The sequence below is a fragment of the Dipodomys merriami genome, unplaced genomic scaffold (assembly GCF_024711535.1).
Source record: "Dipodomys merriami isolate MVZ:Mamm:240054 unplaced genomic scaffold, mDipMer1.0.p SCAF_1436, whole genome shotgun sequence".
NCBI lineage: Eukaryota > Metazoa > Chordata > Mammalia > Rodentia > Heteromyidae > Dipodomys > Dipodomys merriami.
Window position 1 is genome coordinate 12,648 of NW_027202756.1, and position 144,179 is coordinate 156,826.

The 144,179-nt window shown below is 40.4% G+C and overlaps 1 non-coding gene across 1 annotated transcript; it reads left to right on the forward strand.

The window, feature by feature from the left end:
* The first annotated feature begins 9,073 nt into the window (after window positions 1-9,073).
* On the forward strand, window positions 9,074-9,180 carry LOC138826564 (U6 spliceosomal RNA). The gene has a single exon (XR_011371756.1). It is a non-coding gene; the product is annotated as a U6 spliceosomal RNA (small nuclear RNA).
* The last annotated feature ends 134,999 nt before the right edge of the window (window positions 9,181-144,179 follow it).

A 144,179-nucleotide genomic window follows, 5' to 3' on the forward strand; every position in this document is an offset into this window, starting at 1 on the left:
TGTTTGCTCTATACCACCTGAGCCACACCTTCACTTCTTCCTTTTACCACAAGTGTAGAAAAGAATGTCTTAGGTTTATCTACTTAAAATAGCTTGGAATTGCAATTGTCAAATTTGAACCTACTGTGTATCTAGGTGTAAGCCACTGGTGCTGTGCTAGAACTCACTTCTTAAGAATAAATAATCACAAAAAGAGGAGAAATAAATATTTGTTCAATTATTTATGTGTTGTCTGATAAACCAAATCACTTGCTACTGGAAAAGAAAAAGAGAGAAGATAGAGATTAATATGGAGGAAAGAGAGACAAAGAAAGAAGGGATGGAAGGGTAAATGAGTGGAGGGGAATTAAGAGGAGGATATGAGAGAAGAGGGCAGCTGAGTAGAATTGTCTACTGCTCACTAAGGTATTGTTGGACAATCAGTACCTTTGCATTTATGTAGCCAAAGCTTTATATTTTTGGTCGTAAGCTGAGATATAAGATACCAATTTACAGGTAGTAACCTGTTAGTGTGCTTCCTCCTGCACCAAGGAAGCCACAGTTCGGTTACTGTTACAGAGAAGGCAAGAGTAAGCAGTTTAAGTTATACTGAGAAACAATAATTGACATGCCAGGAATGCTCCCTTGTACGGTGAAGTCAAGCATCACTCTTGTTCCCTGCTCCAGTCTTCCTCTCAACAAGAATAGCAGAAACAGAAGAGGAAGGAGATATCTGAATAATGATCATCTCTCTGTTTACCCTCATCCCTTGGCCTCTCAAACAATAAAGCCAAAGGAGACTTAACCTGAACTAGTGGGGAAAATGGGGGGGAAAGTTCAGTCTAACATATTGTGAAACTTTTAAAATAATTGGGGCAGCATTTCAAATACTGAAATAAAACTTTTTAAATTATTAATAAAAAGTTACTCGAAATTTATTGAAAATTTAGGGCTCACTACATAGTGGAATCTGCATAATTAAAACTGACTCATGCTCCTATCATCAGAAATTGAAGATCTTCCTTAAACATAGACTGCTGAAGTGATAAGCATGGAAATTCATGATTGATAGCATAATGCTAAGAGCATGGAAATTATTTCCTTTCCATCTTCAGTGTGTAGAGAAGAAAAAACTCTATAGGATGGCTCTGAAGGTGCAATTCTAAATTTAGGACAGAAGGTGAATAGTAAAAGAGACCTATCTCAGCCATTCAGAGATTAGAAATGTGGAGAAATATACTCATTTATGTGGTCAAACATGGAAGAGAGGATGTGGCAAGCCCATAGCCAAATGCCAAAGGTAGAGATATTTAACAAAATACCATGAAGTTGAAACAAGTCTTAAAAGGGGATCTTGGCTTAAAGGGAGTAGAGAAGAAGGCTGGAGAATGAAATGGTGGACTAATACAGTCATAACACTCAATGTACATATGTGAGACTATAAGTAGGAAATTTGAAGGGATAGGTGGGTTTGGGGTAAGGGAAGGAAGAAAAATGGAAAATTTGACAATGATCCAGATGCACTGAACATTGAAATGCACATACACTCTATTCAACACTGACATGAGGAAGTGAAACCCCTTTGCACAACTTGCTACAGATAAAATTTTTTGAAGTTTTAATATTAAGAGACCAGAAGCATAAACCTTTAGAGATAAATAAGAGGATAGTATTGACATATTGTTGAGGCTTGTATTCCTTTCAATATACAAAATTTAATAAGTATCAAGTCTGCTGCAAATTGCTTAAACCGTAGAGAATCAAATTCCTTCACTTCCAATAAAAATAAATCTTATAGACCTTTAGGTTTCTCAGTTGTTTCTAAATATCTTAATGTTATGCATTTGAACTAATTTCATTCTATATTTAAGTTTAAATTTTAAATACTAAACGCTTTTAAAATCTTCTTACTTGTGCACAGGTATGGATAGATAACTGATGTGGGCAGAATCAGAATTATTCAGAAGGTTGCAAATGGATGCTTACCTAGTTTTCTCTCTGCTGGGTCATAGAATACAGACTGTCCTAATTGGAAAAAGTTAGCCTTCCCAGATTTTCTACATATAAACACTCCATCAACATTTTGTTATTAGAGGATTATTCAAGATTAGCTATATGTTGATTGATAATGACAGAGCATGACAGAAAGGAGAGGGAAAACCATCTACACTTCAGTGAGGTTCTGACTTGTGCTTCACAAAGTGTTATGAAAGCTCTCCATGAGAAATCTAGCAGCTGAATTTCTAAAAAGTCCTTGGGTTGTTACACTTTCTGATAATGTCTCAAGTACTTCTCCTTGGAGTTCCATACTATTCAATGATGCTGTATTAGCTCCTTGTTACAATTTGCAGACCGGTCTTGGTGAAGAAATTTGTGCTTTTCAAAATTGCTGTCCCAATTCCATCCACAAACTGCAGACAAAATTTATCTGAAAAAAATTGTATCTGTTCATAGTGAATATAATTTTATGTTTCATTACAAACAGAGAATGTAGTAAAAATTTTCATAGCAATTACTCTGCACTAGCTTGTGGGCAGATTCTAAAGTAAATAATATACTGTGTTCATGTAGAGAATTTGAGTATCCAAAGTGTTCATAGCCTCTGGTCCTAAAACCAATACCTTAGTGATATTGAGTGACAAATACAAATTCCTATAAGTACAGAAGTTTTCCTTGTATCTTTTTAATATATATTTTTATTGTAAATATACTGTACATAGGGGTTACAATTACCTAAGTAAGGTAATGAGTACATTTCTTCTTGAGCATTGTTACCCCATCATTTGTTTTTCCTCTACCATAGTTTTCCTTCACACATCCCCAACTTCCCCATTCACCCCCACTCTGATAGACTGTCTTGTACATCTCATTGTTAAAATGGGTCAACCTGTATCTTTTCCTTGTATCTTAAATGAAGAAGTGCTGTCTTGATTTTTGCTGATTCTACTTGTGTTGACACACCTAAAATTACTTGCCAAGGCCAAGAGCACATAAATGAAACGCCAGCATTTTTTTCACTTGGTATAATTGTGTTCTACACATTTGTTGACAGGTTACAAATTATTCTCAAACTTTAAAACATTAAAAATATTTTCTTTTTTTCTTATTTTCTTGGCCAGGAAATCATCAAGACCTCAGTCAGCATTTCTCACATAGGACTTTTCACATGGGTTGGTTAAATGTATATGTAGAATCCAGTGTTCTGAGGATTCACTCATCTGCTTAGGAATTGATGCTGTTGAAAAGGAGTTCAAGTAAGGATGCCATTTAAAGCTTTATAACTTTATTCTTGACCAGGGTATTCTCCTCATGCTTTGATTGTTGAGAGTGTCTACAAGAGCAAGCATTCTGTAGGGAACAAGGAAACACCATATGACCTTTACTTACTGAGATTTCTGAGTGATTTGCTATCACTTGTACCGCATTTTGCAAATCGAATCTGTCAAAAACTACCAATTTTAAGAGATAAGAGGAGTGGTAAAAGAATTCTTAGAGACAAATACATCTTCAACATATTTGGTTCCAAGCATTCCATCCAAGGCATATTCAACAACTAGTGAAACTTGTGTTGTCTGTAACTATGTGTCTTTCTCCATGTGTGCATGTATACATGTGTATATGTATGCTTGTACTTGTGTGTATAGTAACATACATTTGTACATATATAAGGGTATAAAAACATATATATGAAAAAAAAAACATATATATGCAAATATAAATGAATATACAGATATAAATATGTATATATATATATATATATATATCAGTTGTTCAGTGACGTAACCTATACTTCCAGCACATTGTCATTCTCACAAAGTGTACATGATAAATTGCTCCTAGGATCTGTGCTCTATGATGGGCATCCTTTATACTCACTTCTCACATTCCTTTGTTTTTCATCCCTGTGAGCAACTTCGGTCTACTTTCTATAGGATAGCTTTGTTTTCATTATATGTAGTAACTAACTGATAATAAAAGAAAAAGGTTGTTTGTAAAAGAAAAAGAACTTTTTGGGGTCCAGTTGTGGGGCCTGAACTCTGGGCCTGGGCGCTGTCCCTCAGCTCTTCAGCTCAAGGCTAGCACTCTACCAATTGAGCCCCAGTGCCACTTCCGGCTTTTTTTCTTTTTGCTTATGTGGTGCTGAGGAAACGAACCCAGGGCCTCAGACATGCAAGGCAAGCGCTCTACCACTGAGCCACCATCCCAGCCCCAAGAAAAAGAACTTTTAGGTCACAGGTCAGAGTATCTTATCCATCCCAACAATTTTTATGAGATAAAATTTATAATAGTAATAAAATGAAAAGGAATTCCTAGATTTGCTGTTTTGCCATTTTGAATGGCAAAGAATAATATCATGTAACTGTTATAACTCTTAAAGAATGCAAGGGTAACTGATGGTCGCTATCATGTTCCCACAAAACCAGTGGATCCTGAAGGAATAGTAAGTAGATCAGCAGAAATTCTAAGTAGCAGACATGGACCATGAAAGGGAAAGAGAGGAAATGGGAGAGATTGAAAGAGAGAGAAATATCATAATACTGGAAGTGCATAACAGATAAACAAGAGCTGTATGAGAATATTCATACTGCTATCTTTAGACTCTACATGTACATTTGAAGGCATTTGATGTATGATAACCCATCAACATGAAATATAAAGTTATTTTGATAAAAATAAAAATAACTCAGGAGAAATTATAAATGCAAAAACAATTTTCACAGAAGCAAACTCTCAGAGATATTTCATGACTTTGAAAAGGATAAAGTGGCTGAAGTTAGTATAAATTTAGAAGTACAATTCACAAAAATATAAAAATATATTTATATCTTTCATTATATAACCCAAAGCAGAAAGCAAATGTTGTTTAGATGGTTTTTTTAAAACACAGTCTCTCAGGTGCTGGGAAGGTGGCTCAGTGGTAGAGTGCTTGCCTTGCATGCATGAGGCCCAGGGTTTGATTCCTCAGCACCCATAAGCAAAAAAGATGGAAGTGGTGCAATGGTTCAAGTGGAAGCGCTAGCCTTGAGCTGAGTGACAGCACCCAGGCCCCAGAGTTCATGCCCCATCACCAACAAAATCAAAATACAAAACAAAACAAAACACAGTCTGTCACGTTTTGTTGCCTCAACTCTGTAATACCACTGCTTCAGCCTAGGGCTAAGATATTAGGTGTGGACATTTATCAACACTCCTGATTCAGACTCTATTTGATAATTTTTTTAGGTACTTTCTCAACCTTCTTTTTTTTAATTAAATTTTATTTTATTTTGTTTGTGAACATACTGTACAGAGGAGTTACAATTACGTGGGCAGGATAATGTGTATCATTTCTTACCAAGCATTGCAGCCTCCTCCTTTGTTTACCCTTCACATCCCTTCCCAGTCTCCCCCCTCCCCCCAATCCCAATCCTTCTCCTCCCCCGCCCCCCCCGCACCGACGTTGTAAAGCTAGTTTTGGACATGACAACTTGTACTTCTCATTGTTGCAACAGGTCCACCTGTATCCTTAAACAACTGGTTTTTCCCCATCTCCTCCACAAGTTATACTGACATCAAATATAGTGAAAGCAGGGGTTATACTGTGGGGGAGGGATATACAAAGCAACAAAGAGATAATCTTATAAATGCATTAGAAACACATGCATGAAAGAAAAAAACATTAAAATACACATCTAAGGGTTCATTTTCCTGACATGACATTATCTGACCGTTTCCGCTTGACTCATACATATACTAGATATTACAAATAAGGGAAACCATGGGACCTATGTTTCTTTGGGCCTGGCTTACTTCACTTAATATAACTTTGTCCAAGCCTTTCCATTTCCTAACAAATTAGGCAAACTCACCCTTTCTGATGGAGGCATAGAATTCCATTGTGTATATATACCACATTTTCTTGATCCATTCATCTACTGAGGGACATCTGGGTTGGTTCCATATCTTAGCTATGGTAAATAATGCTCCAATAAACATTGTTGTGCTGGTAGCTTTAGTGTGTTCTTGTTTGTAAGCATTTGGGTAAATGCCCAAAAGTGGGATTGCTGGATCATAGGGGAGATCTATGTGAAGTCTTTTGAGGAACCTCCATACTGCTTTCCAAAGTGGTTGAACAAGTTTACATTCCCACCAACAATGAAATAAGGTTCCTTTCTGTCCACATCCCCTCCAGCATCTGTTGTTGTTAGAGTTCTTGATTTTTGCCGTTCTAACTGGAGTGAGGTGATATCTCAATGTTGTTTTGATTTGCATTTCTTTTATGGCTAGGGATGTTGAACATTTCTTCATGTGTCTATTGGCCATCCTTCTTTCTTCTTCAGAGAAGTTTCTCTTTAAGACTTTCGCCCACTTATTTATTGGGCAGTAGTTTCTTTGAGGATTTGTTGTTGGGTGGTTTAATTTTTTGAGTTCCAAGTATATTTTAGATATAATACATATTTTGTTCTTAATTTTCCTCTTTGTAAATTAACATGCACCTATAAAAATTGGTTTGGCCATCCAAGTAACCTTCTCAAAGTACCTCCTAATGATGACTTACAAAAGGTTGTACAAGGGCTGGGAAGGTGGCTCAGTGGTAGAACGTTTGCCTTGCATGCCTGAGGCCCTGGGTTCGATTCCTCAGCACCACATAAGCAAAAAGAAAAATGCCAGAAGTGGCGCTGGGGCTCAAGTGGCAGAGCACTAGCCTTGAGCTGAAAAGTTGAGGGACAGGGTCCAGGCCCAGAGTTCAGGCCCCATGACTGGATACCCCCCCAAAAAAAAGTTGTACTATATGTCAACAAGTAAAACAATGTTACAAATAAAGAAAACCAATAATTAAATATTAATTAATAAAATTAAAAACATGTGTTTTAACTATTTGAAATATGCTACATATTCGGTTTTACTATTTTCTCATAATCATGTACATTTAACACTGACTAAGGTTGTGAAGTTCAACAAGAGTTTTATAGAATATGAGCAGTCTTTAAAGTTACCCACTAAGATTACTATTTATGGCATATCTCATTATTTGTTTATGGCTTATATCATCATTTTTCCTCATTAACATATAAACTAAGGAAGCCCTAAAGTTTTAACAGAAACTGTGTAGTAAACAAAGTGTGAACTCTTTATTCTGCTTCTTTACACAAAAACTTTGTGACTTCTCATTAATAAAATTTCCCTAAACTCTGAAATGCACATACTTAGTAGTATATGTCTGTTACTATAAATCTTAAATACTTTATAGAAAAGTTTTATACCTGCCAAACAGTCCTAATTTTGGCATTTATAAACAAATTCCCAAAATTAAATATATTTAAAACATTAAAACTTTTAACAAACCTTAACACTTGCTGCAGTGTTCATTATGACAGGTGCCTTGTACAGAATAGTTGAATTCCTCCTCCTATACATTTCTTGAATAACAAACATCTGGAATTATTTTGTTTTTGACATGTCATTTTGACTTTATTCTTAAATGTGTGCTTATGTAAGAAATGTATGGTTCTACAACTGCCCAAGAAATAAGTTGGCTAAAGACTTAAAGAGAAACTTCTCTGAAGAAGAAAGAATCCTTCTTTCCAATAGACACATGAAGAAATGCTCAACCTCCCTAGTCATAAAAGAAATGCAAATCAAAACAACATTAAGGTACCACCTCACCCCAGTTAGAATGGCAAAAATCAAGAACTCTAATATCTAATAACAACAGATGCTGGAGGGGATGTGGACAGACGGGAACCTTACTTCATTGTTGCTGGGAGTGTAAACTTGGTCAATCACTTTGGAAAGCAGTATGGAGGTTCCTCAAAATACTTCACATAGAGCTCCCCTATGATCCAGCAATCCCACTTTTGGTCATTTACCCAAATGCTTACAAACAAGACCACACTAAAGCTACCAGCACAACTATGTTTATTGCAGCATTATTTACCATAGCCAAGATATGGAACCAGTGCCCCTCAGTAGATGAATGGATCAAGAAAATGTGGTATATATACACAATGGAATTTTGTGCCTCCATCAGAAAGAATGACATTGCCCCATTTGTTAGGAAATGGAAAAACTTGGAAAAAATTATATTAAGTGAAGTAAGCCAGGCCCAAAGAAACATAGGTCCCATGGTTTCCCTTATTTGCAATATATAGTATATGTATAAGTCAAGCAAAAAAGATTCAGATAATGTGATGTTAAGAAAATTAACCCTTAGATATGCATTTAAATGTTTTTTTTCTTTCATGCATTTGTTTCTAACGCATTTATAAGATTATTTCTTTGTTGCTTTGTATGTCCCTCCCTCACAGTATAACCCCTGCTTTCACTATATTTGATGTCGGTATAATCTGTGGAGGAGATGGGGAAAAAGAAGTCGTTTAAGGATACAGGTGGACCCGTTGCAACAATGAGAAGTACAAGTTGTCATGTCGAAAACGAACTTTACAACTTTGGTGGGGGGGGGGGGGAGGAGCCGGGGGAGGAGGCTGGGAAGAGATGTGAAGAGTCAACAAAGGAAGAGGCTGCAATGCTTGATAAGAAATGTACTCATTATCTTGCCCATGTAATTGTAACCCCTCTGTACAGTATGTTCACAGAAAATAAAAATAAAAATAAAAAAAGAAAAAAAGAAAAATATGGTTGTAAAATTTCACGACAATTCTTTTGAACTTCCTTTTTTTTCAATTGTGCAGTTTAAAAAAATCAATTGCACTTTAGATATAAAAAATATTCTGTGCAAGTGAAGGGTAAACAAAGGAGGAGGCTGCAATGCTTGGTAAGAAATGTATGCATTATCCTGCCCATGTAATTGTAGCCCCCCTATACAGTATGTTCTCAAATAAAATAAAATACAATTAAAAAAAAAAGAAAATATTCACCACCTATTCCTGGCAACATAGGAAAAGATAATTATTAATCCCAATCCTTTATAAGTTCAGATTTAATTTCTAGAGTGGTGGGTAGATATTTTTATACAATTGTGATAACTTCTATTCCTAAATAATTACTTCAGGAGCTATTTGGCATGGAGGTGGTTTGGTTTTACCATGGCTGGAGAGATGAATGAAATATTTGTAATACAAATACATTTTATTTAACAAAAAAAAAATATTCTGTGCTCAATTCAGCATCACATACACTAACATTGGAACGATACAGAGAAGATTAGCATGGCACCTGCACAAGGATGACATGCAAATTCGTGGAGTGTTCCATATTTTTACAACAGAAGCTGGAGGGGATGTGGCCACAAGGGAACCATACAGCATTGTTGGTGGGAATGTAAACGTGTTCAACCACTTTGGAAAGCATTATGGAGGTTCCTCAAAAGATTCCCCATAAAGCTCCCCTTTGACCCAGCAATCCCACTTTTGGGAATTTACCTAAATGACCACAAACAAGACCATACTAAAACTACTATCACAACTATGTTTATTGCAGCATTATTTATGATAGCTAAGATATGGAACCAACTTAGATGTCCCTTCTAGATGAATGGATCAAGAATATGTGGTATATATACACAATGGAATTCTATGCCTCCATCAGAAAGAATGACATTGCCCCATTTGTTAGGAAATGGAAAGACTTGTAAAAAATTATATTAAGTGAAGTCAGCCAGGCCCAAAGAAAATTGCCAGTGGGTTTACAAAGTTGTGTTTAATACCACTTCTATGATGGCTTAATGCTTTGTAAACAGAAGTCATTAGAGAAATGCAATTCAAAATTACTATGATACTACTTCATAACTATTATAAACCTCATCAAAAAAAATCAAAAGAACCAGGTGTGGTGGTAAAGGCTTGTAATTCGAAGCGTTTAGGAGGTAGGAGTAAAAGGATTTGGGTCTGAGGTCATCTTGGGTCCTGCACACAGTAAAAACCTGCCCTTTTAAAAAACTCAAAAGGTAATAATGTTGGCTGATGAGAGTGTGGAGAAAGGGAAACTTTCTACACTCTTGGTCAAAATACAGGTTAGTATTCTCCTTGTAGAAAGTAGTATGCAGTTTTCTAAAGAAATCCAAAGTTGAAATATCATCTGATCCACCAATCATGTGATTATTTCTCTCTGAGTAACTTGTATATATATATCTGTATTTCATTGTTATTCACATTATTCACAAAAGCCAAGATATAAATTGAAGTTAAGTGTTCAACTACAGACTAATAAACTGTGGTGCATGCACAAATATATTTTTATGTTTCATCCTTAAAACGAGACTTCTCCCATTATCCACAACCTATAATGACTTGAATGATGTATTCTAAATGAGGTAAAATGTTGTCTTCTGATTTTTGTAAACACACACACACACACACACACACACACACACACACACACATACACACACACACACACACACACACACACACCTCAAACATTAAGAGAGAATTTTTTAAAGTAGAATTGCTGGGGCATTTAGGTCATAATGTAGAAAATAGTAGAGATACAGGATGAACCGCTATAGATTTGTAATTTACAACATGAGGATACAGGGGACAACACTGGCCTTACATAGGAATGAAGCTAAATAAGTAGGAGTTGTTATTCCTTATAGGGGTTGCTCTTTTGGGTGTTCTTCCTCCAGTAATGGATAAGAGAAACATAATTCTTTAAATATACCTCCCTGTTTGCAGAAATAATAACAAACAATACAGCAATAATTTTGTATGCTCAACATAGGACAAAATGTCAAATTAAAATACATGAGATTATCCTTGGTGTAAACTAATTATTACAAATAAGGGAAACTCTGGGACCTATATTTTTTTAAGTCTGGCTTACTTAATATAATTTTTTTTCAAGAACTTCCATTTCCTTACAAATGAGGTGGTATCATTCTTTCTGATGAAAGCATAGTATTCCGTGAGTGTGTGTGTGTGTGTGTGTGTGTGTGTGTGTGTGTGTGTGAGAGAGAGAGAGAGAGATTTTCTTGATCCATTCATCTACTGAGGGGCCTCTAGATTGATTCCATATCTTATCTATGGTAAATAATACTGTGATAAACATAATTGTGCTGGTAGCTTTACTGTGGCATTGCTTGTGGCCACATGGTTAAATGCCCAGAAGTGAGATTACTGGGTAATAGAGGAGCATGATTGTGTACATCAAGGATAATCTTAGTAGATGAGCAGAATAGCCCTCTAGCTATGTACATATGACCGTATAAGATGATTCCAAGTGAAATGAACTCCAAGACATGTTTTTTGTTGTTGTTGTTCTTAATGTACTGCATGATTTCTTTTTATCCTTTTGTGTTTTCCCCACCTATAGTTTATCCTCTGTAGTCGCTGTATTTGGTTTTGATTAACATTTGATTAATATTTAATATTTAGTCACTGTATTTGATTTTGAATAACCCTGGTTATTGTAAATATGTTGATATGAACTAGGTTAGGGAAAGGGAAAAATGGTGAGACAAAGGACAAGGGAGAGAAGACAATATGTTGGAAATAATCTTGGAGGGGCTGTTGGGAGGGAAGAAGGAGAAAAATGGGGGAAGGGATAACAAATTAGAAAAGAAATAAATTCATTACCTTATTTAGGTAACTATAATCCCTCTGTACATTACCTTGACAGTAAAATTTAAATAAAAAAAATAAAATAAAGAATGGATGAGAAGGGGAAACAAAGGAGGAGGCAACAATGCTTGATAAGAAATTTATTCATTATCTTGCCCATGTAATTGTAATCCCTCTGTACGATATTTTCACAATAAAAATAAACTAAAATAAAATACATGAGAGCAGCAATACAGGATATGGGACTGGGGAAAATACTATACTAAGAGTAGAACAGATGTGGAGAGCAGAAATTTTACTTTAACATAGGAAGTAATTAACTAGCATACAGATTTTCAGCCTCATATCAGTAACTAATCAGCAAACCAATAGAGATAAAATAGAAAACTAAACAATAAAGATGAAGACACAACTTGGACCAAAAATAACAAATGACACAATTAGGAAACAAATAACAAGCTGGTAAGTTTAAAAATATTAACTATAATTCTATTAACAGTTGTTTACATCACAATTTGTTAGAACTGTAATTTAAATCACAGTTTAGTACTATATCATTTTAATAATTTACTTATTATTGATTTCTTAATGTTGAATCCTTAATATATAATTTTACTTTTAGCAGCTATAGAAAAGAAGAAAGTGAATCTAATTTTAATAATATAGTTCATGAATTGTAAAATTGAGAAGCATTGGAATTTAAACAAATAATATATCATTACTTTTCTATTCTGTGAATTAATGTAATAATTCTAAGTGTATTCTACAATTAGCACTCATCTTAACATCAAATAATAAATTATTGCAAATGACTTTTGGTATTAAGTGGAAGGGTTCAGCACTGTGGTAAAATTCACACCACACAGTACAAGAGAGTATGACTCCTCTCATCTAGCATAAAATGTGGAAATTTGATTTCTACATGCACGTTAAATTCCTGTCTAGGAATTTATAAAATTATATATAAAATTGTATATAAAATTATATACAATTATATACACGAGGAGTATTTCAGATGATACATAAAAGTCATATACATTAATTATTTTTCTGCACCAAATAAATATCTATAGAGAGACTGCATTTCTGAGTAGATGATGGTTTATGTGTGCCAGATTATTCATATTAAGGCTTATTTTATATTTTTGACATTGTTTCTACAGTTGGATTTAATTTTTCATAAGGGGTTAAGTGTATTATATTGGATATATGAAAGTAAATGGAATCTTTATTCTATTAATCCTTTGCCACTTGTCTAATCCCAATATAAATTATCTATGTGTTTGAAGTAATGAAAATAACAATAGATTTTTTGTTAAAATAACAATAGATATAAGCACAATAAATCATTCTGTAGTAGACAAGTATTTTCACCTTTATTTTGATAGTTGGTCCTCTTTTACACTACAGAATATTCTTGGGAAAAAGTGCTCCAGGCTGACCACAAATGCAGAATATTATGGTTTGATCTATAATAAGATAAGGAAGGAAGGGGAACCTTTCTTCCAAAAGTCTGTTCCCAGGAATGTGATCAGTTGTATGGTGGTGACTTGGAGATGAACATTTCCAATGAACAGTCATCTTAACAAGCCATCTTGATATAACATTTCTGTAATTGGTTATAGAGGATTTTTTATGGCTTTGCAAGGATGCCAGATTGCCTCATTTTAAGACAATTTAAACAGAAATTTAGTCACCTGTTCTTTTTATCTTTAGTAGAAAAACCCATTGACTCTAAGCCAGGGGATCACAAAGGCTCAGAAAAGCTACTACCTTCAATAGTGATCCTAGACTTCTAAAAACAAAACAAAACAAAACAAAACAAACAAAAAACACTCCAGTAAGCACAGCCAGTCAGGGCTGCTATCACAGACTACATGCAGTCAGGCCAGAAACAGAAGTTGAGAGTCATTTAGTTGATAATATATTTTTTATGAGACAGACTCAAATGAGACTCCAGAGAGAGGGTCAGAAAGACTGATGAGAGGGACTAAAATTGATCACACAAAGATTGGAAAGTAGAATTGCTTGTAGAACAAATAAATCATAGAAAGCCTGTGCATGTAAGGACAAGACAGCAGACCAAATTCCAGAAATGCACATTATCTTAGAGGTCAACTTAATGAATTATCAATGGAAATCTTTGAAATCTTAAATATTTGACCACATGTGGGAGAAGGACAATTGCTGAAGAGAAAGAAAATATCATCAGTCTGTTAGGAGGTCCAGTATCACATTAGGAATTAATAAAGCACAGATTTGTAATAAAAAGAGAAAACAATTATTCCAAATGAGGGGTTCATTTGTTTTGATGTAACAGTTCTTGATTTAGGTGCTAGCAATTAACATACAATTGATCCAGTCCCACAGCTGAGTTGATATTGACTGCAGTATTCCTACATAAAGGGAAAGAGAAACTTTACAAATATCTGATGAAATGAGTTGAGGATGAAGTGTTCTAATAGTGATATCTGAGGTTTAGACACAGGTGAAGAGGTGGATTTTCTTTTCTAAAATTCCCTCATTTTTATCCTGGTGCCAGTGGCTCACAACTGTAATCCTAGCTACTCAGGAAGCTGAGGACTGTGGTTCAAAGCCCCCTGGGCAGGAAAGTCCCTGAGACTCGTATCTCCATTTAACCACAGGAAAACCAGAAGTTGCACTGTGGCTCAAGAGGTAGAGAACTCACCTTGAGTTGAAGAGCTCAGGGACAGTGCCCAAGCCCAGACTTCAAGCCCTTCAGACTAACAACAAAAAAATCTCCCTTTTCTTGGACTGCCTACCTCTTTTCCTAACATTCAACAAAGAAGCCTTTTTATCACCCACAACATTTAAGTCCTATCCTAGCTACTGCAAATAGAATGATTTGGTTTCTCATGTCAAAAGTTCATATTTGAAGAAACAAATAACAGCAGTGGTAACGTTTTGCAAGTCCTTGAACTCTGGGCCTGTGTTATGCAGGTAGCTTTCATGTGAGATTGTTTGTTATTTATTGAATTACTGCTGATGAGGGGAATTACTGGGTCTTAAGGGAGATCTATATTTAGTCTTTTCAGGAAACTCTGTATTGCATTCCACAGTGGATGAACAAGTGTAATTTCCCACCAACAGTGTAATAGAGTTCCCAATTGGCTACATCCATGTCAACATTTGCTATTGTTAGCTTTCTTGATAATGGCCATTCTAACTGGGACGAGATAGAATCAGTCTTGTTTATTTGTAGATTTGTAGGCACCTTCTAGCTACCATAAATGAATGAATCCATGAAACTTATATTGCTCTGAGTCTGCATTCCGTTCTTTTTGCTCTTAGTATAATTTTACCAAGCCTTTCATTTTCCTTAATACTGGTGAAAAGTCATCCTTTCTGATGGGTGAATAGAATTCCTCTCTCTCTCTCTCTCTCTCTCTCTCTCTCTCTCTCTCTCTCTCTCTCTCTCTCTCTCTCTCTCTCTCTCTCTCTCTCTCTCTCTCTCTCTCTCTCTCTCTCTCTCTCTGTGTGTGTGTGTAAGACCACTATAGGCCCATGAGTTCATTTCTAAGCCTTCTGTTTCATCTGTAATTTTGTAATTCCGTATTAAATTTGGATTGCTTTCTTTATTGTATTGAACTATATAGTTGGGATTTTGATGAGTTTGGGGGCAGTATTGCAGTTTCTTCATGTAAATTCTTCCAACCAGGAGCATTAAAAGATTTTCCATTTCCTTGAGTCTCCTTCAATTTCCCTTTTTAGATTTTTAAAGTTTTCACAGTAGAGGTCCTTCACATTTTTAATTAAATTAATTAATTCCTGTTGTTGTTTTGTTTAGTTTAGATTTGATTTGATTTTGAAACTAATACATATGAGGTTGTTTTTTGGATTTCAGCCTGGATCTTCCCATTGTTGGTAACACAGAAAAACTACTGACTCTTGTGGTTTTATACCCTGATGCTTTCCTGAAGGCTAGTGTCACCTTTAGTAACTTGGAGGAGGAAGCTATAGAGTCCTTTAAATACAGGAACATTTCATCTGTAAAAAAGGGATAGTTTTACTTCTGCCCTATTTGGATCCTCTTTATGTTTTTCTCTTGCCTATTGCTCTTGCTAGAAAGTCCACTACCATATTGAAGAGTAGTGCAGAGAGTGGACATCCTTGTCTCATTCCTGATGTTAATGTCTCCGTGCTTCCACGGTTAGGTAAATGCTAATTATCTCTGTCATATATATGTGTGTGTGTGTGTGTGTGTGTGTGTGTGTGTGTGTGTGTGTGTGTGTGTGTGTGTGTGTGTGTGTGTGTGATATGTGTTTCATATATATATGTGTGTGTGTGTGTGTCATATATGTGTGTGTGTAAGTGTGTGTGTGTGAGTGTGTGTGCGTATTATATTGAGGAATGTTCCATGCATTCCTAGCTTCTCAGACCTTTAAATCATAAAGGGGTATTGGAGCTTGTTAAAAGCTATTACTACATCCCTATAGACGATCATGTGTTTCTTGTCCCTGCTTCTGCTGATGGTTTGTATTATGATTATTGACAAGAATATTCAATCCAATTGTATCCTAGGGTGAATCCTATTTGATCATACAATATTATTTTTTGTTAGTTGCTGAAATTAGTTGGTGAGAATTTTATTAAGAAGTTCTGCATAATTGCTTATCAAAGAGTTGGGTTCATAGTTCTCTTTCTTTGGTGAGTCCCTATGTGATTTGAGGAAGAGTCTAATTCTAGCTTCATAGAATGTGTTTGATAATTCCATTTCCCTTTCTATCCATTGAAGAGTTACATCTGTGTATTGTAAGTTCTTTGCAGGCCTTAATTTCATGGTAAATTCATTGAGGCCTAGATTTTTCTGGAATGGGAAGTGGTTTACTGACATTTCATTTTCATTTCTTCTTATGTGTTACTTCTTGCTTCAGATCCAGTATAGGAAAGCATCAATTTCTCCAAGATTCTCCAGGTGATTGATGTAAGATTTTCAAAGTACTCTCTTATAACTTCTCAATTTTGCTTATATCTGTTGTGTTGTCTCATTTTTGTCTCTGATTTTCTGTATTTGGATGAGTTCTCTTTTTGTTTTGTTTTTTTATTATGAAGGTGATATACAGAGAGATGGGTTACAGTTACATAAGTAATGAGTACATTTTTAACAGTGTTACCCCTTCCTTATTTTTTCGTGCTTCCCCCAACCCTGACATCCCACTCCCACAAAATTGTAAAGCTTATTTCTAACATAGCGTCTAGTGAATATCACTGTTGCTTTGGTTAATCTTTGTCGACCATTTCTGTGATTTCCCTTCCCTTCCCCAAATCAGATTAACTTATGTATAAGACAAAGGGTAAACAAATCAAAAACAGTAACTACAGGGAATAAACCAAAGGGTAAAAACTAAATAGAAATAACTAAAAACAGTTCACTATACAATCATCTTGTATCCATTTCTTGGAGCTCATTTCGATAAGCATCATTTTATGGTGATATGCATATTGCTATTGAGCTATTGGGAATATCCTAGACATATACTAGTTTTTCCAAATGAGTCAAAATATGTAGCCTATGATTCTTTGGGTCTGGCTTGGTTGAATTATTATGTTTCCAAATGATTTCATTTCCTTACAAATGCGGCAATTTCATTCATTCTGATGAAAGCATAGAATTTTCTTGTGAATATATATGACATTTTCTTGATCCATCATTGCTGGGTCATCGGGGAGCTCTAGTGAGGAACCTTTATACTTTTTTTTACAGAGTATTTGAACAAGTTTACATTTCCACCAATAGTGAGTGTAGTAATGTTCCTTTTTGGCCATATCCCCACCAGCCCAGCATCTGATATTATTAGTTTTCTTCGTAATGGTCAATCAAACTGGGGTGAGGTGGAATCTCAATTTTGCTTTGATTTGCATTTCTTTTATGGCCAGAAATGTTGCATATTTTTTCATGTATCTATTGGCCATTCATATTTCTTCTTCAGAGAGGTCTCTCCTTAAATCTTAAGCCCACTTATATTATGAGGGTTGTTGTTTCTATGAGGATTTGTTTTTTTGGGGGGTTAACTTTTGGAGCTCTAAGAATATTTGAGATTGAGGTCATTGTATGTTGTAGAGCAGCTAAAGACCTTCTCCCAATCTGTGTGTTTTTACTTATCTTTCTATCTATATAAGGTCTCTTTTAAGTCAGATTTGGTAAGGGTCTGTCAAGTCTGTTAATTTATTGAAAGGACCAGCTCTGTTTTGTTGATCTTTCTATGTTTTATTTTGTCTTTATTTAGTTATTTCTGACTTAATTTTTTCATTTGTTTCCGCCCACTTAGGTTTGGACTTGTTCCTCTCTTCAAAGAGCTTTAGGTAAATAACAAAAATACTGATTTGAGATTTCCCCAATTGCTTGATGTAGGCATTCAAAGCTATAAATTTTTCTGTAAGTACTGCATTTAATATGTCCCAGAGGAGCTGGTATTTTGTGTGTTCATTTTTTTTTAATTCCAGAAACTTTCAGATTTCTATGCTAATCTCTTCAGTGTCCTACTGGTCATTCAGCAATATGTTGTTCAGTCTTCATGGGTTTGACAATTATTTTTGCTTTAGCTGTTTAATTGTAAGTTTATTCTGCTGTGGTCTGACAAAGTATGGGAATTCAATTAATTTTTCTTTCAATTTGGACAGAATTTCTGTGTGACATAGGATAGGTTGTATTTTGGAGAATCTTCCATGACCTGCTGCAAAGAATGTATATACTGACACTGAGTGTATATTCTGTAGATGTCTCTTAGGGCTAGGTGGTCAATGCAATTATTTAGGTCTTCAGTTTCTTGGTTGAGTTTCTCTTGAATAACCAATCCATGCATGACAATGATGGGTTGAGATGTGTTTAAAGGTTATGTAGTATTTGGTTGATGATGTGGGGTGCTCCAGGATTCAGGGCAATGATATTAAACTTGGTATATCCTCCTAATGGAGAGCTGCCTTTATCAATATGTAATGTCTCTTCCTACTAATTTTAATTTGAATTCTATATTATTTTATGTTAGTAATTCTACTGTGGCCTGTTTATGCTGTCCATTTGCTTGAAAATTTTCCTTCCAGCCTTTCAGTTTGAGTATGTGTTTGTTTTTGTCAATGAAATGTATCTCTAGTGGAAACTGGATGGATGTGTCTTGTTTTTTGAAACTACTATCTAATCTGTGTTTTCTTTTTTTGGGGGGGGAGTCCAGTTGTGGGGCCTGAACTCTGGGCCTGGGCGCTGTCCCTCAGCTCTTCAGTTCAAGGCTAGTGCTCTACCACTTGAGCCACAGCACCACTTCTGACTTTTTTTCTTCTGCTTATGTGGTGTTGGGGAATCGAACCCAGGGCCTCAGGCATGCAAGGCAAGCACTCTACCACTGAGCCACCTTCCCAGCCCCTAATCTGTGTTTTCTAATCGGAAATTTATGTCCATTGATGTTGAGAGTTGAGGCTGGGAAATATCTAATAATTCCTGCTATTTCATACACCTGCTGTTAGGAGCTGTGCCTCATCTATTCTTATTATATTTACTTTTTTCTCTGGTAGGGAGCATTTTATATAACCAGTTGCTGTTCTTCTTGACCTTCTCTATGTAGGATATATTTGATTAATTTCAATCTTGCCGATTTGGTGGAGATAAATTGTTTCAAGTTCTCTTTGTCATGAAATATTTTTTATATATCCTTTAAATGTAAAGGAGAGATTTGCTTGGGACAATATTCACGGTTGGTAGTTGTTTGCCTTTAACGTTTGCCATATATCATGCCAGGCTCTCCTTTTTACCATATCGGCTAAGAAATCATTATTTATTCTGAATGTATATCCTTTATAAACAATCAGTCTTTTCTCCTAGCAGCTTTAAGAATCCTTTCCTTGATCTCTTATGATCCTCTAATGGATTATGATGTGGTGGTGGGTTGTTCTGTTCTGGTATTCTCTAGTTTTCTAAAGGCTTCTCTTCTCTGAATGAGCCTATCTCTTTGGATGTTTGGCATGTTCTCTGCTTGAATTCTGTAATATGTTTCCCATCCATTTTGTTTCCTGCTCTTCTCCTTCTTGATACCTATCTCCCCCAAGTTTGATCTTCTAACTGAATCTGGAACTTCCAGCAAGACCGTTTCTTATTTCTTGGATTTGTTCTAAATGATTATCTCCTCTTTTCTATTAGACCTAGTCTGTCTTTGACGCCCAACATTATCTTCTATGTCATCTTTTCGCTGTAGAGACTTTCTATTTTGTTTTGGATTTCTCTGTCTCCTAATTGGTCATTTTTAGGGCTTCTATCTTTATTAAAGCTTTGTTTTAGGTCTTGTGTGGACTTTGTTTACATCTTTTCTTTGGGTAGGGGCACTGGAGGGGTTGGTTTTTTAGCTGTATCTTCTCTCATACCTTTTAACTAGGTATCTATTTTTTTTCCTTGGACTCCTTTGCCTTCTCAGAATTTATTTATCTTTCTGTTTGTAGTCTACATGAATTATTTTGCTAATCTTTGGTTGGTCTCATCTTGTTCACAAATTTCCTTGTGGAGGTTTTGTATCTTTTCATTAATCACATTTTTCAGCATTACTTTTAATGTATTTTGAATACTATCTTCTAGGTCCTTAACTGTCTGTTCTAATGTCTGGTCATTTCCTGTGTGAAGTATACTACCTTGGCATCAGTTTTCTTGTATTTTTCTGATTTGTTTTGTCCATTTGGAGGATTTATTGGCTTTCATTTGGGGGATCTATGATCTTAACAGGTGACTCTCTATGTTCTTGGTTGATTTGCCAGGTGTTGGTTTGGTCTTCTGTTGTGATTTGTTTTTCTAGACTTAGGTTTTTGTCTAGACCGTTAAGTATAGGATTAGAGATCATTTGTGGTGAAATGTTGTCATGTTAATACTTGTGGTTCCAAAGACAGTTCGAACTGTCCAGTGGTAAGGTGAATTGTGTCTGTGTTTGGATGTGGCTGTCTCTGTTCCTGCTTTTTTCCCATGTGGCCCTTTTATTTCCACAGTGCAGCTGTGCTTTTTTTTCACAGCAGTCACCTGCCTGGCTAGGTAACTTATCATAGATTTCTGTTTCCTTGTGAAAACAGTATAAAAATCTTCTTTTGAATTATACATCTATATATAATTATACCTGACTTGGTTTGACCTGCTAGAAGTGGAGTACCTGCTAGGACTCTAAATCTCTGTTTCATTAGCTAGAGCTAGGGTAATTTTGTGTTGTTATTCTGCCATTGTTTTTCCACTTCCTCAGGTTTATTTTTGATATTGTGGCTTTTTTCACATAATTTAGGATTTGTGATGGTTGTATCCGGTTATTTTTGTGTTTCTGTTTGTGTTACTTTGAAATAGTGATTTCAGGCTTCTATGAAGAGACAGTAATAATATGAAATGTATGTTATTACATTGAAAGAAAGAGAGCAGACATTTTAACCTTTTGCTACAAGTAAATTAATATTAAGCAAAACTAAGGAAAATAATTACTTATTTACTCTTTAAAGGATGAGTATAGTACTCTTGAATATCTTGGAGGAAAAGATTTTAGACTCATTACAACTGATTCCTTACATTGAAATTACAGGCTAACCATTCTTTTTCAGAAGACAAAAGCTTCAGTTATTTCATATTAGTATTATAAAATCATAATACCTGCATATTGGTTTGTTTTCATCTGCAATTTTCAATTCCATTCTTAATCCATTAGGTATCTAGGGCTTTGAATGACCAATTCCTTAAAATACATATATTTCTTATATTGTGATGTAATTCTCAGTAATATAAATATGAATTCATCTCTCCGTCGCATCTTGAGCTACATTCATATGTAATTTACGCAGTCTCAAGCATGAAACATATTTTACTCTTTTCTATGTTTTAATCAATATATCCATTCTCTTTAGAAATATGTTCTCATATTTTTCTAGAAATATGTCTCTCATCTTTCTCATGTTTCTCATCATATTGCTCCAGTGAACATCATGTGTTTTCAGTACTTTAATTGAAATAAATATAAAGTTTTGAACATGAAGACACCCTCCCATTATCACTTTAAAGTAAAACTTTGGGGACTATTTTATATATAAAAATTAAAAAGTACAATGCAAATGTTTGTACATGAAGGATCCAATGATTAAGTCAATTAGAACCAAGAGGTACCAGAACATCGTCTCAATTTATTTAAAGGCACCAAAATATTAGTGCTCATGAATATCACTCATTGTTAGAAAATGGCTAGCCATAACAAAGTTTATATTATATTTGAAATTTAAAAAATGAAAATTACACCCAGATTTGCTGTCAGTACCCTGTTTCCAGGGATACATTTTTTTCAGCAAACAGGGAAGCAAAAAATAAGGAAAGATATAAAATCAGACTGTCTTTCCTTAAGATGATAAGTACACGCAAATCGTGTGATTTATTCAAAGATATGATAAACATTCATAAGAGGATATGTGATCAGAAGTGATATGTAAGCAAAATAACTGGAAAATTGTATATGTAAATTTTGCTTCCAATATAAGATTACAAGGTTTCAATTCATGAGCCTATTGAACAAGATTTTGTATCTGTAATACAGATCCTGTATTCTACATTTTAGACATAGTCCAATTTCTCTTACCTCAGGTCCTGATCAATATTCTTCTACTTGCATGATGTCAATTGCTACTAAAGTAACAAGTTATGTCTTTTTTTCATTTCTAGATCCAATAAATTTTAGTATTTTGGAATAGTAGTATAAATTCATGGAGTTTGCTTTGATGTCAAGTTTGAGGATCCTGTATTCAGGGTATTGTGAATTGGCCTGAAGCAGCCAGGAACATATTATGAATATACAGACAGAGTATACTAAGATCTAGGGACTTGATCTCAGAGAAAGATTAAGGTCCAGGCAAGATTTTGAAGCCAAGATAAAGCAATAGAGCAAACATCAATCAACTATTATTACAAATGAATGGAACTGATCTCTGATGTGTCTGGTGGCAGCTCTGTGTGTGTGTGTGTGTTTGTGTGTGTGTGTGTGTAGAGAGAGAGAATTTTAGTGTATCTTCCATATTTACAGTCCATAGAGCATTACTTGCTATGGAGAAGGTGCTCATATCAGGCTCTGATACCACTGTCATCACTTTTAACTGCTAAAAGCACTTGCTTAATCTCTAATTAAAAAGAAAAAATAAACTAACATCTTACAGGATTGTTTTGGTAATTAATTGGTATATTGAAGGCCAAAGGGAGGTATTGGAGATTATTATAATCTTTTTCCTCTCTTCTGATTATTACACAGCAATAGTTGTGATTTTCAGGACTCTCTTTCAATGTACTCACAGCTGAATTACTAATATGCTTAATAATATGAAAGATATGATACAGAAATAGATCAGCCAGCAAGGACAAAAAACTAGTGAAAAGATCAAACTTTTGAGCAGGGTTGCCACATCATTTAGGAATGCAATTCCTTCATATGAACTTCAAATTTTGTGGCTTTCCTTGTGTGATTAAAAGGTAAGAAAGTAGAAGCAAGAATTCCTTTTCAGCCAAGTAGAAAATGCTCATGATTCTATTCTCATGTTGCAAATTTCCGTTCCATAAAGACTCTTCATTAGAGTGCTTTCATTTAATATACTTCAGCACATCATCCTTCCCTGTTGGAAACAGGCAAAAAGATAATTTTGTTTGAATATTATCTTATGTAAAATAGTGTGTATAGGCATGATTTGTATACTTACAGATGTTTGTAATAAATGTAAGTAGGAATCATGTCACAACTAAAAATATACATAAAATCACATAACAAGACTAGAAGTCACAGCATTTTGTGTATAAATACATACATTAGATTAGTGCAAAATTTCTATTTTGAGAAAAACTTCATATTAAAGTATAATGCACTTTACTAAGGGTTGAAACATTTTATTGAAAAATATATTTCTTAGAGATATTTTTGCTTCATAATTTTAAGAAGAAAAATGATCCCAAAGTAATTATTTTTTTACTGTTTTCCTGTTTCCATGTGTTTAACCTTCAAATTAGAAATCCAGATATATGATTTAATTTAACCAAAAATATTTATTGAGTATAAAGTCCTTCTACTCTCTTCATTATTCACACTAAGATCACCAAATATGGTGAGTCTGAAATAATTAGTGTATTTTTTACCTATGTTAATATTATTTACAATGTGAGTGAAATGTTTAAAAAGTAGTATTTATTTTAGCTTAATTGCTCTGAAGAGACAATAAATGATATAATCAAAGGCTTAAAATGATTAGATTTAAAATTTAGAATTCAGGAAATGGTTTTGACCACTCTGGTTACTGGAGCCTTCACTACAACCTCATGAAACAATTTATATTGATGAAGCAAAAATCTGAGTTTAGCCATTTATGAATAAAAAGTCATGTAGTTCTGAATATGTAGAGTTACATATCAAACATAGAAAATTTAGCTTTTAAATACTTGAATATGCTAGTACATTTAATTGCAGGGTAAGTACTTGTTCTGAAAGGAGATAAAATTGCATTTATTTTGAAATGTAAACTTAAGTATTCATTTGAATAAAAGACAATGTTTAAAATATCACTCATTCAAGAAAGAAGATGTACAGTTAATTGTTTTTCATGCCAATTATGTTCTCTAAATTTACTATAAATACTAGATTAGTAAACCTAATTCATTACTTTCTGGAAAATAGAAATTCAATTTCCTAAAACTCATGACTATAACTTTTTCTCAAACAATTGCTAAGTAATTGTTTTATATTTTTTGTCATGGGATATTATTTGATATATTTTTATTCATTAAGTTAAATAATTGGCCAATAACAATATAAATTATGCATGAACAAAGTTTATCTAACACAAGTATTTCTTTCACAAGACATATCATGGCTCTCTTAAGGAACACGAGAAAGCAGTGTGCTCTTTATTAATTTTTAGTTATTTTCTTAATAGTTATTAATTGTCAGAAGTGGCAATTCTATAATATATTTAAAGCATTTGATTATACTCCTTCTATTTCCTTTTCATTGCTCCTTTCTCCAAAGATCTTCTGCTTTTCACATAAAATTACATCTTCATATACGTGCATATAAACTAATTTGGAATATTTAAGCTAAACTGCAACTTAATTCAAGATCTACAGTGGATTAACAGGATGAATAAAAACTTCAATATTTTTTGTTAACTTCTGACTTGAGTTATCACTATTATTATGGTTAGGGTTAGGATCCCAGACAGAATTAGAATTAGAATTAGAGAAATAGAAAATTTAGGTTCAACACAGGATGACCCATTGCAACAATGATACGCACAAGACACTATGTTGAAAATGAACTTTACACCCTGGGGAGGGAGGAGTAAGGGAAGTGCGGAGGGATGGGATAGTGGGAAAACAAGACAGAAGTGGGTAACAATGCTCAACAAGAAATGTACTCCTTATGTTACACGTGTACTTAATCCCTCTTTAAAGCATCTTTACAACAAAATAAATTTTTTAAAAGAATAATGAAAAATAAAACCTGCCAGTACATAGGGAAACACTTAAAAATTTTAGGTTCAAAATGCAAGTAAAATTTAGACCTACATGCTGAGCAAGAGTTAGAATAAATGTGAAAAGGCTTCTTCTTAACATGATGATTCAGATATATGTAGGCTTAGAATTAGGCAAGGTGTTCCATTTAGAGCTGGGTTAGATTGAGAAAAAAGATATAAGATATTGTGTAAAACTGCCACATATTTTAAGAAGAATGAAGGGCATCAAAGTTAGAATGAATGAAAACCAGTGTTACTTTAAACATTCAGATATAATTTGGTTTAAAGTGTGAGATACTTTGTTTGTTCTAGCTAGGGATAGGGAAGGATAAGCTTTACTGTCAATTTTACTTTTACACTAAGAAGTAGAAGCAAAAAATGTGTGATTAAATAGAATCTAGACAATTTTCCTTACATTAACCATTTGGTGTTAAATCAGACGGTGATTAAGATTAGGTTTCTGGTTAACCGGGGTTGAGGATAGAGTAAAGAAATGGGGTAAATTAGTGGCTTGCACCTATTATCCTAGCTACTCAGGAAGCTGATTTCTGAGGATCACAGTTCAAAGCTAGCCCGGGCAGGAAAGTACGTGGACTTATCTCCAATTAACCACCAGAAAACCCAAAAGTGGTGCTGTGGCTCAAGTGGTAAAGCACACACCTTGAGCTAAAGAACTCAGGGATTGTGCCCCGGCCCAGAGTTCAAGCCCTACGACCGATAAAAAAAAAAAGAAAGAAAGAAATGTGTTAAATGATAAGTAAAGCTGAACTTATTTTAGGTTCTAGGAATTCAGGAAATACTGGGATAATGGAAGTACAATTTATTTCATAATATCAGGAATTGAGATCAATGGGTATAATGATTCCTGTTATGGAACAAGATATATTCCGAATTAAGAGTGAGAAAATCTGTAGGGTTTACAGAAAACCTGAAATTTATTTCAAGAATTATAAGGGGAATTTCAGTTAGGATTGCAGAAAACGAGCATTTTTCATAAATTTTAGAATTGGGATACTATTAGTATCAAGGTTATGGTTAGGATTCGAGCCATGGTTAGCGTTAGAGTGAAGGAGAAGAAAATGAGGCTCAAACTGAAGGTAAATTTTAGAATAAGCCTGGTAATTAGAATGAATGTGAACTAGAGTATTGCTATTAATATTAGAATCTACTTACAATTAGGCTTATGGTTATTGTCAATGTTCCAGTTAAGATTAAGTTAGGGTTAGAAAATGACTAAGATATTCGAAAAAATGAAATCTATTTTTGGAAGGCTTATTTGAATCAAGTTAGGATGAGTGAAAACTAGTGTACTTGTGTTAGTGTTAGTATTGTCATACAATTAGGATTAAGATTAAGGTCAGTATTTTGGTCTGATTATGATGACTGTTATGAATAAGAAAGTTTTTAGTATAAAATTCAGTTCTCACTAACAAGTAGAAGCAAAAATATGAGACTGAATAGTAACTAGAGCATTATCATTATATTTATTTCTCAGTGATCATTCTTGTAATGATTAATGAGAGTTTTCCAGCCAGGTTTAGGTTGAGAGTTAGCATTAAGTAATGGACTAGAGGGTAAGTAAATCTGAAACTGTTTTAGGGTACAGGGTTTGTGGAAAAGGTAGGATGAAGGGAAACTACAAAATTTTTCCTGATAAGACCTGTTGCAACAATGAGAAGTACAAAATGTCATGTCAAAACCAACTTTACAATGTCGGTGGGGGGGGAGGGGGGTATAATTGGGTGGGGGGAGGGGGGAGGCTGGGAAGGGAGGTGAAGGGTAAACAAAGAAGGAGGCTGCATTGCTTGGTAAGAAATGTATGCATTATCCTGCCCATGTAATTGTAGCCCCTCTGTACAGTATGTTCTCAAATAAAATAAAATAAAATTAAAAAAAAAAAGCCTGGGACTTAACTGTCCAACGTGAAATAGTTATTGTGGAACAATCTAAGTTAAGAGTATCAAGATTTAAACTAGGTACAGTGGCTCAAATCTGACAGGAAAATTTTCAAATGGTTTTGCAATGAAATAAAAAAGTTTAAGAATAGGTTTAACCCTAAACTTCACATTTGGATTTTGACTCAATAATCTCTGAATTACCATCATCTATGAAGAAGACACAAAACGCTGATTTTTACCAAAATGTTTATAATTTTGATATCATACTTTATAGTAATGTGAAAAATAAGATCTTATGTTTTCTTTAAAGATATTTATATAGTTTTTGTTTCTGAAGCAAAACTTTATGAACAGGGCAATAAATATTAAATATTCTAACATGAAAAAATTTTTCCTGATAAGAGAATTTGAGGACAAGTAATATAATCGTTCATGATAGAGAACAAGATAACTTCAGAGGTAGAGTCAGAAAATTTGTGGGAATTAGGGCATACTGAAACTAATTTCCAGAGTGCAAACTGGAGTATTCATTAGTATGATTAAAAACTAGTCTTTTTCTTAAACATTAGAATTCGACTATCATTAGGGTGAAAGTTAGGTTTCAGTTCCAGCTGGCTTAGTGTAAGCATTAGGGAAATGGAAAGTTAGGGTACAACTGTAAGTAAATCTTCGAATAAGTCGAGTTATAATTAGGATGAATGTGAAATAGGAAACGGCTAATAATATTAAGATTAGGGTATGATTAGTGTGAGGGTTAACCTGAATATTCCAGTTAGAGTTAGGGTTACAATAATGGAAAGATAATGAGCAAAACTACAAACTATTTTAAAAAAGATAAGTTGAATCAAAGTTAGGATGAATAAAAACTAATGTATTTGTGTGGCTTTTAAAATCCAAAGCACATTAGTTCCAGTGTTAGGGTTACTTTTCTAATTCAGGTTAGGCTTAGGGTTAGGGAAGGGTAAGCTTTAAAGTAAAACTGAATTTTTTGTTAACATTTTCAAGTAAAATATGTTTGAAATTTAACAAAAACTACAGAGTTTCTCTAAGTTTCCTATGCAGGGTTCAATGGGGTTAAATTTAGAGTTAGGTTTCTAGTAAGGTTTAGATATATAGTAAGGGTTAGGAACTAGAGTAGATTTTAAGCAAACCTGCGACTTCTTTTTGGAGATATAGGAGTTCTGTACAAGTTAAGATTAGTGGAAACTATGGTATTTTTCATGATATGAGGATTTGAGGTTAATGATTCATAATAGGGAACAAGATAGATATCAGAGTCCAAGTCTAGGAATCTGTAGTCTTTGGAGCAAACTGCAAATCATTTCAAAGACAATGCGTATCTGTAAGGATGTATCTAAACTCGAGTATTTTCCATTAATTTTAGGATTGGGTTACTATTATCATGAAGGTTACTCTTAGGGTTCTGACCAGGATTACAGTTAGGTTTAGGGAAATTGAAGGTTGAGAACTTGAGTGACTTACTTCCCTTGTGTATGTATATGCACTATTCTAAGGCTTGAACTCAAGGCTTGGGTTCTGTTCCTGAGCTTTTTGCTGTAGGCTACGAGCCACGAATACACTTCCAGCTTTCTTTGGCAGTAAATTGGAGATGAGAATCTCACAGACTTTCCTATCTGAGATGACACTGAAGTGAGATGTCCAGATCCCTGCCTTCTCATTGAAGTTAGGATCAAAACCATAGGTCCCGTCTGTAGTTTCCCTTACTTGCAGTAACTAGTACATGGTATCATATGACCATATAAGATGATGTTAAGTAAAATGAACCCTAAGATATGGACACAAATGAGTTTTTATTCCATGAGATTCTTATCTCTATATAATCCCCCAAATAAAGTTGGAAGGGGAGCTGTGGTTCAAGTATAGAACACCATCCTTTAGGGAAAAAGCTTAAGTGAGAAGGTAAGGTCCTGAGTTTAAACCAAAATATTAGCACTCAAAAAAGTTGATTTCTTTTCCTTGAAGTTTTTATTAAATTGCTCAGAAAATAATAAACATTGAATTTATGTTTAGCATTACTATGAAAATCATGTTATATTTATTGATGTTATTCTTTATTTTCCTAAATTTTATTTACACATTAATATCCAGTAATGGAAAGAGACAATTAGTGCTTCACAATTTTTTATAGCAGTTGAACATATGGATGAGAGATGCTTACAAGGAATTTGGACTGAAATAGATATGTGCAAGCTCTTCATATAAATAAATGATAGTTGAAGAACCTGTGGCCCTGTATGAAATAAAATAAAGAAATCAGCAAGGAAAGATAAGGTATGATTCTGGAAATCACACAATTTTGGAAGATAAAAAAACAAGGAAAATATGTAGCTTTTTGTAAGTTCTTTGTAACCCACAGACACAATTTATTCCTTATTTCTACTGTAAGGCATTTCAGTTAACTTTATTTTACAAAGTTAAACAGGACTGGCATTTAATACTAACTGGCGTCTGTCAAAGGTGAGCAATTATTCTAGCCAGGTGCTAGGGGTTCATGCCTATAATCCTAGCTACTCTGAGGGCTGAGATGTCTAGAGCCTAGTTCAAAGCCAGGTTGGAGAGGAAAGTTGGTGAGACTTTTCTGTTCAATTAACCACAAAAAAAAAAAACTGGAAGTGGCACTGTGGCTCAAAGTGGCAGCACTAGCCTCGAGTAATAAATTTCAGATACAGAACCCAAGTCCAGAGTTCAAGTTCTCTGAAATAATTATTAAAATACTTGTTCTCAGGATTTCTTTAACTTGTCTAAAAGAATGTTTTAAACTTAAGGATTTTTTATTTCATGTGTCAGCATTGATTTTTAAGATGTGCAGAGAAAAATAATTTAAAGTCAGAAATGGTTTGTATTACTTTGTATTACACATTGCCTCTACTCCCAGAGATCAGCTGGAAAGCAGATGGCCAAATCCTGGCTGTTAGCAATGAATATGGATATATGTTTCTTTGAGCAGATACACAAACTTTTGTAATGGTAGCCTTTATATATAACACCTTAATTGTAATAATAAAATTAATATTATTACTATTATTATTTTTTGTCTGTTGTGGGGCTTGAATTCTGGGTCTAGGCATTGTCCTTCAGCTCTTCAGCTCAAGGCTAGCAATCTACCACTTGAGCAACAGTGCCACTTCACATTTTCTGAACCTTTATTTGGAGATAAGGGTCTCACAGACTTTCCTGCTTGTGCTGGCTTTGAACAGAGACCCTCAGTTTTCAGCCTCCTTAGTAGCAAGGATTACAGGTGTGAGCCACTGGCAGCCAGCAGTAAAATTATTTTGAAAAAGAAAAACCCATTATTCTATCTTTAAAAATTTACAATCTGGCAAGTGTATCTGTAACATTAGTTGTATCAAGTAACCATAGGCAGCAATCATTTTTAGATCTCACTATGTCCTGTCCAATGCCAGATAATATATCATTAATTTACTTTTTCCTAACCAAGTTCATGATGAATTCTAAGCACCACAATTTTCTAGTGAGTAAAAAGAATTCTTCAACATATTTATTTCAACAAACAGCATTTTGCACTTGGTATTTTTTTAAAATTTTGTCAGCCCTGGGGTTTGAAATCAAGGCCTGGGCACTCTCCCTGAGTTTCTTTTGCTCAAGGTTAGCACATTACCAATTTAGCCACAGCACCACTTCCAATTTTTCTGCTTATGTCATACTGAGGAATCAAATCAAGTGCGTCATGCATGCGAGGCCAGCACTCTACCACTAATCACATTCCCAGTCATTGGGTCTTTTGTTGTTGTTGTTGTTGTTTTAAAATAGCATTTTACTATGTGTCCTTCTGTTGGCCTAAAACTTGGGCTGGTCTCAAGCTAACTTCTAACTCAGCCTCCCAAGTTCAGAGATTACAAACATTGACCACCATAGTCGGCTCAAGATTCTTTGTGAGAGAATACTCTTTTCAGATATAGAAAGAGTTATTCTGTCTTCCTTGGACTGGATGCTTTTTGCATTCTGCACTGTTAATCACATTCCTTGTCCTGTTATATTTCCCCTTCTAGATTAATTGAAATATTTCAGGTTCTGAACTTGAAGCTGCCCCTGCCATCCAACACCACCACATTCTTGTGGATAGCACTAGCTGGCCTCATGAGCATAGCAGCCAGCTGGAGCTCAGCTATCTGATGGCCTTGAACTTCAACAATGCAATCATTTCTGTGCACAGACTGAAAACTGTCATAGGTAAGTTTGATTTATTCCAGCCTATTCTCAGCTACTTGCCATTCTCAGCTTTGTATGCTTTAAATTCTGTTAAACATTCATTACTATTTCCCACCATTCTCAAATGTAACATATATGTCTTACTTTAAAATTTATCCAAACATGCAAAAAATGTTAACGTAGTTACTGTCCGCCAGTGGCTCATGTTTGAAAACCTAGCTACTTTAGAGGTCAAAAACTGAGCATCTTGGGTTAAAGCAGCCCAAAATCCAGAAGTGGAGATGTGGCTCAAGTGGTAGAGTGTCAGCTTTGAGCAAAAAGACTAACCAAGTATAATTAGTCTACTTTGGACTCACTCATGGAAAACACACACACACACACACACACACACACACACATACAAACACACACACACATACACACAATGTACATTCCCCTAGACTCCCTTTCTTGAGCAGTATTCAATGTCAATAACTTAATGCACGTTTTCCAAATTATTATGGTAGGGATTAAACTACATTTGTATTTATGACAATGCATTTTTTGTACATTTTCTTTTTCATTTTTTGGTACTTATGTGAGAAAACAGTGTTTTGTGAAGACTAAACAGAAATCAATGTGTCAGTAAATAGGTGACAGACTGAAAGATGCAGATAATACCACTTGAAATTTTATTTCTCCAAATTTAAATATATATACATATGTATGTATTTAAAATTTCTGCCAAGATTTTATTTCCATTAACAAAGATCTATTTGTTCCATTATATAAATTTAACATGTTGTATGTTTCATAGTAGATTTATATTTATAGAATTTCTTAACTTTGGAAACAAGGTTCTGCAGTGTAGACCAGGCTTTCTTCAACTCCTAATTCTCCTGTGTCAGGTTCCTGAGTATTGGCTGGCATTACCATGTGGTAGCATAGTACCATGTCCAGCTATATTATTTATATTTTGTACTGTAGAATACTAATGTGAACAGCTTTAAGCCACATATCTTCATGAGCATGAATGAATTTCTTGCAGAAAATGTTATAAATAGAGTTACTGAGTAAAGCCAATAATGGTAGACATGCCTGTAATCCCAGCACCAAGGAGGATTGTAAGCTTTAGAGCAGCCTAAGCTACACAGTAAGTCCCTACCATAGCTAAGATATGGAACCAATGCAAATGTCCCTCAGTAGATGAATGGATCAAGAAAATGTGGTATATATACACAATGGAATTCTATGCCTCCATCAGAAAGAATGACATTGCCCCATTTGTTAGGAAATGGAAAAACTTGGAAAAATTTATATTAAGTGAAGTAAGCCAGGCCCAAAGAAACATAGGTCCCATGGTTTCCCTTATTTGTAATATCTATTATATGTATGAGTCAAGCAGAAAAGGTCAGATAATGTCATGTCAGGAAAATGAACCCTTAGATGTGTATTTTAATGTTTTTTTCTTTCATGCATGTGTTTCTAACGCATTTATAAGATTATCTCTTTGTTGCTTTGTATGTCCCTCCCCCACAGTATAACCCCTGCTTTCACTATATTTGATGTCAGTATAACTTGTGGAGGAGATGGAGAAAAACCAGTTGTTTAAGGATACAGGTGGACCTGTTGCAACAATGAGAAGTACAAGTTGTCATGTCCAAAACTAGCTTTACACCTGCGGTGCGGGGGAGGGTGGAGGGAAGGGAGGGAAGGAGAAGGATTGGGATTGGGGGGAGGGGGAGACTGGGAAGGGATGTGAAAGGTAAACAAAGGAGGAGGCTGCAATGCTTGGTAAGAAATGTACGCATTATCCTGCTCATGTAATTGTAACTCCTCTGTACAGTATGTTCACAAATAAAATTAAATTAAATTAAAAAAAAACAACACTAGTGCACATGGAAAGCTGTGCGAACTGCCTCAGTTTAGTTATGAAGAATAACTCATGAGACAAAGAGTATGGTCATTTAATGTTATTTAAATAATAGTTATAATATTAAAGATGAACTATTGGTAAGTCTTCATATTTCCTGTTTGTATCCTTCTTTTTTCATGCATATATTTTTCTTTTTCTTTTTGTTATTGTGAAAATAACGTACAGAGGGGTTACAATTACATGAGCAAGGTAATGAGTACATTTCTTTTTTTTCTTTTTCTTTTTTATACAATGAGCAAAGAGTGGAAGTTTCTAGATATTGTGAGCAAAGCATGATTGAGTAGGGATCTTTCTTTATTCCTTTCTGATCCAGGAATATGTGTTTCATGTGTAAGCAATAGTTCTAACTTAATATAATAAGGAATTAAACATTTCATTCTTTTTTTTTTTTTTGGTTGGTCATGGGGCCTGAACTGTGGGCCTGGGTGCTGTCGCTCAGCTATTCAGCTCAAGGCTAGTACTCTACCACTTGAGCCACAGTGCAACTTCTGTCTTTTATTTCTACTTATGTGGTGCTGAGGAACCCAACCCAGCGCCTCATGCATGCAAGGCAAGCGAACTAACACTGAGTCACCTTTCCAGCCCCTAAAAATTTAATTCTTTCTTTTAATTTTAATTTTTTGTGAACATACTCTACAGAGGGGTTACAATTACATGGGCAAGATAATGAGTACATTATTTATCAAGAATTGCAGCCTCCTCCTTTGTTTACCCTTCACATCTTGTCCAAGCCTCCCCCGGCTCCCCAACTCAATCCTCCCCTCCCCCTCGCACCAAAGTTGTAAAGTTCGTTTTTGACATGACAACATGTACTTCTCATTGTTGCAACGGGTCCACTTGTATCCTTAAACGACTTGTTTTTCCCCATCTCCTCCACAAATTATACCGCCATCAAATATAGTGAAAGCAGGGGGTATACTGTGGGAGAGGGACAAATAAAGCAACAAAGAAATAATCTTATAAATGCGTTAGAAACAAATGCATGAAAGAAAAAACACATTTAAAAACACAAGTCGTTTAAGGATTCAGGTGGACATGTTGCAACAATGAGAAGTACAAAATGTCATGTCAAAACCAGCTTTACAATGTCGGTGTGGGGGGGGGTGGGGGGTATAATTGGGTGGGGGGAGGGGGGAGGCTGGGAAGGGAGGTGAAGGGTAAACAAAGGAGGGGGATGCAATGCTTGGTAAGAAATGTATGCATTATCCTGCCCATGTAATTGTAGCCCCTCTGTACAGTATATTCTCAAATAAAATAAAATTAAATTAAAAAAATGTCATGTCAAAAGCAGCTTTACAATGTCGGTGTGGGGGGGAGAGGGGTATGATTGGGTGGGGGGGAGGGGGAGGCTGGGAAGGGAGGTGAAAGTTAAACAAAGGAGGAGGCTGCAATGCTTGGTAATAAATGTATGCATTATCCTGCCCATGTAATTGTAACCCCTCTGTACAGTATGTTCTCAATTAAAATAAAATAAACAAAAAAAATACATAATGAAGGGCTCATTTTCCTAACATCACATTATCTGACCTTTTCCGCTTGACTTATACATATACTAGATATTGCAAATAAGGAAAACCATGGGACCAATGTTTCGTTGGGCCTGGCTTACTTCACTTAATATAATTTTGTCCAAGCCTTTCCATTTCCTAACAAATTGGGCAAACTCACCCTTTCTGATGGAGGCATAGAATTCCATTGTGTATATATACCACATTTTCTTGATCCATTCATCTACTGAGGGGCATCTGGGTCGTTTCCATATCTAAGCTATGGTAAATAATGCTGCAATAAACATAGTTGTGCTGGTAGCTTTAGTGTGGTCTTGTTTGTAAACATTAGGGTAAATGCCCAAAAGTGGGATTGCTGGGTCATAGGGAAGATCTGTGTGAAGTCTTTTGAGGAACCTCCATACTGCTTTCCAAAGTCGTTGAACAAGTTTACACTCCTACCAACAATGAAGCAAGGTTCCCTTCTGTCCACGTTCCCTCCAGCATCTGTTGTTGTTAGAGTTCTTGATTTTTGCCATTCTAACAGGAGTGGGGTGGTACCTTAATGTTGTTATGATTTGCATTTATTTTATGGCTAGGGAGGTTGAACATTTCTTCATGTGTCTATTGGCCATCCTTCTTTCCTCTTCAGAGAAGTTTCTCTTTAAGTCTTTAGCCCACTTATTTATTGGGCAGTTGTTTCTTTGAGGATTTGTTGTTGGGGGATTTAATTTTTTGAGTTCCAAGTATATTTTAGATATGAGACCCTTGTGCGTTGTATGGCTAGTGAAGATCTTCTCCCAATCCGTGGGTTTTCTATTGATCTTGCAAGCTATGTCCTTTGCCATTCAGAAGCTCTGCAACTTCATGCCATCCCATTTGTCCAACCTTTCTTTGATTTCTTGAATTTCCGAGTCTCTATTAAGAAAATATTGGCTTGAGGCAAGAAACCTAGGGTTTCTCCAATTCCATCCTGTAATGTTTTCAGAGTGTCTGTTTTGACTCTGACGTCTTTGATCCATTTGGAGTTCATTCTGGTGCAGGGTGATATATAAGGATCTAGCTTTAGTTTTCTACAAGTAGTTAATCAATTTTGCCAGCAACGTTTACTGAAGAGGCTGTCTTTATTCCATTCTATTATTTTAACTCCCTTATCAAAGATTAGTTGGCTATAGGTCTGTAGGTTCATTTCTGGGTTTTCAATTCTATTCCATTGGTCGTGAGGTCTGTTCTTATGTCAGTACCAAGCTGTTTTTATTCCTATGGCTTTATAGTAGAGTTTGAAATTTGGTATTGATATTCCTCCAGCAGTGTTCTTTCCATTGAGGAGCGTTTTTGCTATTCGGGGTCTTTTATTGTTCCATATGAATTTTTGGATTGGAATTTTGATAGGTATCACGTTTAATTTGTAGATAGACTTGGGAATATTGCCATTTTCACAATGTAGATCTTTCCAATCCAGGAGCATGGGAGGTTTTGACATTTGCTATTTTCTGTTTTGATTTCCTTTTTCAAGATTTTTAAGTTTTCATCATAAAGGTCCTTCACTTCTTGGGTTCAGTTAATTCCTAGGTATTTTATTTTTTGAGGGGCTATTACAAATGGAGTTGTTTTCCTAATTTCAGCCACCCTGTTCTGATTGTTGGCATAAAGAAAAGCCATTGATTTTGGGGGGTTAATTTTATACCCTGCTACTTTGCCAAAGTTTTGAATCAGCTTGAATAACTAGGGAGTGGAGTCTATGGGATTCTTTAAATACAAGATCATGTCTTTTGCAAAGAGGGAGAGTTTTATTTCTTATTTCCCTATTTGAATCCCCTTTATGTCTGCATCTTGTCTTATTGCTGTAGCTAGGCATTCTAATACTAGATTGAAGAGAAGTGGAGAGAGTGGGCATCCTTGTCTTGTTCCTGAGTTAAGAGGAAATGGCTTTAGTTTTTCACCATTGAGTATAATGCTGGCTGTAGGTTTGTCATATACAGCCTTTATTGTATTGAGGAATGTTCCATGGATTCCTAATTTTTCCAAAATCTTCATCACAAAAGGATGTTGAATCTTGTCGCATGCTTTTTTTGCATCTATTGAGATAACCATGTGGTTCTTGTTCTTGCTGCTGTTGATGTGATGAATAATATTAATTGATTTACGTATATTGAACCAGCTTTCCATCCCTGAAATGAATCCTGTTTGCTCGTGGTGTATGATTTTTTGGATGAATTATTGAAGTTGATTGGACAAAATTTGTTGAGTAATTTTGCATCAATGTTCATCAAAGAAATGGGTCTATAGTTCTCTTTCTTTGATGAGTCCCTGCCTGGTTTTGGGATCTTTTGAAATCTTTTTCAATTTCATTGACGAGTTGAAGGAGTATTCGTGTGAGCTCTGATTTGAAAGCCTTGTTGAATTCCGTTGTAAAACCATCTGGTCCTGGACTTTTCTTAGCTGGAAGGTCTCTTATTGCTGTTTCTATTTCAATGCTTCATATGGGCCTGTTAAGCTGGTTTAACTCATCTTGGTTTAGTTTTGGCATGTCAATATTTGCTAGAGAAAAGGTCCATTTCTGTCAAGTTCTCAAACTTATTAGCATAAAGTTTTGAGACGTATTCCTTCATAATATTCTGAATCTTGGTTGTTCTCATGGTGATGTTTCCATACTCATCTCTGAGTTTATTTATTTGGGTGTGTTCTCGTCTTTTTCTGATAAGATTTGCTAAGGGTCTGTCAATTTTGTTAATTTTTTCGAAGAACCAACTCTTTGTTTTGTTGATTATTTCTATAGTTTTTGTGGATCCTAATTCATTTAATTCTGATTTAATTTTAATTATTTCTTTCTGTCTACTGGATTTGAGTTTACCTTGCTGCTCTTTTTTAAGGAGGTTTAGATGTGTCATTAAATTGTTGGTTTCAGATCGCTCCAATTTTTGATGTAGGAGCTCAGAGCTATAAACTTGCCTCTGAGTACTGCCTTTGCTGTGTCCCAGAGGAGCTGGTAGTTTGTATGTTCATTTTTGTTGAATAGCATGAACATATGAATTTCCTTTCTAATCTCTTCCATGACCCACTCGTGGTTCAGCACTGTGTTGTTCAGCCTCCATGTGATACCGGACTTTCTTTGGTGGCTTTTGGTGTTGAGTTCTAATTTTATTCCCTTGTGGTCAGAGAGAATGCAAGGTATAACTTCAATGTTTCTGAATTTAGACAGGTTTGCTTTGTGGCCTAAAATGTGGTCTATTTTAGAATATATTCCATGTGCTGCTGAGAAGAACGTGTATTCTGATGCTGCTGGGTGAAATGTTCGGTAAATGTCTGTTAAGTCTAGTTGATCTATGCAGCTGTTTAGATCTGCGGTTTCTCTGTTGAGTTTTTGCCGAGTTGATGTGTCTAGTGGGGAGAGTGGTGTGTTAAAATCCCCAACAATTAATGTCTTTGGATCTATATGGGATTTGAGGGAAAGTAGTGTTTCTTTGATAAATTTGGGTGCTCCATTGTTTGGCGAATAGATATTTAGAATTGTAATATCCTCCTGAAGGAGAGATCCTTTAATTTGTATGTGGCGACCTTCTTTATCTCTTCTCACGAATTTTAATTTGAAGTCTATTTTATCTGATATTAGGATTGCAACTCCGGCCTGTTTATGGGGTCCATTTGCTTGGTAGATTTTGTTCCAGCCTTTAACATTGAAAATGTGTTTGTTTTTATGGGCAAGATGTGACTCCTGAAGTTAGCAGCTAGAAGGGTCTTGTTTTTTAATCCAACTAGATGGTCTATGTCGTTTAATTGGAGAGTTCAGTCCGTTAATGATGATAGAAAGGACTGAGAGGTATTTGGGAGTTCCTGCCATGTAATCCACCTTCTTGGCGCCTGCGAAAACTAGGTTCTTCCTATCGTTCTTTGATTCTCAGTTTGGGTGCAGTTTGTTGGCCTTTATTGTGGTCTTGTTGGTTTTCTATGTATATGACATCTTTAAGAATCTTTTGTAGGGCTGGTTTGGTGGAGATGTATTGTTTCCATTTTTCTTTGCTATGGAAGGTTTTTATTTGGCCTTCAGTTATGAAGGAGAGTTTAGCTGGGTACAGTATTCTTGGTTGATAGTTGTTTGTTTTTAGGGCATGGCATACATCATTCCAGGCTCTTCTTGCTTTGATTGTCTCTGCTGAGAAATCTGAAGTGATTCTAATTGGTTTCCCTTTATAGGTGATTAATGTTTTCTCCTTGACAGCTTTAAGGATCTTTTCCATGGTCTGAGTTGATCCTGTGTGGATTATAATGTGACGGTGGGATGTCCTATTCTATTTGGAGTTCAAAAAGCTTCTTGTATCTGAATAGGCCTATCTTTTTGCATGTTTGGGAAGTTCTCTGCTAGGATGCTGTTTAACAAATTTCCTAGTCCATTAACTTCTGTTTCTAGGTGCTCCTCTACACCCATTATCCTTAGATTAGGCCTTCTGATGGTGTCTTCCAAGTGTTGGATAGATCTGTCATATTTGTTGGACTTGTCTTGGAAGGTTGTATGTTCTTTCTCTATAATATCTAGGCTGTCTTCAATCCCCGAGATTCGATCTTCTGCATGGTCTAACCTGCTGTCAAGGCTTTCTACTTTGTTTTTTATCTCTTTTCCTTCTAATTGTTCAGCTTTGATGGCTTCAAATTCTTTGTTGAAGCTTTGTTTTAGATCTTGTATGAAGTTCTTTACTTCCTTAATTTGGTGTTCAGTGTTTATTTTCAAATCACTTAGTTGATTGCTTATGATTTCCTTGGACTCCCATTGCTTCTGTTGGGCTCCATTCAGCATTCCCTTTGTGGTCTCCCTGACTTCCTTCAGCTCTTTGTTAATGGATTCCATGAATGCCTTTAGTGATCTTTGTGTATTCTCTTCCTGCTCTCTCAATTCCTGTATTACACTTTGATTAGCTTCCTCCCATTTGTGGGAGTCCTGTAGTTCTCTTTGAGTGTTCTCAGCCTGCTCACAACATTCCTGCCTTTCTCTTTGAGTATTCTCAAGCTGCTCACGCAAATCCTGTATCAATTTTTGAGTAGCTTCCTCATGCTTGTTATATTCCTGTATAAACTTTTGGATTGCCTCCTGTGTCTCCCTATCACGCTCATACAGAGTCCTTTTTATGTTTTCAATCTTTTCCTTTATTATGTTTTCAATCTTTTCCTTTATCATGTTTGCCAGCAGTGTTTGTAGAGCTATTTGGAAATTGTCCTCTGGATTATTCATTATCTGTTCTGTCCCCTGATTATCAAGATTGGGAATTGAGATACCCGGATTTGCCATTTTTCTTGTATTTTTCCGGCTTACTCTGCCCATTTGAGATGAAAATAGCACGAGTTTTGTGCTAGAACACTATCTTAAGGCAAGCATCAACCAAAGTCTGAATTTGTACAGTCAATAGTCTACAGATACAATCTAGTTCAACAGATACATCTATTCAACATCAAACAACTATACATTAATGGGCTACGAACCGCAAAGAAGAATTTGGAAGACCAGAAATTATTAGGGTTAGGGAGAGATATGGATAAAAATTAGGAATAGATTGATGTGGGGAGGCTCAGAGAGAGATAACTAAGTCCTAATCTCAAAGCAGGAAATAGGTAGGGTAGGATGAAAATAGAGAGGGAGAAAAAAAGAAGAAAGGGAAAGAGAAAAGAAAAGAGACCAGAAGAAATAGAAAAGTAAAAATTAATAAAATTATGTAGAATTGATAACTATCTATTTAGAGAAGAAGGTGAATATATTGAGGGAAGGGGAGGGACATAAAGGAGATGTGAAAAACCTAAAAATAAAAATGCTTAAAATATTATATAGGTATAAAGAGGTAGTACTGCTATTAAGGAATTTAAGTCTTAGAGGTTTTGAATTGAGTGATAAATTTCTGGATTAAGTGTGTACACAATGGGGGATAGGGTCTAATAGTCAACTAAGGGTTTATCTGAGGATGTGCAGGACAAGAATTAAGTCACATAAAGAAGAACGAAAGAGAAGAGAACGTGAATAGGATAAGAAAAGAAGAAAAAAGATGAGAAGTTCAGTGGAGCTAAACAAAAAACAAAGAGATAATTAAAATAGAAAAAAGAGAGAAAGAAAACAAAAAAAGAAAGAAAAACGCACACTCACGTATCCCTAAAATAAAAATTATAAGAGGAAAAAAAATTTCTGGAAAACAATTTTTTTTTCAAAAAAGGCAAAAATTAAGGATTAAAAAAAGTTTTGGAAAAGAAAAAAAAAATTTATATAAGGTACCAAAAAAAATTTTTAAAGAAGAAGAAGAAGAAGAAGAAGAAGAAGAAGAAGAAGAAGAAGAAGAAGAAGAAGAAGAAGAAGAAGAAGAAGAAGAAGAAGAAGAAGAAGAAGAAGATTCTTTGATTTTTTTTTGGGAGGGGTGGGAAAAATCCTGTATCTCCCTTGTGTCTGTAGCCAGCCTTTTGTTGGAGTCTCTGGTCTGCTTGTGGTCCTGTGGCTTGGTTGGTTTCTTAAGTCAGTTTGTTCGAACAGGCAGAAAAATGCTCTGCTTTACCCAGGATTTGGCGATCCTCCTCCCAGGTTAGTTCATTTGGAGGCAGATCTACTTTGAGTATCACAAAAGAGGGGGATGCAGTGATGAGGCTAGGTTCTGGGTAGAGTTGAGGCCTTTCAACAGACAGTAGCTTTTCCCGGGGGCTAGTTTTTGAAAAACTCACAGAGCCAGGCCTGTAGCCATTCTCAGGGTTTCTGTTTACTGAATTTCAATTGATTGTTGAGGCTGCTAGAGGAAGGGGCAGCCTCTGGCTCTGATTACCCAGTGAAGAAAGTCACTCCTAGGGCTGGTGCCCGAGCTGTGTGACTTTTCCCTGGGTGGAGCTGAGTCTGGCAGGTCAAGTTAGGTTCTTGTGACCTGCTAAATGACCCTAGATTTCTTTTAATGCCTGAGTTGGTGCTAGCAGCTCCACTGAGCTTTGTCGGTATCCAAGATGGAGATCTCTGGTGCTGGGGGGAGGGGTGGCCTTCCCTCCTCTGCTCCCTGAGAAGGAGTGAAGATGTCAGGCTTCTACTCATGCCGAGTCTTGGTTCCTGGGTTGTCTCTGGTCTGCAAACTGCAGGATGAAGATGTCCACTCCTTGTCAGTTCTTGCTGGTGTTGGGTAGAATCCGCTCGCCTGCTGGGTCTGGCTTCTTCATCCCAGACTCTCTGTGGCTCAGGTATGGCTCCTGTGCTCGCCCGCCTCCACCTCCACAGCTGCCGCTGCCACGGCAGCTGCTGGCAAGAGCTCAGAAGTGTCTCCTTGCCTGGGTTTCCCCTCTCTGGCCTAACTCTCTGTCCTGTGATGGCACACATGGTGTAATTCTCTGGCTTAAGACTGTTCACTGGAACTCTAAAACTGCTTTCTATGGGAGAGCTTGCTTAGATTCCAGCTTCTCCTCCGCCATCTTCCTGGAACCCCCCCCCCAAGTTAGGGTGTTTCTAATGAGTGGCTGCTTCCAAGTTCTTTCAAAAGGAGAACAGATATTATCTAAAGAATATCCATAAAAGGATATTTTGCCAAGCTGGGGTGTACTAAAGGCTCTTGACCAATCATGCACATCCCTAGAGACACAGGTTCCATTCCTACTCACCAGCTCTAAGGCATGTAAACAAGGACTTCTCCCTCTTTTTCTTTGTCTCATGGGTCATGCATTCCTCCATCTGAATTTGTAAGCTGCAGAAGAATATATAAGCAGAAGAGCAAGTCTGAAGAGGGCATGTTTAGCTTGACATACTGTGTAAGTTCTTTCAGGGTTTCTTGGTTCTTGTGGTCATAGAAATCATCAGGGCAGAAGAGCATCCTCATAGGGAAGATGGAACAAATCATGCTGTGGGCATATTGGTGATAAGGAAAATGAGAGCCCGCCCTCCCCATCCTGAGCCTTGTACTAAAGCATTTTTCTGGCAGGACGTGCATTTTGGGAAGTGGGAAGAGTCTCCTGCAAGCAGGATGTTCCTCACAACCCACTTCTAGGAATTTCTCAAATACAATCCTCTATAATTCTGCATGTGCTAGGAAGAGAAAGTTGTTTCCCCACTGAATCTGACTTGTTATACACAGTCCTCCTTGTCATCCATGAGAGTCCAAATCCACAAACACATCCACAACTGTGTAATCTGCTATCCACTGAAGTGGCAAGCCTCAACCCCCTCTCGTAAAAATCACAACTGGTGTGCAAAGAAGAAAGTTGACTTTGATTCAGAAACCTCAAAGATACCCAGTTTTCAAGGAGTGAACTTATCTTTGTGCCAACATCCACTTACTTCTTCATCTTTTTCATCTTCCTCCCAGTTACAGTAGAAGGATCTATACCAATGGAAGGGGAGGAGGATGCTAACACTATGCTTCTCCTTTTCTGAACTAACAGGACACACATGGGACTGGCTAAGTCCCAAATGGCAATGTAAACATGACAGACAAAAAGTGGAGGTATGTCTATTCAATTTCAAGGAAATTCTGTGAGGATGTTTATACGCATCTGTCCAAATAAGTGCACAATGGCTCATGCCTCTAATCCTACTAATCAGGAGGGTGAGATCTGAGGATCACAGTTTGAACCCAGTCTAGTTTGTAAAATTCTAAAGACACTTATCTTCAAGTAACCAGTCCAAGGCCAGACCTGGAACTGGGGCTCAAATGGTAGAGTGCTAGGAATGGGACAGCACTCAGGCCCCAAATTCAAGTTGCATCCTTGCTTCTTTCTATATTCCCTCAAAGGCCTACAAGATAGTGATTTCCTAGGTGAGGGTGGACTTTGGGTGGTGCTGACTCATTTCTTTAATCCTAGTCTCTCAGCAAGCAAACTGCTAAGGCTCCACTAGCTCCTGAGGCAAATGAAATATTCTGGCAGCCCAGTCCTAAAGAATTAACTGGGAGTGCACTTCTTTGTCTCAAGCCAATTTCCTGTGATAAGACCTCAGTAAAACAGTTTCAGAGAAGTATCAAGTATTCCAATAATCTGCCGGGGGGGGGGGGTAATCATCAGCCCTGGGTTTGAAAGAAGAACACTCATTTTTTAAACAGAATATCCAGCAACTGCTCCATTGTCCCCAACTCTCTATAGTGGTGGAGGAAGTTTCCAACACAGAAGAAATCACCTTTCTGGTAGGCAGGAAACAGGTCCATTGCCAACATTTACAACAAGCCTGAATCCAAGCTGCATATATTATAAGGCACATTCAGGTTTTGGGCTGACTCATTGTCACACTGAGGTGGTAAAAAGAGTGGATCTTTGAAACATGGAAAATGGAGTACACTTCAAAGTGAGTAACAGAGTGGATTGAAAAGTGCATAGTAAATTTTTCTCAGTATACACATATAAAAGCACACAAGAAGAAGGTTGTACTGTAGGCTAGGATGAGATTAAATAGGTTTCCTGTCATACTTACACCTGGCCTGAGTTGCCTTGTGATTCCCTTGGTTTATTTTATAAAAAGGCCTGAGACATTGGATTCATGGTTTGGCACTGATCCAATGTCTGTAGCATCAAGTGCAGCACTCATACCACTCATGCCTGAGACCTGAATCTCTTGAACTTTGAAAACAACACAGGAACATCTTTCTTGTTCCCGAGCTACAGGCCACGTGAGCTGGCTTGAGCTGACTGTCGGTTACAGTTGCCTGTCTCTCAGAGTTCCATATTCTATTCCATTGTAAGGGAGGCAGTGTCATCTCTCAGAGCCCAATGATCAGAGTTGCTTGCTCACATAAGACCATTCCAAAGACAACCTGGAGGCTGAAATCTCCCCTCCAACATCACTCTGTACACATGTGGACATGATCAAATCCAAACATCCTCAGCTAGGCCTACAAGCCAGCATGATCTCAGCCACAAGGAACCCTTCCTAGGTCAGACCCATGCCTTATTTGTCACTATTCCTCTCATCCTTCACAAATCATTTTGCCTCTCAGGGCCTTCTCAGCCTGCCATTTGATTCTTGGATGTATTTTTGACATCTACTTCTTAGGACATTGTTAGGTTTTTATTTCCTAATCTTCTGTTTGCTCTTGAAGCCCGTGTGTGCTGTCATGTGGAAAATCGTACAAGTATTGAAAAACAAACCTTACACCTATAGTCAGACATTTTTATGGGTGTTCATTCTTGTAAGATAAAAGACTATTCTTGATAATTTTCTCATATCTTATGACAGAGGTGAGGGGGAGAAGGGAAGAGGTGCTGCATTGTCTTCTCATAATTCAAAATACAATAGTTGAAGGAATGTAAGATTTAAAGATAAAAGCTATTTTCCTGTCCTTTTTATAAGCTAGTCGTTTATAAAGTATTCCTCACTAAAGTCTTGTCATCTGTGTCCCACGAACTATCCTCCTCATTCAAAATAATCAGGAAAAACTTTCACAAATAAGTGGGCTGTTGTCTAATCTCCGGATAAGAATTTAAGATATAACATTGCCTGCGAATCTGTGTGTGTACATGTGTGTGGGAGGGTGTGTGAATGTATGTGAATGTGTGTTTGTGCATATGTGTGTTTTAGGACTTGAACTCAAGGGCTATATGACATTCCCGAGCATCTTTCCCTTGAGTGTAGTGCTCTAACAATTGTGCCACAGTTCCACTGCAAGTTTTCTGTAGTGAACTGGAGAGGAGAGACTCATAAAATTTCCTGCTCAGGCTGTCTGAACTAAATCTCAGGTCTCAACCTCCTGATTAGCTAGAGTTCTAATTATGAGCCTCCAGAACCTGGTGATAAAACTGTTACTGGCGGCAGTGGGGTTGCAAGTTTAAGTCCAGCTTCATAACATTCTATATCATAAAACAGCAACAGTAAAAACCTATATCAAAATACAATAATAAGATATACTTAGAATACAATTTAGTGATATAGTCTGCTAGCATAACTTTCAGGAATCTGTGTTATTAATGATTTAGCATCACAAAACCAGACAAAATGAGATAATTTCAGTAGACTCTCCAAATTTTTTAATCCATCATATAATAATTTCAAAACATTATAATAAACTGGAAAACATTCATACTTATTAGGAGAATGTAAAAAAGATAAACGATGGCAGATTATGAAATGGAACATTCTACACTACAGGAAAATTATTGTCATGATGGATATGTGGTGGTATTGTCATCGTGAATATATGATAATGTTCTTCAGAGCAGCAATAGATAAATATATATTTACTACATATAGTCTAATTTGTCTCGATCTCTATCAACTTCCAATCTTCTACTGCACATTATCAGTTTATTCATGTTTATGGTATATTCCAAAATAACTAGCAGAGTCAGGTTACCAAATTCATTAGCTTCAATGTTTTAGGAGATAAACCTGCTAATTATATTGACTATTTTATATATTAAACATGTAGTGTGCTATCATTGTACTCTCTAAGTATGTACCTACAATTCTTCAAAGTGAAACGGAATACAAGGTTTTGCCTGTAAAGCTAGCTATTTGGGACATCAGTTTCAGACCAGTGTAGTTTTACCTTCAATGCTCCCAAAACCTAGCTATGCGTAATGGAATACATCTATCATCTCATGTCCATGGGGAGCTGAGAGCAGGAGGACTTCAATTTCATGCCATACTAGGCAAGAACTTCCATATGGCTCCATCTCAACCAAAGAAGGTTCAACACTGGCAGCACCTATAACCCCCACCTAGGTGAAAATAAAAATAGGAGCAATGTAGTATAAGAAACAAACAGTATTAAAACATGCTAATACAAGCCATCATAAACAACACACACATAGTTCTTGTTTCTTATACCTGTAATCCTACCTATAGCTAGGATTATATATGTGAGCCAGAGGCACCAAGCAGTTCATCATTTTAAAAATGACTATTTGAAGCCAGGTGCCAGTGTCTCATGCCTGTAATCCCAGCTACTCATGATTCTGAGATATGAGGATCACAGTTTAAAGACAGCCCAGGAAGAAAAGTCCCCATAAGACTCTAATCTCCAATTAATTACTGAAAAAGCAAATGTGGCTTTGTGGCTCAATTGATAGAGTGCTAACTAACTTGAGCTCAGAATCTCAGAGACAGTGTCCAGGTCCTGAGTTCAAGCCCCACAACTGACAAAAAAAAAGCATTTTAATGTCTGAATTTTTTTATTGTGAAAATACAGTACAGAGGGGTTACAACTACATGGGCAAGATAATGAGAACATTTCGTATCAAGCATTGTAGCCTCCTCTGTTTCCCCTTACCATCCCTTCCCATCCTCCCTCAATCCCCCCACCTAATCCTCCCCCCAACCAAAGTTATAAAGTTCATTTTCGACATAACAACTTGTATATATCATTGTTGCAATGGGTCCACCTGTATCCCTATTTAAACGATTTGTTTTTGCCCTTCCCCTATACAAATTTTACCAACATCAAATACAGTGAAAGCAGGGGTAAAGCCGTGGGGGAGGGACATGCAAAGCAACAAAGAAATAATCTTATAAATAAATGTGTTAGAAAAAATCGCATGAAAGAAAAAAAACATTTGAATACATATCTTAGGGTTCATTTCCCTAACATCAAATTATCTGATCTTTTCTGCTTGACTCAAACATATACTAGTTACTGCAAAAAAGGGAAAACATGGGACCTATATTTCTTTGGGCCTGGCTTACTTCACTTAATATAATTTTTTTCTAAGTCTTTCCATTTCCTAACAAAAGGGGCAATGTCATTCTTTCTGATGGAGGCACAGAATTCCATTGTGTATATATACCACACTTTCTTGATCCATTCATCTATTGAGGGGCATCTGGGTTGGTTCCATATCTTAACCATGGTAAATAATGCTGCAATAAATTGTCGTACTGGTAGCTTTAGTGTGATCTTGTTTGTAAACATTTGGGTAAATGCCCAAAAGTGGGATTGCTGGGTCATAGGGGAGCTCTATGTGGAGTCTTTTGAGGAACCTCCATACTACTTTCCAAAGTGGTTGAACAAGTTTACACTCCCACCAACAATGCAGTAAGGTTCCCTTCTCTCCACATCCCCTCCAGCATCTGTTGTTATTTAGAGTTCTTGATTTTTGCCATTCTAACTGGGGCGAGGTGGTATCTCAATGTTGTTTGAATTTGCATTTCTTTTATGGCTAGGGAGGTTGAGCATTTCTTCATGTGTCTATTGGCCATGCTTCTTTCCTCTTCAGAGAAGTTTCTCTTTAAGTCTTTAGCCCACTTATTTATGAGGCAGTTGTTTCTTTAAGGATCTGTTGTTGGGGGATTTAATTTTTTGAGTTCCAGGTATATTTTAGATATGAGACCCCTGTTTGTTGTATGGCTAGTGAAGATCTCCCAACCCGTGGGCTTTCTATTGATCTTACTAGCTAAATCCTTTGCCATGCAGAGGCTCTCCAATTTCATGCAATCCCCATTGTCCAACCTCTCTTTGATTTGTTGTGTTTCCAGGTCTCTATTAAGAAAATTTTGGCCTGTGCCAAGGAGACCTAGAGTTTCTCCTATTCCATCCTGTAATGTTTTCAGAGTGTTTGCTTTGACTCTGACGTCTTTGATCCATTTGGAATTGATTCTGTTGCAGGGTGATATAAGGATCTAGCTTTAGTTTTCTACAAGTAGTTAATCAATTTTGCCAACATCTAATGTCTGAATTTCTTGTGAACTAAAATGAAAGCTGTGGTATACGATTCTACAGACTACTACAGATTTAATTATATTTGTAGTTAGAAAAAGTAGCAGCACTTGAACAAAAGACATTTTTTTCATAAACTAGGGCAGACTGGTCTCTAATTGGAGGACATTGCTGCACTCATACGTAGTAATTTTGGTTGTTTTTTGTTTTGTTTTTAGAACAGGAGGAGTGAACTTCTTTCTGCCAGTGGCCATTTGGGTATGTCTGACTTCATTCACAGGCCATGCAGAATTAACAGTAAAGACAGGACAAAATCAACTGGCAGTAAACTTACTTGTCTTTATGCCATGTTCCACATAATTTGATTAGCGTATATGTCCCTATAGCCTATAGTTTCCTATTCCTGCCTTCCTCAAAATACAAGCATTTCCACCAGTTCAGATTTGAGCCAGGAAATATTCAGTATTAGTGCAAGAGTCGAGGAAAATTGTAACACAACCAGGGAAGCATGCAACCAACACTTCAGTAGCTGGACACTGGGAACTCAGGCCTATAATCCGAGCTACTCAGGAGACTGATGATCACAGTTCAAAGCCGGCTCCAGTGAGAAAATCTGTAAGACCCTTCTCTCCAATTAACAATCAAAAATCCATAAAGGGAACCGGGGCTCCAGAGGTAGAGTAGCCTTGATTACAAAACCTCAAGGGCAGCACCCAATTCTGAGTTCAAGCTGCAAGTCAGGCACAAAAACAAAAACAATCAAAAACAACAACAAAAAAAAACCAGAAACTGGGAGAAAGCTCAGGAAAGGATAGCATTGCCTACAAGAATAATGTACACATTACATGTTTTGTGAAATGGTAAACTCACTGTACACACCTGAGTAACAATTACATTTAAAAAAGAATGTGGGAAATTCCAAAGCCATAGGGCCTTATGATGTGCATCTGCTTTCCAGAATTTCAAAGTCCCTCATCTGAGCAGGTATCACATAGCCCAGGGTGATTAGAAAGTATGAAGGCAGAGATCTTTTCAGATTGGCCCAGCAAATCTTTGATTACTTGAAGCAAAAAAGAAAAGAAAGCAAAGCAAACAAAATAAACTTTAAGGTTAATTATGCTGCTATTAAAGATTCACATGTTGGTACACTTTGTAGAGGGAAAGGGAAAATACAAATTCTTCATATAAGGATACAGGTGGACTCATTGCAACAATGAGATGTACAACACATTATGTCAAAAAACGAACTTTACAATTTTGGCGTGGGAGGTGGGAGATGGGAAGGGATGGGAAGGGGAAACAAAGGAGGAGGCAACAATGTTTTATAAGAAATGTACTCATTATCTTGCTCATGTAATTGTAACTTCTCTGTACGTTATTTTCACAATTTAAAAATTTGAAAAAAAAAGATTCCAGGCAGATTTATACTGGTAAATTATGAGTTAGTACATATGTTTTGTAGATACTGAACTCAAATGTGTCAGAAAAATATCCTTGGATTCATAACTACAAACTCTGAAGTGTAAGGTATATTAATTAGGTAAGTTTCATTAGGTAGCCAATGAAGAAAACAACACATGGTATTCAGTCAGGTAAATTAGTTTATTTTTATGTATTGATTTATTTTTGGTCCAGTTGTGGGGCCTGAACTCTGGGCCTGGGCGCTGTCCCTCAGCTCTTCTGCTCAAGGTTAGCTCTACCACTTGAGCCACAGTGCCACTTCCAGCTTTTTTCTTTTTGCTTATGTGGTGCTGAGGAATCGAACCCAGGGCCTCATGCATGCAAGGCAAGTGCTCTAACACTGAGCCACTTTCCCAGCCCCTAAAGTAGTTTATTTACTGAACTGCTGCTCATGCCATACATGGTGGAGAGGCATGTAGAAAAGGAGGGGGGTGTTGGTGACCCAACCTAGGGCCAAGTCGTATCTAAGCCAAAGACCAGATGAGGTATGCCCAGGTTGGGGAAAAGTCTGACCACACTGGATCTGGATGTGACCTCGGGGCCTGGGACTCTCCTCTGGTCAGATGGAAAGTGTGACCAGTAGCTGACCAGGTTGTGACTTAATGGGGGGGGAGGGGGAGGTGGCTGCCTTCAGGAGTCCCAGATAACTAGGTAACACATAAAGGGTGGAAACTTAGCAAAGAAGTGGGGAGGTGTCTGCATAGGGTCTGCATGGCCTGGGGCAGAACTAATACCAAATACAAGTAGTACCTCTGTCATGTAATTCCTGACTGCAAACCATTCATTCTCAATCATTTCTTCCTTCCTTCCTTCCTTTCTTCCTTTTTCCTTCCTTCCTTCCTTCCTTCCTTCCTTCTTTCTTTCCTTCCTTCTTTGTTCCTTTTTTCGTTTGTTCATTCCTTCCTTCCTTCCTTTCTTTTCTCTCCCCATCTCTCCTCTCTCCCTCTCTCTACCAATCTCTCCTCTCCTTCACTAAACCTCCCTCTCTCCCCTACCTCAGTATTCTCAACTCTCAAATAATGAACACTTGCTGAATTGAACTCACAAGCTGGGAAGAGTAGCTCAATGGGCAAATATGAAATTTAGTTTAATGTTTCCTTACATCTCTAATACAGATCACTGGAATCAAATAATGTACACTCAGCAGCATGCCATCTCAAGCTATTTGGAGGAGGAAAGCAAGCATGTTTTCACTGCATTCTGTGAGGTCCACTCTGGGAAGGTGGGGCAGACTCCTCCCTCCTTTTGGCTAAATCTCAGCCCAGTTTCTGCATCAGAAGAGGTGACTGCCTCGAAGTGAACCAGTTACCTAAGTGACTCAGGTACTGGGCAGAAACTTAGCCTCTTGTGATACTGAGATTAATGGCATGATTCAACATGATTCACTAGTTTGTTGAGGCTGGGACTTCCTAAATTTTTGGTTAGGCTATGTTCAAATTGTGATCTATTTATTTCTGATTGCTAACCATGATTATAGATGTGAGCCAGTACATCAGATCATTCAAAGTCCTTTATCATACATGGAAGACATGAGGTTTCCCAAATGACATACCAGTTGACAGACAGCAAAATAAGTCATTAATTCTGGTTAAGATGTGTTTTTAATGTGAAACAAAATTTACTTAGCAAAATATGACTACTGTGATTATACTTTTAAACTTACCCTACATTTTAATACCAAATCACCTATATTAGCCAATGATTAACTCAAATTACCTGTAATCATTTATTTCTGTCTTCTACAGATAGGCAGAACTGGATCACACACTATTAACTAAAGTGGTAGAATTTGAGAAGATCACACTTCTGAGTCATTCTAGGAAGGAAAGTATCACCCATATCCACCTACTAGGTAGGGATATTGGAATGCAATCATGATCCCTGCTTTTTAGGCTAGGTGCAAAAATTGCTAATCTATGAGTAAAGTAACTTAAACAACAAAGGATTGGTGTAGTGACTCCAATGGTGGAGTACCTGTCTGGCAAACACAACATCAAAACTCAAATCAACTTCCTAAAATTAAAATATGAAAAAGAAAGAACGAACAACTCATGTTGAACATGTGTTCAATGTAAAGATTTACAATAAATTATTGTAGTTATAATACCATCATTTATTTCTAGGGACAAACACATTTTGTGTCAAGCCTAAATGAAAAAATAACACACTATATACGCTTTGTATATGCTTTGGTAAAACACAGGTCTGGCTTACAATGGTGAACCCTTAAGTTTGCATGTGCAGTGGTGTTGCAGGGTTGTTAAAGTTTATGGAAGTCCATCTTTTTGATGAACTTAACATGAAATTACCTAACCAAACAGTTCACTGGACGGATAATGCTGATACACACACACACACACACACACACACACACACACACACACACACACACACACACACACATATACACACATGTATGTGTTTATATATTAAGTGATACATGAATAAAATTAACGATGAATAAACTCAGTGAACAGATACCTTTCCCAAGTAATTATTTTACCTGAATAAATTCATGTCTTAAACTCTCCAATCACACTTACATAGCTGCTGATTCCCATCAGCTTTTTTATGATACTTTTTTCTTTGTTTTTCAGATGAAAAAACCTGCCAATAAATATACCTGTATCACATTCCTTTCTTTAAAAAATGAAATGTAATCTGGTTGTTTATGTGTCATCAAAATAATTTTTTATAATTTCAAGTACATATTGTCTTAGACTTGGATCTCACTCATTTTCTTCCAATAATACCTATAGGAAGGGGAAAATGAAGGATCATTCTGTTACTTTGTGAGCTTCTGTTATTAATCACTGCAATAAGTATTATGAAAATGAAACTCTGAAATTATTTGGAGATTATTTGAAAGTTAACTTTCTACACACTCATGCTACTCCCTCAACTAAATCACAGAACTTAAAATAAGTAACATTTTAGCTGGGAGCCAGTAGCTGATGTCTGTAATCCTAGCTACTCAGGAGCTAAGATCTGAGTATGGTAGTTCAAAGCTAGCCTTAGCAGGAAATCTGTGACACTCTTACCTCCAATTAACAGCCAGAAAAACTGAAGTGGCCCTGTGGCTCAAGTGGTAAAGTGCTAGCCTTGATCTTAAGAGCTTAGGGACAGTGCCCAGGCCCATGCCCATGAAAAAGAAAAACAAAAAAGGAAAAACGGGGGGGGGGAAGCAACATTTTAAAGCTTATGTATAAGGGGGGACCAAGATGGCGACGGGCAGTAGGGAAACGTCACAGCTCTCTCCAACCAAAAAGAGAGTTCGAGTTCCAACGCTTAATCTCCCCAAGAGACCGACAACAACAAAGACGAACACTTAGAGAAAAACCAGAGGTGGAAAATAACAAAAAAAGAAAGAGAGGAAAAGAAGAATTTCAGAACAGAAAAAAGCGAAGACCCCGCCCCCAACCTTTACTGGCCGCCCGGCAGTGCGCCAAGCCGCCGGACAGCCGGCCCGGCGGGGGATGCCGGAGCCCCAGAGACACAGGAGGCCGCCTACAGATCACCAGGTACCGGTTTGCAGAAGAGCAGATCACCAGGAACAGAGAAACCTACCACCCGGGAGTCTCCACAAGGATTCCACCCCCACCCCTCACTCTCCACAGGAGCAGAGAGGCTCCATCCCGCCAAAGCCGCTCAGCACCAGCAGCACGACAAAGGGACCTGTCGGCAGACCACCCGCCCAATCACGATCGCAAGGACCCGGTGGGCCTGCCCAGGCCCCAGAGGCACCACGAAGAAGCTGCCTGAGCATGGACACTTTTGACCTGACAGCTTCGACAGAGGCAGAGACAGAAAAGAATCACACAGAGCCACCACCGCCCAACCCAGCCCGCAACCACACCAACTGAACTCGGATTGCAACAACAAATGACGACCTACACCACACAGAAACAACCAGCTCCAGGGTGAGTACCCCAAAGGGGAAGTGTATCCCTCAAGGGAGACGAGAGCTGGAGGGAATCCCCAGAACCTGACCTAGACTCCCTACCTCAACACCCGGACCACAGGACCCACTAAAACTGGGAACTGTTTGAGAGCTCCACCAGCCCGTGGAGCAGACTCAGCTGGCCAGGCTAGAGCAAGAGCGCCCCTGGAAGGGAGCTTAAATGCCCAAGCCAGGAACAGCGCCCCTGGGTCAAGACTACCAACAGTAGAAATTTGAACAGTGTCCCCCAGGCTGTATAACCTAGGTGGTATACACATCAGCACAGGCCTAACGAGTGCGCTCCAGGCTGCATAATCTAGGTGGTATACACATCAGCACAGGCCCAAGGAGCGCGCTCCAGGCTGGGGCCAGAACCAGGCCCGGGGATCCAGCGCCTGAACAACACGACCAACTCCTCCCAACTGAAGTAAAAACCTGAGCATACGCCTCAACAGAGGGGAGAAAACCAGGAAACAACACTCCCCGGGAAGCACGCCTGTGACAACAAAAGACCTGGAGGCCCAGGACAAGAGAAGCCCAAACACCACCAAAACTCCACCCATATACCCTAGACTGGGAATTGGGCAACACAGGCTGCCAGCACCTGATAGTAAGCAGGAGCTCAGACTGTTAAGGCGGCTCAGCAATAGATAGATAGTCTTGGAGTATGAGGCTCTGGAACTGATTCCTCAGCATCACAAAAGCAAAAAGTGTCAGAAGTGGTGCTGTGGCTCAAACGGTAGGGTGCCAGCCTTGAGCTGAAGAGCTGAGGGACAGCACCCAAACCTAGAGTTCAAGCCCACAACCAGCCCAAAACAAACAAATAAAACCCATCTGGAGCCCATAGCAGACTCCAGTATTTGGGAGAGTGCATCCAGAGGATCTGTTCTTCAAAAGAGCACCCGTAGGAGCAAACACAAGCAGTCTAGACTGCTCAACCCTTCCAAAGGCGGGAACTGCCAGCAATCTACAGCAGAGAGCTGAGAATCCTAAGTAAGTCAGAATTGCAGCTGGAAATAGGCTCCCAACAGAACCCAGATCAGGCACAGACTCTCTCTACCAATACAGAATCAGCAACCAAGCAAAGACAGACACACCAAAACAAAATTGAAGAGCAGTCTCCTGAACCTCCATGCGAAAATCACAGAGAAAAATCACAAGGTTTACCACCACCCAGGACAGCAAGGTCACCTCAAAAGCCAGCAGCCACGCAGGGGAGAGCCCCAGTGGGAGCAAAGAAAGGAATGGAAGACAAAAGCTACATCCAAGGGTTGCTGGAGGCAATGACTCAAGAAATAAAGCGAGAAATTGATCAGAAATTGAAAGAGCACAAGGATGATCTATCAAAAGAGATACAGGGTATCAAACAAGAGATGCATCCAAAAATAGAAGCTGCACAAGCCTCAGTAAGAAGTGAGATAAACCCCAAATTAGAGGTAATGCATACCTCATTGAGAGGGGAGATCGGTACTCTGAGAACCAACATTGAATCCATAAAGGGATCCATTTCCTCCATGCAAACCACAATAGAAGCCACGATCATCAGAGTGAATGAAAGGGAAGGTAGAGTGTCAAATACAGAAGACAGAATACACCAACTGGACCAAAAAGTGACAGATATGGAAAAATCACTCAAATTAAACCAAAGGGAAATTCAAGAGCAAGCAGATAATGCTAAAAAATTTAACCTTCGCATAATTGGAGTGGACGAAGGTGAGGAATTCCAGAACAAGGGAATGCAACACCTATTTAACAAGATAATCAATGAAAATTTTCCCCACCTCAAAAACGACCATCTTAACTACATTCCAGAAGCTTATAGAACACCCAACAAGCAAGACACCAAGAGAAACACTTCTAGACACATTATAGTAAAAATGATAGATCTGAATAATAAGGAAACAATCCTGCATGCAGCAAAAATGAAGAAGGAGCTATACTACAATGGGAAAAAAATAAGAATTACTGCAGATCTCTCCACACAAACTATGAATGCAAGAAAAGCCTGGGAAAGCACCATACGAGCCCTGAGAGCCAATAACTGCCAACCCAGACTAATATACCCGGCAAAGCTAGCATTCACATTCGATGGAGAACTGAAAACTTTTAATAGCAAAGAAAAACTAAATGAATACATAAACATTAAGCCAGCATTACAAAGAATTCTAAGAGGTGGGACACAACCTGAAGAAAGCAACCAGGAACTGGGGCCTGCCCCAAACAGGCGTTACTCAAAGTCTAACTGAGCAAGCACAGGAGGAAAGGAAAAAAGAAAAACTTAGGAAAACGGAATGGCAGGGACAACAATGCATCTCTCTATACTTTCTCTTAATATAAATGGGCTGAATTCGCCAATTAAAAGAAAACGAACTGAGGACTGGATCAGAAAACAAGACCCATCCATCTGTTGCCTTCAGGAGACCCACCTCTCAGCCAAACATACAAACAAACTCAGAGTGAAGGGGTGGAAAAAGATCTACCAATCAAACGCCCCCAGTTAGAAAGCAGGTGTACCCGTCCTGATATCTGACAAAATAAACTTTTCATTAAAATCAGTACAGAAAGACAAGGACGGACACTACATATTAATAAAGGGAACAATCCAAGAGGAGGATATAACCATCATCAACTTATATGCCCCAAATATTGGTGCACCCAGATATGTCAAACAAATGCTCTGAAACTTACAGAATAAAATAGATCCCAATACGATAATACTAGGAGACTTTAACACACCACTCTCACCAAAGGACAGGTCTACCAACCAGAGGATTGGCAAAGAAGCTACCGAATTAAGAGAGGCCATACTTCAAGCGGAATTAACTGACATCTACCGAGTATTTCACCCTAAAACAACACAGTACACATTCTTCTCAGCAGCTCACGGAACTTTCTCCAAAATAGACCATATCATAGTTCATGCAAGGAACTTAAGCAAATACAAAGGGATCGACACAATCCCCTGTATCCTATCTGACCACAGTGGAATCAAGCTAGCTCTCAATAACAAAGCATACCGCAGAAATTTCTCCAATACATGGAAATTGAACAGCACACTCCTTAACAATGCCTGGATAACAGAAGAGATCAGAGAAGAAATAAAGCATTTCCTACAACTCAATGAAAATGAAAACACCTCACAAAGAAACTTGTGGGACATAGCAAAACAGTCCTGAGGGGCAAATTTATTGCCCTCAGTGCCCACATCAAGAGAATGGAGACAGACCAAGTAAATAATCTCATGTTGCAATTAAAACAGCTAGAAAAACAGGAAAAAATGGGACTTAAATCTACTAGACGAAGCCAGATAACCAAAATAAAAGGAGAGATTAACCAATTAGAAAATCAGAAAACCATAATCAAAATAAACCAAAGAAAAAGCTGGTTCTTTGAAAAAATAAACAAAATTGATGGCTCATTGGCTAGATTAATTAAAAAAAAGAAGAGAGGAAACCCATATTAATAGGATTAGGGATGCCACGGGAAACATCACCACACATACCCAAGATATCCAAACAATTCTAACAGACTACTTTCAAAAGCTATACTCTCTAAACGAAGAAAATCGGGCAGAAATGGATACATTTTTAGAGAAATACAAGTTGCCCAAACTGAGCAAAGAAGAAGTTAACCAATTAAATAAGCCAATATCCTATAATGAGATACAGTAAGCTATCAAAAGTCTTCCAATAAAAAAAAGCCCAGGACCAGATGGATTCACAGCAGAATTCTATAAGACCTTTAAACAAGAACTAATACCCATACTCCTCAAGCTCTTCAGAGAAACAGAGAAGGAGGGAGCTATCCCAAACTCATTCTATGAAGCCAATATCACACTCATTCCCAAACCAGGCAAAGACCCAACCAAAAAGGAGAATTACAGGCCAATCTCCTTGATGAACACAGATGCAAAGATCATTAAACAAGATTCTAGCTAACAGAATCCAGAAACACATAAAAAAAAATAATTCACTATGACCAGGTAGGCTTCATCCCAGAGACACAGGGATGGTTTAACATACGTAAGTCAATAAATGTAATCCAACATATCAACAGAGCCAAGGTCAAGAATCACATGATTATAGCCACAGATGCAGAAAAGGCCTTTGACAAAATTCAACATTCATTCATGCTAAAAGCTCTGGAGAATATAGGAATAGAAGGAACATTTCTAAAAACAATAAAAGCCATTTATGACAGACTAATCGCCAATATTATACTTAATGGGGAAAAGCTACAACCAATTCTCCTAAAATCAGGAACAAGGCAAGGATGCCCACTGTCTCCACTCCTCTTCAATAGAGTCCTAGACCCCTTAGCCAGGGCAATAAGGCAAGAAATAGACATTAAAGGGATCCGCATAGGGAAAGAAGAAGTTAAACTATCCCTTTTTGCAGACGACATGATACTATACCTCCACGATCCCAAAAACTCCATCCCCAAACTCTTAGAAATCATAAATCACTTCGGCAAAATAGCAGGATACAAAATAAACCCACAAAAATCAGTTGCCTTCCTATATACTGATAATGTACAGGAAGAGAGGGAAATAAAGGGAGCAACCCCATTCACAATAACCTCCCAAAAAATAAAATATTTAGGAATTAACCTAACCAAAGATGTAAAAGCACTATTTAATGAGAACTATAAACAGTTAAAGAAAGAAATTGCAGAAGACACTAGGAAATGGAAAGACCTCCCATGCTCCTGGATAGGCCGACTTAATATAGTAAAGATGGTAATACTTCCAAAACTAATATACAAATTCAACGCAATTCCTATTAAAATCCCAATGACGTACATCACTGAAATACAGAAAACAGTCCAAAATTTCATATGGAACAACAAAAGACCTAGAAGAGCCAAAACAAGAAACACATGAGGAAATGTTCATCATCTCTGGTGGTGAAGGAAATGCAAATAAAGACAACCCTGAGACACCACCTTACCCCATTCAGAATATCCCACATCCACAAATCAGCCAACCACAAATGCTGGAGGGGAAGTGGAGAACGAGGAACGCTATTACACTGCTGGTGGGAATGTACACTTATACAACCACTTTGGAAGCAGTCTGGAGGGTCCTTAGAAAGCTAAAGATTGACCTCCCTTACGACCCAGTCATACCACTTCTAGGCATCTACCCTGAACAACAGGAACCAATATACAGGGACACTTGCACCTCCATGTTTATTGCAGCACTGTTCGCAATAGCTAGGATATGGAAACAACCTAGATGCCCCACCACAGATGAATGGATCCAAAAATTGTTGTATCTATACACAATGGAATATTATGCAGCCATTAGAAATGACAGAATAATGGCATTTGCAGGGAAATGGATGGAGCTAGTAGGAATCATGTTGAGCGAGGTAAGCCAAGAACGAAGAGACAAACAGTACATGGTCTCCCTGATAAGTGGATGCTAAATCCAAAATGTTAGGTGATATGACAAAACTAATAGGACTTAAGAAACAAAGAACTCCCACTCATCTGGTTGAACCACTACCAAATATCCCCATGTTGCTGATCACATATATGGTATATAACATGTGAGCACCGTTATATATTACAGACTGTGATAGACAATTTGCTCCAGGAAAATTAGAATGAACTTGTGACTTTAAATGAGCATCATTATTCCACAATACTGTGAATTTCCGGAAATTAAGTAATCACTTAATCACAATCAAAAAAAAAAAAAGAACCTCAGGGAAGGGAGGGAGGGAGGGGATGGTAGGGGGAAAACAATGGAGGGGGTAACAATGTTCAAGAGGAAGTGTACTCATTACCTCACTCATGTAACTGTAACCCTCTGTATAGTATCTTTACAATAAAAAAAAAATTTTAAAACATCTCATACTGACCATGACCTCATCAAGGACTCAAGATCTCTCCCTGTCCTGCCTCGACACTGGGCAGTCAGTTGAGGTCTAGTTAGCCAACCAAGGATATGGGAATGAATAGATTTCTCAGCCATGGGATGCAGACTGGAGGGCTCTAGGTCCCTCTCTCTCGAGAAGGAGAAATGGGCTGATCCATCCCAGCAATGATCTTGGGTTGTGAGTATCCTCAAAGAAACAACCCTGCTCAGAACCCAGTGCCTCTGGTTTTCCAACCAGCCTCGACCTTCAGTCGGCCCTCTCTGAATCCTACATCTGTCTTCTAGAATAAAGGCTGAGCCAGCAAAGAGACCCACCTCTACCTCTGAGAGTGGCAGTCACGGGGCCCTCGAGTTCCCTAGAGGAAGTCTCAGAGCAACACGGGTCTGACTCCCGCCCTCATTTCCTGGCTGTCCTGTGCCAGTGGCATGTCTATCTCTGTCTCTTGTCCAGGAATGAACACTGCGGGTGTCATTTGCTGGCTCAATCCAGCAAAATTCCCATTCCCCAAGGATGTACTGCACAGGCATCCTGTTGCCAACGACAACCAGGTCGTCAATGGTGAACCCAGAGTGCCAGGATTTTAAGAGCCATGTGGCTGTGTCGAAGGCTCTATCACTGATGGTCTAGGTTGTCATTTGAGGTCATGGCTACAATGGCCTGACATGCCTGATCTGGGATCGTCCTCCCTCTTCATCTTCATGCTTTGCCACGTCACATACACTTGGTTGAAACTTTTGGGATGAAAGGTTCTGGACAGAAGTGGAGCTTGGCATAGACTCAAGCCCCAGGCATCCCCCAGGAGATGGTGGAGAACTGGATTCCCTAAAAAAGACAATCTGGTCAGACTTAACCCGTTGTTGTCTGAGAAAGAGACATTCCAGTGTGACTGCTGCTCACCCCAGTGACCCAGGGCCCAGTGGCAGGATGCCTGCCCTGTGCCCTGACAAGTCCCACCTGGGAGAGCATCTGTCCTGCCTCCAGGCCAATTCAGACCTGCCATTGTATACAACAACTCTTGTTTCCTCCTCTAACAAGCAGCTCACTATCCAACCACCATGGGAACCCAGTCCGAGAGGCACAATGGAGAGAAAGCTGCCGAAGCAAGCATTTGGAAAGGAGCAGAGATCACAGCAGGCAAAGCAGCCATGAAGATGTGTCTGCAATGAGTCCTTAGCTGGGTTCAGCAAAGAGAGGCCAGCGCAGGTGGGCAGAGCACTTCCATAAAGCTGCCTGTGGTGGATAAATGGCTTCTGATTTGACATGGACAACAGAATAAAGGACTGCAAATTCAATGAATAATCTCTGGCCAGAGAAACAAGGTCAAACGCTTAAGTTTCTTCACTTCCAGTGGTTCCTGGTATTTCCAGCTGAGTGGACATCTTTCTGTGACCAGTGGGTGCCACCCCACCTTCTGCGGAGTCTGCGTGAGAGATTGTGTTGGACAAAGAGCTTCAAGGAAGCATGCCTCCAGGAAAGGAGTGTTGGTTCAAGGCTTCCCATACACTTGGCTGCACCTTTATAGCCTCTACCTTTATTCTTACTATATTCTTCTTGGCTGTACATTCGTTGCCTTTATTCTCATTTTGGCTATTTTTCTATTGATCCGTGAACAGAGCATGTTGTATTTTTCCAGTCCAATAGAGATGGTTTCTCTAAGTAATAAAGACTAAGGCCAAAGATTAAATGTGGACAATCCCCCAATCAATCTATCATCTGATGTGACGTTGCCTCCAGAAACTCCTACAACTTCACAAGCGGTTTTGCAGCTCATGAATAGTAAATATAGAGACTTAAAATTTCTAGATATGTCCAACAGACAAAATCAATAAACTAAACTGAGTTAGAAAGAGTTATCCCAGTAGTTTAGAGAGTTCTGAAAAAGAAGGGACCTCTGATTATATAAGAAAAAGAAAGATTCTCCCAACAGTTATGATTAAGTTTAGTCCAACTTACGTTATAGGGAATAGATGGTGTTTTCACACAAAATATAAAGTTAGTGACATATTTCCTGAACCAACCAAGAACCATTTCCTTATACAGGAGCTTATAAAGATGAAATTAATTGGATAAAATTAAAAAGAGTATAATGTAAGTACAGCCCTGTCTTAGGTTTGTTAATTATTAAACATAAAAAAGGCTGAATAGATGACGTATTCTATTAAACAATATGCTAGACTTGTTTCGCACCACTTAGCTTAAACAGTTGGTGGAATAGTCATTAATTTTCATGTAATTCATCAATGCTTTGCCTTTAAAAAATTGATTACGTGCTTAAATAAACAATAAATCTATGTCACGATCACACACTGTATAAAAATGTTAATTCTCCTCAATAAAGATACACTCAGATGCAACTCTTTTGAGTCTATGTCTGTTTGTCACTTCGCCAACTCCTTTGCCCACCTATCCCGAGATCCCTGTCCCATCGGTCCCAGTGCTCCAGCCGAGCTGGTCCGTTGCAATGCTTATCCCTTGACAACCCCTCTTGACACTCTTTCACTCTATACCTCTCTAGCCATTGGAAACTTTCTTATCTGACAGGAAAATAAACTCGGTGAGACAGGGGAGATTGAAACTCTGTGAGCCACCCTGAACCCTATGGTCTACCCGAGACTGTTTCCCTCTGCAGTCAGCGACCATACAGATTCTGGATGTCATGAAGTGACTGAGGGGTCTGTGGCTTGGTCTTACATACTGGATTTTGGCTCTTAAACTGACCCCACAGAGATTGTGAATGGTTGGCTCCCTTGATCCAGGGACTCCAAACCAAAGCTTGCATGCTCCCTTCTTCCTTCCTTTCCTCCTTTCCTCCCTCCATCGTTTCCTCCTCTCTTTCTCTTTCCTCTCTTTGTGTCACTCCTAAGCCTTGAACTCAGAGCATGGGTGATGTCCCTGAGCCTTTTTACTCAAAGCCAACAGTCTATGGCTTGAGCCACTCATCCACTTCTGACGTTTTCTTTTTGGTAGTTACTAGGCGATAAGAGTCTTACAAGCTTTCCTGCCTGGGCCTTAAGCCTCAATCCTCCCATCTCAGCCTCCTAAGTAGCTAGGATGACAGGTGTGAAGCACCGGCATCCAACTCAAACCAAGATTTCTTCATGTGCTGTGGAACCAGCACTGGAACCTTTCATTGTCTATGCCGCCCCCTTCCCTTCCGGCCCTGGCACACACTGTAACAGTTTGTTGTATAAATAAATGAGCATCTGCCTACAACAATACTACAGAAAAGTCCCATTCAATTCAGGTAAGCATCCTTGGTGGGGGCAAAGCCTGATGTAGCTTTCTCACTGTTCTCTCTCCTTTCCTACCCTCCTGGTGCCACCCACTTAACTGTTTTGTTTCCAAGGATGTGAGCCATGATGTACTCACTGGATTCCGGGGTCTCTGGGATGCCTATCTTCTCAAAGATCTCTATCCAGCCACTGACCAGCTCTGTGGAACTCAATTCCCTACTCTGGTGTGAACAAGGTTGCTGGGAAGTGAATGCCCGGCTCAAGAGCCCTCTTCTCCACTCCCTGGGGCCAGAAAGGATGGTTCACCATATCCGGCCCCCAAATTTCATGTTGCAGAGAAAGGATCCTTGAGGCATCCCGGGTCTCTGAATCTCCCAGAGTCCAGTACAGGTTTTGGGAATTGTCTCTGTTCACAGCTGGCAGGTTGCTGCGGATGGTGAGGTCACAGTCTGTGCTCCCCATGACATCCTCAAGTGTAGTGGTCACCCTAGAGAGAGCCGGAGGAGAATCAGCAGCTGCTGGAGAAAGGCAGTCAAGGCATGACCTTCATAGCAGGAGACCATCTGGCTTGGGAACTCTGCTTGTGCCACTTTGAACGTCATTGTTTGGTGGCTGAAATGGTACATCTAATTTGACCAATCCAGAATCCCAGGCATTAGTAGAAATTGCCAGCTTCAAGAAAAAAAAAACCCTGGAAAATCTGGTATTTCACTTGTCCCAATCAAACTTAAAGGGTTCCAAAGTCAGTGGTCCCCTTTTCCTTGCAGACAGCCTACAGCAGGTTACAGAAAATGGCATTCAGAGAGCCCTAGCTAACTGCCATGTCCTGATCCCAAGCAGGCTCCAGCATTGGGAACACACTTGCTTATCATTGCCCAGCTGGAAACAGCCCAGGAGGGCACAGATTGGAGTCTGCAGAACTCCAGGGAGGACTGCGCACCAGTGCACTGCCCCGGGAGGGTATTCACACCACCATTGGGTGCCCGGAGCCCCCTTCCCTGATGCCCACAGACACTGCCAATGCCTGGGTAAGATTCCCCTCTCATTCTCGGTCACGGTGAACCATCTGCCATGTCACACCGTTTGACACTTCCCAACCCTCCTAGCTTCACAGCCACTGCCCTACTCCCCCCCCATCTCATTCCCTATTTATGTTTGGCAGACACATTCCCAACTTTGAATGAGCTCCAATTATACACACCAGAGCATATTGTCTGGTTGGAACAGTGCAGCTGTGGTCACAGTAGCCTCATGAGCCTTCTGGCTGAAGACAGAAGGGCAGGTGTCCACTCTAGTCTGCAGTTCACACAGGCCTCCTAAGGGAGACCAACACAGGTCCAGCAGCTACTGTGGGCTGCAGGAAAGGGGAAGAAAGAGGTGGAAAGGAACATCTACTGAAACCTTCCCTAAAGGAGCCATGAAACCGTGAAAGAGAATACAAAAATTGTGGCTGGGCTCATACTGGACATTAGTGATTAAAGAACAACAAATAAAATGCTCTTGCTCTTTTTAGACACAGTGACAAATATATTTTCATTGTTCTCATCTCCCTGCTATCCCAACACACACACAGAGAGAGAGATAGAGAGAGAGAGAGAGAGAGAGAGAGAGAGAGAGAGAGAGAGAGAGAGAGAGAGAGAGAGAGAGAGAGAGAGAGAAACACAAACACACAAAAATCCAAACCAGTGACAGAAGACTTATCCATGAATTTGACAACTGATTATTCACCTGAGCACAGACAGGCTGTACCTTGAGAAAGATGATTCTCTCTCTCTCTCTCTCTCTCTCTCTCTCTCTCTCTCTCTCTCTCTCTCTCTCTCTCTCTCTCTCTCTCTCTCTCTCTCTCTCTCTCTCTCTCTCTCTCTCTCTCTCTCTCTCTCTCTCTCTCTCTCTCTCTCTCTCTCTCTTCTCTCTGTCTCTCTCTGTGTCTTTCTCTGTCTCTGTCTCTTTCTCTCTGTCTCTCTGTCTCTCTGTCTCTCTGTCTTTCTCTTTCACTCACACACATAAGCATACAGACTCAGAGCAGTGCCTCTCCTGAGTTTGTTGGTTTCTCATCTGGGCATGTACCAGCTCGAGCACGGGGGTTCCCTTGTCAGAACCAGGGGCTCCCACCCAAGGGGAACAATGCTCTAATAATGCAGAACCACCCTGCCTCCCCCTTTTTCTAGGGCCAGACCCTTCCCCTTGGCAACAACCAGCCTTGAATCCCCATTCACCAAAACCCTAGGACGCTGGGTGAAGGAGTCTGGAGACAGGTGGCTCCTCAGAGCCTGGACAGAAAACAAAGTAGGGGGTCATAGTGCCTCCAGAGACGTGTCTGACCTGGGGTGGGGTCGTTGTTGGGGACTTTGTTGGGGTCCTAAAGGCTATATATATGGATGGACTCCCTACTTCCAGCCTAGATACTTCTGGGTGACTTGGCAGATTCTTGGGTAGGACAAGGAGACCAGATGGCCTGGGAACACTAGCAGAGGTTGGCAGAGCTGGGAAATGTGATCACCCAGTCAGAACTGTTGAAAACTGGGGTTGTCAGACCCCCCCAGGTTTGGGGGTACAAGCCAGGTGTATGTTTGTCAGAGGGGGTGTGTTTCTCTGCCAAATACCCACCTTCTATCTGACCCCAGTGCCCTCACCTCTCTAGTGAGCTCTTCTGGGAATGTCCTCAGGTGAAAGGGTGACTGAGCACAGAAGACAAATGTTCACACATCAAGGGGGCCTATGTTCTGCATCTAACACCCCCTCCCAGTGAAAAGGAAAAGACCTTAGAAGGCAGGTGTGGAGGTGCTGCTTCCCACCTCTGACTAAAGCCACCAGGTTCCCAGCAGGGAAGGGTGCAGATGCATGGCTATGTGGCTCCCACTGCTCCAGGCCAGGGGTTCTGTGGTGCCCCCTCCCCACCCATCCCTGCAGCTCCCCTTTTCCTGGAACACTGGCCACTAGGGATGAGGGTGGGATCCCTGGGTAGACACCCACATCCACCCCCCACCCCTGGAGTGCATTTGTGGCAGAGCCAGGGTGGACTGTGGGGCACAGGGGATGTCCAGGGGGGGATGGAGAGGGGAGGTGAGAGGAACGGTTCCTGGTCCTCACGGGTAGGGGAAGGGTAGAGTAGGGGGGTTGCAGGGTGCAGGGGTCGTGGGGTGCAGGCATGCAGGGCGGCCATTCACATGTGCTGCTGGGAGAAGCTGCAACTCCGGGTGCGTGCCCCGAGTCTGAGGACCACAGGCCTGGACCAAGTCAAGGCCACAAGCCATCCAGGGGCACACCATCTCCCCTAGGTGCCTGCAAGAGGCTCCGAGTTTTGGTGCTGTCAGCTCCATGTTTGAAACATGGTGCTGCTGGGAGGAGGAGGAGGCATCTGCAGGCACGTGGTGGGGCTGTGTGCAGCCTCTGCTCCTTCTCCTCAGCCACCACCGCCGCCTCAGTGGCCTCCTGCCCTGTGAAGGTGGCTTCCGCCACCGTCTATGCCTCCACCTCAGTAACCTCTGCTCTGCTGTGCTCCCTGCCGCCATGGCTGCCGCGACTCTGAGGGGCTGCGCCCAGCGAAGTGCCTGCCATGCAGGCTCAGCATCCCACGCTATGATCTGGGCGGCCACCACCACTGAAGCCGTTTCCACTGGTGCTTGTGCTCATGCTAACTCTTTTTTCTGCTCTCTCTTGGCCCCACAATCCTCTCCTGGGCCACCCCATCCCTGTTGCACACATGACCCTGAACCCTTGGGTCCCTGGCCATTGCTGCCACCAAAGTGGGCACCTGGGCTCGGCCCCCTCCTCCCCTGGGCCCCGTCCCCCACCCACAGTCACAGCCCTGACTGGGCCCTGAGGCTTCCTCCTCCACTCCACTCACCAAGCAGTTGCATGGTGACACTCATGCATGTATGTGTGTTTGTGTTTGTGTGTGTGTGATTGTTGGGGATAACTACCTCTCAAGGACTCATAACATAGCACCCACTGGGATGACTCAGCACACAACGCACTTCCAAAAACAGCTCAAAGCACCCTGTGTAAAGGACTCAGCACACAGCTCCCTTTGAAGGACTCAACATGCAGTACGCTGGGTAGAGTACTCAGCACACAGCACCTTTTGAAGGAGGGAGTCCATAGCCCGCAGTGTAAAGGACTCAGTGCATGGCATACTTTGAAAAACTCAGCATGTAGCACTGTTTCCCAGGGACATCATGTTAAGACTCCACACATCACACCATGTTAAGACTCCACACAGCAACCTTTGAAGGGCTGAGTATGAAGCACCCTGTGTAAAACACCCAGTGCACAGCACCCTTCAAAAACTCAGCACATGGACTGGGAAGGTGGCTCAGTGGTAGAGTACTTGCCTTGCTTTCAGGTGGCACTGGGTTCGATTCCCCAGCACCACATAAGCAAAAAGGAAAAAAGCCAGAAGTGGCACTGTGGCTCAAGTGGTAGAGTGCTAGCCTTGAGCTGAAGAGCTGAGGGAGAGCGCCCAGGCCCAGAGTTCAGGCCCAATGACCGGACCCCAAAAAAACAAACAAAAAAAAAAACTCAGCACATAGAACAATTTTGAGGGCCTCAACACATACCAAACTGTGGAAGAACTCAGCACACAGCAACATTTGAAGGACAGTACAGAGTACCCTGTGTAAAGGACTCAGCACACTGCACTCAAAAAGCTCAACTCATCCCTCTCTTCTCAAGGGCTCAGCACATAGCACGACCCTTTGGAATGAATTAGCATACCACACATTTTGAAGGACTCAGCTTACAGTATGTTGTGTGATGGACTCAGCACACAGCACCCTTTGAAAAACCCAGGACAGCCCACTCTTCTCAGGGACTCAGCACATAGCACCCTTTGGGATGATTCAGCAAACAGCACCATTTTGGGGACTCAGCACAAAACCCCCATGCGGGAAGGACCCAGAAATTGTGCCTTTTGAAGGACTCACCACAAAGCTGTATGTCACAAGTTCAGCTGTCATTAGAATTAAGGTGCTTTCTTCAGTATCACCATTCTTAAACACTTCACAAATCCTACTAGTTCACATTTAGCCAACCTGTGTTTTATGGGGAAAGTTCAGCTGGGAGGCTTGAACTCAAAGCTTGGGGGCCCTGTCCCTGAGCTCTCTGGTTCAATGCTAGAGCTCTACCACTTGGAGGCACAGCTCCCATTTTGTTTTGTGGGGTTGTTCTTTGACAGGTCGTATGGTGATAAGTAAGGCCAAGTTGGGGTATCTGTGGGCAAAGGTTCTTAGCTCAGCCTGGAGCTGACCTCTCCCTTCTTTGTGTCCCTGGTAAGCAGGGCCTCCTGGAGCTCTCTTGGCCTAGGGTGGAACAGACCTGCTCTGGCATCAGCAATCAGGGTGAGCAAAAGTCAGCTTGGCCCTGGTCACTTCCCCAAATTGAACTCTTGAGGATGATGGCATGGGGCCGCATGTTCTGCGTCTGGCCACCAGGGAGCAGGAGTCGCCCACCATAGAGATTGTACTTGCGAGTTGTGTTTACTCTTGCTTCCCTGGGGCCCCCATCATGCTTCAACCACCCTGGACAGGAAAGTCCTTGAGACTCTTACCTACAGTTAACCATCGAAAAGCAAATGGAGCTGTGGCTCAAGGGGCTGAGCACTAGCCTTGAGCAAGAAAACTCAGGGATAGAGCCTAGGCCCTGAGTTCACACACACACACACACACTCACACACACACACACACACACACACACACACACACACACACACACACACACACACACACACACACACACACACACCACATGCATACAAAATCAGAAATTCCTACACTACAATCTTTGGGTATTCTCTACTTTTTCCCCACTAAGCCTGGTGGCTGCTGGCCTAGGTCTTTGATGCATATACCACCTGACATCTTTAATTTTTGGGAAACAGAATTGCTAGGAGGTCAGCCTTCCCCCATCCCAGCTCCTTGAGTGGGTCATGTTCTATCCAGGCCCTTTGGGGCTCATTTACAGACTTGCCAAGATGCCTCAAAAGGCATCATATACTGGGCACTGGTGGCTCATGCCTGGCATCATTGCTATTCAGGAAGCTGAGATCTGGTGGATCATGGTGCCAAGCGAGTCTGGGCAGGACAATGTATGAGTCTCTTATCCTTGATGAACAGTCAGAAAACAAAAGTGGTCCTGTGGCTCAAGTGGTAGAGTGCCAGCCTTGAGAAAAAGAGCTCAGGGACAGCGCTCACGGCCAACAACAACAAGGAGAGGCATTGCATGTTGGCTTTGGGATTGGCATGGGCCAAATATAATTGGAATTTTCAAGTGCTCCAAGACAAAACAGTACCTGCTTTAGTCCCGTGCTCCTCCATCTCGTCTCACCCCTTGGCCTTGTCCATGCTTTGTGTCAGCATGGCTCTGGCTTGATAGGAGGGCTCCAAGCAAGGTCCCACAGCAATCATCCCTCCTCCTTCTGCCCTCCTCACCCTGCTGCTTCTGCTCTTTGCCATAGACTGTCTTCCTGTAATCCATGCATGAGGTCATCACCGCCAACATAGTGGTGAGTGGTGGGTCTGGCCTAACTCGGGGCAGTCAGAGGTGGAAGTGGGTCTGGGACTAGGAGCTTCCACCCTGGATGTGGGCTGAGGCCAGGGCTGACATTTAGTTCATCCTGAGCCTTGCAGTGGTGGGGAGACAGTGTAGACTCCACATTGAATCAGGTAAGATCAGAATCTGGAGGACCACGTGTGGGAGAGGATGTAGGACTCAGGGCGCCACTGTTGTTGGTACTCTCTCAGGACTCCCTTCTCCCTTTCTCATCCCTCAATGTTCGAAGAGAAATTTCAACTAAGGTTTTGGGAAGAGGGGGCGGGGGAGTATTTTGTTGTGAACCAGACTTGTGCTTCATGTTCATCCTAGCCCTATTTATCTGAGGAATGGCCATATGGGTTTGGGGGGGGATCATCTTAGCTGAACATGTGGCTCAGTGGTAGAGTGGTCGCCGACCATGCCTGAAGCCCTGGGTTCGATTCCACACAGAAAATGTTGGAAGGAGAGGTGGGGCTCAACTGGTAGAAGGCCAGCATTGATCAAAAAAGAGCTCAGGGACAGTGGCCAGGGCCTGAGTTCAAGCCCCAGGACTAGAAGAACAAATCTTTGTTGGACGGGTTTTTTTTGCTTTGTAAATAATTTATTATTTGTGATCAGCATAACATGGGCCTCTTTCCTGGCCACCAATGGGCCATTAGATGTCCCTTGATTTTGGGCCAAGTCCCAGCAGCCTATGCCCTACCCGACCCCCAGTTTAACTTCCCGTCACCTGGCAGATGGAGTCCTGAGAGAAGGGCACCTGGCCACTTACTTCTGGTGGCTGCCAAGGCTTTTGAGAGTCAGTAGGTCACATAGAGAGTCATCATCTGCATCAGTCTACAGAAGAAAGTGAGGGAGCACTCCTCACCTGAGCCTGGGAGCTGTGGGTGGATCTGGATGTGGGGCAACTTTGGCAGGATATGCTTCTTGGGGGAGTCCACTATGGGTTCGGGAACCCTGACCTCTCCTCTGGCAGTTTCCATGCTGTCTTCAAGTTGCAATTCTTCAAAACCTTTCTGCTCCTCCCTCATTTCACCAACCACCGACCCTGAGGCATCTGAAGCAGTGTTGGTGGTTGGGGGCTCAGCCTGTGCTGGCATCTGGAGACTGCTGTCTGTGCCTTCCCCTGCTGGGAGCAACTGCAGCTCCTGCAGCACTCTCCTCTTCTCCATCTTCTCCCGGGACAGCCAGTGCAAGCACTCGGCTTTCTCCCAGCACAGCTCATGCAGGACCAACATCTGCTCTTTACACACCAAAAGGGACTCTTCGATGGTTCAGATGTGTGCTGATAGCTGGCTGTATCCATGGTGGAGCTCACTTGCTGGACTCTGGAAGTCCACCTCATCAGGCAGGTCATGGATGAAGCAGATTTTCTTCTTAGATACCCATATGTCCCGCTTCCCATCCCCACACATATTGTGGTGACAGCTCATGGGGGAGAGGGCCTGTGGCTCCAGCTTAGTCTGGCACTGAGCCTCCTGGTGGCCCGGGTGCCTACAGCGGGCCTGCTGCTCCTGTGGAAGGATTTTCCCCCTGTGGATCTCAGCCTCCAAGTGTGCTAACAGACCCTAGTCATCTATAAGATAGCATGGAATGTGGGCGTGGCAATAATTCTTGTATCCCATTGGTCAGAAAGAACCATGAAATAATGGGGGTGTGGTTGGAATCCTGTGATGCACCCAGAATGGGCGGAGTCAAGATGACAGTGGCCCTCTAGCCCCTTTCCCAGGGAACTCTGTCCAATTGAGTTGGGGACAAAAGGGTGACATGTATAGCTGGATGGCTGCACAGATTGTTGTGTATGTCTGTTTCTTGCCAGTCCCGGACCTTGAACTCAGGATCTGGGCACAGTCCATGAGCTGCTTTTGGTCAAGGCTAGCCCTCTGCCACTGGAGCCATACGGATCTACTTCTGGCTTTGTTGGCACTGAAGTTAGACAGGGGTCTCAAGGACTTTTCTGCTTAGGGTGACTTTGACCATGATCCTCCTATCACAGCCTTGTAAGTATCAAGGAGGACTGCTGAGAGCCACTGGTACCTGCCTAATCACTGGTCTTGCTGATGTTCTTGGACAGACCGGTGAGTTCCCTATCCTCAGGTTGAAGTGGTGGGAGCTGGAGCCCACAGTTTGAATCCTGGTCCTGCCACCTCCAAATGGCAGGTGGGAGATCCTAAGAAACTCATTCCTATCCATATGAATACCAATGGAATGTGATGTATGTCATGATTGAATGGGCAGTTCTTGAATGATTCTAGGATAAAATTATACACAATTATTTTATAGGACACTGATTGATTTTAATTAATACTTGATGAAGATTTAAACAATCACATTCATTAAATGGGGGCATAATGAATTACCTAAGTATTGGGTGTCACATAGTATAGAGATGCCATTTTTTCTGCCCGGACTTTCTTTACTTAATTGCTATATAGAATTTTCTGAATGTACTTTGGAATATGCAACAAGGATATATTATAGCTGACCTGAAAATCAATTATTCAAACAGTTTTTTAAATAAAAAATGACTATAGCAAAATAAAGAGGTAAATCCAAATTATGTGCATTTAAAGATAATGCTAGGTTAGTCCTCTTCTCACATTCCTCATTCCCTTGAGAATAATACACATTGTAAGGAAATGCTTAGAAAGTTTTGGAGAAATAGGTTGACTTTAAACTAGTGAGTTACTCTATGCTGAATCTTGTTTACTTTATATCTATAAATTCTCACCTTATCATTTTTCTTAGGTTTATACTCAGGTTTAATCTCCGATGGGTGACAAATAAAGATATAAACATTTTTTAACAGTGGCTAAATTTAGGCTGAGGAATCTAGGTACAACTATACTCATGCAGGTAAGCCTCATCAGTCATGAGACCACGATATCAAAATGTTAACCAATGCTTACTGGTGTCAGGCTTATGAGATTTTGTGTATTATAAACAGTGGTGGGATGGGAAGGTGGCTCAGTGGTAGAGCGCTTGCCTTGCATGCAAGAGGCCCTTGGTTTGATTGCTCAGCACCACATAAGCAAAAGGAAAAAAAGCCGGGAGTGGTGCTGTGGCTCAAGTGGTAGAGCCTTAGCCTTGAGCTGAAGAGCTGAGAGATAGCACCCAGGCCAAGAGTTCAGGCCCCACGACTGGACCCCCCCAAAAAATAAATAAATAAAACAGTGGTAATTAGATTTGTTTTGTAATCAACATCATTTCTTGGGTTAGGAACTGAAGTTAGACATTATACTCAGAACTAAATTGAAGGAGGAATCCAAAATTAGTCACCAAGATATACATAATTAACACAGTATTTTAAAAATGCAAGCTAAAGGAAATAATTTATGAAAAAATCAACATTTACAATAAATACAGAATCAGCATAACTGGTATTTCTTTTATCCCAGTTGCAATATGGCTTGCATGATGACTTTTCTGATTATATGTTTAGTTAGGTCTTGATATTTATTTGAAATTCTGTTCTTTCATATAATCATTTGTCAGATCAAAGAGGAAATTAATTCCATGCCAGAGTCAACATTCATAATAATGTTACAGTTGTATCCTGCTATTTTGCCAAAGTTTCAAATCACTTTGAGTATCTTGGATCTTTTTTGGATCTAACTAAATAGGTATGCAATTTTGTCTGTACTAGAAAGATTTTGACCACCACTTATTAAAATAGTATTTTCCAGAAACTACTTCTCTCTTTTCATGAGATTTTTAATGTCATTTATATCATGGGTTGATGTTTTCCTTTAATTAACCCCCATTCAGTCTTCTACAAAGTGTAATTTGGAGTAGTTTAAAATTATGTACACTCAGGTACACTGCTCAGATTCTATTATTTGCATATTTTGTTCTTGTTAAATCAGTAGGATTTAAGTCTCAATATGGATACTATTGGACTTATTGGTTGCATTTCTGAATTTTTTAAGTATGTGATGATTTTTATTTTATTCTTTTAAATATGTGCAGCTCTCACTCCACATACAGTCACATTTGTTTTAAACAATTTGATCCATTCACGTGATTTGCTATATTAGGTTCATCTAGATGAATTTAATTACAAATGAACACAACTGTACTTCTGAGACAGTTATCTTTATGGAGCTACTCAAGGATAACATGTATTTGAGGATTTTGTGATTCAAAACAACCAGACACAACATGTTTTTGTTCCTGGGGGAGTTCTACTTTGTTGGTTGTTTTTCCAGGTGTGGTGACTTCAACATATGTGTGCATTTTATTTCAATTGTTATATATTTTGTTTCATATAACAGAAAGCACATAAATAATCAGTGATTTAGAACTTTTCCAAATAGATTTCTAAGAGAGATACTTGAAGTTTTGTGACATCTGGTACCGGGTAGGTCTTGTTAGTGGAAGGGGTAGCAGAATAACAGAGACATTCTTTGACATGATTGGAATTCTTCCTCCTCTTGCCTCACTATTTCCAATAGTATTCCTTCAAACCTTTAGTGGAAAGAAAATAATTTTGTCTGTATGAACTCATGAATTTTGCATTAATTAGGACACACTACACTTTTACACTTTCCTTCTTTTAAAATCACAGATGCAAATTTATAATGCTAAAATACCATCTAATAATTTATATGAAATGGTCCAAACTATTTTTGCTTCACACTATATGTAATATAGAGTGTAATAATAGTGAGTAATAGTATGTAATAATTGACTTTGGGGAAAGTCAATTACAAGGGATTTTGTGAGATACTGAGCAATAGTAAAAATTATGTTTGTTTCTATTAAAAACTTTACAGTTACATCCAAAAATAACTCATAGTTATAAACTAATGCTAAAAAGTAAGATTGTTTATTGGAAAAAGCCAGAAGTTTCAATAAGCTTGCTTTTTACAAATTGACTTGGATCTAGGCTTTGGTGGCTCATGCCTGTAATCCTAGCTACTCAGGAGTCTGAGATTGAGGATGGTGGTTCAAAACCAGCCTGGGCAGAAAAGTCTGTAAGACTCTTATCTCCAATAACCCACTTGAAAAGTAGAAACAGCAATGTAGCTCAAGTGATTCAGTGGAATCAATGAGCTGAAGAGCTGCGAGATATCGCCAAGGCCCAGAGTTCAAGCCAACAACAACAACACAAAAAATTGACATGGATTTTTACTTTATTATTTCATGATTTTTATTGTGAAAATACATATAGAGGGGTTACAAGTACATGAGAAAGGTAACGATTACATTTCTTATCAAGCATTGTTGCCCCCTACTTTTTTTCCCTTTCCCATCCCTTCCCATCCCCTCCCACCCAAAACCAACCCATGCACCAAACAATGGGTCCACTTGTATCCCTATTTAAAGAATTTGTTTTTCCCTTCTCCTCCACAAATTATACCAACATCAAATACAGTCAAAACGGGTTATAACATGGGGGAGGGACATACAAAGCAACAAATAAATCATCTTATAAATAAGCTAGAAACAATACCAAGACAAAAAAAAACATTTTTGTCCTTATCTTGGGGTTCATTTCACCTAACATCAACTTATCTGACCGTTTTTGCTTGTCTCACAAATATACTAGTTATTGCAAATAAGGGAAACCGTGGGACCTATACTTCTTGGGCCTGGCTTACTTCACTTAATATAATTTTTTCCAAGGCCTTCCATTTCCTAACAAATGGGGCAATTTCATTCTTTCTGATGGAGGCCTAGAATTCCATTGTGTAAGTATACCACATTTTCTTGATCCATTCATCTACTGAGGGGCATCTGGGTTGGTTCCATATCTTAGCTATAGTAAATAAGGCTGTAATAAACATAGTTGTGCTGGTAAGCTTTAGTATCATCATGCTTGTGATCATTTGGGTAAATGCCCAAAAGTGGGATTGCTGGATCATAGGAGAGCGCTATGTGAAGTCTTTTAGGGAACCTCCATACTGCTTTCCAAAGTGGTTGAACAAATTTACACTCCCATCAACAATGCAGTAAGGTTCCCTTCTGTCCACATCCCCTCCAGCTTCTGATGTTATTAGAGTTCTTGATTATAGCCATTCTAACTGGGGTGAGGTGGTATCTCAATATTGTTTAGATTTGCATTTCTTTTATGGTTAGGGAAGTTGAGTATTTCTTCATGTGTCTATTGACCATCCTTCTTTCCTCTTCAGAGAAGTTTCTCTTTAAGTCCCACTTATTTATTGGGAAGTTGTTTGAGGATTTGTTGTTAGATTTACTTTTGTGAATTCCTGGTACATTTTAGATATGAAACCCTTGTTCGTTGTATGGCTAGTGAAGATCTTCTCCCAATCCGTGGGCTTTCTATTGATCTTGCTAGATTTACCCTTCGCCATGCAGAAGCTCTGCAATTTCATGCAATCCCAATTGTCCAACCTTTCTTTGATTTGTTGTGTTTCTGGGTCTCTATTAAGAAAATTTTGACCTGTGACAAGGAGACCTAAGTTGTCTGCTGTGACTCCAGGTCTTTGAACCATTTGGAGTTGATTCTGGTGCAGGGTGATATATAAGCATTTAACTTTATTTTTCTATGAGTGATTAACCTATTGTTCCAGCCACTTATTGAGGAGGCTTCCTTTCTTCCATTCTATTTTTTTAGCTCCCTTATCGAAAATTAGATGGCTATATGTCTGTGGGTTAATTTCTGGGTTTTCACTTCTATTCCATTGGTCCTGAGATCAGTTCTGGTACCAATACCAAGCTGTTTTGATTATTATGGCTCTGTAGTAGAGTTTGAAATTTGGTATTGATATTCCTCCAGCACTATTCTATTAAGGAATGTTTTTGTTGTTCGAGGTCTTTTATTGTTCCATATGAATTTTTGGATTGCCTCTTCTATTTTCTTGAAGAATGAGGTTGGAATACTCATAAGTATCACATTGAATTTGTACATAGCCTAGGGAAGTGTTGCCACTTTCATGATGATGATCTTTCCAATCCAGGGATGTTTTTCCACTTTCTAAGTTCTGTTTTGATTTCCTTTTTTAGGTTTTTAAGTTTTCATCATAAAGATTTTTACATCTTTAGTTAAACTAACTCCTAGTCATTTTATTTTTTGTGGGGCTATTACGAATGGAGTTGTTTTCCTTATTTCAGCCACACTATTCTCATTGTTGGCGTATAGTAAAGCCATTGATTTTTGAGGGTTAACATTATACTCTGCTATTCTGCCAAAGTTTTCAATGAGCATGAGGGATTTGGGAGTGGATTCTGTGGGAATCTTTAAATATAAGATCATATCATCTGGAAAGAGGGAGAGTTTTACATGATCTTTACCTATTTGGATCCTTTAATGATGGCCTCTTGTCTTATTGCTGTAGCTAGGTATTCTAATACTAAATTGAAAAGAAGTGGAGAGATTGGACATCCTTGTTTCGTTCCTAAGAGGAAATGGCTTTAGTTTTTCACCATTAAGTATAATGCTGGCTGTAGGTTTGTCATATACAGCCTTTATTGTTTTGAGGAATGTTCCCTGGATTCCTAATTTTTCCAGAACCTTCATCATAAAGGGGTTTTGGAACTTGTCAAATGTTTTTTTTCTGCATTTATTGAGATAATCATGTGGTTCTTATCCTTGCTTTTGTTGATGTGATGAATTGTATTAATTGATTTGCATATATTTAACCAGCTTTGCAACCTTGAAATGAATCCTGTTTGATCTTGTTGTATGATTTTTTGGATGAATTGAAGTCGGTAGGCCAAAATTTTGTTGAGAAGTCTTGCATCAATGTTCATCAAAGAAATGGGTCTGTAGTTCTGTTTCTTTGATGAGTCCCTGCCTGGTTTTGGGATGAGGGTTATGATGTCTTCATAGAATGAGTTCAGTAGTGCACTTTCTCTTTCAATTTCATTGAAAAGTTGGAGGAGTATTGGTGTGAGCTCTGCTTTGAAGTCCTTGTAGAATTTCACTGTAAATCCATCTGGTCAAGGGTTTTTCTTAGATGAGAGTACTCTTATTGATGTTTCTATTTCAATGCTTGATATGGGTCTGTTAAGTTGGTTTAACTCATTTTGGTTTAGTTTTGTCATGTCAATATTTGCTAGGAAAAGGTCTATTTCTACCATATTCTCAAACTTATTAGCAAAAGCTTTGAGAAGTATTCCCTTATAATGTTCTGGATCTTGGTTGTTTTTGTGGTGATGTTTCCATTCTCATATCTGAGTTTGTTTATTTCCTTGTGTGCTCTTCTTCTTCTGATAAGATTTGCTAAGGGTCTGTCAATTTTTGTTAACTTTTTGAAGAACCAACTCTTTGTTTTGTTGATTCTTTCTAGGTTTTTTTGGATTCTAATTAGTTTAATTCTGATTTAAATTTAATTATTTTTTCCCATCTACTGGATTGGTGTTTATTTTGTTGCTCTTTTTCATGAAGGTTCAGATGTCTAATTAAATTGTTGTTTTCAGATCTCTCTAATTTGTTGATGTAGAAACTCAGAGGAACAAAATTGCCTATGAGAACTGCATTTCCTGTGTCCCAGAGAAGCTGGTAATTTATGTGTTCATTTTTGTTGAATATCACGAACATATGCATTTCCTTTCTAATCTCTTCTATGACGCATTGGTGCTTCAACAGTTTGTTGTTTAGCCTCCATGTGTTACAGGACTTTTCTTTGGTGGCTTTTAGTGTTGAGTTCTAATTTTATTCCCTTGGATGCCATTAATTGGCCTTTATTGTGGTCTTATTGGTTTTCTATGTGTAGGACATCTTTAAGTATCCATTGTTTGTGTGGAGAGCTCTGCAGTGATTCTAATTTTTTTCCCGTTGTAGTATAGCTGCTTCTTCATTTTTGCTGCATGCAGGATTGTTTCCTTATTATTCAGATCTATCATTTTTACTATAATGTGTCTAGAAGTGTTTCTCCTGGGGTCTTGCTTGTTGGGTGTTCTATAAGCTTCTGGAATGTAGTTAAGATGGTCGTTTTTGAGGTGGGGAAAATTTCCATTGATTATCTTGTTAAAAAGTTGTTGCATTCCCTTGCTCTGTAATTCCTCACCTTCTTCCACTCTGATTATGCGAAGGTTAAACTTCTTGGCATTATCTGCTTGCTCTTGAATTTCCCTTTGGTTTAATTTGAGTGATTTTTCCAAATCTGTCACTTTTTGGTCCAGTTGGTGTATTCTGTCTTATGTATCTGACAATCTACCTTCCATTTCATTAACTCTGTTGACAGTGGCTTCTATTGTGGTTTGCATGGAGGAAATGGATCCCTTTATGGATTCAGTGTTGGTTCTCAGAGTACTGATCTCAGTAGGTATTTCCTCTAATTTGGCGCTTATCTCACTTCTTACTGAGGTTTGTGCAGCTTCTATTTTTGCATCCAACTTTTGTTTGATATCCTGTATCTCTTTTGATAGTTCATCCTTGTGCTCTTTCAATTTCTGATCAATTTCTTGCTTTATTTCTTGAGTCATTGCCTCCAGCAACCCTTGGATGTAGCTTTTGTCTTCCATTCCTGCTTTGCTCCCACTGGGGCTCTCCCCTGTGTGGCTGCTGGCTTTTGAGGTGACCTTGCTGTCCTGGGTGGTGGTAAACCTTGTGATTTTTCTCTGTGATTTTCGCATGGGGGTTCAGGAGACTACTCTTCAATTTTGTTTTGGTGTGTCTGTCTTTGCTTGGTTGCTGATTCTGTATTGGTAGAGAGAGTCTGTGCCTGATCTGGGTTCTGTTGGGAGCCTATTTCCAGCTGCTATTCTGACCTACTTAGGATTCTCAGCTCTCTGCTGTAGATTGCTGGCAATTCCCGCCTTTGGAAGGGTTGAGCAGCCTAGACTGCTTGTGTTTGCTCCTACGGGTGCTCTTGTGAAGATCAGATGCTCTGGATGCACTCTCCCAAATACTGGAGTCTGCTATGGGCTCCTGATACGTTTTTGTTTGTTTGTTTGTTTGTTTGGGGCTGGTTGTGGGCTTGAACTCTAGGTTTGGGTGCTGTCCCTCAGCTCTTCAGCTCAAGGCTGGCACCCTACCATTTGAGCCACAGCACCACTTCTGAACCTTTTGCTTTTGTGATGCTGAGGAATCAGATCCAGGGCCTCATACATCCAAGACTATCACTCTATTGCTGAGCCGCCTTAACAGTCTGAGCTCCTGCTTACTATCAGGTGCTGGCAGCCTGTGTTGCCCAATTCCCAGCCTAGGGTATATGGGTGGAGTTTTGGTGGGGTTTGGGCTTCTCTTGTCCTGGGCCTCCAGGTCTTTTGTTGTCACAGGCGTGCTTTCCGGGAGTGCTGTTTCCTGATTTTCTCCCCTCTGTTGAGGTGTATGCTCAGCTTTTTACTTCAGTTGGGAGTAGTTGGTTGTGTTGTTCAGGTGCCAGATCCCCGGGCCTGGTTCCGGCCCCAGCCTGGAGCATGCTCCTTAGGCCTGTGCTGATGTGTATACCACCTAGGCAGCCTGGAGGACACAGTTCAAATTTCTTCTACTGCTATATTGGGCATTTAAGCTCCCTTCCAGGGGCACTCTTTCTCTGGCCTGGCCATAGGAATGTGCTCCATGGGCTGGTGCAGCTCTCAAACAGTTCCCAATTTTAGTGGGTCCTGTGGTTCGGGTGTTGGTGTAGGGAGTCTAGGTCAGGGTCTGGGGATTCCCTCCAGCTCTGGTCTACCTTGAAGGATGCACTGTCCCCTGTGGGGTACTCACCCTGGAGCTGGTTGTTTCTGTGTGGTGTAGGTCATCAGTTGTTGTTGCAATCCTAGTTCAGTTGGGGTGGTTGCGGGCTGGGCTGGGCGGTGGTGGCTCTGTGTGATTCTTTTCTGTCTCTGCCTCTATCGAAGCTGTTGGGGCCACAGTGTCCATGCTCAGGTGGCTTCTGCGTGGGTGATCTGCAAGCAGCACCCTGTGCTTCTGGGACCCGGGAGGCCCCTGCCGGGTTGTTGCGCTCAAGAACGTGCGGGTCTAGTGCTTCCGGCAGCTTCTGCGCGGTTGGTCTGCAGACAGGTTCCTTTGTCGTGCTGCCAGTGCCGGGCGGCTTTGGCAGGATGTAGCCTCTATGCTCGGGTGGAGAGTGAGGGGTGGGGGTGGGATCCTCTTAGAGACACCCGGCTGGTAGGTTTCTCTGTTCCTGGCGAACAGTTGTTCTGCAAAACGGTACCTCAGGCCGCTTCTGTGTGGGTGGTCTGCAAGCGGCCCCCTATGTCTCTGGGGCTCCGGCAGCCCCCGCTGGGCTGGCTGGCCGGCAGCTTGGCGCATTGCCATGCGGCCAGTAAAGGTTGGGAGAGGGGTCTTCACTCTTCTCTGTTCTGAAATTCTTCTTTTCCTCTCTTTCTTTTTTTCTTATTTTCCACCTCTGGTTTTTCTCTGAGTGTTCGTCTTTTTGTTGTTGTTGGTCTCTTGGGGAGATTAAGCGTTGGAACTCAACTCTCTTTTTGGTTGGGGAGATCTGTGGCGTTTCCCTACTGCCCCGTCACCATCTTGGTCCCCCCTCCTTATTTTACTTTTGAATGTAACGAATGTAGTATTTTTGTGTGTATTTTACTATTCTAGTATAACTTTATTTGCACCACTTACATACAATTTTTTTTAATTCTGAGATTTAAGAATGTGTTTTTTGGATAAGAGTTTTGTTGTACTTTTATTTCAGTTTGCCATTAGGCCTTATAAACGCATACAATAAAATCCATTCTTGCTAGTATCAAGTTCAATGATTTTGTAGACTAGAGACTCACGGATATATCATTATATATCATACAGTAATGTGGGTCAATTTGTTTATAACTGCTCCATAAAATAATTACTAATTGAGGAAGCAGCCACTTCATCTGGCATCCTGGTCCCTCTGATGAAGTAGGATCCTAGTGGCAGCCTGCCCAACTCAGATGCTTCTGGGCATCTCGCCTGATTCTGTGGGAGGATATCAGGGTGTACCTGCTGTTGGACTAGGGAAGCTGCTGCGTGAATGACACAGTGCCACTGACCCACATCTAGCACCCACCAGCCCCATGGGACTGGGCCCTAAGGATCAGCCCGTGATAGCACACACACACGGCAGGGCGGGGGAGCACCCACCTAGAAAGGAGTGCAGACAAAACAGAAGCCACTCTGGGGATCAGCTTGTACAGTATCATCCGTGGAGCAGTGGACGATTGTGCTCAATTGTGGGGAGAAGACAAGAAATACAGGCCCAGGTGGGGTGATGCTAACTTTTGTACTCAGGCTGGCAAGGAAACTTTCCTCCAGACACTCTCCTGCAGGCTCAGGGTGCCCTTCCATGCTCCTTGTCCTTGGATTATCAGCCAGGGACACTCATGTCCGGTACTCCTGGCTGCTCTTTTGGGGTTTGTTAATTTACACAGAGAGCCCCTGCCTCAGACAGCAGAGTTATATTCTGGGTTTTGTAAAACTTTCTGCATCTGAGCATTTCCCAGTGTTTGGTCTTTGTATTGTTTCTTATAAATGCTTTGTGACATTTGTGTTTAGGTGTTGAGGTGCAGGAGGAGCCAGATTATGAACATAGTTTCCTACAATACTTTCATCTAAAAATGAAAATATATTCTTTCTAAAAATGCCTATCAGGAAATGAATTTGAGAGAGGGAAAAGGCAGTTTTCTCATGAGATCAAAATATGCTAGTTTTATATGCATGTTTTATGCATTCAAAATACAACTAAGTAATTCACTATCTAGGAACAATTGTCCAGACCTAAGAGTTAGGTGTCTTGGGAGCTAGAGCCAGGGTTTTTGTGAGGTTTATCCAAAGGGAGGGAAGAAAGTTAAAATCCATAGATTACTTTGTAGAATAAAAGTGGTAATACCAAATGAGAATCACATAAATCCTCTCTGCTATTCGGGGTCTTTTATTCTTCCATATGAATTTTTGGATTGCTTCTTCTATTTCATTGAAAGTGAGATTGGAATATTGATAGATATCATATTGAATTTGGATATAGCCTTTGGCAGTATTGCCAATTTAATGATGTTACTCTTCCCAATCTAGGAGCGTGGGAGGTTTCCCACTTCCTTAGTTCTGCCTTAATTTTATTTTTCAGGTATTTAAAGTTTCCATCATAGAGGTCCTTCACCTCTTAACTTAACTCCTAGGTATTAGGGGGGGATATTAAAAAGGTATTGTGTTCCTATTTTCAGCCTCACTCTTATCGTTATTGGAATACAGGAAAGCCATTGAATTTTGAGGGTTAATTTTATATTCTGCTAGTTTGACAAAGTTTCTGATCAGCTCAAGTAACTTGGGAGTGGAGTCCATGTGGTTCTTTAAATACAAGATCATGTCATCTGCAAAGAGGGAGAGTTTTACTTCATCTTTCCCTATTTAGATCCCCTTTAAGTTTCCATCTTGTCTTATTGCCCCAGCTGGCATTCGAATACTAAGTTGAAGAGGAATGGAGAGAGAAGACATCCTTATCTCATTCCTGAATTTGTAAGAAATGATTTTAACTTTTTGCCATTAACTATAATGCTGGCTGTAGGTTTGTCAATCCTTAGCAGAAAGAACAGTGCTGGAGCAATATCAGTTCCAAATTTCAAACTCTACTAAAAAGCCATAGTAATAAGAACAAAGAGATAATGGCACAAGAACAAACCTGAGGACAAATGGAATAGGACTGAAGACTCAGAAATGAATCCACTGACCTATAGCCACTTAATCTTTGACAAGGGCTAAAAAACATAGAGTGGGAAAAGACAGCCTTCTCAGTAAATGGTGTTGGCAAAATTGGTTAAACACCTATTAAACTAAAACTAGATTCGTATATATCGCCCTGCACCAGAATCAACTGCAAATGGATAAAAGAACTCAAAATAAAAGCAGACACTGTGAAAACATTACACGAAGGAATAGGAGAAACTCTAGGGCTCTTTAGTGCAAGCCAAAATTTTCTTAATAGAGAACAAGAAACAAAACAAATCAAAGAAAAGTTGGGCAAATGGGATTGCATGAAACAGCAGAGCTTCTGCAAGGCAAAGGTAAAAGCTAACACGAACTGTAGACAGCCCACATACTGGGAGATCTTCATGAGTCATAAAATGGACAAGGTCTTATATCTAAAATATACTTAGGACACAAAAATTAAATTCTCAAAGAAACAACTGCCTGATAACTCAGTGGGCTAAAGACTTAAAGAAAGATTTCTCTGAAGAGGAAGTAAAAATGCCCTTTAGACACATGAAGGAATGCTCAAGTTTTCTAGCCATAAAAGAAATGCAAATCAAGACAACATTGAGATCGCACCTCATTCCAGTTAGAATGTCTATAATCAAGAAATGTAATAATTACAGATGCTGGAGGGAACTCTACTGCATTGTTAGTGGGAGTGTAAAGTTGTTCAACAACTTTGGAAAGCAGTATGGAAGTACTTCAATAGACTCCACATAGAGCTCCCTATGACCCAGCAATCCCACTTTTGGGCATTTACCCAAATGATCACAAAAAAGATCACACCAAAGCTACCAGCACAACCATGTTTATTGCAGCATTCCTCACCATAGCTATGATATGGAACCAACTCCGATTCCCCTCAGTAGGTGAATGGATCTAGAAAATATTATATATATACATATATATATATATGTGTGTATATATATGTATGTACACACACACACACACACACACACACACACACACACACACACACACACACACACTGGAATTCTATGCCTCCATTAGAAAGAATGGCATTGCCCCATTTGTTAAGAAATGGAAAGACTTGTTAAAAATTATATTAAGTGAAGTAAGCCAGGCCCAGAGAAACAGAGGTTCCATGGTTTCCCTTATTTGCAAGGACTAGTACATGTCTAGGACAAGCAGAGAAGATCAAAGGTTATGTACATATGATCATATCAGATGATGTTAACTGAAATATACACCAAGTCAGTCTTGGTTTTGTTTTTAATATACTTATAAGGCACTATGTGTTTCTTTTGTAGGTTCATCCCCCCACGATATAACCCCTGTTTTCACTGTATTTGATTCCAATGTTGTGCATCTTGTATATTCACTTTTGTAATTTGGGGAGTTGAAAGGATGTAGCAAAATGCTTAAATGGGGCTGCAGGTTGACCCATTGTGACGAAGAGATGTACAGGACACTATGTAGAAAATGAATTTACACTGTCAGGCAGGGATAGTGGAAGGAGGAGTTGGAGAGGTGGGGAGGGAAGGGATGGTAGGGGGAAAACCAAGGAGGAGGCAACAATGCTCGATAGGAAATGTACTCATTACCCTACTCATGTAACTGAACCCCCTCTGTACAGGATTTTTCCAGTGCTGCCCTCCGCATTGAATTTTTTGCCTTTTCTGGCTGTGGTTAAGTCCACCTGCTCAGTGGATTAGTAGTCTTCAAGGTATCTTGGTCCTCAAATGGGACTTGGATTATCCAGTGGTGGTTGGAACCGGGCCAAGGGCAGTGCAAAAACCACTTCCAGGACATGGCTTCTTCATTCCCCATGCAACTAGGATTGCAAGCAGTATTTCTCTGAATTTGACTCCAGAAAACTATCACTGAACCAAAAGGCAAGGCCGCCAAACACCTATCCTACTTCCCCCATTCCCTCCTTTCTCCATCCTTGGGAGAGTACAAAATAATTTCGCAGGTTTCATCAAACACACAAATTGCCCACCACCTCCCCTGGTAAACTAGGTTTCAAGTCACTAAGTCATGTAAACGGATAATGCCTCACTCATTATTCTGGTCAACATCTTCAGGTTGTTTGATGCTTTAATTTTTTTTGTTGTTGTTGTTGGTAGGGGGGCCTGAACTCTGGGTCTGGGCATGGTCCCTGAGCTCTTCAGCTCAAGGCTATCAATTGAGCCATAGCGCAACTTCCAGTTTTTTCTGCTTATGTGGTGCAGAGGAATTGAAACCAGGACCTCATTCATGCAAGACAAGCACTCTACCACTGAGTCACCTTCCCAGCCCTAATGCTTTAATTTTTTAAATTTCTTTTTGTCAGTCCTAGGTCTTGAACTCAGGGACTGGGTTTTAGCATATCCCTGAGTTCTTCAGCTCAAGAGAAGATCTCTTCCACTTGAGCCACAGTGCCACTTCCTGTTTGGAGACAAGTGACTCACAGTCTTTCCTGCCAGGGTTTGCTTTGAACCGTGAATTTTTAAATTATATTCCTTCTAGGTGTTTATTGGAACATTACACTTTTTCTGGAATTTAAAGTTTTCTGTAAACATTTGTCTTCAAGTAATCCAACAACATTAAATATTACATTTAGAAGCTATCCTGTAGCACATCCATTTTGAAATTATTTTGTTAAGATGAAATTCTTATTCTTTGTAGAAAAAAACCATTAAAATCCAAATGAGAACATGCTAATTTCAGGTGCCTTGAGTCTCGTTCCTCTTTTTTTTCTCTCCAGTATCTTTTCTTGTTTTGGAACAAGTGTCATGGACTGTCCAAACATTCAAAGGAAGCTTATTCCATTAATTTAATAGAAAAGAATCCAATCTTCCTGCATCTCAAGGCAACTTTGAATATAATGTTAATCTGATAATTCACATAATTCAATTTTCATAGTAATTTTGATAATTTTTGGTTAAACCATTCATTAAAGAGCTTCCAACAAGCAAGAATAAAAAATAATATTCTGCTTTCTAAGAAGGTTTAAAAAGCTAGTAATTCAACAAAACACATTCTATTCTTCCAAGATTCTACGGTGAAAAATTTCTCTTTCATCATCGCCCTTACCACTGATCACTTCCCTTCAAACTTTCAGCTTTCTTGTTCCAGCTTTCATTTTGGTACTAGCATCAGTAATCTCTTTGTAGTATTTGACAATGAAATTCCATTTGTTGTTAGAGATCTCAATTCATATTGCCAAAGACAGACACATGAGCATAACATTGAACATAAAATATTGAATATCATTAATGTGATCTTATGTAACTATTTCATAAATTAATATAAGTGCCACATAAATGTACATCTTCATATAATTTTTATTTTTTAATTTTTTTTTGAGTTACACATCAGCTTTTTTATTTATATTTTTTTAATTTAATTTTATTTTATTTGAGAACATACTGTACAGAGGGGCTAAAATTACATGGGCAGGATAATGCATACATTTCTTACCAAGCATTGCAGCCTCCTCCTTTGTTTACCCTTCACCTCCCTTCCCAGCCTCCCCCCTCCCCTACCCAATTATACCCCCCTCCCCCCCAACACCGACATTGTAAAGCTGGTTTTGACATGACATTTTGTACTTCTCATTGTTGCAACAGGTCCACCTGAATCCTTAAACGACTTGTTTGTCCCCATCTCCTCCACATGTTATACTGACATCAAATATAGTGTTAGCGGGGGTTACACTGTGGGGGAGGGACATACAAAGCAACAAAGAAATAATCTGATAAATGCGTTAGAAAACATGCATGAAAGAAACAAAAATATTAAAATACATATTTAAGGGTTCATTTTCCTAATATCACATTATCTGACCTTTCCGCTTGACTCATACCTATACTAGATATTGCAAATAAGGGAAACCATGGGACCTATGCTTCTTTGGGCCTGGCTTACTTCACTTAATATAATTTTTTCCAAACCTTTCCATTTCCTAAAAAATGGGGAAATGTCATTCTTTCTGATGGAGGCATAGAATTCCATTGTGTATATATACCACATTTTCTTGATCCATTCATCTACTGAGGGGCATCTGGGTTGGTTCTATATCTTAGCTATGGTAAATAATACTGCAATAAACATAGTTGTGCTGGTAGCTTTAGTGTGGTCTTGTTTGTAGACATTTGGGTAAATGCCCAAAAGTGGGATTGCTGGATCATAGGGGAGATCTATGTGAAGTCTTTTGAGGAACCTCCATACTGCTTTCCAAACTGGGTGAACAAGTTTACATTCCCACCAACAATGAAGTAAGGTTCCTTTCTGTCCACATCCCCTCCAGCATCTGTTGTTGTTAGAGTTCTTGATTTTTGCTGTTCTAACTGGAGTGAGGTGATATCTCAATGTTGTTTTGATTTGCATTTCTTTTATGGCTAGGGATGTTGAACATTTCTTCATGTGTCTATTGGCCACCCTTCTTTCTTCTTCAGAGAAGCTTCTCTTTAAGTCTTTCACCCACTTATTTATTGGGCAGTTGTTATTTTGAGGATTTGTTGTTGGGGGGGTTAATTTTTTGAGTTCCAAGTATATTTTAGATATGAGACCCTTGTCCGTTGTATGGCTAGTAAAGATCTTCTCCCAATCGGTCGGCTTTCTATTGATCTTGCTAGCTATGTCATTTGCCCTGCAGAAGCTCTGCAACCGTATGCAATCCCATTTGTCCAACCTTTCTTTGATTTGTTGTGCTTCCGGGTCTCTATTCAGAAAGTTTCGGCCTGAGCCAAGGAGACCTAGGGTTTCTCCTATTCCATCCTGTAATGTTTTCAGAGTGTCTGTTTTGACTCTGACGTCTTTGATCCATTTGGAGTTGATTCTGGTGCAGGGTGATATATAAGGATCTAGCTTTAGTTTTCTACATGTAGTTAACCAATTTTGCCAGCACCATTTACTGAAGAGGCTGTCTTTCTTCCATTCTATTGTTTTAGCTCCCTTATCTAAGATTAGATGGCTATAGGTCTGTAGGTTCATTTCTGGGTTTTCAATTCTATTCCATTGGTCCTGAGGTCTGTTCTTATGCCAATACCAAGCTGTTTTGATTACTATGGCTTTATAGTAGAGTTTGAAATATGGTATTGATATTCCTCCAGCAGTGTTCTTTCCGTTGAGGAGCGTTTTTGCTATTCGGGGTCTTTTATTGTTCCATATGAATTTTTGGATTGCCTCTTCTATTTCGTTGAAGAATGAGGGTGGAATTTTGATAGGTATCGCGTTGAATTTGTGGATAGCCTTGGGAAGTATTGCCATTTTCACGATGTTAATCTTGCCAATCCAGGAGCATGGGAGGTTTTGCCATTTTTTAAGTTCTGTGTTGATTTCCTTTTTCAAGATTTTAAAGTTTTCATCATAGAGGTCCTTCACTTCTTTGGTTAAGTTAATTCCTAGGTATTTTATTTTTTGTGGGGCTATTACAAATGGAGTTGCTTTCCTAATTTCAGCCACACTTTTCTCATTGTTGGCATACAGAAAAGCCATTGATTTTGGGGGATTAATTTTATAACCTGCTAATTTGCCAAATTTTGAATCAGCTTGAGTAATTTGGGAGTGGAATCTATTGGATTCTTTAAATACAAGATCATGTCATCTGCAAAGAGGGAGAGTTTTATTTCTTCTTTCCCTATTTGGATCCCCTTTATGTCTGCATCTTGTCTTATTGCTGTAGCTAGGCATTCTAATACTAGATTGAAGAGAAGTGGAGAGAGTGGGCATCCTTGTCTTGTTCCTGAGTTAAGAGGAAATGGCTTTAGTTTTTCACCATTGAGTATAATGCTGGCTGTAGGTTTGTCATATACAGCCTTTATTGTATTGAGGAATGTTCCATGGATTCCTAATTTTTCCAAAACCTTCATCATAAAGGGGTGTTGGATCATGTCGAATGCTTTTTCTGCATCTATTGAGATAACCATGTGGTTCTTATTCTTGCTCCTGTTGATGTAATGATTTGCGTATATTGAACCAGCTTTTCATCCCTGAAATGAATCCTGTTTGATCATGGTGTATGATTTTTTGGATGAATTGTTGAAGTCGATTGGCCAAAATTTTGTTGCGAAGTTTTGCATCAATGTTCATCAAAGAAATGGGTCTATAGTTCTCTTTCTTTGATGAGTCCCTGCCTGGTTTTGGGATGAGGGTTATGATGGCTTCATAGAATGTGTTCGGTAGTGAGCTTTCTCTTTCAATTTCATTGAAGAGTTGGAGGAGTATTGGTGTGAGCTCTGCTTTGAAGGCCTTGTAAAATTCCGCTGTAAAATCATCTGGTCCTGGACTTTTCTTAGCTGGGAGGTCTCTTATTGCTGTTTCTATTTCAATGCTTGATATGGGCCTGTTAAGCTGGTTTAACTCATCTTGGTTTAGTTTTGGCATGTCAATATTTGCTAGGAAAAGGTCCATTTCTGTCAAGTTCTCAAACTTATTAGCATAAAGTTTTGAGAAGTATTCCCTTATAATGTTCTGAATCTTGGTTGTTTCCGTGGTGATGTTTCCATTCTCATGTCTGAGTTTATTAATTTGGGTGTGTTCTCTCCTTTTTCTGATGAGGTTTGCTAAGGGTCTGTCAATTTTGTTAAGTTTTTCAAAGAACCAACTCTTTGTTTTGTTGATTTTTTCTATAGTTTTTTTGGATTCTAATTCATTTAATTCTGATTTAATTTTGATTATTTCTTTCCGTCTACTGGATTGGGGTTTATCTTGCTGCTCTTTTTCAAGGAGGTTTAGATGTGTCATTAATTGCTAGTTTCCAATCTCTCCAATTTGTTGATGTAGGAGCTCAGAGCTATAAACTTGCCTCTGAGTACTGCCTTTGCTGTGTCCCAGAGAAGCTGGTAATTTGTGTGTTCATTTTTGTTGAATAACATGAACATTTGAATTTCCTTTCTAATCTCTTCCATGACCCACTCATGATTCAGCAGTGTGTTGTTCAGCCTCCATGTGATACCGGACTTTCTTTGGTGGCTTTTGGTGTTGATTTCTAATTTTATTCCCTTGTGGTCAGAGAGAATGCAAGGTATAACTTCAATGTTTCTGAATTTAGACAAGTTTGCTTTGTGGCCTAAAATGTGGTCTATTTTAGAAAACGTTCCATGTGCTGCTGAGAAGAATGTGTATTCTGATGCTGCTGGGTGAAATGTTCGGTAAATATCTGTTAAGTCTAGTTGATCTATGCAGCTGTTTAGATCAGCGGTTTCTCTGTTGAGTTTTTGCCGAGTTGATCTGTCTAGTGGGGAGAGTGGTGTGTTAAAATCCCCAACAATTAATGTCTTTGGATCTATATGGGATTTGAGGGAAAGTAGTGTTTCTTTGATAAATTTGGGTGCTCCATTGTTTGGCGAATAGATATTTAGGATTGTAATATCCTCCTGAAGGAGAGATCCTTTAATTTGTATGTAGCGACCTTCTTTATCTCTTCTCAAGAATTTTAATTTGAAGTCTATTTTATCTGATATTAGGATTGCAACTCCCGCCTGATTATGGGGGCCGTTTGCATGGTAGATTTTGTTCCAGCCTTTAACATTGAAAATGTGTTTGTTTTTACGGGCAAGATGTGACTCCTGCAGGCAGCAGATAGAAGGGTCTTGTTTTTTAATCCAACTAGACAGTCTATGTCGCTTAATTGGAGAGTTCAGTCCGTTAATGTTAAGAGATAGGACTGAGAGGTATTTGGGAGTTCCTGCCATGTTATCCACCTTCTTGGGGGCTGCGAAAACTGGGTTCTTCCTAAGGTTCTTGGATTCTCAGTTTGGGTGCAGTTTCTTGGCCGTTGTTGCGGTCTTGTTGGTTTTCTATGTGTAGGACATCTTTAAGAATCTTTTGTAGGGCTGGTTTGGTGGAGATGTATTGTTTCAATTTTTCTTTGCTATGGAAGGTTTTTATTTGGCCTTCAGTTATGAAGGAGAGTTTAGCTGGGTACAGTATTCTTGGTTGATTGTTGTTTGTTTTTAGGGCATGGCATACGTCATTCCAGGCTCTTCTTGCTTTGATTGTCTCTGCTGAGAAATCTGAGGTAATTCTAATTGGTTTCCCTTTATAGGTGATTAACCTTTTCTCCATGACAGCTTTAAGGATCTGTTCCTTGGTCTGGGTTGATCCTGTGTGGATTATAATGTGACGGTGGGATGTCCTATTCTGGTCTGGTCTATTTGGGGTTCTAAAAGCTTCTTGTATCTGAATAGGCCTATCTTTTTGTATGTTTGGGAAGTTCTCTGCTAGGATCCTGTTAAACAAATTTCCTAGACCATTAACTTCTGTTTCTAGGTGCTCCTCTACACACATTATCCTTAGATTGGGCCTTCTGATGGTGTCTTCCAGGTGTTGGATAGACCTATCATATTTCTTGGACTTGTCTTGGATGGTTGTATGTTCTTTCTCTATAATATCTAGGCTGTCTTCAATCCCTGAGATTCGATCTTCTGCATGGTCTAACCTGCTGTCAAGACTCTCTACTTTGTTTTTTATCTCTTTTCCTTCTAATTGGTCAGCTTTTATATATATATATATTTTTTTAATTTTTTTATTGTAAAGATACTATACAGAGGGTTACAGTTACATGAGTGAGGTAATGAGTACACTTCCTCTTGAACATTGTTACCCCCTCCATTGTTTTCCCCCCATCATCCCCACCCTCCCTCCCTTCCCCAAGGTTCTTTTTTTTTGTTTTGATTGTGATTAAGTGATTACTTAATTTCCGGAAATTCACAGTATTGTGGAATAATGATACTCATTTAAAGTCACAAGTTCATTCTAACTTTCCTGGTGCAAATTGTCTATCACAGTCTGTAATATATAATGGTGCTCGTATGTTATATACCATATAAGTGATCAGCAGCATGGGGATATTTATTAGTGGTTCAACCAGATGAGTGGGAGTTCTTTGTTTCTTAAGTCCTGTTAGTTTTGTCATATCACCTAACATTTTGGATTTATCATGCACTTATCAGGGAGACCATGTACTGTTTGTCTCTTCGTTCTTGGCTTACCTCGCTCAACATGATTCCTTCTAGCTCCATCCATTTCCCTGCAAATGCCATTATTTTGTCTTTTCTAATGGCTGCATAATATTCCATTGTGTATAGATACCACAATTTTTGGATCCATTCATCTGTGGTGGGGCATCTAGGTTGTTTCCATATCCTAGCTATTGCGAACAGTGCTGCAATAAACATGGAGGTGCACGTGTCCTTGTATATTGGTTCCTGTGGTTCAGGGTAGATGCCTAGAAGTGGTATGACTGGGTCGTAAGGGAGGTCAATCTTTAGCTTTCTAAGGACCCTCCAGACTGCTTTCCAAAGTGGTTGTATGAATGTACATTCCCACCAGCAGTGTAATAGCGTTCCTCGTTCTCCACATCCCCTCCAGCATTTGTCGTTGGCTGATTTGTGGATGTGGGATATTCTGAAGGGGGTAAGGTGGTATCTCAGGGTTGTCTTTATTTGCATTTCCTTCACCACCAGGGATGATGAACATTTCCTCATGTGTTTCTTTGCCATTTACATTTCTTCATTTGAGAAGTCCCTCTTTAGTTCCCTTGCCCATTTAGTAATTGGTTTGTTAGGTTTGGGAGGGATTAGTTTCTTGAGTTCCCTGTATATACAGGATGTTAACCCCTTGTCTGATATATTGCTGGTAAATATTTTTTCCCAATTAGTTGGTTGTCTTTCTAGCTTGGTTGCGATAGCTTTATCTGTGCAGAAGCTTTTTATTTTAATGTAGTCCCATTTGTCAAGTCTCTCTCCAATTTGTTGTGACCCTGGGACTCTGTTCAGGAAGTTCCTTCCTGTGCCTATTAGTTCAAGTGTTTCTCCTACTCTGTCCTGCAGTAGTTTCAGAGATTCAGGTTTAATGTTAAGGTCTTTAATCCATTTTGAGTTGATGTTGGTGCATGGTGATAGGCTGGGGTCCACTTTTAGTTTTCTGCATGTGGCTGCCCAGTTTTCCCAGCACCAGCGGTTGAAGAGGCTGTGTTTCTTCCATTGTATGTCTTTGGCTCCTTTGTCGAATATCAGCTGGCTGTAGGCCTGTGGATTTATTTCTGGGTCTTCTATTCTGTTCCATTGGGCTTCGGGTCTGTTTTTGTGCCAGTAACATGCTGTCTTTGTTATTATAGCTCTGTAGTAGAGTTTGAAGTTCGGCATGGATAGCCCTCCCATATTGTCTTTATCCCCTAGAATTGTTTTGGATATTCTAGGTCTTTTGTTGTTCCATATGAATTTTTGGACTGTTTTCTGTACTTCAGTGATGTACGTCATTGGGATTTTAATAGGAATTGCGTTGAATTTGTATATTAGTTTTGGAAGTATTACCATCTTTACTATATTAAGTCGGCCTATCCAGGAGCATGGGAGGTCTTTCCATTTCCTAGTGTCTTCTGCAATTTCTTTCTTTAACTTTTTATAGTTCTCATTAAATAGTTCTTTTACATCTTTGGTTAGGTTAATTCCTAAATATTTTATTTTTCGGGAGGTTATTGTGAATGGGGTTGCTCCCTTAATTTCCCTCTCTTCCTGTACATTATCAGTGTATAGGAAGGCAACTGATTTTTGTGGGTTTATTTTGTATCCTGCTATTTTGCCGAAGTGATTTATGATTTCTAATAGTTTGGGGATGGAGTTTTTGGGATAGTGGAGGTATAGTATCATGTCGTCTGCAAAAAGGGATAGTTTGACTTCTTCTTTCCCTATGCGGATCCCTTTAATGTCTTTTTCTTGCCTTATTGCCCTGGCTAAGGGTTCTAGGACTATATTGAAGAGGAGTGGAGACAGTGGGCATCCTTGCCTTGTTCCTGATTTTAGGAGAATTGGTTGTAGCTTTTCCCCATTAAGTATAATATTGGCTATTGGTCTGTCATAAATGGCTTTTATTGTTTTTAGAAATGTTCGTTCTATTCCTATTTTCTCCAGAGCTTTTAGCATGAATGAATGTTGAATTTTGTCAAAGGCCTTTTCTGCATCTGTAGCGATAATCATGTGATTCTTGACCTTGGCTCTGTTGATATGTTGGATTACATTTATTGACTTACGTATGTTAAACCATCCCTGTGTCTCTGGGATGAAGCCTACCTGGTCATAGTGAATTATTTTTTTTATGTGTTTCTGGATTCTGTTAGCTAGAATCTTGTTAAGGATCTTTGCATCTGTGTTCATCAAGGAGATTGGCCTGTAATTCTCCTTTTTGGTTGGGTCTTTGCCTGGTTTGGGGATGAGTGTGATATTGGCTTCGTAGAATGAGTTTGGGATAGCTCCTTCCTTCTCTGTTTCTCTGAAGAGCTTGAGGAGTATGGGTATTAGTTCTTGTTTAAAGGTCTTATAGAATTCTGCTGTGAATCCATCTGGTCCTGGGCTTTTTTTTGTTGGAAGATTTTTGATAGCTTCCTGTATCTCATTATAGGATATTGGCTTATTTAATTGGTTAACTTCTTCTTTGCTCAGTTTGGGCAACTTGTATTTCTCTAAAAATGCATCCATTTCTGCCCGATTTTCTTCCTTTAGAGAGTATAGCTTTTGAAAGTAGTCTGTTAGAATTGTTTGGATATCTTGGGTACGTGTGGTGATGTTTCCCGTGGCATCCCTAATCCTATTAATATGGGTTTCCTCTCTTCTTTTTTTAATTAATCTAGCCAATGGGCCATCAATTTAGTTTATTTTTTCAAAGAACCAGCTTTTTGTTTGGTTTATTTTGGTTATGGTTTTCTGATTTTCTAATTGGTTAATCTCTGCTTTTAATTTGGTTATCTGGCTTCGTCTAGTAGCTTTAGGTCCCATTTTTTCTTGTTTTTCTAGCTGTTTTAATTGCAACATGAGATTATTTACTTGGTCTGTCTCCATTCTCTTGATGTGGGCACTGAGGGCAATAAATTTGCCCCTCAGGACTGCTTTTGCTGTGTCCCACAAGTTTCTTTGTGAGGTGTTTTCATTTTCATTGAGTTGTAGGAAATGCTTTATTTCTTCTCTGATCTCTTCTCTTATCCAGGCATTGTTAAGCAGTGTGCTGTTCAATTTCCATGTATTAGAGAAATTTCTGCGGTATGCTTTGTTATTGAGAGCTAGCTTGATTCCACTGTGCTCAGATAGGATACAGGGGATTAGGTCGATCCCTTTGTATTTGCTTAAGTTCCTTGCATGAAGTATGATATGGTCTATTTTGGAGAAAGTTCCGTGAGCTGCTGAGAAGAATGTGTACTGTGTTGTTTTAGGGTGAAATACTCGGTAGATGTCAGTTAATTCCGCTTGGAGTATGGCCTCTCTTAATTCGGTAGCTTCTTTGCCAATCCTCTGGTTGGTAGACCTGTCCTTTGGTGAGAGTGGTGTGTTAAAGTCTCCTAGTATTATCGTATTGGGATCTATTTTATTCTGTAAGTTTGAGAGCATTCGTTTGACATATCTGGGTGCACCAATATTTGGGGCATATAAGTTGATGATGGTTATATCCTCCTCTTGGATTGTTCCCTTTATTAATATGTAGTGTCCGTCCTTGTCTTTCTGTACTGATTTTAATGAAAAGTTTATTTTGTCCGATATCAGGATAGCTACACCTGCTTTCTTACTGGGGGCGTTTGATTGGTAGATCCTTTTCCACCCCTTCACTCTGAGTTTGTTTGTATGTTTGGCTGAGAGGTGGGTCTCCTGAAGGCAACAGATGGATGGGTCTTGTTTTCTGATCCAGTCCTCAGTTCGTTTTCTTTTAATTGGCGAATTCAGCCCATTTATATTAAGAGAAAGTATAGAGAGATGCATTGTTGTCCCTGCCATTCCGTTTTCCTAAGTTTTTCTTTTTTCCTTTCCTCCTGTGCTTGCTCAGTTAGACTTTGAGTAACGGCTGTTTGGGGCAGGCCCCAGTTCCTGGCTGCTTTCTTCAGGTTGTGTCCCCCCTCTTAGAATTCTTTGTAATGCTGGCTTAATGTTTATGTATTCATTTAGTTTTTCTTTGCTATTAAAAATTTTCAGTTCTCCATCAAATGTGAATGCTAGCTTTGCCGGGTAGATCAGTCGGGGTTGGCAGTTATTGGCTCTCAGGGCTCGTATGGTGCTTTCCCAGGCTTTTCTTGCATTCATTGTTTGTGTCGAGAGATCTGTAGTAATTCTTATTTTTTTACCATTGTAGTATAGCTCATTCTTCATTTTTGCTGCATGCAGGATTTTTTCCTTATTATTCAGATCTATCATTTTTACTATAATGTGTCTAGAAGTCTTTCTCCTGGGGTCTTGCTTGTTGGGTGTTCGATAAGCTTTTGTGATGTAGTTAAGATGGTCGTTTTTGAGGTGGGGAAAATTTTCATTGATTATATTGTTAAATACGTGTTGCATTCCCTTGTTCTGGAAATCCTCAAATTCGTCCACTCCAATTATGCAAAGGTTTAATTTTTTAGCATTATCTGCTTGCTCTTGAATATCCCTTTGGTTTATTTTGAGTGATTTTTCCATATCTGTCACTTTTTGGTCCAGTTGGTGTATTCTGTCTTCTGTATCTGACACTCTACCTTCCATTTCATTCACTCTGTTGATAGTGGCTTCTATTGTGGTTTGCATGGAGGAAATGGATCCCTTTATGGATTCAATGTTGGTTCCCATAGTACTGATCTCGCCTCTCAATGAGGTATGCATTACCTCTAATTTGGCGTTTATCTCACTTCTTACTGAGGATTGTGCAGCTTCTATTTTTGCATGCATCTCTTGTTTGATACCCTGTATCTCTTTAGATAGTTCATCCTTGTGTTCTTTCAATTTCTGATCAATTTCTTGCTTGATTTATTGAGTCATTGCCTCCAGCAACCCTTGGAAGTAGCCTTTGTCTTCCATTCCTGCTTTGCTCCCACTGGGGCTCACCCCTGTGTGGCTGAAGGCTTTTGAGGTGAGCTTGCTGTCCTGGGTGGTAGTAAACATTGTGATTTTTCTCTGTGATTTTCGCATGGAGGTTCAGGAGACTGCTCTTCAATTTTGTTTTGGTGTGTCTGTCTTTGCTTGGTTGCTGATTCTGTATTGGTAGAGAGAATCTGTGCCTGATCTGGGTTCTGTTGGGAGCCTATTTCCAGCTGCTATTCTGACTTACTTAGGATTCTCAGCTCTCTGCTGTACATTGCTGGCAGTTCCCACCTTTGGAAGGGTTGAGCAGCCTAGACTGCTTGTGTTTGCTCCTACGGGTGCTCTTGTGTAGAACAAATGCTCTGGATGCACTCTCCCAAATACTGGAGTCTGCTATGGGCTCCTGATGTGTTTTTGTTTGTTTGTTTTGGGCTGGTTGTGGGCTTGAACTCTAGGTTTGGGTGCTGTCCCTCAGCTTTTCAGCTCAAGGCTGGCACCCTACCGTTTGAGCCACAGCACCACTTCTGACCCTTTTTGCTTTTGTGATGTTGAGGAATCAGATCCAGGGCCTCATACATCCAAGACTATCACTCTATTGCTGAGCCGCCTTAACAGTCTGAGCTCCTGCTTACTATCAGGTGCTGGCAGCCTGTGTTGCCCAATTCCCAGTCTAGGGTATATGGGTGGAGTTTTGGTGGGGTTTGGGCTTCTCTTGTCCTGGGCCTCCAGGTCTTTTGTTGTCACAGGCGTGCTTCCCGGGGGAGTGTTGTTTCCTGGTTTTCTCCCTCTGTTGAGGCGTATGCTCAGCTTTTTACTTCAATTGGGAGGAGTTGGTTGTGTTGTTCAGGCGCCGGATCCCCGGGCCTTGTTCCGGCCCCAGCCTGGAGCGCACTTGTTAGGCCTGTGCTGATGTGTATACCACCTAGGTTATACAGCCTGGGGGACACAGTTCAAATTTCTTCTACTATTGGTAGTCTTGACCCAGAGGCGCTGTTCCTGGCTTGGGCATTTAAGCTCCCTTCCAGGGGCACTCTTGCTCTAGCCTGGCCAGCTGAATGTGCTCCACGGGCTGGTGGAGCTCTCAAACAGTTCCCAGTTTTAGTGGGTCCTGTGGTCCGGGTGTTGGGGTAGGGAGTCTAGGTCAGGGTCTGGGGATTCCCTCCAGCTCTGGTCTCCCTTGAGGGATACACTTCCCCTGTGGGGTACTCACCCTGGAGCTGGTTGTTTCTGTGTGGTGTAGGTCGTCAGTTGTTGTTGCAATCTGGGCTGGGTTGGGCGGTGGTGGCTCTGTGTGATTCTTTTCTGTCTCTGCCTCTGTCGAAGCTGTCGGGTCAGGAGTGTCCTCGCTCAGGCAGCTTCTTCGCGGTACCTCTGAAGCCTGAGTGGCCCCGCCGGGTTGTTGCGATCGTGATCGGGCGGGCAGGTGTTCTGCAGACAGGTCCCTTTGTTGCGCTGCTGGCGCTGGCGTTGAGCTGCTTTGTCGGGATGGAACCTCTCTGCTCGGGTAGAAAGTGCCGGATCGTTGCAATCGCGATCAGGCGGGCCGGGTGGTCTGCCCACAGGTCCTTTTGTCACGCTGCTGATGCCGAGCGGCTTTGGAGGGATCTAATTGTTCAGCTTTGATGGCTTCAAATTCTTTGTTGAAGCTCTGTTTTAGGTCTTGTATGAATTTCTTTACTTCCTTAATTTGGTGTTCAGTGTTTGTTCTCAAATCACTTAGTTGATTGGTTATGGTTTCTTTGGACTCCCATTCCTTCTGTTGGGTTCCATTCAGCATTCCCTTTGTGGTCTCCCTGACTTCCTTCAGCTCTTTGTTAATGGATTCCATGAATGCCTTTAGTGATCTTTGTGTATTCTCTACCTGGTCTCTCAATTCCTGAATTACTCTTTGATTAGCTTCCTCCCGTCTGTGGGATTCCTGCAGTTCTCTTTCTTCCCCTTCGTGGGATTCCTGCAGTTCTCTTTGAGTGTTCTCTGTCTGCTCACGCCATTCCTACCTTTCTCTTTTAGTATTCTCAAGTTGTTCACGCAAATCCTATATCAGTTTTTGTGTAGCTTCCTCACGCTTATGATATTCCTGTATAAACTTCTGGGATGCCTCCTCTCTCTCCCTATCACGCTCATACAGAGTCCTTTGTACATCGTCAAACTTCTCATTTATCATGTTTGCTATTAGTGTTTGTAGAGCTATTTGGGAACTCTCCTCTGGATTATTATTTATCTGTTCTAATCCCTGATTATCAAGATTGGGAATTGAGATACCCGAATTTGCCATTTTTCTTGAGTTTTTCCGGCTTACTCTGCCCATTTGAGATGAAGATTGCACCAATTTTGTGCTAGAACACTATCTTAGGCAACCATCAACCAAAGTTTGCGTTTGTACAGTCAATAGTCTACAGATACAATCTAGTTCAACAGATACATCTATTCAACATCAAACAACTATATGTTAAAGGACTTCGAACCGCAGAAAAGAATTTGGAAAACCCGAAATTATTAGGATTAGGGTAAAAATAGGAATAGATTGGTGTGGGGAGGCACAGGGAGAGTTAACTATGTCCTAATCACAATGCAGGAAATGGGTTGGGTAGGATGCAAGTAGAGAGAGAGAGGAAAAGAAGAGACAGAAAGGGGAATGAAAAGAGACCAGAAAAAAAATAGAAACGTAAAAATTAATGTATTTAGAGAGGAATGTGAATATGTTGAGAGAAGGGGAGGGACATAGAGGAGATGTGAAAGACTTTAAGGATGGGAAAGGGAGAAGAAAAGATCAGAAGTTCAGTAGAGCTAGACAAAAAACAAAAAGATAATTAAGAAAGAAAGAAAAAGAGAAAGAAGACAAGAAAAGAAAGGAAAACGCTCATTCACATATTCCTAAAATAAAAATTATAAGATGAGGAAAAAAAAAGTTACTGGAAAACAATTATTTTTTCAGAAGAGGCAAAAATTAAAGATTAATAAAAGTTTTAGAAGGGAAAAAATTTATATATATATATATATATATATATATATATATATATATATATGGTAACAAAAAACAAAAAACAAACAAACAAAAAAAAGAAAAGAAGACGAAAAAAGAAGAAAGAAAAAAAAAGAAGAAAAAAGAAAAAAAAAGTCTTTTGATTTTTTTTGGGGGGGGAGGTGTGGGAAGAATCCTGTATCTCCCTTTTGTCTGTAACCAGTCTCTTGTTGGAGTCTCTGGTCAGCTTGAGGTCCTGTGGCTTGATTGGTTTCTTAAGTCGGTTTGTTGGAAGAGGCAGAAAAATGCTCTGCTTTACCCAAGATTTTGAGATCCCCCTCCCAGGTTAGTTTTTTGGGAGGGAGATCTGCTTTGAGAATCACAAAAGAGGGGGATTTGGTGATGAGGCTAGTTTCTGGGTAGAGTTGAGGCCTTTCAACAAACAGTAGCTTTTCCCTGGGGCTATTTTGTGATAAAGCTCACAGAGCCCAGCCTGGAGCCATTCTCAGGGTTTCTGTTTTTCAATTGATTGTGGAGGCTGCTAGAGGGAGGGGCAGCCTCTGGCTCTGGTTACCCAGTGAGGCAAGCCACTCTGATGGCTGGCGCCTGAGCTGGGTGACTTTTCCCTGGATGGAGCTGAGTCTGGCAGGTCACTTCGCCGTTAAGTTCTTGTGACCTGCTAAATGACTCCTTTTATTCCAAGGCCTGAGTTGAAGCTAGCAGCTCCTCCGAGCTTTGTCGGTATCCAAGATGGAGATCACCGGTCCTGGTGGGGGGAGGGGTGGCCTTCCCTCCTCTGCTCCCTGAGAAGTAGTGAGGACGTCGGGCTTGTACTCACGCCGCGTCTTGGATCCTGGGTCATCTCTGGTCTGCAAACAGCAGGATGAAGATGTTCGCTCCTTGTTGGTTCTTGTTGGTGTTGATTAGAATCCGCTCGTCAGCTGCGTCTAGCTCCTTCGTCCCGAACTCTGTGTCTCAGGTATGACCCCGCGGCGGTGGTCGCCGCCGTGACCCTGCCGCCGCAGCGGCAGCTGATGTGTTTCCTTGGCTTCCCCTCTCTTGACTAACTCTCTGTCCTGTGATGGCACACTTGGTGTGATTCTCTGGCTTCGGACTGTTCACTGGAACTCTAAAATTGCTTTCTATGCGAGAGCTTGTTCAGATTCCAGCTTCTCCTCCGCCATCTTCCCGGAACTCCTCCTCATATAATTTTTAAAATGCAAAGTAGTTACATATCTATGTCAAAAAATAATTCAGATCACTAGTAGAAGAGTATAAGCTAAACCTATTGCATCATCCCCAATATCTTTGCAAAATTTTCTTTTCTCATTATCTTTCACCTTAGGGCTTTCTTTTCCTAGCAACAAGTTGTCAGTTGATATCCTTGGATATTGGTCAACTCTGAGTAACCTCATTTCTTTCCACCACCAGTAATTACCCTGTGTTAAATACCTGAGGAATAACGTCCCAATGTGCCTGCAAGAGGAGTACCCAAGTCGACTTTCTGTGCCCACTCTTCCCTTGTTTTGTTTGGGAATGTGGTATCAGAGACAAGGGTGTCAGGGATCAGGTGGCTGGAACCATGGTGTTATGAATTATGGGTAGCAGAAAAGAGTAGCAGAGACTAGGATACCAGGGAAAGTGTAATTGTGACTGTCATAACTTAGTTGAAGTGGCAGGAAATTGGGTAGCAGCAACCGCTTTGCAAGTGTTGGGGTAGCTAATACAGGCATCCAGAACAGTTTATCGGGGACAAGAAAGCATAGACTAAGTGAAAGAGTAAAAGTTGTGAGGGATTGTGGGGCACAATCAGGGTAAAAAGGTCATGAGTGGGTAAACTGGGTAGCCAGTACTATGGTAGAAGCAATTGGCATGGCAGACTGATGTGGTGCAGAGCTCTGGCTTTGCCTGTCCAGTTTTGGCTGTTAGATTTTTTAAGGAAACTACCTCTAGCAGCTCATTATCAGCTTTTTTGGGGGTCGGTCATGGGCTTGAACTCTGGGCCTGAGTGTTCTCCCTCACCTCTTCAGCTCAAGGCAAGTGCTTTACCACTAGAGCTACAGTGCCACTTCCGGTTTTCTGGTGGTTTATTGAAGATAAGAGTTTCACAGACTTTCCTGACCGGTGGCTTTGAACCTCGATCCTCAGATCTCAGCCTGCTGAGTAGCTAGGATTACAGGCGTGAGGCACCAGCAACCGGTGAGAAGTGAATGTTTCCACTGTATCATTGGTAAATATTTTTGGATAGATACCTAATCCTAATTTCACTGGGTTTTGTGGCATTGTGTTTTTGCTTTAATGAGGGACATCCATATTGATTTTCAGAGCAATTACAATAGGTTGAAGATAATCTATAATATGTGGATATTAGATCAAAATTTAAAAATAGCAATGAACACCCACAGGACCATCATATATAGTTTACAATTTGAAGAAATTTTAAGAAGACCAACAGTTTGGGAAAAAGAAAATTTCAGAAGCTTAATAAAAAAACATACACACATAGGAAAATACAAAAACAGGTACAAATAATTAGTGCAGTAACAAAACATTTTCCTCAAGTTTTAAAAATGAAATTATTAAAATAATACTTAACATAAAATAAATATGACATGGAAGAAAATGTACCATAGACATAGTTTTCTCCATAATTTGTTTGATTTTTATAGCAAATGGATTAAAAGAAAATGTAATTACATGTCGGAAGATGATAACACTGTCAAGTGTCATTGATAGAACCCAGCAAAGGAAAGTAACAGAAAAATAGAGAGTAAGAACAACCTGGCTATGGCTGAATATACTCAGAACTTTGTGAGGAAAGAATGTGCTCCATTTTCCTCATCAAAATAGATTTAGGACAGCTACCTTTTGACAGAATACTTGTAATGCAGTCAAAGCAGTGGAGTTACTAATTTAGGTAGTAATTTATTACTTTTATTCCCTAATCTTATGATGTGATTCCCAAATGATGAGTGATCTTAGATTTTCTGAGCCCTTTTTTCACCCAAAGTTTCTAATTCCTCCCCCTGCCTATGATTTTTCTGCTACTCTCATGTCTCCTTGTTTCTGAACTCAACTCCATGACTTTTTTGTTCATGAGAAAGAGCTGGAGAAATATGAGAATGGCCTGGAGTCTGAGCTAACATCCACTCCAACTTGGAGGATCTGGTGAAGGACCTACATCTGGGCCTCAGAATCAGATATTAATTGAACTCTTTGGAAATGGAGAAACTCACCCCCCCCCACCCCACCCCAGGCAGAATCTGTCATTCCTTGACTTTCTCTGAAGAGATTTGGTACTAGGGCACAATTCAGAGAATGAGCTTTCCTACCACCCACCACAGCCTTGTCAGGAGGAACAGGTTCAAAACTAAAAGTGGCCTCAGTACCCACAGGGCCAGTCAGAAGCCAAGAGATCATACTTTTCTCCTCATTAGGGATCTTCTGGTAGGAATAGAGTCGTCTGGACAAAGTCTAATATGGAGATTAAGTGAGATTGGATCTATGGAGGACACAAAAGAATGACCCTTTCTTTGACTACAAGTGAGTTGTGTAGTGAGACATGACAACTTCCTTCATATATGAAAATTCACTAGGTGTTATCTCACTGCCACTTTGCAGGAGGTCAGTTTCCCCAAAGGAGAAGTTGTTAAATGTTGTGACTTCCAGTTTGCTCTCTAGGCTCTTGTCTCTCCCACCCCTTCCCATGCCAGGAATGCATTCCTTCTTTCAGGCACTCAACTACTTGACTGACTCCTAGGCAGGAATACTGTAGGCTATTATTTGGCTAACCTCTTGCATTTGAGGTAGAATAAGCCTAGTCTCTGCTTATGCCATGAGGTAGATGCACGAAGCTGAGTATAAGCTCATATTTATACAGAAAACCAATCATATTGAAAAACAATTAAATGAAATTAATAGTTGAGTGATTTAGGGTTTATAGCCACTAAATTTAGGTTATTATTAGAAACACACCTAGAACCATGGATTAGGAAGAGAACAGTGAAGTAGGTTTAAGATAAAATGGAAAAGACACATAATAGCCATAACAGGAGATGAGAGTGTGAAGGAACTATTGGCCTAGTTCCTTTTATTATCTTAGGAGTGACGTTGGATAGGAGGCTTGTAGAATAATATCTAAAATAGAGGGAAGGGACGTGCTGGGCCCTGGTGGCTCACATCTGTAATCCAAGCTATCCAGGAGGGTGGGATCTGAGTATCATGATTCAAAGCAAGCCCAGGAAGAAAAAGCCAGAAGTGGTGCTGTGGCTCAAGTGGTAGAGCACTAGCCTGGAGCTCAGGGACACTGCCTAGATCCTGAGTTCAAGATTCAGCATCAGCAAAACAGCAACAACGAAACATTAATGATAAAAAGAAATAAAAGAAGGACTTAAAGATATGCGATGGAATGATGATCCTGTGTAACTGATTAGGAAACATAAAAGGAAACAAAATTTGGAGCAAAATGATACCTATTCATTACTAATCAAGGATGCAAAGCAAATGACAAATTCCTCTTCTTGAAAACTTCCAAACTTGGGCTGGGAAGGTGCTTGCCATGCATGCACGAGGCCCTGGGTTTGATTCTTCAGCCAGAAGTGGTGCTATGGCTTGAGTGGTAGATCACTAGCCTTGAGGTGAAGAGGTGAGGGACAGCACCCAGGCCCAGAGTTTAGGCCCCATGACCGCCCCCCAAAAAAAATCCAAAAAAATTTTCCAAACTTACATTTTATCATAATTGAGAAGAGGCTTCTTTTACAGGAATTCTCCTTATCTAGCTCAAGGTCATTAGAACTTCAGTAGACTTTTCCTATTGAGATGTAATGCACCTAACTCTACTGAACTTAATCAAGGCTAGGAAAGTATGGACATTGATAGGTTTATTGTATTTTTCTTTGTAAATATATACTACTGTCAGGTATTATATATAGCATATATTATAATATACAATATATTATACATTATATATAATATATTAAATATATTATAATATAACATATATTATATATTAACAGTTTTCCTAATTTTAGAGTTAAGAACAAGCAACATATTGAAAGACAAATGCTTGAATCTCTGAGTAATTTCTCTACCACTGGACAATTCCAGGTTTCATTCTTATTACCCAAAGAGTAATGTAAGAAAGTGATGCCCATGAAGGTGGTTCTCAGGATTTTGGAAACTGTGATCTGCATATATATATATAATATGTTTATATATAAATTTATATAAAATATAAATTTACATATAAATAAATTATATATATATATATAATATATATTTATATATAATATATATTTATATATAATTGTTTTACTAGTGAATGTGTAAATCTATAGCAACAGATAAACAAGTGATCATCTATGTGCACACACACTCAATCACTTATAAAAATTTCTTTTCTCTGGTCCCTATTCACCTACACAGAAAGTACATGAGTTGCCCTTGAATTGTCCTGGAAGTTCTTTATCTGGCTACTGTAGTTTCACATCCTTTGTTTTCTAAGCAGCCAGATGTTATGTGTTCAACAATAATACTTGATACAGGCAAAAGTATCCACCCTGAAACAGAGAGAAACTTGGATTTCAGAAATGCCACAAATAAGTGGGTGGTACAGCAGTACTTTTCAAAATTGAATAGATTACATATTTATTAAAAAGTTTGAAAGAAAAATAACTTCATTGTAGGATGAAACACTTGAAGAAAACTTCAGTTTGGATTACATATATCTAGGTGCTGGTAGCTCACGCCTGTAATCTTGGCTAATCTGGAGGCTGATATCTGAGGATCACAGTTCAAACCCAGCTTGGGCAGAAAAGTTCCCTTGAGACACTTATCGCCAACTAATCACTCAAGACTAAAATTGATACTGTGGCTTGATGTTTTAGAGAGCTAACCTTGAGCCAAAGACCTCAGGAACAGTGCCCAGCGCCCAAGTTCATACTCTGCAATAGAAAATCAATAAAAATAAAAAATAAATTACATATGATTTATTACCAACTCTGTACAAGGAAAATAGGATGTGACACATGGCAACATATGACTTCAAGGTACAAAGTTCCAGGGCATTTCCCTATGCTTGAGAACTAGTATTAATCCATATTGAAAAAATAAAATGATGAATGATTTATACCAAATTTCCAAACATACTATATGTTATACAAAGGAAATGCAATAAATAAACATACATTTCACAGTCTACTAACATCATATTGTATAAGCATTCTGATTAACTGATTCATCATAATCAATACAATGCAGTTAAAACATCCAATATTTCAGGTGTCAACTTAGCAGAATACTTTCAACATATGATGGTTATTTTGTATATTATCCAGCCCTATCTATCCCACAATTGCAGAAGGCTCTTCCTGAGAAAGACCAGAGACCTGTCTACTGTGAGTGTTCAATGTATACCTGTTCCCATTCTCTGTTATTTGGGCAGGTGATAGACTGAATATCTGGTAACTTGCCAAAGGCACAATTTGGGACTGGCTTTCAGTGATGATAGTTTAGTTCTCAGACTAAAAGGGAAATTGAAGACAGAGGGAAAATCTACCAGATCCCTGAAAGATTTCTATCATTGTACTAAAACTGTACCCTTCTACTGACACTTGAACAAACTGCAGTAATTGTCACACAACCACATGTCCAAAAAATGGCTTTCCAAATATTGGCCTGTTTTCACTTTGGTATATCAAGACATACTCTTATGACCCCATTTTACTTAAACTATCAGCTATCGTTGGCCCAAGGAATAGTTGACCTTACCAATTTCTTAAATTTTAGGTCATCACACAATCACTTCGTAACCCTTAAACATTAAAAATACCTATCCGTATAAGTCCGCATTAAATACTTATTAGTTTTTCTTCATTTGTCATGTTTTACATATTTGTGTATCACAGGGCTTAGTTCTGTAATCTTCCTTCTCATGATTGTTACCACTGAGTGCACGTAATTATTTGGCTTTTTTTCTCCAGCTCTGTTCTTTCTTTAATTCAAGTCCTTAATAACATCCTGTCTACTGACAAATCCTAGCTACTGATTTTTTTTTGGGGGGGGAGTCCGGTCATGGGGCCTGAACTCTGGGCTTGGGCACTGTCCCTCAGCTCTGCAGCTCAAGGCTAGCGCTCTACCACTTGAGCCACAGTGCCACTTCCGGCTTTTTTTCTTTTTGCTTATGTGGTGCTGAGGAATTGAACCCAGGGCCTTGAGCATGCAAGGCAAGCGCTCTACCACTGAGCCACCTTCCCAGCCCACTAGCTACTGATTTTAACAAATTCAAAAGATCCCAAAGTGAGCTTTGATCTTTATCTACAAACCTATCCCTCATTACTATTTGATTAAGTGATAACTCTTCCAGTTGTCTTGTCAAAATACCTTGGGGTCACTTCAGACTTACATACTTTTTCACACCTCATATGTAATCTATGACCAGGTTTTGACAAATTAACTCAGGATATTTTAGGAACCTATATGTGTGTGTGTGTGTGTGTGTGTGTGTGATATATATATATATATATATATATATATATATATATATATATATATATATATATATATATATATTATATGAGTGCTAATACTGTGACTTAAATTAGGGGCATAGGTTTTTTTACTTTTCTTTTGTGCTCAGGCTGCCAGTCTTCCATTTGAGCCACAGCTCCACTTTTAGCTTTTTGGTTCTTAGTTGAAGATAAGTGTCTCATGGTTCATTTCTCTGTTTCCAGACTTTTAAGTAGCTAGATTTAAAGGCATGCACCACTAAAACCACCCCTATTATATTTGAATTAACAATAAATTTAAAGAACGAATATTTGTAGTATTTTCAAATCAGTATGTTTTCATTTACACTAAAACACAACCAAAGAACCTCTGAATGTACCAGTGCTCCAGTGCCAGGCACAATTTCATTGCTGGGAAATAACAAAGATGATATCGTCTACAGGCAAAGCAGGAGAAAATGCTCTTCACTGAAGTTGCTGAAAGGCTGATAAGCATGAAGACAGGCAACATTATCCAGAAAGTATCACAAAGTGTTTGCTGTGGATAAGTGTAGCCAATCTTACAGGATGTTCATAGGGATGAGGAGAATATTTGAAGGTGAATATGTGATTACAGAGGTGTGCTTTCTTGAAGATATATGTTTATAGCACAGTTTACATACTGTTGAAAATGAGATAGTTAAGATAGGGATGTTGTCATTCCTTGTATTCTTCACAGTATAATATTAAAACCAGTTTTATACATATATTATTTATAGTAATTATACAATCTCCCTAATTACGCATATATTATAAACATATCATTTATATATTGTGCAATATAGTATGTTACATGTATTATGCACACATAATTTAATTTTTCTACTTGTCTGTCCAGGAATTAAACTAGCAATATCTTTGAAAATTGATAGTAAAATAGGGTCCTTACAATTTCGATTGTAATATATAGTTTTACCCAATAAGTAGTTATTTATTCTGAATTGGTTTAGAAATGGAATATCATAATATAATTGAACATTCAAAAATAATTATGTAAGAACCTACCAAGGATGGAATTAAAAAATTTAACAAGACTAATATCTGCAATCCCAGCTATTTAGGTGCTGAGATCTGAAGAGAGCTATATGAAGCCAGTCTGAGTGAAATGGCTCAGGGACAACACCCAGACCATAGTTCAAGTCTCAGTACTGGCACAAAAATAACTTAGGTGACTAAAACTTAATATATTTATTTAAATAAAGTTGTCATTCCTTGTATCCTTCACAGTATAGTACTAAAACCAGTTTTATACATATATTATTTATAGTAGTTATAGAATATCAGTAATGATATATATTATAAATATAATATTTATATGTTATGTAATAGCATATATTACATATATTATGCACACCTAATTTATATTGATATCACTAATATCCATTAAATCAATCTATGTTTTAGAATAGGGAATAGATTTTCTTTGGTACAACAAGGAAGTAAGTAGCCACAAAAATTACTTCTTTTGGATTATATATCCACAACAAACTATTCCCTGTGTATTCAAGGTACTTAATGCTAAAAGCCTGTGTTCATCAGCACAAGTGTCTTTGACATGGATTTGTTCTCCTTAAGCAATTACTCCAGGAATAATAAACAGTGGAAGCGGAATGATGTTCACTCAGTTATTTCTTTAGAAATTATACCGAACTTTATTTGGTATAAAGATCACTTACAATGTCATTACCCACACCCTTTTCATTTAAAAATATTTATATTCTGTAGCAATGTCATTGCCATTATTACCATAATTAGGAAGATAATGTGGGTTCATCTGCTCCATAGCTCTCGAAAGGTAATGAATGTGACACAGAATATCCTCACATGTGCCTGGTGGAAACCTGGATTTGAATTATGGGTCTACAACGGATAAGTCTTAGGTACTTAGGAAATTTGTTTAGCCTTATGCCTACTTCTGTTTTTAATAAAATACTTAATTCATTTCCTAACTTGAAAAATACTCATGAGCACTAAAATTACCCTAATGCAGGTGCAGTGCTTGAAATGATTCTGCACATTGTGTAGTAGGTCCCAGAGAAATCAGCTTCCATCAACATGGTCACAGCATTCTTCGTGAAGGCCGTAAGAAATATATACCCAATTGATATTAATAACTGTGAAAAATTGTCTTTACTAAAAAAAAGTCTTTTCTTCATATGAAACAATGAAAGCAATGTAGGGGTTGTCCTGTGGCTTTTACTCTGAGGGAATTTTGCCTAAATTTCATTCTTACTCTATTAGTGGTAGCAGTAGCATTCTTTAGTGCTACCCTTCATGTTTCTAGTTCTGTGTTCCATTTAGCATACTATTGTAACTTAGTTTATAATCTTTGTTATCAGAATAAACAAACTACAACTGCTGAAGTTTTTAATAAAGAGTCAACGCATTACATTTGGGGGGGGGGAGGGGTCCGGTCGTGGGGCATGAACTCTGGGCCTGGGCACTGTCCCTCAGCTTTTCAGCTCAAGGCTAGTGCGCTACAACTTGAGACATAGCACCACTTCCGGCTTTTTTTCCCTGCTTATGTGGCACTGAGGAATCGAACCCAATGCCTAATGCATGCAAGGCAAGTGCTCTACCACTGGGCCACCTTCCCAGCCCTGCATTACATTCTATGTGCTTAATAGTTTCCTGAAATTATTCCTTTTGGATTACATATCTCAACAAAACTATTTTATATGATTTCTTATATTATTTATATAGATTTCTTATGCGATTCTTATATGATTTCTTAGAAATCCATTAACAAAACAGCTCAGAATAGGAAAAGAGTAGGCAAGAAGTCATGAACAATACTATTATAGTGGTCTTAATGGCTAAGTGTAAAGAATATGTAACAAAACTGTTGGAAGATTCATTTGCTTTTTTTGATATTCTCTCCCCCTTCTCTGTAGAAAGGTTCTCACTATGAATTGCCAAGTGGGCTGGACCTTTCAAGCCTTGTCTCAATGACAGAAGTGATGGGATTTGGGACATATGCTCCCATGGCTGGCTTTTAGCAAGTTCACAATAAAGTAATACCAATACTCATAAAGAAACTTTTGTGAGTGATGTGTATTCACTTATTCAATTGCCAAAATTAAATTCATATGTCGAAACATCAAATTACTTACATTATAATATGTGCAGGTCAACTGGCATCACTAGTACCTCCATAAATCAAATGCAAACTAAAAGCTCTACTTCAAAAACCAACATCTAAGGCAGTGTTGGAAATACAAGAAGATACACAATAAATCTATAGGGCTGAGATCTTTAACACTGGCAATGAACAGTGATAGCTGAATTTTTAACTAGGCTTGAAAATTCGGGTGTCAACTAACTATGTGATTAGAGTTGCAGAGTTGACCTTGGTATCAATATTGGAGATAAAATTCAAAGGCAGCTAAGGTTGATGCAGTATTGTAGCTCAAGACAGTGTGACACTCCCTGATAATGATAAAGCACAGAGTAGAAGCTAAGTTAGTAAAATGTATAGGAAGGATTCTCCAATGAGAATAATTGCAGGGGGTGATCATCACTCTTGCACTGAAAATGTATAGCCCATCATTCTATTTTAAGCTCTAGCGTTTCTCTGATCTGAAGATAATTATAACATACCAATGTGCCCTGAGTGCTGAGCAGTGTAGGTGTATATTATTCTAATATACGTAAAAATCCTTACAAGTATGGAATGGCCTGACGCTGACACTTCATTCTGTGTTGTTAAGTTTCATGAAGAAATGTTCATAATTAGGCAATTCACAATCATCTAAGTCTGAATCAGGCAACTGAGATAAGACAATAGGGTCATCGTTCCCGTGACGTGGTCTGTGACCTATAAAATAAATAACATTATTTCACAACGTATATGTGTTTCTGAAAAATTATGCAATACCAAATATACAAAAGGGACAATTATCCATCTCTTATATTATCAGAAGTTAAGATACTTCTGAATTGTACTTTTTTGCTAGAGGATCACAGTATGACTGCTGATGTTTGGTATCTTTCCAGGTGCTCCTATACATTCGTCAATCTTCTTTGAGGAAGTGTTTTTCCATTTTGTTTTGAGGTGTTCAGAATATCAGTATTGTCACTAACCACAACATGGGACAGCAAAGATGATGGGATACCTGGCCAAAGAACTGAGAAATCATAGGAAGTGATAGGAAAGAAGACACCAGAGGACCCAAAGCCTCATTGCCAGCTTCTGGATCCCTAAATCGTGCTTGACATGCTTTATATTCATTCTACTATGGGGGGGCATGGTCAGTGGCTACAGGTATGTCCACATCAATCTTGTTGGTGTTTACAACAACTATTGACATGAGATATTGTTTGTATACATAGTGATAATGAATCCCTTATTGTTAGGGAGCACAAGGGCGCAATAGTCATTACAACCATAACAAAGACATACATCTTGTCTCCAAAGTCTTAATCTTTCATTGTCCAACAGCTCTAACTTAAATACTCTTGAGGTAATAGCTTATACCTCTGTCTTCCCTTGACTGTTTGACCTTTCCAGAGCACAGCTCTCAGACTTTTTTTTTTTTTTTTTTTTTTTTTGTCGGTCGTGGGGCTTGAACTCTGGGCCTGGGCGCTGTCCTTCAGCTCTTCAGCTCAAGGCGAGCGCTCTACCACTTGAGCTACAGCGCCACTTCCAGTTTTCTGGTGGTTTATTGGAGATAGGAGTCTCACGGTCTCTCCTGCCCGGGCTGGCTTTGAACCGCGATCCTCAGATCTCAGCCTCCTGAGTAGCTAGGATTACAGGCGTGAGCCACCAGCGCCCGGCAGCTCTCAGACTTTTGACTGCTGTTTGAGATGACTTCCCAATCTATCCCTTTCCAGGTCTAATAGCTTGACTCTAGAATCCCTCACAAGTACTTACAGATGTATTATTTTGAAAAGGATATTTTTCCTGGAATAGAATCAATTTTTATATTTTTTTATTTCAAAAATACTATACAGAGTGGTTACAGTTACATGAGTAATGTACCTTCCTTGTTGAATAGTGTTACCCACTCCATTGTTGTTCTCATATCCCTTCCCACCCTCCACACCCCCCACCCCAAAGTTGTAAAGTTCATTTCTGATATAGTGCCATGTGAATATCATTGTTGCAATGGGTCACTCTTTATACTTCTTTCATCACTATATTTTTTCCCTTTCCTTCTCCAAATCAGATAAATGCATATACAAGATGGAAGGTACCAGAATCAAGACAGATATTTCCAGGGATAAACCAGTGGAAAAAGACAAATGAAATAAAATAAGATCTAGATACACTACGTTACTACATCAAGGTTGATATCTGGGGAAAAAAAAGGCTTGTTGTTTCTATGACTTAGAGTTCATTTCAATTAGCATCATTTTGTAAGGTCAAATATCTATAGCTCTGGAACCAGCAATCCCATTCCTGGGCACTTGTGGAAATGATCTCAAGCTAAACCACACTAAATATACAACTATGTTTTTGCAGCATTATTACTATAGCTAAGATATGGAACCAATCAAGATGCCCTTCAATAGATGACAAGATCAAGAAAATGTGGTATATATACACAATGGAATTTTATGCTTCTATCAGAAAGAACAGAAGCCAGACTCAAAGAAACATAAGTTCCATGGTTTCCCTCATTTTTATTAATTAATATATGCTCAGGATAGTCCTGGCAGACAGGTTCACTTTAAACTCTTAATATTCCCTTTTTTCTCTCCCTCTCCCTCTCTCATTCCATTTGTGCTAAGTGACGATCTTGTTGCTTTTCTCCCCTTTTACATTCATCATTGCATCTTGCGAACTACTGGTATGTCCTACTGTACTTCTGTCCATTCTCCTTGTGCTTCGGCTTGTACCCCTGTCACAGCAGAGGGCCAGAGATTATGGATATTTTCTTCACTCTTTAACTCAGACATCTATCTTTACTTTCTAGCAATACATTCATTGAATTCTTTCTGTAAATTCTAATGCCTTGAAAATGATTACTGTATTTTCATGTCTTTGTTATTTGGCATTAGGGAAGAACATAAGTCAGTAACTGTAACTTAGGTAAAAGAAGATTGCAATCATGCCTCTGTAGATGTTTTTCATTGGATAATGTTTACTTCTAGGTCTGCCTGCCTGCTTCCTTTTCACTGTTTATTTTTCAATGTAGCCTTTTTTTTGTGGAAAGTATTTATTGGCCTACACTAATTAGTCATTAATTTTATTCCAACATCATTTCACAGTTCCTTCTGAGTTTCTTCAGGGTCTGTATAGTAGTGCTTCACATTCTTAGAAGTTTTAACATCAATGCATCCAATGATAAAGACACATTGCTTAAGTCACCATTTTGATGACTGAAAAGAAACCATGCTGCAACCTCACTATATGGCAATTTTCTGGTTTTAAATTCTTTTAGATTAGAATTGATGGTGGAGAACGAACATTCTGCATACAATTTTATATTTTCCTAATTATTTTTAGTATACATCCCAATATTGTATAAAGTTAAAACATTACTTGTAGGGAGCCGAGGCGAGACTCCGCCCACTCCCTTGCAGCTTTGAGGTAACCACCCCAGACGGTGCTTGGCGGGACGCCTGGGCTGTGCGCGTGCGCGAGCCAGGTAGAGTCCCCAGCCAATCCCATGACACCTGGTGACGGTGAAAGGCAGGCGACCAACAATAGAAAGACCCGCGTTCCGATTCTCCTCTCGCGCCCAAGCTCTCCTACAACTAAAAGGCTCTCCAATAAAGCGTGATCTGAGAAGACTCCTGGTGTGGTGGTCGTTTTTCCTCGCTGGTCGAGTAGACAGTCACTACAATTACTACTTACATTTAGGATTTCTAAAATGGTCAGAGTAAAAATTCTATTCATTTCCAATTTTAAGACAATAGTGTCCATTATGACCAAGTGAGAAATTTTAAACTTTTTATTTGTGGTCCTTAATGGTGGTGATGGGGAATCAAATCCAATGCTTCATATGTCTTAGTCTCCTGTGTGCCTCTGAGCCTGATATGACCTGTGGTTTATTTTCACTCAACTGGAATAAAGAAAAATTTCACTAGAAAGGAATTATTACTTGGTTACTTTCTCCAGTATCTCTTGCATACATAAAAGTAATATAATTCTACACTGACAGAAAATGGTGTTCTTATATTGTATTTATTAGTAGTAACTTTATGTTTTGTTGCTCCACTATTCACAAAGCCTTGCCCCTTTCCTATCCCCTCTTTCCATAAAACTTGACTGGATCCATTGGAAATACACTTCCAGTCAGCCTCTTCCTTAAAAAGCCCAACCTTAAATAACCTACCCCCTGGTAGCCCTGCTATAAACTTTCAAAAGCCTGACTGAAACCAGACTCCTTCCTGAAAGCCCTTCTCTGCTATAGGGAAATTCCTCTTCCACTCCACCCCTTCCTGGAATCCCTGCTCTGCACCACCAGAAACCAGGTCACATCCATATCTCCTTCTATGTCCCACCTGACTGCACCAAGAACTCTGTCTACATTGGGCTACTCCTCGAATCCCCACCTCATCCACCAGATACCACGCCCCTCACTACTCTAGTCCTTCATAGTCCCATTGCTCCCATATCCTAGTACCTACAAGCTCCTCCCTTTCCTTTCAAACCTACCCCGATCATCCTTCTCCCTCGAGCCCCTCCTGGTTTCATCAGAAACTCCTCCCACAACTAGCCTACTTCTAAGTGGCCTAACCTCTCAAAGCCCTGAACCTACCTCTTCCCACAAAGCCCGTCATGCTACACCAAAAACCCTCCACCTGCCTATAACTTCCCTTGAAGCCCTACCTTGCTTGGCCAAAGATTCTCACACAGCCCATGTCCTGCCTAGAAAGCCAGCCCTTCTCCACCACAAGCCTCTCCACCTCCCACATCTACTCTCTCAATGCCCTGCCTTGCTCCCCAGATAAGCCCACCCCCTATTGGTTCCTTCCTCAGATCCACACACTAAACCACCAGATACCATGCCCATAATTATCCTACACCATTGTAGCCTTTCCACTCCTTCTCAAAGCCCCTCCTCCAACTAGCCCCATGGCTCCAAACTCTGTCCTGCTCCAGAAAAACCCCACTAGAAAATACCCACCACACTATTCAATCTCCCGACACCCACATTGCTCCACTAGAAACCACTGCACCAGTTGGCCTCCCTCTGGAAGCCTCACCAGACTGAATTGTAAATCCCTGTCCCTCCATAGTCCCTTTTTGAAGGTTTCTTTGCTCTACTAGAAACCCTGTCCAAAGTCCATGTCCTGCCTTGCAACACTGAAATCCCCACCCAACCTGATTTTTCTTTTTGAAGTGATGACTGGCTACACCAGAAACTCCATCCTAACTAGTCTAGTGCACTTTATCCTCTCACTGCTCTCACAAAGCTCTGGTCCTGAAAAAATCCTCCATACATTGTAACTACATCCTGCTGTGCAAGAAACCCCACCTCCACCCTAGCACACTTCCCTAAGGCCTGCCATTCTCCACCAGAAACCTCACCAATTACTAGCCCACGTCTTCCTAGTACCACCAGAATCTCCACCTTCCGTCAGCCTCTTGCCTCCATTCCCTTCCCTGCCTTATGGGGAACCTCACCCTACATATCCCACAAGGGTTCACAGTGGTCTACCAGCACCCCTCCTCTAAGTAATCTCCTCCTTTGTAGCCTTGTTCTTCCTTCTCAAAGCTCTGCCCCCAACAGCCTCCTCCCCAGTAACCCCACCTTCTTCCACTAAAAACCGGTCCACCTGCCAGCCTTCATGCTCAATCCTGCCTACTCCACAAGAGACCCTGCCCCTAACAAGTCTAGTCCTTCCTGTCCCCTCCCTGCTGTCTCAAAGCCCTACACAGACTGCGCTTCAGCCTCAAAGCCCCACCCTGCTCCACCACAGAGACTGTGCCAATACCAACTCCTCCCTTGAATCAGACAAGGCTCCACCAGAAACCCCACACCACCTCATCCATGAAGGTCCCATCTAGTAACTTTTATTACAAATGCGATTTTATACTGGCCATAGAATTCATACTAATCAATATGATAAGAAAACAGTATTGCAAAAAAGCAACAAAAAATAAATAGCTATTAAATGCATTAGTCTAGTTTGGGATGCTGTTACCAGGCAGATACACATTGTGTGAAAATGTCTGAAAGGGATTCCTCTTATTGGAAAGCATTCTTTGTAGTATCAGTGACCGTGAGTGATCATTTTATTTCTAGAAAATTCGTGCACATTTGTGCCAATAACTTAAAAAATATTAGTTATTTTAAATCCTCTGTTTTCGTTGAGGAAAGAGTATTAGTGTGGAAAAAGCTGACTTTCAACTCATCTCTCTAATGAATAATTTTGGAGTTGCTTACCTTATTATGTACCAGAGTTTTTAGTAACAGAAATTCTCTACCAGAATTCACTTTGAATTTCCTCCTTCCACTAAAGTGCCCTTTGGAAAACATTGAAGTGAGATTATACAGGTAAAATGCCAGAAATAAAAAAGTATTTGAGATCATAAAAAAATTATGATGAAGACCCCACCCAATGTGCTTTTAATTTTCTAAGGAAAGAAACTTAAGCTTATTTAACTGCAGACTTTCTGAAGACTGGAAGACAAAAATATAAGAAATATCCTATTATACCATGGTTCTGAAAACAAAACAAAAACAAGGAAAGACAACATAATGAGAGAAAAGAATGAGGAACTTGTACATGTGATATAGAGTGTAAAAAATACACTGAATCAGGTAAAACTAATTTTGGTCATGATGTCTGGTTGTTCAATATATTTCATTGTAAATATTGCTCTTTGTTAAGCTGTGACTTATAGAGGTCTCAGCAGAGATCTTCTCAGGTAATTATGGAGATGGTCAATTTCACCATTGCAAGATCATAAGGATGAAAAACTCCACACACCTTAAGACACACCTGCAACAGCACTAGACATACACTTCTATTGGTCCAACAGTGTAAGACAGACCTGTGTTTTACCAAAAGTTTGGATGTGGTATGCTATGTTTTATTCAGGCTGAAGAGCCTAAATAAGTCCAATTTGAGATTAACTCCACCATCTTGTGCTAGTCTGCCCTCAGACTAACCCCAAGAGAGAGAGAAAAAAAACACATGTTGCCACCAACCCTGCCCACCCTTAAGAAAGCAGAATAGTTGCCCAAGCGTTCCAGGAACAGAAAATAACAATAGTTCAGAGAAAGGGCAGTGTGGTTAGAGTGGACTCAAACCAATCATGTAACTGCTTGTGTGGAAATTCCCTAAACTTGTTTGTTCAATACTATAAAAGCTGTATTGATTTTGTGTTGATTTTTCGGGGACTTTGTGTCATTGGTTACCCAGTGCACAGAAGACCAAGCTTGAGCTTGCAAATAAACTACTCTTTTGCTGTTCGCAGTGGTTGTGGTCTCTGGTGGTCTTTCGGTGGTACCAAGTCCATAAAACATTTCTGGGGGCTCGTCTGGATTCTGCCTCATAAGACCCTCCAGACGCCCCCAAAAACCCAGCTGTCAAGTCTAGGCATTGCTGTTTTGTATATTTGGTTGCCTGCAGGTTCTGTATCTGTAATTCTGGTGTCCAGCGAGGTCTGTATTCTGGTTGGCAAGGAGTCTTGGCGGACATGCTATAAGACTGTCAATGAGGTCTGTGAGGAGATGTCCCCAGACCCCTCTGGATAGATTGCTGTTTAGTACAGACATTTTTTGGGAAATTTTCCATCTGTAGTCTGGCACTTTCATGCAGACATTTTTTGGGAAGTTTTCCGTCTGTATTGGGAAGTTTTCCAGTTTTTTGGGAAACTCTTTCTGTAGTCTGGAACTTTTTGGTTGGCAATTTACAATGCTGCAGCATGCCTTTGTAAGTTGTGTCTGTATGCTGAGTGTTCTGTCTGTCATTTGGAGTTTATCTTACCCTTAAGCCTTGACCCAGGGAGTACTGATTATAAGGGAGAATCTGCCACTCTGAGGGGATGGCAACTAGGGACTTATTTCCCTTGCCCCCAAATGACTGGGACTTCTCTTCCACCTTGAAAGGCCCCTGGGTCAACACATGTTGGTGAGATGTCACCCCATTCACTGAGGCCTGATTGTTCTCGTTCTATATTTCCTGAGACAGGGAAGTTCTGGGTGAGAGTGGCAGGCTCATTCAGCAGACTCTGGATTCAGCTTGCTGAGTGAGAATGGCACAGAGTTCTGGTAGGGATAAACTCAGCCTTTGGTTGTTGTGCTGTCTAGTTCTGTTTTAGAATTGGTACTAGTTATTTTTCTGGTTTTTTTTTGTTGGGGGATCCGGTCATGGGGCCTGAACTCTGGGCCTGGGTGCTATCCCTCAACTCTTCAGCTCAAGGCTTGCGTTCTACCACTTGAGCCACAGCTCCACTTCCAGCTTTTTTCCTTTTGCTTATATGGTGCTGGGGAATTGAACCAGGCCCCCATGCATGCAAGGCAAGCGATCTACAACTAAGCCACCTTCCCAGCCTCTTGGTACTAGTTTTAAATGTGGGTTTTTGGTTTTGTGTTTTTGAAATTTATTCAAACATCTATGGGGAAATAAAAGTTCCAGCCTCCAGCTGGGCTCAATGAAAGAGAAGGCTGTGTGCCTGGTTTTGACTTTTCAGCTAGTCCCAACAATGTAAAGTGCTCTGATCTAAAATTGGATAAGAATCAGGCCAGTTTAGTTTCAGGTGACCTCTCCCGCCCCCCCCCCCCAGCCTTTCTCCAACAAAAGGGCTTCAAAAGAACAGTTGGTGAAATGCTTTGCTAAACAAGCAAGACCTGGGAAAACGAAACTCAACAAAGTTACTTAGTTTAAAAGAAATATTGTCTTAAATTTTTGTTTGAAAACTTTAGAAAATGTACATAAAACTGATTTTTATTTTTTGTGGACTTAAAGATCTGTGTTTTGTATGTGTTTATGAACATGTTCATGATAGAAATTGTCCGCATGCTGTAATAATTAGGTGAGTTTAACTTTAAAATTCAAAAATTATGAGGTTGGGACATTACCAGAAAAATTTTATACAATTTTCACGTTGTTTTAAATGGCTTTTTAATGATTGTTTAACATGAAAATTTGAAAATGTGTTAGTTTAGAATGCATAAGGCTGTTTACACTGTAATCAAAATATCTGGCTTAACAAAAAGGTGAAACTTAGAAGCCAACAGAATATCTATCTTTAGGAGTGAAGGGTGAACAGGCAGAAGTGGAGTTGAGCTGGTCATGCATGGTGGAACAGGTCCTGGGAGAAGTCCACACATGGTTAAAGAGGGCAAACTGGCACAAACACAGTTCATCTAACCCTAAAGATTGAGAATGGGTGTGTGCCCATTCCACAGGAAGGACCAAGTGGCCTATCTTCATTCTGTCCCTTTTCCCTGCAGATAGACACTGGAAACATGATGGTGAAAATGAGTTATGTGATGATCTGAATAGCATTGCTAAAACTGCCCATTGGATGTGTTAAAATTAAAATTAAGAAGGCCTTAAAAAGAGGGTTGAAAAGTTTATTTGTATGTGATTTGCTCTCAATGATATTCTGCCATTGGATATGTTTTTTTTTAAGGCATAAAGGTGTTAAGTCTAGTTTTTTGGTACAATGATGGTGATTGTAATTTTTGCATTAAGAAAAAATTGTTATTTGAGTTTAAATATTTTAATGTGTATCTGTTTTAAAACAAGCAGCCAAGGGTGGGGGGGGGACCAAGATGGCGACGGGGCAGTAGGGAAACGCCACAGCTCTCTCCAACCAAAAAGAGAGTTCGAGTTCCCACGCTTAATCTCCCCAAGAGACCGACAACAACAAAAAGGCGAACACTCAGAGAAAAACCAGAGGTGGAGAATAACAAAAAAAGAAAGAGAGGAAAAGAAGAATTTCAGAACAGAGAAAAGCGAAGACCCCTCCCCCAACCTTTACTGGCCGCGCGGCAGTGCGCCAAGCCGCGGGCCAGCCGGCCCGGCGGGGGCTGCAGGAGCCCCAAGAGACACAGCAGAGACACAGGGGGCCGCTTTCAGAACATCAGGTACTGGTTTACAGAACAGCAGATCGCCAGGAACAGAGAAACCTACCAGCCTGGAGTCTCCACAAGGATCCCACCCCCACCCCTCAGAGAGGCTCCATCCCGCCAAAGCCGCTCGACATCAGCAGAGTGACAAAAGGACCTGTCTGCAGACCACCCGCCCGCCCGATCACGATCTCAACGACCCGGCGGGGTCACTCGGGCCGCATAGGTACCAGGAAGAAGCTGCCTGAGCGTGGACACTCTTGACCCGACAGCTTCGACAGAGGCAGAGACAAAAAAGAATCACACAGAGCCACCACCGCCCAACCCAGCCCGGATTGCAACAACAACTGATGACCTACACCAGACAGAAACAACCAGCTCCAGGGTGAGTACCCCAAAGGGGAAGTGTATCCCTCAAGGGAGACCAGAGCTGGAGGGAATCCCCAGACCCTGACCTAGACTCCCTACCCCAACACCCGGACCACAGGACCCACTAAAACTGGAAAGTGTTTGAAAGCTCCACCAGCCCGTGGAGCACACTCAGCTGGCCAGGCTAGAGCAAGAGCACCCCTGAAAGGGAGCTTAAATGCCCAAGCCAGGAACAGCGCCCCTGGGTCAAGACTACCAACAGTAGAAGAAATTTGAACTGTGTCCCCCAGGCTGTATAACCTAGGTGGTATACACATCAGCACAGGCCTAACGAGTGCTCTCCAGGCTGCATAACCTAGGTGGTATACACATCAGCACAGGCCTAAGGAGCGCGTTCCAGGTTGGGGCCGGAACCAGGCCCGGGGATCCAGCGCCTGAACAACACGAAGTAAAAAGCTGAGCATATGCCTCAACAGAGGGGAGAAAACCAGGAAACAACACTCCCCCGGGAAGCACGCCTGTGACAACAAAAGACCTGGAGGCCCAGGACAAGAGAAGCCCAAACCCCACCAAAACTCCACCCATATACCCTAGACTGGGAATTGGGCAACACAGGCTGCCAGCACCTGATAGTAAGCAGGAGCTCAGACTGTTAAGGCGGCTCAGCAATAGAGTAATAGTCTTGGATGTATGAGGCCCTGCATCTGATTCCTCAGCATCACAAAAGCAAAAAGGGTCAGAAGTGGTGCTGTGGCTCAAACGGTAGGGTGCCAGCCTTGAGCTGAAAAGGTGAGGGACAGCACCCAAACCTAGAGTTCAAGCCCACAACCAGCCCAAAACAAATAAACAAAAACACATCAGGAGCCCATAGCAGACTCCAGCATTTGGGAGAGTGCATCCAGAGCATCTGTTCTTCACAAGAACACCCGTAGGAGCAAACACAAGCAGTCTAGGCTGCCCAACCCTTCCAAAGGCGGGAACTGCCAGCAATCTACAGCAGAGAGCTGAGAATCCTAAGTAAGTCAGAATAGCAGCTGGAAATAGGCTCCCAACAGAACCCAGATCAGGCACAGACTCTCTCTACCAATACAGAATCAGCAACCAAGCAAAGACAGACACACCAAAACAAAATTGAAGAGCAGTCTCCTGAACCTCCATGCGAAAATCACAGAGAAAAATCACAAGGTTTACTACCACCCAGGACAGCAAGCTCACCTCAAAAGCCAGCAGCCACACAGGGGAGAGCCCCAGTGGGAGCAAAGCAGGAATGGAAGACAAAGGCTACTTCCAAGGGTTGCTGGAGGCAATGACTCAAGAAATAAAGCGAGAAATTGATCAGAAATTGAAAGAGCACAAGGATGAACTATCCAAAGAGATACAGGGTATCAAACAAGAGATGCATGCAAAAATAGAAGCTGCACAAACCTCAGTAAGAAGTGAGATAAGCGCCAAATTAGAGGAAATACATACTGAGATCAGTACTCTGAGAACCAACATCGAATCCATAAAGGGATCCATTTCCTCCATGCAAACCATAATAGAAGCCACTGTCAACAGAGTGAATGAAAGGGAAGGTAGAGTGTCAGATACAGAAGACAGAATACACCAACTGGACCAAAAAGTGACAGATATGGAAAAATCACTCAAATTAAACCAAAGGGATATTCAAGAGCAAGCAGATAATGCTAAAAAAATTTAACCTTCGCATTATTGGAGTGGACGAAGGTGAGGAATTCCAGAACAAGGGAACGCAACACCTATTTAACAATATAATCAATGAAAATTTTCCCCACCTCAAAAACGACCATCTTAACTACATCACAAAAGCTTATCGAACACCCAACAAGCAAGACACCAGGAGAAACACTTCTAGACACATTATAGTAAAAATGATAGATCTGAATAATAAGGAAACAATCCTGCATGCAGCAAAAATGAAGTAGGAGCTATAAGGAGCTATACTACAATGGGAAAAAAATAAGAATTACTGCAGATCTCTCCACACAAACAATGAATGCAAGAAGAACCTGGGAAAGCACCATACGAGCCCTGAGAGCCAATAACTGCCAACCCAGACTGATCTACCCGGCAAAGCTAGCATTCACATTTGATGGAGAACTGAAAACTTTTAATAGCAAAGAAAAACTAAATGAATACATAAACATTAAGCCAGCATTACAAAGAATTCTAAGAGGGGGGACACAACCTGAAGAAAGCAGCCAGGAACTGGGGCCTGCCCCAAACAGCCGTTACTCAAAGTCTAACTGAGCAAGCACAGGAGGAAAGGAAAAAAGAAAAACTTAGGAAAACGGAATGGCAGGGACAACAATGCATCTCTCTATACTTTCTCTTAATATAAATGGGCTGAATTCGCCAATTAAAAGAAAACGAACTGAGGACTGGATCAGAAAACAAGACCCATCCATCTGTTGCCTTCAGGAGACCCACCTCTCAGCCAAACATACAAACAAACTCAGAGTGAAGGGGTGGAAAAGGATCTACCAATCAAACGCCCCCAGTAAGAAAGCAGGTGTAGCTATCCTGATATCGGACAAAATAAACTTTTCATTAAAATCAGTACAGAAAGACAAGGACGGACACTACATATTAATAAAGGGAACAATCCAAGAGGAGGATATAACCATCATCAACTTATATGCCCCAAATATTGGTGCACCCAGATATGTCAAACAAATGCTCTCAAACTTACAGAATAAAATAGATCCCAATACGATAATACTAGGAGACTTTAACACACCACTCTCACCAAAGGACAGGTCTACCAACCAGAGGATTGGCAAAGAAGCTACCGAATTAAGAGAGGCCATACTTCAAGCGGAATTAACTGACATCTACCGAGTATTTCACCCTAAAACAACACAGTACACATTCTTCTCAGCAGCTCACGGAACTTTCTCCAAAATAGACCATATCATACTTCATGCAAGGAACTTAAGCAAATACAAAGGGATCGACCTAATCCCCTGTATCCTATCTGAGCACAGTGGAATCAAGCTAGCTCTCAATAACAAAGCATACCGCAGAAATTTCTCTAATACATGGAAATTGAACAGCACACTCCTTAACAATGCCTGGATAACAGAAGAGATCAGAGAAGAAATAAAGCATTTCCTACAACTCAATGAAAATGAAAACACCGCACAAAGAAACTTGTGGGACACAGCAAAAGCAGTCCTGAGGGGCAAATTTATTGCCCTCAGTGCCCACATCAAGAGAATGGAGACAGACCAAGTAAATAATCTCATGTTGCAATTAAAACAGCTAGAAAAACAGGAAAAAATGGGACCTAAAGCTACTAGAAGAAGCCAGATAACCAAATTAAAAGCAGAGATTAACCAGTTCGAAAATCAGAAAACCATAACCAAAATAAACCAAACAAAAAGCTGGTTCTTTGAAAAAATAAACTAAATTGATGGCCCATTGGCTAGATTAATTAAAAAAAGAAGAGAGGAAACCCATATTAATAGGATTAGGGATGCCACGGGAAACATCACCACACGTACCCAAGATATCCAAACAATTCTAACAGACTACTTTCAAAAGCTATACTCTCTAAAGGAAGAAAATCGGGCAGAAATGGATGCATTTTTAGAGAAATACAAGTTGCCCAAACTGAGCAAAGAAGAAGTTAACCAATTAAATAAGCCAATATCCTATAATGAGATACAGGAAGCTATCAAAAATCTTCCAACAAAAACAAGCCCAGGACCAGATGGATTCACAGCAGAATTCTATAAGACCTTTAAACAAGAACTAATACCCACACTCCTCAAGCTCTTCAGAGAAACAGAGAAGGAAGGAGCTATCCCAAACTCATTCTACGAAGCCAATATCACACTCATCCCCAAACCAGGCAAAGACCCAACCAAAAAGGAGAATTACAGGCCAATCTCCTTGATGAACACAGATGCAAAGATCCTTAACAAGATTCTAGCTAACAGAATCCAGAAACACATAAAAAAAATAATTCACTATGACCAGGTAGGCTTCATCCCAGAGACACAGGGATGGTTTAACATACGTAAGTCAATAAATGTAATCCAACATATCAACAGAGCCAAGGTCAAGAATCACATGATTATCGCTACAGATGCAGAAAAGGCCTTTGACAAAATTCAACATTCATTCATGCTAAAAGCTCTGGAGAAAATAGGAATAGAAGGAACATTTCTAAAAACAATAAAAGCCATTTATGACAGACCAATAGCCAATATTACACTTAATGGGGAAAAGCTACAACCAATTCTCCTAAAATCAGGAACAAGGCAAGGATGCCCACTGTCTCCACTCCTCTTCAATATAGTCCTAGAACCCTTAGCCAGGGCAATAAGGCAAGAAAAAGACATTAAAGGGATCTGCATAGGGAAAGAAGAAGTTAAACTATCCCTTTTTGCAGACGACATGATACTATACCTCCACGATCCCAAAAACTCCATCCCCAAACTCTTAGAAATCATAAATCACTTCGGCAAAATAGCAGGATACAAAATAAACCCACAAAAATCAGTTGCCTTCCTATACACTGATAATGTACAGGAAGAGAGGGAAATAAAGGGAGCAACCCCATTCACAATAACCTCCCGAAAAATAAAATATTTAGGAATTAACCTAACCAAAGATGTAAAAGAACTATTTAATGAGAACTATAAAAAGTTAAAGAAAGAAATTGCAGAAGACACTAGGAAATGGAAAGACCTCCCATGCTCCTGGATAGGCCGACTTAATATAGTAAAGATGGTAATACTTCCAAAACTAATATACAAATTCAACGCAATTCCTATTAAAATCCCAATGACGTACATCACTGAAATACAGAAAACAGTCCAAAAATTCATATGGAACAACAAAAGACCTAGAATAGCCAAAACAATTCTAGGGGATAAAGACAATATGGGAGGGCTATCCATGGCGAACTTCAAACTCTACTACAGAGCTATAATAACAAAGACAGCTTGGTACTGGCACAAAAACAGACCTGAAGACCAATGGAACAGAATAGAAGATCCAGAAATAAATCCACAGGCCTACAGCCAGCTGATATTCGACAAAGGAGCCAAAGACATACAATGGAAGAAACACAGCCTCTTCAACCGCTGGTGCTGGGAAAACTGGGCAGCCACATGCAGAAAACTAAAAGTGGACCCCAGCCTATCACCATGCACCAACATCAACTCAAAATGGATTAAAGACCTTAACATTAAACCTGAATCTCTGAAACTACTGCAGGACAGAGTAGGAGAGACACTCGAACTAATAGGCACAGGAAGGAACTTCCTGAACAGAGTCCCAGGGTCACAACAAATTGGAGATAGACTCGACAAATGGGACTACCTTAAAATAAAAAGCTTCTGCACAGATAAAGCTATCGCAACCAAGCTAGAAAGACAACCAACTAATTGGGAAAAAATATTTACCAGCAATATATCAGACAAGGGGTTAACATCCTGTATATACAGGGAACTCAAGAAACTAATCCCTCCCAAACCTAACAAACCAATTACTAAATGGGCAAGGGAACTAAAGAGGGACTTCTCAAATGAAGAAATAAAAATGGCAAAGAAACACATGAGGAAATGTTCATCATCCCTGGTGGTGAAGGAAATGCAAATAAAGACAACCCTGAGATTCCACCTTACCCCAGTCAGAATGTCCCACATCCACAAATCAGCCAACGACAAATGCTGGAGGGGATGTGGAGAACGAGGAACGCTATTACACTGCTGGTGGGAATGTACACTCATACAACCACTTTGGAAAGCAGTCTGGAGGGTCCTTAGAAAGCTAAAGATTGACCTCCCTTACGACCCAGTCATACCACTTCTAGGCATCTACCCTGAACAACAGGAACCAATATACAAGGACATGTGCACCTCCATGTTTATTGCAGCACTGTTCACAATAGCTAGGATATGGAAACAACCTAGATGCCCCACCACAGATGAATGGATCCAAAATTGTGGTATCTATACACAATGGAATATTATGCAGCCATTAGAAATGACAAAATAATGGCATTTGCACGGAAATGGATGGAGCTAGAAGGAATCATGTTGAGCGAGGTAAGCCAAGAATGAAGAGACAAACAGTACATGGTCTCCCTGATAAGTGGATGATGAATCCAAAATGTTAGGTGATATGACAAAACTAACAGGACTTAAGAAACAAAGAACTCCCACTCATCTGTTTGAACCACTACTAAATATCCCCATGCTGCTGATCTCATATATGATATATAACATATGAGCACCGTTATATATTACAGACTGTGATAGACAATTTGCTCCAGGAAAGTTAGAATGAACTTGTGACTTTAAATGAGCATCATTATTCCACAATACTGTGAATTTCCGGAAATTAAGTAATCACTTAATCACAATCAAAAAAAAAAAAGAACCTTGGGGAAAGGAGGGAGGGAGGGGATAGTAGGGGGAAAACAATGGAGGGGGTTTTTAGTTGCATTTTGAAAAATCCTTTGAAGTCTTGAGGCTACGTGTCACTCATTTCCTCTTGGCTGCTTGTTTTATTTATTTTTTTTTAATTTCTTTATTTATTTTTATTGTAAAGATACTATACAGAGGGTTACAGTTACATGAGTGAGGTAATGAGTACACTTCCTCTTGAACATTGTTACCCCCTCCATTGTTTTCCCCCTACTATCACCTCCCTCCCTCCTTTCCCCAAGGTTCTTTTTTTTTTTTGATTGTGATTAAGTGATTACTTCATTTCCGGAAATTCACAGTATTGTGGAATAATGATGCTCATTTAAAGTCACAAGTTCATTCTAACTTTCCTGGAGCAAATTGTCTATCACAGTCTGTAATATATAACGGTGCTCATATGTTATATATCATATATGAGATCAGCAGCATGGGGATATTTAGTAGTGGTTCAAACAGATGAGTGGGAGTTCTTTGTTTCTTAAGTCCTGTTAGTTTTGTCATATCACCTAACATTTTGGATTCATCATCCACTTATCAGGGAGACCATGTACTGTTTGTCTCTTCATTCTTGGCTTACCTCGCTCAACATGATTCCTTCTAGCTCCATCCATTTCCGTGCAAATGCCATTATTTTGTCATTTCTAATGGCTGCATAATATTCCATTGTGTATAGATACCACAATTTTGGATCCATTCATCTGTGGTGGGGCATCTAGGTTGTTTCCATATCCTAGCTATTGTGAACAGTGCTGCAATAAACATGGAGGTGCACATGTCCTTGTATATTGGTTCCTGTTGTTCAGGGTAGATGCCTAGAAGTGGTATGACTGGGTCGTAAGGGAGGTCAATCTTTAGCTTTCTAAGGACCCTCCAGACTGCTTTCCAAAGTGGTTGTATGAGTGTACATTCCCACCAGCAGTGTAATAGCGTTCCTCGTTCTCCACATCCCCTCCAGCATTTGTCGTTGGCTGATTTGTGGATGTGGGACATTCTGACTGGGGTAAGGTGGAATCTCAGGGTTGTCTTTATTTGCATTTCCTTCACCACCAGGGATGATGAACATTTCCTCATGTGTTTCTTTGCCATTTTTATTTCTTCATTTGAGAAGTCCCTCTTTAGTTCCCTTGCCCATTTAGTAATTGGTTTGTTAGGTTTGGGAGGGATTAGTTTCTTGAGTTCCCTGTATATACAGGATGTTAACCCCTTGTCTGATATATTGCTGGTAAATATTTTTTCCCAATTAGTTGGTTGTCTTTCTAGCTTGGTTGCGATAGCTTTATCTGTGCAGAAGCTTTTTATTTTAAGGTAGTCCCATTTGTCGAGTCTATCTCCAATTTGTTGTGACCCTGGGACTCTGTTCAGGAAGTTCCTTCCTGTGCCTATTAGTTCGAGTGTCTCTCCTACTCTGTCCTGCAGTAGTTTCAGAGATTCAGGTTTAATGTTAAGGTCTTTAATCCATTTTGAGTTGATGTTGGTGCATGGTGATAGGCTGGGGTCCACTTTTAGTTTTCTGCATGTGGCTGCCCAGTTTTCCCAGCACCAGCGGTTGAAGAGGCTGTGTTTCTTCCATTGTATGTCTTTGGCTCCTTTGTCGAATATCAGCTGGCTGTAGGCCTGTGGATTTATTTCTGGATCTTCTATTCTGTTCCATTGGTCTTCAGGTCTGTTTTTGTGCCAGTACCAAGCTGTCTTTGTTATTATAGCTCTGTAGTAGAGTTTGAAGTTCGCCATGGATAGCCCTCCCATATTGTCTTTATCCCCTAGAATTGTTTTGGCTATTCTAGGTCTTTTGTTGTTCCATATGAATTTTTGGACTGTTTTCTGTATTTCAGTGATGTACGTCATTGGGATTTTAATAGGAATTGCGTTGAATTTGTATATTAGTTTTGGAAGTATTACCATCTTTACTATATTAAGTCGGCCTATCCAGGAGCATGGGAGGTCTTTCCATTTCCTAGTGTCTTCTGCAATTTCTTTCTTTAACTTTTTATAGTTCTCATTAAATAGTTCTTTTACATCTTTGGTTAGGTTAATTCCTAAATATTTTATTTTTCGGGAGGTTATTGTGAATGGGGTTGCTCACTTTATTTCCCTCTCTTCCTGTACATTATCAGTGTATAGGAAGGCAACTGATTTTTGTGGGTTTATTTTGTATCCTGCTATTTTGCCGAAGTGATTTATGATTTCTAAGAGTTTGGGGATGGAGTTTTTGGGATCGTGGAGGTATAGTATCATGTCGTCTGCAAAAAGGGATAGTTTAACTTCTTCTTTCCCTATGCAGATCCCTTTAATGTCTTTTTCTTGCCTTATTGCCCTGGCTAAGGGTTCTAGGACTATATTGAAGAGGAGTGGAGACAGTGGGCATCCTTGCCTTGTTCCTGATTTTAGGAGAATTGGTTGTAGCTTTTCCCCATTAAGTGTAATATTGGCTATTGGTCTGTCATAAATGGCTTTTATTGTTTTTAGAAATGTTCCTTCTATTCCTATTTTCTCCAGAGCTTTTAGCATGAATGAATGTTGAATTTTGTCAAAGGCCTTTTCTGCATCTGTAGCGATAATCATGTGATTCTTGACCTTGGCTCTGTTGATATGTTGGATTACATTTATTGACTTACGTATGTTAAACCATCCCTGTGTCTCTGGGATGAAGCCTACCTGGTCATAGTGAATTATTTTTTTTATGTGTTTCTGGATTCTGTTAGCTAGAATCTTGTTAAGGATCTTTGCATCTGTGTTCATCAAGGAGATTGGCCTGTAATTCTCCTTTTTGGTTGGGTCTTTGCCTGGTTTGGGGATGAGTGTGATATTGGCTTCGTAGAATGAGTTTGGGATAGCTCCTTCCTTCTCTGTTTCTCTGAAGAGCTTGAGGAGTGTGGGTATTAGTTCTTGTTTAAAGGTCTTATAGAATTCTGCTGTGAATCCATCTGGTCCTGGGCTTGTTTTTGTTGGAAGATTTTTGATAGCTTCCTGTATCTCATTATAGGATATTGGCTTATTTAATTGGTTAACTTCTTCTTTGCTCAGTTTGGGCAACTTGTATTTCTCTAAAAATGCATCCATTTCTGCCCGATTTTCTTCCTTTAGAGAGTATAGCTTTTGAAAGTAGTCTGTTAGAATTGTTTGGATATCTTGGGTACGTGTGGTGATGTTTCCCGTGGCATCCCTAATCCTATTAATATGGGTTTCCTCTCTTCTTTTTTTAATTAATCTAGCCAATGGGCCATCAATTTAGTTTATTTTTTCAAAGAACCAGCTTTTTGTTTGGTTTATTTTGGTTATGGTTTTCTGATTTTCGAACTGGTTAATCTCTGCTTTTAATTTGGTTATCTGGCTTCTTCTAGTAGCTTTAGGTCCCATTTTTTCCTGTTTTTCTAGCTGTTTTAATTGCAACATGAGATTATTTACTTGGTCTGTCTCCATTCTCTTGATGTGGGCACTGAGGGCAATAAATTTGCCCCTCAGGACTGCTTTTGCTGTGTCCCACAAGTTTCTTTGTGCGGTGTTTTCATTTTCATTGAGTTGTAGGAAATGCTTTATTTCTTCTCTGATCTCTTCTGTTATCCAGGCATTGTTAAGGAGTGTGCTGTTCAATTTCCATGTATTAGAGAAATTTCTGCGGTATGCTTTGTTATTGAGAGCTAGCTTGATTCCACTGTGCTCAGATAGGATACAGGGGATTAGGTCGATCCCTTTGTATTTGCTTAAGTTCCTTGCATGAAGTATGATATGGTCTATTTTGGAGAAAGTTCCGTGAGCTGCTGAGAAGAATGTGTACTGTGTTGTTTTAGGGTGAAATACTCGGTAGATGTCAGTTAATTCCGCTTGAAGTATGGCCTCTCTTAATTCGGTAGCTTCTTTGCCAATCCTCTGGTTGGTAGACCTGTCCTTTGGTGAGAGTGGTGTGTTAAAGTCTCCTAGTATTATCGTATTGGGATCTATTTTATTCTGTAAGTTTGAGAGCATTTGTTTGACATATCTGGGTGCACCAATATTTGGGGCATATAAGTTGATGATGGTTATATCCTCCTCTTGGATTGTTCCCTTTATTAATATGTAGTGTCCGTCCTTGTCTTTCTGTACTGATTTTAATGAAAAGTTTATTTTGTCAGATATCAGGATAGCTACACCTGCTTTCTTACTGGGGGCGTTTGATTGGTAGATCCTTTTCCACCCCTTCACTCTGAGTTTGTTTGTATGTTTGGCTGAGAGGTGGGTCTCCTGAAGGCAACAGATGGATGGGTCTTGTTTTCTGATCCAGTCCTCAGTTCGTTTTCTTTTAATTGGCGAATTCAGCCCATTTATATTAAGAGAAAGTATAGAGAGATGCATTGTTGTCCCTGCCATTCCGTTTTCCTAAGTTTTTCTTTTTTCCTTTCCTCCTGTGCTTGCTCAGTTAGACTCTGAGTAACGCCTGTTTGGGGCAGGCCCCAGTTCCTGGCTGCTTTCTTCAGGTTGTGTCCCCCCTCTTAGAATTCTTTGTAATGCTGGCTTAATGTTTATGTATTCATTTAGTTTTTCTTTGCTATTAAAAGTTTTCAGTTCTCCATCAAATGTGAATGCTAGCTTTGCCGGGTAGATCAGTCTGGGTTGGCAGTTATTGGCTCTCAGGGCTCGTATGGTGCTTTCCCAGGTTCTTCTTGCATTCATTGTTTGTGTGGAGAGATCTGCAGTAATTCTTATTTTTTTCCCATTGTAGTATAGCTCCTTCTTCATTTTTGCTGCATGCAGGATTGTTTCCTTATTATTCAGATCTATCATTTTTACTATAATGTGTCTGGAAGTGTTTCTCCTGGTGTCTTGCTTGTTGGGTGTTCGATAAGCTTTTGTGATGTAGTTAAGATGGTCGTTTTTGAGGTGGGGAAAATTTTCATTGATTATCTTGTTAAATAGGTGTTGCATTCCCTTGTTCTGGAATTCCTCACCTTCGTCCACTCCAGTTATGCGAAGGTTAAAATTTTTAGCATTATCTGCTGGCTCTTGAATTTCCCTTTGGTTTAATTTGAGTGATTTTTCCATATCTGTCACTTTTTGGTCCAGTTGGTGTATTCTGTCTTCTGTATCTGACACTCTACCTTCCCTTTCATTCACTCTGTTGATCGTGGCTTATATTGTGGTTTACATGGAGGAAATAGATCCCTTTATGGATTCGATGTTGGTTCTCAGAGTACTGATCTCACCTCTCAATGAGGTATGCATTACCTCTAATTTGGCATTTATCTCACTTCTTACTGAGTTTTGTGTGGCTTCTATTTTTGCATCCAACTCTTGTTTCATATCCTGTGTCTCTTTTGATAGTTCATCCTTGTGCTCTTTCAATTTCTGATCAATTTCTCACTTTATTTCTTGAGTCATTGCCTCCAGCAACCCTTGGATGTAGCTTTTGTCTTCCATTCCTGCTTTGCTCCCACTGGGGCTCTCCCCTGCGTGGCTGCTGGCTTTTGAGGTGAGCTTGCTCTCCTGGGTGGTGGTAAACCTTGTGATTTTTCTCTGTGATTTTCGCATGGAGGTTCAGGAGACTGCTCTTCAATTTTGTTTTGGTGTGTCTGTCTTTGCTTGGTTGCTGATTCTGTATTGGTAGAGAGAGTCTGTGCCTGATCTGGGTTCTGTTGGGAGCCTATTTCCAGCTGCTATTCTGACTTACTTAGGATTCTCAGCTCTCTGCTGTAGATTGCTGGCAGTTCCCCCCTTTGGAAGGGTTGAGCAGCCTAGACTGCTTGTGTTTGCTCCTACGGGTGCTCTTGTGAAGATCAGATGCTCTGGATGCACTCTTCCAAATACTGGAGTCTGCTATGGGCTCCTGATGCGTTTTTGTTTGTTTGTTTTGGGCTGGTTGTGGGCTTGAACTCTAGGTTTGGGTGCTGTCCCTCAGCTCTTCAGCTCAAGGCTGGCACCCTACCATTTGAGCCACAGCACCACTTCTGAACCTTTTGCTTTTGTGATGCTGAGGAATCAGATCCAGGGCCTCACACATCCAAGACTATCACTCTATTGCTGAGCTGCCTTAACAGTCTGAGCTCCTGCTTACTATCAGGTGCTGGCAGCCTGTGTTGCCCAATTCCCAGTCTAGGGTATATGGGTGGAGTTTTGGTGGTGTTTGTGCTTCTCTTGTCCTGGGCCTCCAGGTCTTTTGTTGTCACAGGCGTGCTTCCCGGGGAGTGTTGTTTCCTGGTTTTCTCCCCTCTGTTGAGGCATATGCTCAGCTTTTTACTTCGTGTTGTTCAGGCGCTGGATCCCCGGGCCTGGTTCCGGCCCCAACCTGGAGCGCGCTCCTTATGCCTGTGCTGATGTGTTTACCACCTAGGGTATGCAGCCTGGAGCACACTCGTTAGGCCTGTGATGATGTGTATACCACCTAGGTTTTATAGCCTGGGGGACACAATTCAAATTTCTTCTACTGTTGGTAGTCTTGTGCATTTAAGCTCCCTTCCAGGGGCACTCTTGCTCTAGCCTGGCCAGCTGAGTGTGGTCTTCGGGCTGGTGGAGATCTCAAACATTTCCCAGTTTTAGTGGGTCCTGTGGTCCAGGTGTTGGGGTAGGGAGTCTAGGTCAGGGTCTGGGGATTCCCTCCAGCTCTGGTCTCCTTTGAGGGATACACTTCCCCTGTGGGGTACTCACCCTGGAGCTGGTTGTTTCTGTGTGGTGTAGGTCATCAGTTGTTGTTGCAATCCGAGTTCAGTTGGGGTGATTGCGGGCTGGGTTGGGCGGTGGTGGCTCTATGTGATTCTTTTCTGTCTCTGCCTCTGTCGAAGCTGTCGGGTCAAAAGTGTCCACGCTCAGGCAGCTTCTTCACAGTGCCTCTGGGGCCTGGGCATCCCCGCCGGGTCCTTGCGATGGCGATTGGGCAGGTGGTCTGCCGACAGGTCCCTTTGTCGTGCTGCTGCTGCCGAGCAGCTTTGTCGGGATGGAGCCTCTCTGCTCGGGTGGAGAGTGAGGGGTGGGGGTGGGATCCTCGTGGAGACTCCCTGCTGGTAGGTTTCTCTGTTCCTGGTGATCTGCTGTTCTGAAAACCGGTACCTGGTGATCTGCAGGCGGCCCCCTGTGTCTCTGAGGCTCCGGCAGCCCCCCGCCGGGCCGGCTGGCCAGCGGCTTGGCGCACTGCCGCGTGGCCAGTAAAGGTTGGGGGAGGGGTCTTCGCTTTTCTCTGTTCTGAAATTCTTCTTTTCCTCTCTTTCTTTTTTTGTTATTTTCCGCCTCTGGTTTTTCTCTGAGTGTTCGCCTTTTTGTTGTTGTCGGTCTCTTGGGGAGATTAAGCGTTGGAACTCGAACTCTCTTTTTGGTTGGAGAGAGCTGTGGCGTTTCCCTACTGCCCCGTCGCCATCTTGGTCCCCCCTCAAATATTTCTATTTTTAAGAAATATATTTTTATTGTAAAAATACTGTACAAATGTGTTAGTTACATAAGCAAGGTAAGTATATTTCCTATCAAGCATTATTGCTTCCTCCTTTGTTTTTCCCCTACCATCCCTTCCCCCTCGCCTCTATAACTACACTCCTCCTTCCCCCCCACCTAAATTATAAAGTTCGTTTTTTAACATATTGTCTTATACATCTCAGTTACAATGGGTCAACCTGAATCCCTATTTAAGCATTTTGTTTTTCCCTTCCCCTCCCCAAATTAGAGAATTGTATATACAAGATTCAGGGCACCAACATCAAATACAGTGAAAATAAGGGTTATTCCATAGGGGTGGAACATACAAAGAAACAAAAAAAATAACAAGGTACATTGTAAATACTTTAGAAACAATAGCAAGGGGAAAAAAAACAACCTGTGTCCCTATCTTTTGGTTCATTTCACTTAACACGTCTTATCTAGTCATAAGAAATACATTTTAGAAAAAGAAATACATTACAGTATCTTTTTTTATATTTGCAAAATCCATTATTATTTGGGAACATGACCTAGTGTTTGAAAACTAAGCAAATAAAGGTTTATCCAAATATACATATTTCCCTTGGATTTTAAGAACAAGGTAGTGTTATTTTCATCCTAATGCAAACCAAATGACCCACTAGTCACAAACACATCAAGATAACAAACAAGTAATGAATAAGAACTATTTTTTGGAATCCTTGCAGAATGGTCTAATTTTCTATTTCATTGTAATTTCCCTTTCAGTACAATATGTAATTGGGAGTTACAGAATTCCAACCTGTAAGTTTAATGTCCTGGTTTTTGTGTTTCTCTCTCTCTCTCTCTCTCTCTCTCTCTCTCTCTTTCTCTCTCTCTCTCTCTCTCTCTCTCTTCTCTCTCTCTGTAATTAGAATAGTGCCCATAAATACTAAAGCATTATTTATATACTTCTATAATGTGATATATATATATGTATTTTTCTATATAGAAAAATAAATTATGTTCAATAAGAGATCCAAATAAGTTTTGTTATGTCTTTGATCACCAAGGACTTCAGTTTTGCAAAAATATTTGGTATATTACATATATCTATACCAATGTATATTGGATATTACATATATTTATACCCATTCAAGTACTGCTGCTTACAAGTATTCTAGTTTTTCCCAACATTTTCAATCATGGTTAAAAATTGCCCATAGTTGCCAAGCACCAGTGGCTCACGCCTATAATCCTAGCTACTCATGAGGCTGAGATATAAAGATTGCAGTTCAAAACCAGCCCATTCAGGAAAGTCCATGAGACTCTTATCTGAAAACCAGAAGTAGCACTGTGGCTCAAGTGGTAGAGCACCAGCCTTGAGTTGAATCACTGAGGAGCTGAATCTCTGAGGGACAGTGCGTAGGCCCAGAGTTCAAGCCCCATGACCAAAAAAATAAAAACTAAAACTAAAACTAAAACTAAAACTTTTTTGAACATGGTCAAACACAGATAAAAATAAACTGGCTGGCATAGTTAATTCTTCCTTAAGAAAAAAATACTTTGTGTTTGGGTTTAGAAACACTATTAGAAGATCATTTTTGCCATAACATCATTTTGGTGCAAGTTAAAATGTTTGGCCTGAAAAAACGATGCTTTGTGGTCATTATGAAAATTTGTTGTAAATCATAACTGCAACTGAAGAGTGTTCTCTTCTGTGGTGAAGTTCTTCACATGACTCAATGATAAAGTCATCTAAGATGACATATACATTCACTCACAATCTTTCAACAAATCTAAGCAGTCAGACTGAGCATGGTGGATATTGCTAGTATGGAATGTAGCATGCAAAATGGAATAGCAGAAACCTGAGGGGAAGCTTCAGACCACAGCAACTACAGTGGGTTGAACTCATGTCCCTGATGAATTGATGTTGAAGGCCTCGCCACTAAGTTTCCAAGGTTATGCTGTAGGATAATACCTTCCCCTCAACAGCTGTATAGTGTCTTATCAAGTTCTACCAATAGATTTGTTTCTAGACTATGACTATACTAGATTAATCAAAACCTAAAAATCTGAAACATTCCAGTATACTGGACTAAACTTTTCTTTCCATCCTACACTCAGATGTAGGGAGAATTTAAAAAGATGCTCTGGGACTGGGTTATAGTTCACTGAGACTACTTGCCTAGCTAGTGAAATATCCTGGGTTCAATCTTCATTAGCACAAAAGAAGAGACAACATCAGATAGGTGGCAAAGCCCAGAAAATGGAAAGTCATTCAAATAAAATTCCTGAAACATGGACAGACTCTCCTGGTATGTTTAGGAAAGTTAGAAGAAAGGCCACCCCCTGCACCTGCCATAGCTACCAACTGTGTTAGAACTGGACCAATCAAACCTCGGGCAATAAAAACTGAAGAAACAAACTATAAAGGCTGTGGTTTGCTGCAGGGTATTGAGGGAAGTGGGAGGGGGAATTGGGAGAAGGAAGATTGGTAATGCCAGCAGCAACATAGGTAAAATGGTCAGTGACATTATCTTGTGTAGAACTTGGAGAGACGCACATGGGACATGGGAGCAATTACATTGACATACAGCTGCTGTACCGGTTAAAATGAACCTTTGCAAGCTAACACCTCAGTTGATGGACATATATCTTCAGTCAGAATGTATATACAGATATATGCACATAGTTCTTAAGTGCACACACCTCAGATCCATAAATAAGAAGAAAGTAATACCACAGAGGATAAACAGTTCAACCTGAACAATGTGTTGGTCCAGCTAATACAGCAGAATGCTGATTCTTTACCTCCCTTCCTTGCATTCTTTGGATATGGTTATGATGTGTGTGGCCTGGAAGTGAACTAAAGATAACGGTGCTGGGTAGAGGAGTCCTATTTTTTGTTATGGCACCTTTTCATTTTAATAACATGGTCATTGGATTGAACACAATCAAAGTACCATAGTAATTGACCTCCCCTTCCTGGATGAATGAGCAAATGATAAAATAATGATAGCATCCTTGAACATATCCAAATATACACTGCCTGGCTGCCTTGGCATCTTCCTCTATGGAGCTCTCACCATTCAAACATAACAGATTTGGTAAAATATTGTTAGGCTGAGTTTTACTTTACTTCATTCAGTCATCCAATGATTGTGGAATATGTTTTTTGTTTTGTTGTTTGGGTTTTTTCCCCTTCCTTCACTGGTGCCTCCATTTTTAAATGATGTGTAGCTGAAGTTCAATAAGAGAATGAGTACTTAGAACTGTCCCACTGATGGAAGGAAATGTTCATGTGAATGTACACACTAAAGCACAAAACTCTTAATCTTCCTTTTGGTTCCTCCAGGGAGAAGGCTGATGGGAACCTACTTGCCTTGAAAGCGGACATCTGGTCATGGTACCTGCACCTGGGTTGACAGGGACCAAGAAGATAGAAGTCTTTGAGGTGAAGTACAATAAGCCCTTGGGCAGGGAATTTTTGTAGCACCTAGAAGCTGTGTTCAAGCCCCAGCACTGGAAGAAGAAAGAGGTAAAGAAAAGGAAGAGGGAAAAAAAGAAGGACTTATTGTTTGAGTGCATTTATATATTAACCATGCCTCATGGATAAGAGTGATATGAATTTGTTACTCCAGATGTGGCCCGTTCTACCCACCAGTCTTCACAATAAACCTCTTCCCAGGCGCCAGAGAATTATGCCCCTGGAAGGTGACTATTTAGATGGAGTTCCTTTCCTCTAGTCTAGATTGTGGGGCATGGGAACTCGAACCCGATGGACTTACCCCCAACAGAGCACAGATGAGCATAGTACATAAGCACATGGAGAGAGCCATACTGGACAGTGCTGTTTCCAGTTAAGTGTGCCCAACCATTCTTCTTGGTCCCCCTATCCACTCTGCTAGGTTCCCTGTCCCATACCTCCCCCCCATCATCACACCTCCCGACCCCACCCCTCTGGCCCATGGTCACCCGGTGTTTCCTCAGCCTACCACCATGCTATGTACCCTACTCACACTTTTTGGACTGGACTACTTCTTGAGGCCAGATACACCCTCAGAGCTGCACCCATTCTCCTGACCCACCGGTATCACAGCCACAAATTTTACCTTCATTTCCACCTTTCTGGCCCCACGCCTTCCAGCCCTACCACTTTTGCCCCACTGCTTACCCCTCACTGACTGGCCCAGTCCCTTCCATGGGAACACATGTGTAGGAGGGGGAATGTGTGCTTGCCCAGCACTCACTACACAATGAGAGTTGCCAGAATATTCTGAGCATGAGCTTTGGCTGCCACAGAGAAGGAAGGCCCAGGACAGAGTGTGCCGCTCCTCCTTGCCTGGCTAAGGCCTGGACAGCCCCAGGGCTCTCTGGTTTACCTGAGTTCACTGGCAGCTGTAGGGCTGGAGATACAGACCTTGCCTCAATCTCCTTAACCGGCGCTACATCTTCCTGAGGGATCTTCAGCTTCACCACCAGAATTTCCATCTTTCTACTCAGTGTGGCCCCTGCTGCAGGCAATATCCCATGATGACTGCAATTTGAGGTAAGAGAGACCCCTCCCAAAGCCTCTCTCTTTTCCATTTTCTTCTCTGCTCCCCTGTGGGAGCCTCCTATCTCAGCCCACCACTCAAACTCAGGAACCTGAGAGAACTGACCCGGAGCGTTCCGGGAGCACCACAAGAGGGCAGAGTGAGGCGTGGCTTTTCACACAACACAGCACAGGCAAGCACAGAGCAATGACCCTCCCTCTCCGCAGAGAGAGCCGCCCCCCATGCTGATAACAAGTCATGGGAAGAGAGGAGCAAGATAAGGGCGCCTCCCTACTCCAGCGTGTACAAGTCCCCGACCTCATGGCGAGGGCAGGGAGAGCGCAGCAGGACCCGGTTCCCACACCCCTGCCTCCCCGCACACCACCGGCACCAGCACGGTGGGACGGTGAGGGCAGGGGCCCACGGGCAGAAAGAGAAGAGTGGTCCCATTCGCCATGATTGTCTGTCCCTCGCCTGGCGCAGCTTAGGTCCAGGCCTGAAGGAGATCACAACATCACCACATCAATCACACCGAGAGGGTGGAGAAGACAGCCACACGGCACTCAGGAGGTGTGGGGCCAGGAAGCTCGGCTCCTGAGAGGGCCAACAGCCCTCAGGACAAACACCCTTTCGTGAGTAATGAGCGAGGCAAAAAGAAAAAAAAAACTAAAAAAAAAAATACCACGGACTTAAGAGTCCCTGGCACTCAGGATAACCAGGACACCTCTGCTGGGCACAGGACCGAAGAAGCTAGTAAGAAAAAAAAAAAAGGAAAAAAGCCACGGACAGCGCTCGGGAGTAGCGCAGCTCAGCGGCCGACCAGGCTCACTACCGGGAAGCGGCAGATCGGGGGAGTTGGAGCTAGGAGCGACAGGAAAAAAAATGGAGCCACGGAGGGGACGAGCCAGACGGCAGAATGGGGATGCCGCACACGCACAGGCAAGGCAGGACTCACCCCCCTCCCCTTTTCCTCCTCAAGCTGGCCACGGCGAGGGAAGCACACTGCACGGGCCTACCTATGCACCCCAGGCAACCAACCACTCTCTTCCTCGGCGTGCCGAGGCAAGGGCCAGAATCCGGCACCGGGAGCGAGGGACTCACTCAGCCACCAACCACCAACCAACCACCACCAAAACCACGAGCCACCACAGGGACAGGGCCTGCTCAGGGCAGCGGGAGCCGGAAGTGCGGGGAGGGAAGGACAGGGTGACCCGGACCGGGAAGAGACGGGAAAGGCCCTGCACACAGCATCCGAGAGAGCCCCAAAAGACCTGCTGACAGCCACCGGGACACAGCATGCCAGCACCCTCCTGCAGATACAAAATCCTCACGTCACCACGCCAAAACCAGGTGGTCACGCAGGGGCGACAACTCGCTGGCGACAGGGACCTCTTGGAAACAACATCAGGGACACTTGTCCCCAACACGTCCCCAACAGAGCCACACACGGAACTCTCAGGGACAGCTGGTCGACCACATAAGGCGAAGACAGACGAAGAGTGAGGGCGGGAGTGGGTTCAGGGGACGCGCCCGCCCCACTACCTCGTGGGCACACACCCCGGGTGCGCACGGGCTCACAGCACGGGCGGTATGGGGAGCCTTCCCCCGGCAGACGCGAGGCATCCACTCCACCCAACCACAACACCCACACCATGTGGGGTCGGTGGTGAGTGCCCTGCCGCCAGCATGCACACACTCGGGATTCCTGGGCTCGGGTCCCCGACTCCCGAGGTGCTCCCCCTGCCTTGATTTTTCCCCTACTCAGGGCCCACCGGACAAGTCCCCACCATCGTGCACACCACAGATGGTAGGAAGGTCCCCGCCCCGAAGCTCGCCTATGCCGTGCCCATGGCTCCTCCTGCCACAGAAGTCTGTCCTCCGGCCTCCGGGACCATGGAGGAGGCCGTGGAGGGAGGCCACACGGGGCCAGCGACCGAGGCCCTCGTGCCTGGCACGCGCCAAGCGCTCACTCGGAGGTGACTCCGGGGAGGGTGTGTGGTCCGAGTCCGGGCCGGGACAGGCCCCACCAACTATCGGCTCACCCGGGGACCCTTTCCCCTGACTCCCGAGACGTCCCTCGTACTGTATTTTTTCGCCCTCAAAGACCAGGACAGGGGAGGGGAGGAGGACAAGGCGTCGGGCCCAGACAGAACTACTGGTTGACCCGACAAAGCTGCCAGTCCCCACAGACCAGGCACGGAAGAGAGAGCGGTGACACACCGCCCTACCCCGCGCTCGCATGTGGGTGCAAAGTCCGACAGAACAGCCGCCCCGGCGCCACAGCGACACCACGACGACAGTCGCATCCGGCATCCAGCAGAGGCCGGACCTCTGCCTGGCATGCCAACGCCAGACCTCCTCCTTTGCTTGCTCGCTTGGCTGAGAATGAGGGGACTGTCATATCAAAGCGGACGCCAGGGTGAGCATGACAACCGCCTAAAAACGACCGACTCCACCGAGCCGCCATACCCCAGATTGGCCCGAGACGGCCGGCTCTGAGCTCCGGAGACACAGAACACGGAAACAAATCGCCTCACTCCCCACCGCCACACACCGAGAGGCACAACCTAGGTCAGGACCTGCAGCCGGGTCCTCTCTGCGACCTAACGAATGCCACCAGAGCCACCAGAGACCTAGACCGAGATCGAGCCGCGGCCAATGCCTCCGCGGCCGCCAGCGACCAAAGTGAAACCAGGAACCAGGACGGGAGTTGCCCGAACGAAGCGTCCTGAACCCGAGTACCAGGAAGCCGGGATCGGTCCCAAGCAGGAAGGGGTGTCAAAGACGGCAGGCCTGCACCACAAGAGAAAATGAACCAGCCACCCGCAGGACCTCCACCGCCCGTGGCAAGACCCCCACCCCGCCCAACATGGCCAGAAAAGGGCAAGTGAGGCTCATCCCACCGTCTGCCCGCCCGTCTTTTTTTTGGGGGGGGGGTTGTTTGTACGTTCTGTTTTCTTTTTCCCCCAGATGGAAACCAGAAAGAAAAAACAACAACAACAACAACAAAAACAAAAACTCCCAAAGATGGGTAGGCTCCAGCAAGAGACGAGCCCTCGGGAGGCACCCCGCTCACTTGTGAAAGTCCGCTGCCCGCCCGCCCCACAACACGCTCCCTCCCCCCGCCCCCACCCGCCACCCCTCACAGGCAGGGAAAGGGCAGGGGGAAGGCCAGAGAGAGGTTTCTTCTAACACAGAGAGAGTAGGTACATGTCACGCACACAGGTCTGGAAAACCACGGTGACAGCGCCATGGGAAGCGTGAGTCCACTCACCCATCACTAAATGACAGGAAAGCCAAACGAGAGCCGCTGGCTGGGTGGGGAAGGAAGGGGAGGTGGCACCCGTGTGACGCTTATCCCCGGGCACCGGACGGAGCGACCTTCTCACCGGTTCATACTCTAGCCTGTCATAACAGCTAGCCTTTTCTAATAGGCTCTGCCACTCTCTCTGGAGCAGGATTCGGGGCATGAGGCGATGAATCTGAACCCGACACACAGGTGTTGGAGGGTAGAGGCATCATCACTCACATGCCTGTGGTGGAGGACCTGGACCCGAGTGTGGCGGTGCACAGTGTGTGTGAGTGTGTGTGTCTGTGACTCTGTGTGTGTGTGTGTGTGTGTGTGTGTGTGTGTGCGGGGCTGGGGGGAGGGCAGGTAGGGAACCCTAGGAGGAAAGACAGGGAGAGACAGACGAGGGGCCCCGGCCCAAACAGAGTGGGGGGGTCAGAGGGGCAATCCTATCTCCCGGGGGTGAAGCATGGTTAGAACCCACAGGACAGTCCCGGCGGGCGTACTTCTCTTTGGAGTTTGCACTGGGAACATATGCGGGCAGAAGCGCCCCAGCACACACATCGCATCCCAGACGGGTAGAGAGGCAGAGCCAGGGGGTCAGGCATGGCAAACACTCTATTCCGTCAACACACACACACACACACACACACACACACACACACACACTCACACACACACACTCACACACACACACACACACAACTTACGGGGTGTGTACAATATCCACAAGGTAAAAGTTTATTCATCCATTCCCCAAAGAAGAAGAATAAGATTATGTCAGTTACAGGGAAGTAGATGGATGGACTGATGGACTAGGAGCGGGGGGGGGGGGGGGGGGGGGGCAGAGGAAGGGGGGGTATGCCGGCGGCGGCGGAGAAGAACCTAGAACAGGTGATGCCAGGGGAAGACAGACCGGTGGAGAGACAGACAGACCGACCAACCAACGGCACCTGTTTTCTCTCCTACGTGGATGCTAGACCTAAACTATAACTGGACATGGTAAGCTACACAGCACTCCGGGCAAACAGAGTGTGTGTGTGTCCCCATGTGTGTGACACACATACTGTCCTTTTGTCAGAAGGTGTAACTTCTCTGAGCATTTAAGATATTGCAGAGAAGACACAAGACGTAATATCCGTAAGTGGCACGACTGTGAACGTATTATAACAACCGGACGTGTGAGGATCAAAGCTGGAATTAGGAGGACAGAAATGTACCTGTCCTCACGCTTTGGGTCATGATCACAAGTACATTTGGTTTAGGATCTTTCAAAACACATCAATTTATCCTTCTGGACAAGATGGTCTAGGACCACACTAGTCAATAGCCACTTCAAAGCCAGTTCCTCTGTTGGATACGTTTCAATTGGTTTATATTGCATCCTCCAATATTTTTCTCTTCTTTTTATTCTATCTTCTCACTAAAGATCCAGTGGTATAAAGCTACTTTTATTCTCTTAATATTCAATAACTGAAGTGATCTGCTTTGTTTTGCAGCTTTCTCAGCTTAATTCACTGAGGCCTATTTAGTCACACATGATGAGAGGTCCAGAAACATCTTTGGGGCCACGGATGGCTTTTGTAAAGTCCATTTGGGGAAATAGCAAATATAATCTACCATGTCCTAAAATGTAACAGATTATCTCTATGGGGCCGATAGAAATATCCAGATGTGCCCTGTCAACAGCCAGTTATTTTAATTTACTTAAGGGAAATCAAGTGAATAAAAGTCTATATAGTTCAAGAAATTGTATTCTGATACCTATATAAAAAGTTTACCTGAGTGGGTGAGGACATTTGCATGAAATTTCACCTAGGGCAGCACTTGATATTTATAACTCTCCTTAAACTATTGCATTGCCTGTTTTCCATTTTCTTGGCACTCCTTTAGAAATGTTCCCATCTCAATCTTTCACCCACTGCAGCCGTGGGACCCTTTTTCATAATACGGACGTAAAGACATTTGTGGTACTGTATATAAATTACAACCGTAAATAAACTGGTACAGTTTGCTCGTAAGACATAATATCCAAACGAATTCCGTGTCCAGAAAATAACGAAAAGAAACACCCCCTGCGGGCCCCCCTCCCCCTCCGCTCGGCCCTCCCTTCAAGAAAATTTCCTTGTTTGCTGTTGTTTCGTTTTGTTTTGTTGTAAATAAATAAAGCCGCAGAAGAGAGCCGGAGATACCTCATCGCTACTCTCGCGAGAGTCTCGCGGACTCTCGCGAGAGTCGCCAGCCCCCGCCATCAGCACCGAATCATT